The sequence below is a fragment of the Oncorhynchus clarkii genome, chromosome 16, assembly GCF_045791955.1.
Source record: "Oncorhynchus clarkii lewisi isolate Uvic-CL-2024 chromosome 16, UVic_Ocla_1.0, whole genome shotgun sequence".
Classification (NCBI taxonomy): domain Eukaryota; kingdom Metazoa; phylum Chordata; class Actinopteri; order Salmoniformes; family Salmonidae; genus Oncorhynchus; species Oncorhynchus clarkii.
The window spans coordinates 73,183,842-73,328,020 of record NC_092162.1 but is presented as its reverse complement, the minus strand read 5'-3'; the positions used below and the strand labels follow the sequence as shown (position 1 = coordinate 73,328,020).

The 144,179-nt window shown below is 43.6% G+C and overlaps 3 protein-coding genes across 3 annotated transcripts in view; 2 read left to right on the top strand and 1 right to left on the bottom strand.

The window, feature by feature from the left end:
* The window catches only part of LOC139369009 (membrane-associated guanylate kinase, WW and PDZ domain-containing protein 3-like), a 91,823-nt gene extending 41,902 nt beyond the window's left edge, over window positions 1-49,921 (bottom strand). The window contains exons 1-8 of the mRNA XM_071108575.1: window positions 49,795-49,921; window positions 25,579-25,868; window positions 20,850-20,966; window positions 15,756-15,875; window positions 14,368-14,541; window positions 9,682-9,862; window positions 6,676-6,746; window positions 3,951-4,118 (exon numbers count right to left, since the gene is read on the bottom strand). Coding sequence (XP_070964676.1) covers window positions 3,951-4,118; window positions 6,676-6,746; window positions 9,682-9,862; window positions 14,368-14,541; window positions 15,756-15,875; window positions 20,850-20,966; window positions 25,579-25,858 — 1,111 coding nt within the window. The 5' untranslated portion in view covers window positions 25,859-25,868; window positions 49,795-49,921. The remainder of the gene's footprint in view (window positions 1-3,950; window positions 4,119-6,675; window positions 6,747-9,681; window positions 9,863-14,367; window positions 14,542-15,755; window positions 15,876-20,849; window positions 20,967-25,578; window positions 25,869-49,794) is intronic.
* An 18,585-nt stretch (window positions 49,922-68,506) lies between these two features.
* On the top strand, window positions 68,507-114,982 carry LOC139367393 (synaptophysin-like). The gene is made up of 9 exons (XM_071105588.1): window positions 68,507-68,689; window positions 68,845-68,955; window positions 76,643-76,789; window positions 81,743-81,808; window positions 108,303-108,427; window positions 108,637-108,835; window positions 111,105-111,296; window positions 113,301-113,566; window positions 114,237-114,982. Exons 1-9 carry the CDS (start codon window positions 68,507-68,509, stop codon window positions 114,250-114,252), a joined length of 1,305 nt encoding a protein of 434 aa, XP_070961689.1. The 3' UTR covers window positions 114,253-114,982.
* An 8,760-nt stretch (window positions 114,983-123,742) lies between these two features.
* On the top strand, window positions 123,743-142,149 carry LOC139367392 (uncharacterized). The gene is made up of 3 exons (XM_071105587.1): window positions 123,743-123,841; window positions 140,097-140,677; window positions 141,636-142,149. The coding sequence occupies exons 1-3, from the start codon at window positions 123,743-123,745 to the stop codon at window positions 142,090-142,092; spliced, it is 1,137 nt and encodes a 378-aa protein (XP_070961688.1). The 3' UTR covers window positions 142,093-142,149.
* Window positions 142,150-144,179: the final 2,030 nt, after the last annotated feature.

The following is a 144,179-nucleotide window of genomic DNA, read 5'->3' as shown; positions in this document are numbered from 1 at the left end:
TAGATAATGTGTTATATCAAACACTACAATAGATAATGTGTTATATGTTATATCATACACTACAATAGATAATGTGTTATATGTTATATCATACACTACAATAGATAATGTGTTATATGTTATATCATACACTATAATAGATCATGTGTTATATCATACACTACAATAGATAATGTGGTATATCATACACTACAATAGATAATAGATCATGTGTTATATCATCCACTACAATAGATAATAGATAATGTGTTATATGTTATATCATACACTACAATAGATCATGTGTTATATCATCCACTACAATAGATAATAGATAATGTGTTATATCATCCACTACAATAGATAATAGATAATGTGTTATATGTTATATCATACACTACAATAGATAATGTGTTATATCATCCACTACAATAGATAATGTGTTATATCATCCACTACAATAGATAATGTGTTATATCATCCACCACAATAGATAATGTGTTATATCATCCACTACAATAGATAATGTGTTATATCATCCACCACAATAGATAATGTGTTATATCATCAACTACAATAGATAATGTCTTATAGCATCCACTACAATATATAATGTGTTATATCATCCACTACAATAGATAATGTCTTATAGCATCCACTACAATATATAATGTGTTATATCATCCACTACAATAGATAATGTGTTATATCATACACTACAATAGATAATGTGTTATATCATCCACCACAATAGATAATGTCTTATAGCATCCACTACAATATATAATGTGTTATATCATCCACTACAATAGATAATGTGTTATATCATACACTACAATAGATAATGTGTTATATCATCCACCACAATAGATAATGTGTTATATCATCCACTACAATAGATACTGTGTTATATCATCCACTACAATAGATAATGTGTTATATCATCCACTACAATAGATAATGTGTTATATCATCCACCACAATAGATAATGTGTTATATCATCCACCACAATAGATAATGTGTTATATCATCAACTACAATAGATAATGTCTTATAGCATCCACTACAATATATAATTTCAGTGTGTAGTGAACCTTCAGTATCATTGAGTGAATATAGGACGACTGTAGCTGCCAGTAGGGGCTTATTGCACCACATTTGTATGAGAGGTGATAGCGTGTGTGTGTGTGTGTGTGTGTGTGTGTGTGTGTGTGCCAGTGCGATTATATTCTAGGGATTAGGTGTAGATGGGAAGGGTATACCACTACAAAGCAGGATTAGGAAAAAGGAAAAAGAAAAGCTTGAAATTGGCATTGACTCAACAACCAAAAACACATACAGGTATCTAAATGTAGATTTCTTAATGAATCAGAAAAAAATAATTAAACCCAAAAAATATATTAACACATGTAAAGTGATCGTTTCATGAGCTGAAATCCAAACATACAATCTACCCCTGCCCAGTCATGTGAAATTCCAGAGATTAGGGCCCGATGAATTGATTTGAATTGACAGATTTCCTTAAACGAACTGTAACTCAGTGAAATTGTTGAGTTTCTATTTCTCCTCTGTGTATTATACCCATCTGGAGATTATGTTCAAGAGAAAACTTCACAATCACACATCATTTGGGACGCAGAGAGAGAGGCTGAGAGTGGAGAAAGCAATGAAAGGAGAGATAGAGGATATAGCAGAGAGACTAGAAACAGGCTTGTTTTTATATTTTATCCTCCCTTCCATGTTCAGGTCTCTTCAAATCTTCAACCCCCTTCAAATCTTCAACTCTCTACAAATGTTCAACTCCCTTCAAATCTTTTCAACTCTCTTGCTCCGTCTCTCAGTCTCACCAGTACAGGCCTCCAGAAATAACAACAACTCGATAACCACTGTTATGTATGACTAGCTTGAGGTTATGCTACCTGTGGTGAGTGTACCTGTGTTAAACATACCAGTGTTAATCCTACCAGTGTTAATCCTACCTGTGTCTATCCTACCTGTGTTAGTCCTACCTGTGTTAAACCTACCTGTGTTAATCCTACCTGTGTTAATCCTACCTGTGTCTATCCTACCTGTGTTAGTCCTACCTGTGTTAAACCTACCTGTGTTAAATCTACCTGTGTCTATCCTACCTGTGTTAGTCCTACCTGTGTTTGTCCTACCTGTGTTTGTCCTACCTGTGTTTATCCTACCTGTGTCTATCCTTCATGTGTCTATCATACATGTGTCTATCCTACCTGTGTTAATCCTACCTGTGTTAATCATACCTGTGTTAATCCTACATGTGTTAGTCCTACATGTGTTAATCCTACATGTGCCTGTCCTACCTGTGTCTATCCTACCTGTGTTAATCCTACCTGTGTTAATCCTACCTGTGTTAATCCTACCTGTACAAATCCTACCTGTGCAAAACCTACCTGTGCAAATTCTACCTGTGTTAAGCATACCTGTGTTAGTCCTACCTGTGTTAGTCTTACCTGTGTTAAACCTACCTGTGTTAATCCTGCCTGTGTTAAACATACCTGTGTTAGTCCTACCTGTGTAAATCCTACCTGTGTTAATCCTACCTGTGTTAATCCTACCTGTGTTAAAACTACCTGTGTTAATCCTACCTGTGTTAATCCTACCTGTACAAATCCTACCTGTGCAAAACCTACCTGTGCACATCCAACCTGTGTTAAGCATTACTGTGTTAGTCCTACCTGTGTTAAACCTACCTGTGTTAGTCCTACCTGTGTTAATCCTACCTGTGTTAATCCTATCTGTGTTCGTTTTACCTGCGTTAAACCTACCTGTGTTAGTCCTACCTGTGTTAATCCTACCTGTGTTAGTCCTACCTCTATTAAACCTACCTGTGTTAATCCTACCTGTGTTAGTCCTATCTGTGTTAGTCCTACCTGTGTTAATCCTACCTGTGTTAATCCTACCGTTAATCCTACCTGTGTTAGTCCTACCTGTGTTAAACCTACCTGTGTTAGTCCTACCTGTGTTAATCCTACCTGTGTTAGTCCTACCTGTGTTAAACCTACCTGTGTTAGTCCTACCTGTGTTAGCCCTATCTGTGTTAGTTCTACCTGTGTTAGTACTACCTGTATTAGTCCTACCTGTGTTAATCCTACCCGTGTTAGTCCTACCTGTGTTAAACCTACCTGTGTTAATCCTTCCTGTGATGAATGTACCTGTGTTAATCCAGCTGTGTTAAACCTACCTGTGTTAATCCTACCTGTGTTAAACCTACCTGTGTTAAACCTACCTGTGTTAATCCTACCTGTGTTAATCCTACCTCTGTTAATCCAGCTGTGTTAATCCTACCTGTATTAAACCTACCTGTGTTAAACCTACCTGTGTTAAACCTACCTGTGTTAATCCTACCTGTGTTAATGCTACCTGTGTTAAACCTACCTGTGTTAATCCTACCTGTGTTAATCCTACCTCTGTTAATCCAGCTGTGTTAAACCTACCTGTGTTAATCCTACCTGTGTTAATCCTACCTGTGTTAATGCTACCTGTGTTAATCCTACCTGTGTTAATCCTACCTGTGTTAATTCTACCTGTGTTAATTCTACCTGTGTTAATTCTACCTGTGTTAATTCTACCTGTGTTAATGCTACCTGTGTTAATCCTACCTGTGTTAATTCTACCTGTGTTAATTCTACCTGTGTTGAGAGCGGGTGGTCCTCCTGGTGTAACGCTGTAGACCTGGAGAAACTCTCTCTGCCTGCTTCCTCCTACCTGTGTTAATGCTACCTGTGTTAATCCTACCTGTGTTAATGCTACCTGTGTTAATCCTACCTGTGTTAATCCTACCTGTGTTAATGCTACCTGTGTTAATGCTACCTGTATTGAGTGTACCTGTGTTAATGCTACCTGTGTTGAGAGCGGGTGGTCCTCCTGGTGTAACGCTGTAGACCTGGAGAAACTCTCTCTGCCTGCTTCCTCCTACTTGTGTTAATGCTACCTGTGTTAATCCTACCTGTGTTGAGAGCGGGTGGTCCTCCTGGTGTAACGCTGTAGACCTGGAGAAACTCTCTCTGCCTGCTTCCTCCTACTATGTTGAAGCCGAAACCCTGCAGCCCTTTAGACAAACGGGTGTGGATGGAGTAACCCTTCAGCTCTGCTGGCTGGTCCGTGAAAACAGGTACTGGCAGGGGACAGGGACACAGACCATTAGTTTCCTGTTGTAAGGATCCTACCTACGCCTAGTATTTATTTGTCTTTTATTTACCCAGGGCTAGACTCATTAAAGTCAAATCAGTCCTGGTTTCTCCAGACGTCTCTCAGATTGCACAGGCCAGGCGACTTCTCGCTATATCTATGATAGACTGTCCATGTGTATTCACATATATCTATAATAGACTGTCCATGTGTATTCACATATATCTATGATAGACTGTCCATGTGTATTCACATATATCTATGATAGACTGTCCATGTGTATTCACATATATCTATGATAGACTGTCCATGTGTATTCACATATATCTATGATAGACTGTCCATGTGTATTCACATATACAGTGCCTTGCGAAAGTATTCGGCCCCCTTGAACTTTGCGACCTTTTGCCACATTTCAGGCTTCAAACATAAAGATATAAAACTGTATTTTTTTGTGAAGAATCAGCAACAAGTGGGACACAATCATGAAGTGGAACGACATTTATTGGATATTTCAAACTTTTTTAACAAATCAAAAACTGAAAAATTGGGCGTGCAAAATTATTCAGCCCCCTTAAGTTAATACTTTGTAGCGCCACCTTTTGCTGCGATTACAGCTGTAAGTCGCTTGGGGTATGTCTCTATCAGTTTTGCACATCGAGAGACTGAATTTTTTTCCCATTCCTCCTTGCAAAACAGCTCGAGCTCAGTGAGGTTGGATGGAGAGCATTTGTGAACAGCAGTTTTCAGTTCTTTCCACAGATTCTCGATTGGATTCAGGTCTGGACTTTGACTTGGCCATTCTAACACCTGGATATGTTTATTTTTGAACCATTCCATTGTAGATTTTGCTTTATGTTTTGGATCATTGTCTTGTTGGAAGACAAATCTCCGTCCCAGTCTCAGGTCTTTTGCAGACTCCATCAGGTTTTCTTCCAGAATGGTCCTGTATTTGGCTCCATCCATCTTCCCATCAATTTTAACCATCTTCCCTGTCCCTGCTGAAGAAAAGCAGGCCCAAACCATGATGCTGCCACCACCATGTTTGACAGTGGGCATGGTGTGTTCAGGGTGATGAGCTGTGTTGCTTTTACGCCAAACATAACATTTTGCATTGTTGCCAAAAAGTTCAATTTTCGTTTCATCTGACCAGAGCACCTTCTTCCACATGTTTGGTGTGTCTCCCAGGTGGCTTGTGGCAAACTTTAAACAACACTTTTTATGGATATCTTTAAGAAATGGCTTTCTTCTTGCCACTCTTCCATAAAGGCCAGATTTGTGCAATATACGACTGATTGTTGTCCTATGGACAGAGTCTCCCACCTCAGCTGTAGATCTCTGCAGTTCATCCAGAGTGATCATGGGCCTCTTGGCTGCATCTCTGATCAGTCTTCTCCTTGTATGGGCTGAAAGTTTAGAGGGACGGCCAGGTCTTGGTAGATTTGCAGTGGTCTGATACTCCTTCCATTTCAATATTATCGCTTGCACAGTGCTCCTTGGGATGTTTAAAGCTTGGGAAATCTTTTTGTATCCAAATCCGGCTTTAAACTTCTTCACAACAGTATCTCGGACCTGCCTGGTGTGTTCCTTGTTCTTCATGATGCTGACTGCGCTTTTAACGGACCTCTGAGACTATCACAGTGCAGGTGCATTTATACGGAGACTTGATTACACACAGGTGGATTGTATTTATCATCATTAGTCATTTAGGTCAACATTGGATCATTCAGAGATCCTCACTGAACTTCTGGAGAGAGTTTCCTGCACTGAAAGTAAAGGGGCTGAATAATTTTGCACGCCCAATTTTTCAGTTTTTGATTTGTTAAAAAAGTTTGAAATATCCAATAAATGTCGTTCCACTTCATGATTGTGTCCCACTTGTTGTTGATTCTTCACAAAAAAATACAGTTTTATATCTTTATGTTTGAAGCCTGAAATGTGGCAAAAGGTCGCAAAGTTCAAGGGGGCCGAATATTTTCGCAAGGCACTGTATCTATGATAGACTGTCCATGTGTATTCACATATATCTATGATAGACTGTCCATGTGTATTCACATACATCTATGATAGACTGTCCATGTGTATTCACATAACAGACAAGACAGAGCTACCGCACGGCGGCTGTCTCTGAACAGGTTTAACAACTGATTCTCTGGCGCCCTCTGCAGTTCAATGATAAAAATATGTAGTCTCATGACTAACAGACATATTTTTATCACGAGCAGACGACAATATGAAAATATATCTCTAATTCACGACTCCATTTCAGTAGAACTGAATGCTGTCTCAGTGTTAGACAACACACAACAAAATATGAAAGAGACAAAGTGAGATGAGAGACTGGGAGGGGAGTATGGGAGGGGATGAGAAGGAGGGAGATATAGGGGGGGGAAAGAGGGGGTAGGAGGGAGAGGATGGGGAGTATGGGTAGGAGGGAGATATAGGGGGGGGAGAGAGAGAGTAAATTATATTTCTAATAATGTCAAGAGATTAATTTGAGAGCTGACAGGGAAAACAGAGGAGGATAAGGTAGGTAGACTCACTGTCTGTCTCGCTGAGGATCTCCCTGCTCTGATCTCTGGGGTCCAGCCAGCTGGTTGTCTTAGAGATGTGACTGAGGGGAGGAAGAGATCACCCCCTCCACCATCATCATCATTATCACCACCAACCTAATCATCATAAGCTCTACACTCTCCAACCACTCTATGTAGTAAAGTTATATTCTCTCTACACTCTATGTAGTAAAGTTATATTCTCTCTACACTCTATGTAGTAAAACTCTCCTCTCTCTCCTCTCTCTCCTGTCTCTATGTAGTAAAACTCTCCTCTCTCTCCTCTCTCTAAGTAGTAAAACTCCTCTCTCTCCTCTCTCTATATAGTAAAACTCTCCTCTCTCTCCTCTCTCTCCTATCTCTATGTAGTAAAACTATCCTCCCTCTCCTCTCTCCTGTCTCTATGTAGTAAAACTCTCCTCTCTCTATGTAGTAAAACTCTCCTCTCTCTCCTCTCTCCTCTCTCCTGTCTCTATGCAGTAAAACTCTCCTCTCTCTCCTCTCTCTATGTAGTAAAACTCTCCTCTCTCTCCTCTCTCTTCTCTCTCTCCTCTCTCTCCGCTCTCTATATAGTAAAACTCTCCTCTCTCTCCTCTCTCCTCTCTCTATGTAGTAAAACTCTCCTCTCTCTCCTCTCTCTCCTCTCTCCTCTCTCCTGTCTCTATGTAGTAAAACTCTCCTCTCTCTCCTCTCTCTATGTAGTAAAACTCTCCTCTCTCTCCTCTCTCTCCTCTCTCTATATAGTAAAACTCTCCTCTCTCTCCTCTCTCTATGTAGTAAAACTCTCCTCTCTCTCCACTCTCTCCTGTCTCTCCTCTCTCCTCTCTCCTGTCTCTATGTAGTAAAACTCTCCTCTCTCTCCTCTCTCTACTCTCTCTCCTCTCTCCTGTCTCTATGTAGTAAAACTCTCCTCTCTCTCCTCTCTCCTCTCTCCTGTCTCTATGTAGTAAAACTCCTCTCTCTCCTGTCTCTATGTAGTAAAACTCTCCTCTCTCTCCTCTCTCTCCTCTCTCTCCTCTCTCCTGTCTATATGTAGTAACACTCTCCTCTCTCTCCTCTCTCTCCTCTCTCTATGTAGTAAAACTCTCCTCTCTCTCCTCTCTCTCCTCTCTCTATATAGTACAACTCTCCTCTCTCTCCTCTCTCTATGTAGTAAAACTCTCCTCTCTCTCCTCTCTCCTCTCTCCTGTCTCTATGTAGTAAAACTCTCATCTCTCTCCTCTCTCTATGTAGTAAAATTCTCCTCTCTCTCCTCTCTCTCCTCTTTCTCCGCTCTCTATATAGTAAAACTCTCCTCTCTCTCCTCTCTCCTCTCTCTATGTAGTAAAACTCTCCTCTCTCTCCTCTCTCCTCTCTCCTGTCTCTATGTAGTAAAACTCTACTCTCTCTCCTCTCTCTCCTCTCTCCTCTCTCTCCTCTCTCCTGTCTCTATGTAGTAAAACTCTCCTCTCTCTCCTCTCTCCTCTCTCCTGTCTCTATGTAGTAAAACTCTCCTCTCTCCTCTCTCTCCTCTCTCCTCTCTCTCCTCTCTCCTGTCTCTATGTAGTAAAACTCTCCTCTCTCTCCTCTCTCTATGTAGTAAATCTCTCCTCTCTCTCCTCTCTCTCCTGTCTCTATGTAGTAAAACTCTCCTCTCTCTCCTCTCTCTATGTAGTAAAACTCTCCTCTCTCTCCTCTCTCTCCTCTCTTTCCTCTCTCTATATAGTAAAACTCTCCTCTCTCTCCTCTCTCTATGTAGTAAAACTCTCCTCTCTCCACTCTCTCCTGTCTCTCCTCTCTCCTGTCCCTATGTAGTAAAACTCTCCTCTCTCTCCTCTCTCTCCTCTCTCCTGTCTCTATGTAGTAAAACTCTCCTCTCTCTCCTCTCTCTCCTCTCTCTCCTCTCTCCTGTCTCTATGTAGTAAAACTCATTTCTCTCCTCTCTCTCCTGTCTCTATGTAGTAAAACTCTCCTCTCTCTCCTCTCTCTCCTCTCTCCTGTCTCTATGTAGTAACACTCTCCTCTCTCTCCTCTCTCTATGTAGTAAAACTCTCCTCTCCCTCCTCTCTCTATGTAGTAAAACTCTCCTCTCTCTCCTCTCTCCTCTCTCCTGTCTCTATGTAGTAAAACTCTCCTCTCTCTCCTCTCTCTAAGTAGTAAAACTCTCCTCTCTCTCCTCTCTCTATGTAGTAAAATCTCCTCTCTCTACGTAGTGAAAAACTCCTCTCTCTCTCTCTCCTCTCCCTCCTGTCTCTACTCTATGTAGTACGTTTCTCCTCTCTCTCTCATCTCTCTCCCTCCTGTCTCTACTCTATGTAGTAAAACTCTCTCTCTCTCTCCTCTCTCTCTCCTGTCTCTACTCTATGTAGTAAAACTCTCTCTCTCTCCTCTCTCTCTCCTGTCTCTACTATATGTAGTAAAACTCTCTCTCTCTCCTCTCTCTCTCTCTCTCTCTCTCTCTCCTCTCTCTCCTCTCTCTCTCTCTCTCCTCTCTCTCTCCTCTCTCTCTCTCTCTCTATCTCTCCTCTCTCTCTCTCTCTCATCTCTCTCTCTCTCTCTCTCTCTCTCCTCTCTCTCTCCTGTCTCTACTCTATGTAGTAAAACTCTCTCTCTCTCTCCTCTCTCTCGCTCTCCTCTGTCTCCTCTCTCTCTCTCCTGTCTCTACTCACTCTATGTAGTAAAACTCTCTCTCTCCTGTCTCTATGTAGTAAAGCTCTCCTCTCTCTCCTCTCTCTCTCCTCTCTCTCTCCTGTCTCTACTCTATGTAGTAAAACTCTCTCTCTCTCTCTCTCTCCTCTCTCTCCTCTCTCTCTCCTGTCTCTACTCACTCTATGTAGTAAAACTCTCTCTCTCTCTCCTCTCTCTCCTCTCTCCCCTCTCTCTCCTCTCTCTCCCTCCTGTTTCTACTCTATGTAGTAAAACTCTCTCTCTCCTGTCTCTACTCACTCTATGTAGTAAGCCTCTCCTGAGTTACTGAAGGCCAGCTCCCAGTTCTTTCTCTCTCCTGTCTCTACTCACTCTATGTAGTAAGCCTCTCCTGAGTTACTGAAGGCCAGCTCCCAGTTCTCTGGTAGTGTCACTCCGCCTCGTGTGGTGATGCCGCTCCCTCCGTTCTCCTCTCCGACGCCATCCCTGCCTTCCCACGATTGGCTAAGAGATTTGGCTGTGGGCGGGGCACTGCTGGCACCTACTGACCCCGCTGCCAAGACAAAACACACACACACACACACACAGCCTTGAAATAGCCTTTTAACTCTGGCCGCTGTAAGCTCCAATCAAGGGCCCAGATGTAAACAGATGTCTGTCTTTAGTCAATGTTTATCCCAAATTTCAACCTATTCCCAAATTAGGGGAATACTTTTAATCAGAGCGCTATGGGTCCTAAATAGTGCCCTACTTTTAATCAGAGCCCTATGGGTCCTGTATAGTGCACTACATTTAACCAGAGCCCTATGGGTCCTGTATAGTGCACTACATTTAATCAGATCCCTATGGGTCCTGTATAGTGCACTACATTTAATAGAGGATGGAGAGGAGGATCTGATAGAGTCTGAGACACCCAGCCCTGAGAGGGTGGAGAGGAGGATCTGATGGTTCACGGTGTTGAAGGCAGCAGATAGATCTAGGAGGATGAGAACAGAGGAGAGAGAGTCAGATTTGGCAGAGCGGAGATCCTCTGTGACACGGAGAAAAGCAGTCTTGGTTGAGTGACCCGTCTTGAAGACTGACTTGTTAGGGTCAAGAAGATCATTCTGAGACAGATAGACAGATAGTGAGAAAGTTTGTCAGAGAGAGCACGCCGAAGTGTTTTGGAAATCAAAGAAAGGTTGTTTTTGATGTCAGCGGGCTCGAGGAAGGGAGCGACCCTGGCCAACTTGAAGTCAGAGGGGACTCAGCCAGGGGTCAGGGATGAGTTGATGAGGGAAGTGAAGAATGGGAGAGGGTCTACAGAGATGGTCTGGAGAAGGGGATGGGGTCGAGTGGGCAGGTTGTTGGGCGGCCGGACCTCACTATTTGCTGGATGTATTCTGGAGAGAGAGGCGTAGGGTAGTTCTGTGTGAGTGGGACCAGTGGGTTCAGTAGGCTGAGTGAATGAGCGGGACCAGTGGGTTCAGTAGGCTGAGTGAATGAGGAGCGGAGAGAGGAGGGAGTGAGGAGGGAGAGAGGAGGGAGTTAGGAGGGAGAGAGGAGGGAGTGAAGAGGGAGAGAGGAGGGAGTGAGGAGGGAGAGAGGAGGGAGAGAGGAGGGAGTGAGGAGGGAGAGAGGAGGGAGAGAGGAGGGAGAGAGGAGGGAGTGAGGAGGGAGAGAGGAGGGAGAGAGAGAGGGAGTGAGGAGGGAGTGAGGAGGGAGAGAGAGAGAGAGAGAGAGAGAGAGAGAGAGACAGAGAGAGAGAGACAGAGAGAGAGAGACAGAAAGAGAGAGAGACAGAGAGAGAGAGACAGAGAGAGAGAGAGAGAGAGAGACAGAGAGAGAGAGAGAGAGAGACAGACAGAGAGAGACAGAGAGAGAGAGAGACAGAGAGAGAGAGACAGAGAGAGAGAGAGAGAGAGAGACAGAGAGAGAGAGAGACAGAGAGAGAGAGAGAGAGAGAGAGAGAGAGAGAGAGACAGAGAGAGAGGAGACAGAGAGAGAGAGATAGAGAGATAGAGAGAGAGAGAGAGAGAGAGACAGAGAGAGAGAGAGACAGAGAGAGAGAGAGAGAGACAGAGAGAGAGAGAGACAGAGAGACAGAGAGAGAGAGACAAAAGTGGAGACAAATTTGACCCCAATAACTACCGTGGAATATGTGTCAACAGTAACCTTGGGAAAATCCTCTGCATTATTATTAACAGCAGACTCGTACATTTCCTCAATGAAAACAATGTACTGAGCAAATGTCAAATTGGCTTTTTACCAAATTACCGTACAACAGACCATGTATTCACCCTGCACACCCTAATTGACAACCAAACAAACCAAAACAAAGGCAAAGTCTTCTCATGCTTTGTTGATTTCAAAAAAGCCTTCGACTCAATCTGGCATGAGGGTCTGCTATACAAACTGATGGAAAGTGGTGTTGGGGGTAAAACATACGACATTATAAAATCCATGTACACAAACAACAAGTGTGCGGTTAAAATTGGCAAAAAACACACACATTTCTTCACACAGGGTCGTGGGGTTAGACAGGGATGCAGCTTAAGCCCCACCCTCTTCAACATATATATCAACAAATTGGCGCGGGCACTAGAAAAGTCGGCAGCACCCGGCCTCCCCCTGCTAGAATCCGAAGTCAAATGTCTGCTGTTTGCCGATGATCTGGTGCTTCTGTCACCAACCAAGGAGGGCCTACAGCAGCACCTAGATCTTATGCACAGATTCTGTCAGACCTGGGCCCTGACAGTAAATCTCAGTAAGACCAAAATAATGGTGTTCCAAAAAAGGTCCAGTCACCAGGACCACAAATACAAATTCCATCTAGACACTGTTGCCCTAGAGCACACAAAAAACTATACATACCTTGGCCTAAACATCAGCGCCACAGGCAACTTCCACAAAGCTGTGAACGATCTGAGAGACAAGGCAAGAAGGCATTCTATGCCATCAAAAGAAACATAAATTTCAACATACCAATTAGGATTTGGCTAAAAATACTTGAATCAGTCATAGAGCCCATTGCCCTTTATGGTTGTGAGGTCTGGGGTCCGCTCACCAACCAAGACTTCACAAAATGGGACAAACACCAAATTGAGACTCTGCACGCAGAATTCTGCAAAAATATCCTCCGTGTACAACGTAGAACACCAAATAATGCATGCAGAGCAGAATTAGGCCGATACCCACTAATTATCAAAATCCAGAAAAGAGCCGTTAAATTCTACAACCACCTAAAAGGAAGTGATTCACAAACCTTCCATAACAAAGCCATCACCTACAGAGAGATGAACCTGGAGAAGAGTCCCCTAAGCAAGCTGGTCCTGGGGCTCTGTTCACAAACACAAACACACCCTACAGAGCCCCAGGACAACAGCACAATTAGACCCAACCAAATCATGAGAAAACAAAAAGATAATTACTTGACACATTGGAAAGAATTAACAAAAAAACAGAGCAAACTAGAATGCTATTTGGCCCTAAACAGAGAGTACACAGCGGCAGAATACCTGACCACTGTGACTGACCCAAAATTAAGGAAAGCTTTGACTATGTACAGACTCAGTGAGCATAGCCTTGCTATTGAGAAAGGCCGCCGTAGGCAGACATGGCTCTCAAGAGAAGACAGGCTATGTGCTCACTGCCCACAAAATGAGGTGGAAACTGAGCTGCACTTCCTAACCTCCTGCCCAATGTATGACCATATTAGAGATACATATTTCCCTCAGATTACACAGATCCACAAAGAATTCGAAAACAAATCCAAATTTGAAAAACTCCCATATCTACTGGGTGAAATTCCACAGTGTGCCATCACAGCAGCAAGATTTGTGACCTGTTGCCACGAGAAAAGGGCAACCAGTGAAGAACACACACCATTGTAAATACAACCCATATTTATGCGTATTTATTTTATCTTGTGTCCTTTAACCATTTGTACATTGTTAAAACACTGTATATATATATATAATATGACATCTGTAATGTCTTTACTGTTTTGAAACCTCTGTATGTGTAATGTCTACTGTTCATTTTTGTTGTTTTTCACTTTATATATTCACTTTGTATGTTGTCTACCTCACTTGCTTTGGCAATGTTAACACATGTTTCCCATGCCAATAAAGCCCCTTGAATTGAATTGAATTGAATTGAATTGAATTGAATTGATAGAGAGAGAGAGACAGAAAGAGAGAGAGATAGAGAGAGAGAGAGAGAGAGAGAGAGAGAGAGAGAGAGAGAGAGAGACAGAGAGAGAGAGAGACAGAGAGAGAGACAGAAAGAGAGAGAGATAGAGAGATAGAGAGATAGAGAGAGAGAGAGAGACAGAGAGAGAGACAGAGAGAGAGACAGAGAGAGAGAGACAGAGAGAGAGAGACAGAAAGAGAGATAGAGAGAGAGAGAGAGAGAGAGAGAGAGAGACAGAGAGAGAGAGAGAGAGAGAGAGAGAGACAGAGAGACAGAGAGAGAGAGAGAGAGAGAGATATTATCTACCTCACTTGCTTTGGCAATGTTAACACATGTTTCCCATGCCAATAAAGCCCCTTGAATTGAATTGAATTGAGTGAAACCTTCGGCGGTGCATGACCATCTGGGTAGGGGCTGAGTGGCTAGGGTTGGAGGAAAGATGGAGAGGCAAGGAAACAAAGTAGTGATCAGAAATAGAGGGCGGATGTAGTGAGATTAGTAGGAGAACAGCCTCTAGTGAAGATGAAGTCAAGCATATTGCCTGGCAGTGGGAGAGAACTGGGAAAGGGTGAGGTTAAAAGGGGCCAGGGGCCAGGGGCCAGGAGGTTAAAGTCGCCCGGTACGATGAGTGTTCATTGGGAAATGAGCTTATCAAGGTGTCAAGCTCATTGAGGAAAATGGTGGGAAATAGATGACAACAATGTTAAGCTTGGGGAGCAAACTGGGATAGAAAACACACACATACTTGTTACAGCTATAAAAGAGAGAAATGAGATCATCAGAAAAGAACTAAAGTCTGGTGATTGTTCTCAGTGTCTCGTCTGTGATGGATGTCTCGATGTTCAGGCTAACAGACCGTTTATAGACAGCTGTATGTGACGTTACCTGACAGACCAGAGTCTTCCTCACTGTTCTCTCCCTCCTCCACAGCCTTCTCCAGGTTGCTAAGCGACTTGCTGCGCGTCCTGAAGTTCCGGAGCACGTTCCGGTGTTCCTGGTACGTGATTGGTGGGCTGTCTGGGCCAATGTGGACTGGGCGGGGCGTCCCGTAGTAGTTACCTGATTGGAGGAGGAGGTACAGAGGAGGAACAATCTGTTAATCAAATAACACGAGAAATGCTGGGCATCAAGAAACTCCCCCTTCAAGCTAATGAGCAGTCATTCTGACTGAAACATTCTAGCAATTCATACATTTTATATAGGCATCTAATAAAAAAAAATGGTTTTTGTTGATGAAGGTCTTAGGTAACATTAGAATACAAAATAACAGTTTGTTACTGTAGGCTATATGTAAAAACAAAAAAAGCAAGAATTCAAGTTTTCAATTAATTTTATTTGTGGAGAGCCTTTGTTTACAACAACGAAACGGAAAAGAAGTTGGAATGCAGTAACAAATAAAAAATTAAATACCTCAAATTAAATACACACGGTGAAATTAGGAAAATATCAGTAGCCTAAATATCATTATTAGCACCACGTATGCTTGATAGTAAAGTAATGCTCCCTATTTCTCAATGTAGCTAAACACTTGCGCAAAATCAAAAAGTTTGGTAAACGACTTTTACCAGCATTTACCCCCCCACACTCCACCACTGGCCAATAAACACACACACTCCACCACTGACCAATAAACACACACACTCCACCACTGACCAATAAACACACACACTCCACCACTGGCCAATAAACACACACACTCCACCACTGACCAATAAACACACACACTCCACCACTGACCAATAAACACACACACTCCACCACTGACCACTGGCCAATAAACACACACACTCCACCACTGACCAATAAACACACACACTCCACCACTGACCACTGGCCAATAAACACACACACTCCACCACTGACCAATAAACACACACACTCCACCACTGACCAATAAACACACACACTCCACCACTGACCACTGACCAATAAACACACACACTCCACCACTGACCACTGGCCACTAAACACACACACTCCACCACTGGCCACTAAACACACACACTCCACCACTGACCAATAAACACACACACTCCACCACTGACCACTGACCAATAAACACACACACTCCACCACTGGCCAATAAACACACACACTCCACCACTGGCCACTAAACACACACACTCCACCACTGGCCAATAAACACACACACTCCACCACTGGCCAATAAACACACACACTCCACCACTGACCACTGACCAATAAACACACACACTCCACCACTGGCCAATAAACACACACACTCCACCACTGGCCAATAAACACACTCTTACCTTTGAACTTGCCACTCTCCAATAGGGCTCCAGACTCATCCAGGGAAAAGAACTCTTCTATGGAGACAAAATTGTAGTCCACTCCTGATATCTCCTCGTGGCGAGGCGGCCTGGTCGTACCTGGAGATAGGAGGATAAGGGAAGTCTATAGTGGGCCACACACACACACTAGTCAAGCATAGACTTGTTTACAATGGGAATATACTGTGTTAGGGTAAACAAGCCTCCATCTGGTATAAATGTACTAGAACCTTAGAAGACATATCTTTGATTTCTGAGGCACACCTGAAACTATTCTCAACCAGCAGCAGACAGAGGAAAGCATGTGTAAATGGGCAGGAGTGTAACGATGTTCGCTGAGAGTCGTCAGTCTGTAACAATGTTCGCTGAGAGTCGTCAGTCTGTAACGATGTTCGCTGAGAGTCGTCAGTCTGTAACGATGTTCGCTGAGAGTCGTCAGTCTGTAACGATGTTCGCTGAGAGTCGTCAGTCTGTAACGACGTTCGCCGAGAGTCGTCAGTTTGTAACGACGTTCGCCGAGAGTCGTCAGTCTGTAACGACGTTCGCCGAGAGTCGTCAGTCTGTAACGATGTTCGCTGAGAGTCGGGAAGCAAGTTCAGGAATGAATACATTTAATAAATGAACAAAACAAGAAACACAAACAGCGCACCGACATGAAACAGCAACAATGACGACTTAGGAAGAAACCAAAGGGAGGGACACATTAAGGGCAGGTGATCGAGGAGGTGATGGAGTCCAGGTGACAGGTGTGCGCCCTAATGAGCAGTCTGGTGACCTAGAGGCCGGCGAGGGAGCACACGTGACAGAGAGGAGCAAGTCATCCCAGTGGGTTTTTCTGAGTTTTTCTTTCTCTCTAGTTTGGGTTCAAGGCTTCCTGGTTCTGACCTGTTTTTGCCTTCCCTGACCCTGAGCCTGCCCTGACCCGACCCTGCCCTGACCCTGCCCTGCCCCTGAGCCTATCCTGACCCTGCCCTGACCCTGAGCCTGCACTGACATTGAGCATGCCTTGACACTGAGCCTGCCCTGACCCTGAGCCTCCCCTGACCCTGAGCATGCCCTGAACCTGAGCATGCCCTGAACCTGAGCATGCCCTGACCCTGCCCTGACCCTGAGCATGCCCTGAACCTGCGCTGACCCTGCCCTGACCCTGAGCCTGCCCTGACCCTGAGCCTGCCCTGACCCTGAGCCTGCACTGACACTGAGCCTGTCCTGACCCTGACCTGACCCTGAGATCTGCCCTGACCCTGAGCCTGCACTGACCCTGAGCCCGCCCTGACCCTGAGCCTGCCCTGACCCTGAGCCTGCCCTGACCCTGAGCCTGTCCTGACCCTGCCCTGACCCTGACCTGCCCCTGAACCTGTCCTGACCCTGCCCTGACCCTGAGCCTGCCCTGACCCTGAGCCTGCCCTGACCCTGAGCCTGTCCTGACCCTACTCTGACCCTGAGCCTGCCCTGACCCTGAGCCTGCACTGACACTAAGCCTTCCCTGACACTGAGCCTGCCCTGACCCTGATCCTGCCCTGACCCTGCCCTGAGTCTGCCCTGACCCTGAGTCTGCCCTGACCCTGAGTCTGCCCTGACCCTGAGCATGCCCTGACCCTGAGCCTGCCCTGACACTGAGCCTGCCCTGACACTGAGCCTGCCCTGACACTGAGCCTGCCCTGACCCTGCACTGACACTGAGCCTGCCCTGACACTGAGCCTGCCCTGACACTGAGCCTACCCTGACACTGAGCCTGCCCTGACACTGAGCCTACCCTGACACTGAGCCTGCCCTGACACTGAGCCTTTCCTGACCCTGAGCCTGCCCTGACACTGAGCCTGCCCTGACACTGAGCCTGCCCTGACACTGAGCCTGCACTGACACTGAGCCTGCACTGACACTGAGCCTGCACTGACACTGAGCCTGCCCTGACTCTAAATAGGATTACTGATCTCTGCCTGTCCTGGACATGCCATTTGCCTAGCCCTTGTATATATTACATCTCTGAGACTGGAACCATCTGCCTCCTGTGTGGTTATAAGGGATATAAGTGACCCATTGTTTCCTCTTTAGTGCATTTAACTATATGTCACAAGTAAAAGCCTTGGGTCGATACAATTCCAGGTCAAGAAGGTTAAAACCACCCTCAGATTTAGGAAAGTTAAAACCACCCTCAGACTCAGGAAGGTTAAAACCACCCTCAGATTTGGGAAGATGTCAAACCACCATCAGACTCAGGAAGGTTGAAACCACCCTCAGATTTAGGAAGGTTAAAACCACCCTCAGATTTAGGAAGATGTCAAACCACCCTCAGGCTCAGGAAGCTTAAAACCACCCTCAGATATAGGAAGGTAAAAATTAGGAACAGCAAGCCCCATCCCCCTCTCCCTGCCTCCCCCTTGCCTCCAACTAGGCTCCTGTGGTCAGAGAGGTCATAAATTCCTGAGGAAAGGATCTCCTCATGGCCACAGTATAGAGACAGAATGAAGTTTCATAGAGAACAAAGGAATTTCTTCCACCTCACAGAACTTGAGGTCCGAACAACATTTATGTTCTGGAGAAGGTACAAAAGATCTGTGAAGAATCCAGCTACGAGCCAGTCGGTCTGGCGATGAATATGTAGCGAGGGCCAGCCGACTAGAGCATACAGGTCGCAGTGGTGGTGGTATAAGTGGCTTGGTGACAAAACGGATGGCACTGTGATAGACTGCATTCAGTTTGCTGAGTAGAGTGTTGGAGGCTATTTTGTAAATGACATCGCCGAAGTCGAGGATCGGTAGGATCGTCCGTTTTAAGAGGGTATGTTTGGCGGCGTGAGTGAAGGAGGCTTTGTTGCTAAATAGGAAGCTGATTCTAGATTTAATTTTGGATTGGAGATGTTTAATATGAGTCTGGAAGGAGAGTTTACAGTCTAACCAGACACCTAGGTATTTGTAATTGTCCATATATTCTAAGTCAGAACCGTCCAGAGTAGTGATGCTAGTCGGGCGGGCGGGTGCGGGCAGCGAACGCGTTATATACTCTGGTATAAACATCAAACTGCATCCAAACTCTGAAAGTGACAGGTAGAATAGTGGTTGACATGGAGAAATGAGGCTGGAGGAGGTTTTGATAGGGGAACAAATCTGGGTTCCTATTCCCATAAGTCACCTGGGTCCATCGGGGTCTGGTCTAAAGTAGTGCACTATATATAGGGAATAGGGTGCCATAGGGCTCTGGTCTAAAGCAGTGCACTATATAAGGAATAGGGTGCCATAGAGCTCTGGTCTAAAGTAGTGAACTATATAAGGAATAGGGTTCCATAGGGCTCTGGTCTAAAGTAGTGCACTATATAGGGAATAGGGTTCCATAGGGCTCTGGTCTAAAGTAGTGAACTATATAGGGAATAGTGTGCCATTTGGGATGCAGACGAACAACAAGCATCGGTCTGTCAAGATGAATCATCTCACTGGCCTGATGCTTGACGGCAGTTACCGTAGCAACAGTGTAAGTGCTTCTCTCACCCGTTTAGTAACTGAACTTTTCACTTTTGTTTTTGTTTCATCTTGTTTTTGAGCAGCAGTCACCTGGCAGCTCTCTCTCCGTCAACACGACGGCATCGCAGCTTTGCTACAACGTCTGGTTTCCTATGCAATCATCTGTGATTGAGTACATCTGATTATAAGTGCATGAGGATATAAACATGTGTTTTGGTAAGTGTTTGTGTGCGTGACTGCTTGATGTTTGTTGGACTTTGTGTGTGTGTGTGTGTGGGGGGGGGGGGGGGAGAGGGTGAGAGAGAGAGAAACACAGAGAGAGATGAGAGAGACAGGAACACAGAGAGAGAGATGAGAGAGACAGGAACACAGAGAGAAAGATGAGAGAGACAGGAACACAGAGAGAGATGAGTGAGACAGGAACACAGAGAGAGATGAGAGAGACAGGAACACAGAGAGAGATGAGAGCGACAGGAACACAGAGAGAGATGAGTGAGACAGGGACACAGAGAGAGATGAGAGAGACAGGAACACAGAGAGAGATGAGAGAGACAGGAACAGAGAGAGAGAGATGAGAGAGACAGGAAAACAGAGATAAATGAGTGAGACAGGAACACAGAGAGAGATGAGAGAGACAGGAACACAGAGAGAGATGAGTGAGACAGGGACACAGAGAGAGATGAGAGAGACAGGAACACAGAGATAGATGAGAGAGACAGGAACACAGAGAGAGATGAGAGAGACAGGAACACAGAGAGAGATGAGTGAGACAGGAACACAGAGAGAGATGAGAGAGACAGGAACACAGAGAGAGATGAGAGAGACAGGAACACAGAACGAGATGAGTGAGACAGAAACACAGAGAGAGATGAGAGAGACAGGAACACATAGAGAGATGAGAGAGACAGGAACACAGAGAGAGATGAGAGAGACAGGAACACAGAGAGAGATGAGAGAGACAGGAACACAGAGAGAGATGAGAGAGACAGGAACACATAGAGAGATGAGAGAGACAGGAACACAGAGAGAGATGAGTGAGACAGGAACACAGAGAGAGATGAGTGAGACAGGGACACAGAGAGAGATGAGAGAGACAGGAACACAGAGAGAGATGAGTGAGACAGGAACACAGAGGGAGATGAGAGAGACAGGAACACAGAGAGAGATGAGTGAGACAGGAACACAGAGAGAGATGAGAGAGACAGGAACACAGAGAGAGATGAGTGAGACAGGAACACAGAGAGAGATGAGAGAGACAGGAACACATAGAGAGATGAGAGAGACAGGAACACATAGAGAGATGAGAGAGACAGGAACACAGAGAGAGATGAGAGAGACAGGAACACAGAGAGAGAGATGAGAGAGACAGGAACAAAGAGATGAGAGATGAGAGAGACAGGAACACAGAGAGAGAGATGAGAGAGACAGGAACACAGAGTTGAGATGTGAGAGAGAGAGAGATGTGAGAGAGAGATGTGTGCGAGAGATGTGTGCCTGTGTGTGTGTGTGTGCCTGCGTGCGTGCCTGCATGTGTGTGCGTGCGTGCGTGTGTGTGTGTGTGTCTGCGTATGTGTGTGTGTGTAGTTATAGTTATAGTTATCACATTGCTACTCACAGGGGACGGCTCTGAGGTACAGATTCTCCCTGATCACCTGCTGTAGTTGGCTGTCCATGGATCCTGGAGTGAAACACTTGCTCAGGTACAGCCTCAGGTCCTTACACAGAGTAGAGCCTGTACGATAGAGACATGTTATCAGACGTTAGCAACAAAACATGAGTTAACTGTGTCCGTCACCTCTAACAGATCTCCACCCAGTGACGAGCTGTAGTTAAGGACACACCCAAAGACGTTGTGAAGGAGCCATTTAAGGCATTACGGGCACAGTGGTGCCGCCTGCGGTGACCTCTTTATGCCACCCACACCGATGCGGTGACCTCTTTATGCTGCCTACACCGCTGCGGTAACTGGTGACCTCTTTATGCTGCCTACACCATTGCGGTGACTGGTGACCTCCTTATGCCACCTACACCGCTGCGGTGACCTCTTTATGCTGCCTACACCGCTGCGGTGACCGGTGACCTCTTTATACTGCCTACACCACTGCGGTGACCTCTTTATACTGCCTACACCGCTGCGGTGACCTCTTTATGCCACCCACACCACTGCGGTGACCTCTTTATGCCCCCTACACCACTGCGGTGACCTCTTTATGCTGCCTACACCGCTGTGGTGACCTCTTTATGCTGCCTACACCATTGCGGTGACTGGTGACCTCCTTATGCCACCTACACCGCTGCGGTGACCTCTTTATGCTGCCTACACCGCTGCGGTGACCGGTGACCTCTTTATACTGCCTACACCGCTGCGGTGACCTCTTTATGCCACCCACACCACTGCGGTGACCTCTTTATGCCCCCTACACCACTGCGGTGACCTCTTTATGCTGCCTACACCGCTGTGGTGACCTCTTTATACTGCCTACACCGCTGTGGTGACCTCTTTATGCCGCCCACACCGCTGCGGTGACTGGTGACCTCTTTATGCTGCCTACACCGCTGCGGTGACTGGTGACCTCTTTATGCTGCCTACACCGCTGCGGCGGTGACCGGTGACCTCTTTATGCTGACTACACCGCTGCGGTGACCTCTTTATGCCACCCACACCACTGCGGTGACCTCTTTATAATGCCTACACCGCTGCGGTGACCGGTGACCGGTGACCTCTTTATGCCCCCTACACCACTGCGGTGACCTCTTTATACTGTATACACTGCTGCGGTGACCTCTTTATACTGCCTACACCGCTGTGGTGACCTCTTTATGCTGCCTACACCGCTGCAGTGACCTCTTTATGCCCCCTACACCGCTGTGGTGACCTCTTTATGCCCCCTACACCGCTGTGGTGACCTCTTTATGCCCCCTACACCACTGCGGTGACCTCTTTATGCCCCCTACACCGCTGCGGTGACCTCTTTATGCCACCCACACCGCTGCGGGCTGAATTAGTGTGCTGTTCCCTCCATGTACCATGTCATCACACAGAGACATAACATGAAGAAACAAGAGGCAGAGAAACACGGGAACATCTTCCTACAAAATAAAAACATAACAAAATCTCTCTCAATTCAACTTGCTTTATTGGCATGACGCAACAATGTACATTTTGCCAAAGATTATTTTGGATATTTACAATATGAAAATAATAAGAATCAACATTGTCACCGGGACACCAGCAACAACAATAACCAGGGGTAAAAAATAACCAAACGTTGGACAATAACAATAAGCATACAGTAGAGGACATGTGTACAGGACAGTAGTACAGGACAGTAGTACAGGACAGTAGTACAGGACAGTAGTACAGGACAGTAGTACAGTAGTACAGGACAGTAGTACAGGACAGTAGTACAGGACAGTAGTACAGGACAGTAGTACAGTAGTACAGTAGTTCAGGACAGTAGAACAGTAGTACAGGACAGTAGTACAGGACAGTAGTACAGGACAGTAGTACAGGACAGTAGTACAGTAGTACAGGACAGTAGTACAGGACAGTAGTACAGTAGTACAGGACAGTAGTACAGGACAGTAGTACAGGACAGTAGTACAGGACAGTAGAACAGTAGTACAGGACAGTAGTACAGGACAGTAGAACAGTAGTACAGGACAGTAGTACAGGACAGTAGTACAGGACAGTAGTACAGGACAGTAGTACAGTAGTACAGGACAGTAGTACAGGACAGTAGTACAGTAGTACAGGACAGTAGTACAGGACAGTAGTACAGGACAGTAGTACAGGACAGTAGAACAGTAGTACAGGACAGTAGTACAGGACAGTAGAACAGTAGTACAGGACAGTAGTACAGGACAGTAGTACAGGACAGTAGTACAGTAGTACAGGACAGTAGTACAGGACAGTAGTACAGGACAGTAGTACAGGACAGTAGTACAAGACAGCAGTACAGGACAGTAGAACAGTAGTACAGGACAGTAGTACAGGACAGTAGTACAGTATTACAGGACAGCAGTACAGGACAGTAGTACAGGACAGTAGTACAGTAGTACAGGACAGTAGTACAGTAGTACAGGACAGTAGTACAGGACAGCAGTACAGGACAGTAGAACAGTAGTACAGGACAGTAGTACAGGACAGTAGTACAGGACAGTAGTACAGGACAGTAGAACAGTAGTACAGGACAGTAGTACAGGACAGTAGTACGGGACAGTAGTACAGGACAGTAGAACAGTAGTACAGGACAGTAGTACAGGACAGCAGTACAGGACAGCAGTGCAGTACAGCAGTACAGGACAGTAGTACAGGACAGCAGTACAGGACAGTAGAACAGTAGTACAGGACAGTAGAACAGTAGTACAGGACAGTAGTACAGGACAGTAGTACAGTAGTACAGGACAGCAGTACAGGACAGTAGTACAGGACAGTAGTACAGGACAGTAGTACAGGACAGCAGTACAGGACAGCAGTACAGGACAGTAGTACAGGACAGTAGTACAGGACAGTAGTACAGGGCAGCAGTACAGGACAGCAGTACAGGACAGTAGTACAGGACAGTAGTACAGGACAGTAGTACAGGATAGTAGTACAGGACAGTAGTACAGGACAGCAGTACAGGACAGTAGTACAGGACAGTAGTACAGGACAGTAGTACAGGACAGCAGTACAGGACAGCAGTACAGGACAGTAGAACAGGACAGTAGTACAGTACAGTAGTACAGTAGTACAGGACAGTAGTACAGTAGTACAGGACAGTAGTACAGTAGTACAGGACAGTAGTACAGGACAGTAGTACAGGACAGCAGTACAGGACAGCAGTACAGGACAGTAGTACAGGACAGTAGTACAGGACAGTAGAACAGTAGTACAGGACAGTAGTACAGGATAGTAGTACAGGACAGTAGTACAGTAGTACAGGACAGCAGTACAGGACAGTAGTACAGGATAGTAGTACAGGACAGTAGTACAGGACAGTAGTACAGGACAGTAGTACAGTAGTACAGTAGTACAGGACAGTAGTACAGGACAGTAGTACAGGACAGTAGAACAGGACAGTTGTCACACACATTTCATTAAATGGTCAATCTGTGATTAAGACATCAATTTTAGGACTTTCATATTTATGATATATACCCACTAAAACTAGATGATTATAATTTTTTTTAAATCTCCCATGATCTTATTTTCATAACTTTATCAAAACCCAAAATACAAGCTTGTTTACCCCCTTTGTTTGTAAAGAAATATATATGAATTTGTAAACAAACGCGGATATTTACCAAATGAGTGATGGGGTGCTTCTTTGTTATTGTCTGAACTGCAGTGTCCTCTTTAATGGAATGTAGAGGCCAGCTAGGAAGAAATGGCTGTCAGCCAACTAATAAACACATCCCATCAGAGGAGTCTGCTCGGAGAATCCTGTTGTTAATGAAGTGTGTAGTTTACTGCTGGGTCAGCTTTACCACCCATACAGCTACATCACTACACATGTAGGATCTTAAATTGAGCCAGTTTGCTACAGCAGGAAGAAAATAATCCCGGAGCAACAGGACATTAGAATTAAAATGTGAATTATAAAAAACGGACAGTTGTGTATGGATGACACATTTTCATAAGGGAACATCTAGTCTGGAAAGTGGAAATTACAAACTTGAGAAGCCTTTTAAAACCTCAAATAAACTACAAGAAAAAAATTGCAAGAATTGCAAGAAAGTTCTCCTGCAACAGGGTGATCAAATTAAGATCCTGCATCTGTATGTTGTTGGTGATTCAGAAGGGAAAAGATAGTCTGTAATTGAATTGCTAGAGAACTAGGTCTGTATTCATAACGCGTCTCAGAGTAGGTCTAGAAGTGCTGATCTAGGATCAGGCCCACCCCCCCTCTCTCCATGTAATCTGATTCATTATGATCTAGGATCAGGTCCCCCCTCTCCATGTAATCTGATTCATTATGATCTAGGATAAGGTTCTCCCTCTCCATGTAATCTGATTCATTATGATCTAGGATCAGGTCCCCCCCCTCTCCATGTAATCTGATTCATTATGATATATTATCAGGTCCCTCCTCTCCATGTAATCTGATTCATTATGATCTAGGATCAGGTCTCCTCTCCATGTAATCTGATTCATTATGATCTAGGATCAGGCCCCCCCCCCTCTCCATGTAATCTGATTCATTATGATATATTATCAGGTCCCCCCTCTCCATGTAATCTGATCCATTATGATCTAAAAGACAAAACTGACCATAGATCAACAATCCTACCTAAAGACACTTTATGAAGACGGGCTCTGGAGAGCTATAAAGTGATGTTTTGTAAATTAATTCCAGTACCTGGAGAGACAGTTTTAATCCGTATGGGATGGGGGCATGAGTTGAGGACCCCTCTCACGTCTCCTAGCGTCATGCCCAGGACGGGCGTACCCCCGATCTCCAGTATGACATCACCCACCGTGGTCCCGCCTCCCGGTGCTGCGGTGACGAAAGGGAACTCTCCGTAGTCAGCCCCGCCCCCGATGGCTACACCCAGCTCTCCAGACCCATCTCCCAGGGGAACAAAACTCTCCTGCACCTTGGAACGCCAGTGCAGCTTGTTCGCTGTGGCCTTAGACATGGTGGCAAACCTAGAAGAGACACGAGACAGCACATAGATGGTCAATACATCATACAAAGGATAGCACAGAGCACAGAGATGGTCAATACATCATACAAAGGACAGCACAGAGATGCTCAATACATCATACAGAGGACAGCACAGAGATGCTCAATACATCATACAAAGGACAGCACAGAGATGGTCAATACATCATACAGAGGACAGTACAGAGCACAGAGATGGTCAATACATCATACAGAGGACAGCACAGAGCACAGAGATGGTCAATACATCATACAGAGGACATCACAGAGCACAGAGATGGTCAATACATCATACAGAGGACAGCACAGAGCACAGAGATGGTCAATACATCATACAAAGGACAGCACAGAGATGCTCAATACATCATACAAAGGACAGCACAGAGATGCTCAATACATCATACAGAGGACAGCACAGAGATGGTCTATACATCATACAAAGGACAGCACAGAGATGGTCTATACATCATACAAAGGACAGCACAGAGATGCTCAATACATCATACAAAGGACAGCACAGGGAGCTGTGTCCTTAGACATGGTAGTAGAGCTGGAACAAGATAGCACAGGTTTCCGGAGACTGTTATATCACAGAACAATTACTATGTTACAATTACTATGTTACAATTACTATGTTACAATTACTATGTTACAATTACTATGTTACAATTACTATGATACAATTACTATGTTACAATTACTATGTTACAATTACTATGTTACAATTACTATGTTACAATTACTATGTTACAATTACTATGTTACAATTACTATGTTACAATTACTATGTTACAATTACTATGTTACAATTACTATGTTACAATTACTATGTTACAATTATTATGTTAAATTACTATTGTCATGACGTTGGCCTGGGGGTAGGTTTATGAATACCTCTTCCCCCCTTTTTTTCTCTCTACCCTACTGATGTTATATTTGCAAAACCCTTGGTTAACATAGAGATTCTGGGAACATCAGAAGGTGAGGAGAAATTAACTATATTCTGGTAATCCGACCAATTGAACATATGCGGTGGTACTTAATGAATATGACGTCAGTTCGGTTGTCATCTGAGACATTCTCATCAATGATAAGATGACATAAACTCTACAGTGGAAAGTCTACACATTGTAGTTATCGAAGTCACATGGAATTGTTGTTCAATTTAAATGTTTGAATATAAAATTATTTGTGATGGGATGAAATGTGATTTTAGCTTCTAAAATGTGAGAATTGGGGTTTCATAAGATAGTGCTCTGCTCAATCAGTGGCCCTCCCCTGTGAAGGGACAAGGGCTATAAAACTTTTCAAACACGCCCCCCCCCCCCCCTTCCTATATAAGCCCTTGATGACAATGAACCTCCAGTTCCGAGGATGTGAGGACGACGGTCCTATGTCAGAATGGTTCAGATAATAACTAATATCACTTAATCCGGCATAGCCAAAGACACGACACTATGTTACATTTACTATGTTACAATTACAATGTTACAATTACTATGATACAATTACTATGTTACAATTACTATGTTACAATTACTATGTTACAATTACTATGTTACAATTACTATGTTACAATTACTATGTTACAATTACTATGTTACAATTACAATGTTACAATTACTATGTTACAATTACTATGTTACAATTACTATGTTACAATGTAGATTTTTTGGGGCCGTTCAGACTGCAGGAAAAAATGAACAGATTCGAATCGGATATGGAAAAAACTAAATCAGATTTTTGATTCACATCAAACTGGCAATGTGAACAAGGCTTTAATAGATGTCAAATAGCAGATGGGCGCAGCACAGCAGGACCTCAACTGGTAGACAAACAGGGATATTCAAACTGAATTAAATATGAATGAACGTATGCTAGCTATTGAATAAGTGGAATGAAGTATTTACATAGGAGAACTAAACCCCTATATAGTGAACATTACACACTAAACCAATAGGAACAGAACTAAACTACTATATAGTGAACATTACCCACTAAACCAATAGGAACAGAACTAAACCCCTATATAGTGAACATTACACACTAAACCAATAGGAACAGAACTAAACCCCTATATAGTGAACATTACACACTAAACCAATAGGAACAGAACTAAACCCCTATATAGTGAACATTACCCACTAAACCAATAGGAACATAACTAAACCCCTATATAGTGAACATTACCCACTAAACCAATAGGAACAGAACTAAACCCCTATATAGTGAACATTACACACTAAACCAATAGGAACAGAACTAAACCCCTATTTAGTGAACATTACCCACTAAACCAATAGGAACAGAACTAAACCCCTATATAGGGAACATTACACACTAAACCAATAGGAACAGAACTAAACCCCTATATAGTGAACATTACCCACTAAACCAATAGGAACAGAACTAAACCCCTATATAGTGAACATTACCCACTAAACCAATAGGAACAGAACTAAACCCCTATATAGTGAACATTACACACTAAACCAATAGGAACAGAACTAAACCCCTATATAGTGAACATTACACACTAAACCAATAGGAACAGAACTAGTCCCCTATATAGTGAACATTACACACGAATCCAATAGGAACAGAACTAAACCCCTATATAGTGAACATTACACACTAAACCAATAGGAACAGAACTAAACCCCTATATAGTGAACATTACCCACTAAACCAATAGGAACAGAACTAAACCCCTATATAGTGAACATTACACACTAAACCAATAGGAACAGAACTAAACCCCTATATAGTGAACATTACACACTAAACCAATAAACCAATATATAGTGAACATTACACACTAAACCAATAGGAACAGAACTAAACCCCTATATAGTGAACATTACACACTAAACCAATAGGAACAGAACTAAACCCCTATATAGTGAACATTACACACTAAACCAATAGGAACAGAACTAAACCCCTATATAGTGAACATTACACACTAAACCAATAGGAACAGAACTAAACCCCTATATAGTGAACATTACACACTAAACCAATAGGAACAGAACTAAACCCCTATATAGTGAACATTACCCACTAAACCAATAGGAACAGAACTAAACCCCTATATAGTGAACATTACACACTAAACCAATAGGAACAGAACTAAACCCCTATATAGTGAACATTACCCACTAAACCAATAGGAACAGAACTAAACCCCTATATAGTGAACATTACACACTAAACCAATAGGAACAGAACTAAACCCCTATATAGTGAACATTACCCACTAAACCAATAGGAACAGAACTAAACCCCTATATAGTGAACATTACCCACTAAACCAATAGGAACAGAACTAAACCCCTATATAGTGAACATTACCCACTAAACCAATAGGAACAGAACTAAACCCCTATATAGTGAACATTACACACTAAACCAATAGGAACAGAACTAACCCCCTATATAGTGAACATTACCCACTAAACCAATAGGAACAGAACTAAACCCCTATATAGTGAACATTACCCACTAAACCAATAGGAACAGAACTAAACCCCTATATAGTGAACATTACCCACTAAACCAATAGGAACAGAACTAAACCCCTATATAGTGAACATTACACACTAAACCAATAGGAACAGAACTAAACCCCTATATAGTGAACATTACCCACTAAACCAATAGGAACAGAACTAAACCCCTATATAGTGAACATTACACACTAAACCAATAGGAACAGAACTAAACCCCTATATAGTGAACATTACCCATTAAACCAATAGGAACAGAACTAAACCCCTATATAGTGAACATTACCCACTAAACCAATAGGAACAGAACTAAACCCCTATATAGTGAACATTACCCACTAAACCAATAGGAACAGAACTAAACCCCTATATAGTGAACATTACACACTAAACCAATTGGAACAGAACTAACCCCCTAAATAGTGAACATTACCCACTAAACCAATAGGAACAGAACTAAACCCCTATATAGTGAACATTACCCACTAAACCAATAGGAACAGAACTAAACCCCTATATAGTGAACATTACACACTAAACCAATAGGAACAGAACTAAACCCCTATATAGTGAACATTACCCACTAAACCAATAGGAACAGAACTAAACCCCTATATAGTGAACATTACACACTAAACCAATAGGAACAGAACTAAACCCCTATATAGTGAACATTACACACTAAACCAATAGGAACAGAACTAAACCCCTATATAGTGAACATTACCCACTAAACCAATAGGAACAGAACTAAACCCCTATATAGTGAACATTACACACTAAACCAATAGGAACAGAACTAAACCCCTATATAGTGAACATTACCCACTAAACCAATAGGAACAGAACTAAACCCCTATATAGTGAACATTACACACTAAACCAATAGGAACAGAACTAAACCCCTATATAGTGAACATTACCCACTAAACCAATAGGAACAGAACTAAACCCCTATATAGTGAACATTACACACTAAACCAATAGGAACAGAACTAAACCCCTATATAGTGAACATTACCCATTAAACCAATAGGAACAGAACTAAACCCCTATATAGTGAACATTACCCACTAAACCAATAGGAACAGAACTAAACCCCTATATAGTGAACATTACCCACTAAACCAATAGGAACAGAACTAAACCCCTATATAGTGAACATTACACACTAAACCAATAGGAACAGAACTAACCCCCTAAATAGTGAACATTACCCACTAAACCAATAGGAACAGAACTAAACCCCTATATAGTGAACATTACCCACTAAACCAATAGGAACAGAACTAAACCCCTATATAGTGAACATTACCCACTAAACCAATAGGAACAGAACTAAACCCCTATATAGTGAACATTACACACTAAACCAATAGGAACAGAACTAAACCCCTATATAGTGAACATTACCCACTAAACCAATAGGAACAGAACTAAACCCCTATATAGTGAACATTACACACTAAACCAATAGGAACAGAACTAAACCCCTATATAGTGAACATTACCCATTAAACCAATAGGAACAGAACTAAACCCCTATATAGTGAACATTACCCACTAAACCAATAGGAAAAGAACTAAACCCCTATATAGTGAACATTACCCACTAAACCAATAGGAACAGAACTAAACCCCTATATAGTGAACATTACACACTAAACCAATAGGAACAGAACTAACCCCCTAAATAGTGAACATTACCCACTAAACCAATAGGAACAGAACAAAACCCCTATATAGTGAACATTACCCACTAAACCAATAGGAACAGAACTAAACCCCTATATAGTGAACATTACACACTAAACCAATAGGAACAGAACTAAACCCCTATATAGTGAACATTACCCACTAAACCAATAGGAACAGAACTAAACCCCTATATAGTGAACATTACACACTAAACCAATAGGAACAGAACTAAACCCCTATATAGTGAACATTACACACTAAACCAATAGGAACAGAACTAAACCCCTATATAGTGAACATTACCCACTAAACCAATAGGAACAGAACTAAACCCCTATATAGTGAACATTACCCACTAAACCAATAGGAACAGAACTAAACCCCTATATAGTGAACATTACACACTAAACCAATAGGAACAGAACTAAACCCCTATATAGTGAACATTACCCACTAAACCAATAGGAACAGAACTAAACCCCTATATAGTGAACATTACCCACTAAACCAATAGGAACAGAACTAAACCCCTATATAGTGAACATTACCCACTAAACCAATAGGAACAGAACTAAACCCCTATATAGTGAACATTACACACTAAACCAATAGGAACAGAACTAAACCCCTATATAGTGAACATTACCCACTAAACCAATAGGAACAGAACTAAACCCCTATATAGTGAACATTACCCACTAAACCAATAGGAACAGAACTAAACCCCTATATTGTGAACATTACCCACTAAACCAATAGGAACAGAACTAAACCCCTATATAGTGAACATTACACACTAAACCAATAGGAACAGAACTAAACCCCTATATAGTGAACATTACCCACTAAACCAATAGGAACAGAACTAAACCCCTATATAGTGAACATTACACACTAAACCAATAGGAACAGAACTAAACCCCTATATAGTGAACATTACCCACTAAACCAATAGGAACAGAACTAAACCCCTATATAGTGAACATTACACACTAAACCAATAGGAACAGAACTAAACCCCTATATAGTGAACATTACCCACTAAACCAATAGGAACAGAACTAAACCCCTATATAGTGAACATTACCCACTAAACCAATAGGAACAGAACTAAACCCCTATACAGTGAACATTACCCACTAAACCAATAGGAACAGAACTAAACCCCTATATAGTGAACATTACACACTAAACCAATAGGAACAGAACTAAACCCCTATATAGTGAACATTACCCACTAAACCAATAGGAACAGAACTAAACCCCTATATAGTGAACATTACACACTAAACCAATAGGAACAGAACTAAACCCCTATATAGTGAACATTACACACTAAACCAATAGGAACAGAACTAAACCCCTATATAGTGAACATTACACACTAAATATATTATTTTTGATTGTCACTTCAGGACTAGGCTTATGCTGCGTCAAGGACTCCTACCCTGAATGGTTAGTCTTTCTGAGGTAAAATCTCCCTATTCTTCCTGACCAGCTATTTGGACTCATCTAGCAACAGGAATCTCTCTCTCTCTCTGATTGGAGAGGAGGGCAACGAACAGTGTTGTGTGGTGTCAGAGACCAGTCATCCTAAGGAGAACAGTGGTGTCAGATACCAGTCATCCTAAGGAGAACAGCGGTGTCAGATACCAGTCACCCTAAGGAGAACAGTGGTGTCAGATACCAGTCATCCTAAGGAGAACAGTGGTGTCAGATACCAGTCATCCTAAGGAGAACAGTGGTGTCAGATACCAGTCATCCTAAGGAGAACAGTGGTGTCAGATACCAGTCACCCTAAGGAGAACAGTGGTGTCAGATACCAGTCATCCTAAGGAGAACAGTGGTGTCAGAGACCAGTCATCCTAAGGAGAACAGTGGTGTCAGAGACCAGTCATCCTAAGGAGAACAGTGGTGTCAGAGACCAGTCATCCTAAGGAGAACAGTGGTGTCAGATACCAGTCATCCTAAGGAGACCAGTGGTGTCAGAGACCAGTCATCCTAAGGAGAACAGTGGTGTCAGAGACCAGTCATCCTAAGGAGAACAGTGGTGTCAGATACCAGTCGTCCTAAGGAGAACAGTGGTGTCAGAGACCAGTCATCCTAAGGAGAACAGTGGTGTCAGAGACCAGTCATCCTAAGGAGACCAGTGGTGTCAGAGTCCAGTCATCCTAAGGAGAACAGTGGTGTCAGACACCAGTCATCCTAAGGAGACCAGTGGTGTCAGAGTCCAGTCATCCTAAGGAGTGGCCTTACATGTGAACAAACAAACTGCTGAAAAGAAAACAGGGGGAGGTGTGCATATCTCAAAAGTGCAAAGTTCACAAACTGCCACTGACCAATCAGGGCCCTGAACAGGCCTATTCCTGATAGTCTGGGAGAGAGGGGGTGGATGTTTCTATCAGTTTAGGAGAGAGGGGTGGATGTTTCTAACAGTTTAGGAGAGAGGGGGTGGATGTTTCTATCAGTTTAGGAGAGAGGGGTGGATGTTTCTAACAGTTTAGGAGAGAGGGGTGGATGTTTCTATCAGTTTAGGAGAGAGGGGTGGATGTTTATATCAGTTTAGGAGAGAGGGGTGAATGTTTCTAAAAGTTTAGGAGAGAGGGGTGGATGTTTCTATCAGTTTAGGAGAGAGGGGTGGATGTTTCTAACAGTTTATGAGATGTTTCTATCAGTTTAGGAGAGAGGGGGTGGATGTTTCTATCAGTTTAGGAGAGAGGGGTGGATGTTTCTATCAGTTTAGGAGAGAGGGGGTGGATGTTTCTATCAGTTTAGGAGAGAGGGGTGGATGTTTCTAACAGTTTAGGAGAGAGGGGTGGATGTTTCTAACAGTTTAGGAGAGAGGGGTGGATGTTTCTAACAGTTTAGGAGAGAGGGGTGGATGTTTCTAACAGTTTAGGAGAGAGGGGGTGGATGTTTCTATCAGTTTAGGAGATGTTTCTATCAGTTTAGGAGAGAGGGGTGGATGTTTCTATTAGTTTAGGAGAGAGGGGTGGATGTTTCTATCAGTTTAGGAGAGAGGGGTGGATGTTTCTAACAGTTTAGGAGAGAGGGGTGGATGTTTCTATCAGTTTAGGAGAGAGGGGTGGATGTTTCTATCAGTTTAGGAGAGAGGGGTGGATGTTTCTATCAGTTTAGGAGAGAGGGGGTGGATGTTTCTATCAGTTTAGGAGAGAGGGGTGGATGTTTCTATCAGTTTAGGAGAGAGGGGGTGGATGTTTCTATCAGTTTAGGAGAGAGGGGTGGATGTTTCTAACAGTTTAGGAGAGAGGGGTGGATGTTTCTAACAGTTTAGGAGAGAGGGGTGGATGTTTCTAACAGTTTAGGAGAGAGGGGTGGATGTTTCTAACAGTTTAGGAGAGAGGGGGTGGATGTTTCTATCAGTTTAGGAGATGTTTCTATCAGTTTAGGAGAGAGGGGTGGATGTTTCTATTAGTTTAGGAGAGAGGGGTGGATGTTTCTATCAGTTTAGGAGAGGGGGTGGATGTTTCTAACAGTTTAGGAGAGAGGGGTGGATGTTTCTATCAGTTTAGGAGAGAGGGGTGGATGTTTCTATCAGTTTAGGAGAGAGGGGTGGATGTTTCTATCAGTTTAGGAGAGAGGGGGTGGATGTTTCTATCAGTTTAGGAGAGAGGGGTGGATGTTTATATCAGTTTAGGAGATGTTTCTATCAGTTTAGGAGAGAGGGGTGGATGTTTCTAACAGTTTAGGAGAGAGGGGTGGATCTTTATCAGTTTATGAGAGAGGGGGTGGATGTTTCTATCAGTTTAGGAGAGAGCGGTGGATGTTTCTAACAGTTTAGGAGAGAGGGGTGGATGTTTCTATCAGTTTAGGAGAGAGGGGTGGATGTTTCTATCAGTTTAGGAGAGAGGGGGTGGATGTTTCTAACAGTTTAGGCCTAGGTGTTTTGAGAACAATATCCTTAAAACAAAAAATAACAATTCAAATTCTACTTTAAATAGCTTTTCAAAATGAAAACGGTCCTTAACCTGGCTTGCAGTAATAAAAGTATAGAAACCACCAACAGAGTCTATGTATTCTACACCTTCATCAGGTATGTAACACGGTCTACACCTTCATCAGGTATGTAACACGGTCTACACCTTCATCAGGTATGTAACACGGTCTACACCTTCATCAGGTATGTAACACGGTCTACACCTTCATCAGGTATGTAACACGGTCTACACCTTCATCAGGTATGTAACACGGTCTACACCTTCATCAGGTATGTAACACGGTCTACACCTTCATCAGGTATGTAACACGGTCTACACCTTCATCAGGTATGTAACACGGTCTACACCTTCATCAGGTATGTAACACGGTCTACACCTTCATCAGGTATGTAACACGGTCTACACCTTCATCAGGTATGTAACACGGTCTACACCTTCATCAGGTATGTAACACGGTCTCCACCTTCATCAGGTATGTAACACGGTCTACACCTTCATCAGGTATGTAACAGAGTCTACACCTTCATCAGATATGTAACACGGTCTACACCTTCATCAGGTATGTAACACGGTCTACACCTTCATCAGGTATGTAACACAGTCTACACCTTCATCAGGTATGTAACACCGTCTACACCTTCATCAGGTATGTAACACGGTCTACACCTTCATCAGGTATGTAACACGGTCTACACCTTCATCAGGTATGTAACAGAGTCTACACCTTCATCAGGTATGTAACACGGTCTACACCTTCATCAGGTATGTAACACGGTCTACACCTTCATCAGGTATGTAACAGAGTCTACACCTTCATCAGGTATGTAACACGGTCTACACCTTCATCAGGTATGTAACAGAGTCTATCTATTCTACACCTTCATCAGGTATGTAACAGAGTCTATCTATTCTACACCTTCATCAGGTATGTAACACGGTCTACACCTTCATCAGGTATGTAACACGGTCTACACCTTCATCAGGTATGTAACAGAGTCTATCTATTCTACACCTTCATCAGGTATGTAACAGAGTCTATCTATTCTACACCTTCATCAGGTATGTAACAGAGTCTATCTATTCTACACCTTCATCAGGTATGTAACAGAGTCTATCTATTCTACACCTTCATCAGGTATGTAACAGAGTCTACACCTTCATCAGGTATGTAACAGAGTCTACACCTTCATCAGGTATGTAACAGAGTCTACACCTTCATCAGGTATATAACACGGTCTACACCTTCATCAGGTATGTAACAGAGTCTATCTATTCTACACCTTCATCAGGTATGTAACAGAGTCTATCTATTCTACACCTTCATCAGGTATGTAACAGAGTCTATCTATTCTACACCTTCATCAGGTATGTAACAGAGTCTATGTATTCTACACCTTCATCAGGTATGTAACACGGTCTACACCTTCATCAGATATGTAACAGAGTCTATCTATTCTACACCTTCATCAGGTATGTAACAGAGTCTATCTATTCTACACCTTCATCAGGTATGTAACAGAGTCTATCTATTCTACACCTTCATCAGGTATGTAACAGAGTCTATCTATTCTACACCTTCATCAGGTATGTAACAGAGTCTATCTATTCTACACCTTCATCGGGTATGTAACAGAGTCTATCTATTCTACACCTTCATCAGGTATGTAACAGAGTCTATCTATTATACACCTTCATCAGGTATGTAACAGAGTCTATGTATTCTACACATTCATCAGGTATGTAACACGGTCTACACCTTCATCAGGTATGTAACAGAGTCTATCTATTCTACACCTTCATCAGGTATGTAACAGAGTCTATCTATTCTACACCTTCATCAGGGATGTAACAGAGTCTATATATTCTACACCTTCATCAGGTATGTAACAGAGTCTATCTATTCTACACCTTCCTCAGGTATGTAACAGAGTCTATCTATTCTACACCTTCATCAGGTATGTAACAGAGTCTATGTATTCTACACCTTCATCAGGTATGTAACACGGTCTACACCTTCATCAGGTATGTAACAGAGTCTATCTATTCTACACCTTCATCAGGTATGTAACAGAGTCTATCTATTCTACACCTTCATCAGGTGTGTAACAGAGTCTATCTATTCTACACCTTCATCAGGTATGTAACAGAGTCTATCTATTATACACCTTCATCAGGTATGTAACAGAGTCTATCTATTCTACACCTTCATCAGGTATGTAACAGAGTCTATCTATTATACACCTTCATCAGGTATGTAAAAGAGTCTATCTATTCTACACCTTCATCAGGTATGTAACAGTCTATCTATTATACACCTTCATCAGGTATGTAACAGAGTCTACACCTTCATCAGGTATGTAACAGAGTCTATCTATTCTACACCTTCATCAGGTATGTAACAGAGTCTATGTATTCTACACCTTCATCAGGTATGTAACAGAGTCTACACCTTCATCAGGTATGTAACAGAGTCTATGTATTCTACACCTTCATCAGGTATGTAACAGAGTCTATCTATTCTACACCTTCATCAGGTATGTAACAGAGTCTATCTATTCTACACCTTCATCAGGTATGTAACACGGTCTACACCTTCATCAGGTATGTAACAGAGTCTATGTATTCTACACCTTGATCAGGTATGTAACAGAGTCTATCTATTCTACACCTTCATCAGGTATGTAACACGGTCTACACCTTCATCAGGTATGTAACAGAGTCTATGTATTCTACACCTTGATCAGGTATGTAACAGAGTCTATCTAATAAAGTAGTCTGTCAAATAAAAGCTAAGAGTCTATATTTTTTGGGAAATTCAGGCATTCAGTAGACATGTTTTCCATCCTAAAAATTATAAATAATTTGATTTCTGGTCACGCAGATGGATAAGGGGTCTTAAAAATAACCATCAACTAGAAAAAGTCTTGAAATTTATTATAAATACATAAAAACATAATAATGTTGAAGCAACGACCCCTGACAACATTAATGTTCAGTTTTGGAGAAATAATTTGCTTTCTGTAAGTTTAAGAAACATTGCCTAGTAACTTGTCATTCTGTTACCAAAACCCCCATATCTTCAAGATATTTGTTAGGGATTTCTTTCTCCAATTCCTCTGAAGAGGAGGTGTAGCAGGGATCGGACCAAAATGCAGCGTGGTAATTTTTATACATCTTTCATAAAGATGAAAAACGAACAATACAAAAACAAGAAACGTAACACGAAAACCTAACAGCCTATACTGGTGAAAAACAAACACAGAGACAGGAACAATCACCCACCAAACACTCAAAGAATATGGCTGCCTAAATATGGTTCCTAATCAGAGACAACGATAAACACCTGCCTCTGATTGAGAACCACTTCAGGCAACCATAGACTTTCCTAGAAAACACCACTATACCACAATCCCAATACCTACAAAAAAAACATGACAAAACACACCAGATAATAAACCCATGTCACACCCTGGCCTGACTAAAATAATAAAGAAAACACAAAATACTAAGACCAGGGCATGACAGAACCCCCCCCACCCCAAGGTGCGGACTCCCGGCCGCACACCTAAACCCATTGGGGAGGGTCCGGGTGGGCGTCTGTCCACGGTGGCGGCTCCGGCGCGGGACGTGGACCCCACTCCAACAAAGTCTTAGTCCATTTGCATCGCGTCCCTAGATAGGCGACCCTCACCGCCGACCTTGGCCTAGTAACCCTCACCAAGGACCCCACTGGACTGAGGGGCAGCTCTGGACTGAGGGGCAGCTCTGGACTGAGGGGTAGCTCGGGACTGAGGGGCAGCTCGGGACTGAGGAGAAGCACAGTACTGAGAGGAAGCTCAGGCAGGTTAATGGAACTGGAAGATCCAGGCTGACTGGTGGTTCTGGCAGATCCAGGCTGACTGGCGGCTCTGGCAGATCCTGGCTGACTGGCAGTTCTGGCAGATCCTGGCTGACTGGCGTATCCTGGCTGAATGGCGGACCCTGGCTGAATAGTGGATCCTGGCTGACTGGCGGATCTGGAAGATCCTGGCTGACTGGCAGTTCTGGCAGATCCTGGCTGACTGGCGTATCCTGGCTGAATGGCGGACCCTGGCTGAATAGCGGATCCTGGCTGACTGGCGGATCTGGAAGATCCTGGCTGACTGGCGGATCCTGGAAGACTGGCGGCACTGGCTGCTCCATGCTGACTGGCAGCTCTGGCTGCTTCATGCTGACTGGCGGCTCTGGCTGCTCCATGCTGACTGACGGCTCTGGCTGCTCCATGCTGGCTGACGGCTCTGGCTGCTCCATGCTGACTGACGGCTCTGGCTGCTCCATGCTGACTGACGGCTCTGGCTGATCCATGCTGACTGACGGCTCTGGCTGCTCCATGCTGACTGGCGGCTCTGGCTAATCCATGCTGACTGGCGGCTCTGGCTAATCCATGCTGACTGGCGGCAATGGCTGCTCCATGCTGACTGGCGGCTCTGGCTGCTCCATGCTGACTGGTGGCTCTGGCTGCTCCATGCAGACTGGCGGCTCTGGCGGCTCCTCGCAGACTGGCAGCTCTGGCGGCTCCTCGCAGACTGGCAGCTCTGGCGGCTCCTCGCAGACTGGCAGCTCTGGCGGCTCCTTGCAGACTGGCAGCTCTGGCGGCTCCTTGCAGACTGGCAGCTCTGGCTGCATCCTGCAGACTGGCAGCTCTGGCAGCTCCTTGCAGACTGGCAGCTCTGGCAGCTCCTTGCAGACTGGCAGCTCTGGCAGCTCCTTGCAGACTGCCAGCTCTGGCAGCTCCTTGCAGACTGGCAGCTCTGGCAGCTCCTTGCAGACTGGCAGCTCTGGCAGCTCCTTGCAGACTGGCAGCTCCTTGCAGACTGGCAGCTCCTTGCAGACTGGCAGCTCCTTGCAGACTGGCAGCTCCTTGCAGACTGGCAGCTCTGGCTGCTCCTTGCAGACTGGCAGCGCTGAACAGGCGGGAGACTGCCCAAACTTACCTGGTTGAATACTCCCGGTCGCCCTGCCAGTGCGGCGAGGTGGAATAGCCCGCACTGGGCTATGTAGGCGAACCGGGGACACAGTGCGCAAGGCTGGTGCCATGTAAGCCGGCCCAAGGAGACGCACTGGAGACCAGATGCGTAGAGCCGGCTTCATGACACTTGGCTCGATGCTTACTCTAGCCCGGCCGATACGCGGAGCTGGAATGTACCGCACCGGGCTATGCACCCGCACTGGAGACACCGTGCGCACCACAGCATAACACGGTGCCTGCCCGGTCTCTCTAGCCCCCCGGTAAGCACAGGAAGTTTGCGCAGGTCTCCTACCTGGTGTAGCAATACTCCCTGTGAGCCCCCCCCCCCCCCCCCCCCCAAGACATTTTTGGGGCTGACTCTCGGGCTTCCATCCGCGTCGCAGTGCTACTTCCTCATACCAGCGCCTCTCCGCTTTCACCGCCTCCAGTTCTTCTTTGGGGCGGCAATATTCTCCAGGCTGTGCCCAGAGTCCCTTTCCATCCAATATCTCCTCCCAAGTCCAGAAGTCCTGTGATCGCTGCTCCTCCTGCCGCTGCCTGTCACCACGCCGCTTGGTCGTGTTGTGGTGGGTGATTCTGTTAGGGATTTCTTTCTCCAATTCCTCTGAAGAGGAGGTGTAGCAGGGATCGGACCAAAATGCAGCGTGGTAATTTTTATACATCTTTCATAAAGATGAAAAACGAACAATACAAAAACAAGAAACGTAACACGAAAACCTAACAGCCTATACTGGTGCAAAACAAACACAGAGACAGGAACAATCACCCACGAAACACTCAAAGAATATGGCTGCCTAAATTTGGTTCCCAATCAGAGACAACGATAAACACCTGCCTCTGATTGAGAACCACTTCAGGCAACCATAGACTTTCCTAGAAAACCCCACTATACCACAATCCCAATAACCCCACTATACCACAATCCCAATACCTACAAAAAAACACGACAAAACACACCACATAATAAACCCATGTCACACCCTGGCCTGACCAAAATAATAAAGAAAACACAAAATACTAAGACCAGGGCGTGACAATATTGTCTAATTTCTCTCCTTCATGAGGAGGGGGCTAATGAAAGTTCACTAGCACAGTAGAGCACAGTAGAGCACAGTAGAGCACAGTAGAGCACAGTAGAACACAGCACAGTAGAACACAGTAGAACACAATAGAACACAGTAGAGCACAGTAGAACACAGTAGAACACAGTAGAACACAATAGAACACAGTATAGTAGAACACAGTAGAACACCGTAGAGCACAGTAGAACACAGCACAGTAGAGCACAGTACAGTAGAGCACAGTAGAACACAGCACAGTAGAGCACAGTAGAGCACAGTACAGTAGAGCACAGTATAACACAGTAGAACACAGCACAGTAGAGCACAGTACAGTAGAGCACAGTAGAACACAGTAGAACACAGCACAGTAGAGCACAGTAGAACACAGTAAAGTAGAGCACAGTAGAACACAGTAGAGCACAGTAGAGCACCGTAGAACACAGCACAGTAGAGTACAGTAGAAAACAGTAGAACACAGCACAGTAGAGCACAGTAGAACACAGTACAGTATAGCACAGTAGAACACAGAACAGTAGAGCACAGTAGAGCACAGTACAGTAGAGCACAGTAGAGTAGAGCACAGTAGAACATAGTACAGTAGAACACAGTACAGCACAGTACAGTAGAACACAGTAGAACACAGTACAGTAGAACACAGTAGAACACAGTACAGTAGAGCACAGTAGAGCACAGTACAGTAAAGTAGAGCGCAGGACAGTAAAGTAGAGCACAGTACAGTAAAGTAGAGCGCAGTACAGTAAAGCAGAGCGCAGTACAGTAGGGTAGAGCGCAGTTCAGTAAAGTAGAGCGCAGTATAGTAAAGTAGAGCGCAGTACAGTAGAGTAGAGCGCAGTACTACAGAGTCGTAGTACTGTAAAGTACTGTAAAGTATCAAAGTATCAGAGTCGTAGAACTGTAAAGTATCAGAGTCCTAGTACGGTAAAGTATCAGAGTCTAAATACTTTAAAGTATCAGAGTCCTAGTACTGTAAAGTATCAGAGTCGTAGTACTGTAAAGTATCAGAGTCGTAGTACCGTAAAGTATCAGAGTCGTAGTACTGTAAAGTATCAGAGTCGTAATACTGTAACTAAAACTTTCCCCCAATAAAGCAGCACATATCCATATAGATTCATGGAAACAAACATTTTGTTACGGTTTGAGGGTTGCATAATCATAAGCCAATCTAAGTCAGCTGTTCACATGGAGAACTGAACCAGACTATGTTGCCTTCCATGTGGCAACACCCTTCTAGGAACACTCATAAAGCAGACGTTGGGACAATAACTAGGTCACCGGTCCGGACTTATCAAAGACAAATAAAACAATCAGATAGTAGGGAAACTTAGAAGAGAGCTGCTTGTGTGATCGAGAGGTAAGGTCATGTAGAGCCATTTAGTATGGGCTTGGTGCTGTAGAAAACAAAAGAACACAACAGAATGGAGGGGAAAGATTATTGGTTGTTAGTCAGGAAAAGCAGAGTTGGTATGGTATTGAAAGAGAGGAGAAGAGGACAGTACAGAATAGACTAGGAGAGGAGAGGAGAGGAGAGGAGAGGAGAGGAGAGGAGAGGAGGGGAGGGGAGAGGAGAGGAGAGGAGAGGAGAGGAGAGGAGAGGAGAGGAGAGGAGAGGAGAGGAGAGGAGAGGAGAGGAGAGGAGAGGAGAGGAGAGGAGAGGAGAGGAGAGGAGAGGAGAGGAGAGGAGAGGAGAGGAGAGGAGAGGAGAGGAGAGGAGAGGAGGCGTGAATGGAGGAGTATAGGTCAGGTAAATGCTGACAGTGTAAGCAGGGATAATAAAGGACGACCCTCTACTGTCCTCGCATCTGATTGGACATCACATCGTTAGATAACCCAGAAACATAGACCTGTCTTTCAGACACATACACTACATGACCAAAAGTACGTGGACAGCTGCTCATCCAACATCTCATTGCAAAATCATGGGCATTAATATGGAGTTGGTCCCCCCCCCCTTTGCTGCTATAACAGCCTCCACTCTTCTGGGAAGGATTCCACTCTTCTGGGAAGGATTTCCACTAGATGTTGGAACATTGCTGCGGGGACTTGTTTCCATTCATCCACAAGTGATTAGGCCTGACTCGCAGTCGGCGTTACAATTCATCCCAAAAGGTGTTCGATGGAGCTGAAGTCAGGGCTCTGTGCAGCTCAGTCAAGTTCTTTGTGAGCTTGTATGGCCTACCACTTCGCGGCTGAGCCGTTGTTGCTCCTAGACGTTTCCACTTCACAATAACAGCACCCACAGTTGACCAGGGAAGCTTTAGCAGAGCAGAGATTTGATGAACTGACTTGTTGGAAAGGTGGCATCTTATGATGGTGCCACGTTAAAAGTCACTGAGCTCTTCATTCTACTGCCGATATTTGTCTATGGAGATTGCATGGCTGTGTGCTCGAAATTATACACCTGTCAGTAACAGGTGTGGATAAAATAGCCGAATTCACTAATTTGAAGAGGTGTCCACATACTTGAGTGTATATATATATATAATGTACAGAGCATTCGGAATGTATTCAGACCCCTTGACTTTTTCACATTTTGTTACATTACAGCTTTATTCTAAAATGGATTAAAATCTACACACAATACCCCATAATGACATCACAATACCCCATAATGACATCACAATACCCCATAATGACATTACAATACCCCATAATGACATCACAATACCCCGAAAGGACATCACAATACCCCATAATGACATCACAATACCCCATAATGACATTGCAATACCCCATAATGACATCACAATACCCCGAAAGGACATCACAATACCCCATAATGACATCACAATACCCCATAATGACATCACAATACCCCATAATGACATCACAATACCCCGTAAGGACATCACAATACCCCATAATGACATGACAATACCCCATAATGACATGACAATACCCCATAATGACATCACAATACCCCATAATGACATCACAATACCCCATAATGACATCACAATACCCCATAATGACATCACAATACCCCATAATGACAAAGCAAAAATAGGTTTTAGATTTATTTTCAAATGTATATAAAAATAATAATTGAAATATCACATTTACATTAGTATTCTGACCCTTTACTCAGTACTTTGTTTAAGTACCTTTGGCAGTTTACAGCCTCGAGTCTTCTTGGGTATGATGCTATAAACTTGGCACACCTGTATTTGGGGAGTTTCTCCCATTCTTCTCTGCAGATCCTCTCAAGCTCTGCCAGGTTGGATGGGGAGCGTCACTTCATAGCTATTTTCAGGTCTCCAGAGATATTCGATCGGGTTCAAGTCCGGCCTCTGGCTGGGCCACTCAAGGACATTCAGAGACTTGTCCCAAAGCCACTCTTGCATTGTCTTGGCTGTGTGCTTAGGGTCGTTGTCCTATTGGAAGGTGAACCTTCGCCCCAGTCAGAGGTCCTGAGCGCTCTTGAGAAGGTTTTCATCAAGGAACTCAGAGAAGACTGATCAGAGATGCAGCCAAGAGGCCCATGATCACTCTGGATGAACTGCAGAGATCTACAGCTGTGGTGGGAGACTCTGTCCATAGGACAACAATCAGTCGTATATTGCACAAATCTGTCCTTTATGGAAGAGTGGCAAGAAAGACATTTCTTAAAGATATCCATAAAAAGTGTCGTTTAAAGTTTGCCACAAGCCACCTGGGAGACACACCAAACATGTGGAAGAAGGTGCTCTGGTCAGATGAAACCAAAATTGAACTTTTTGGCTACAATGCAAAATGTTATGTTTGGCGTAAAAGCAACACAGCTCATCACCCTGAACACACCATCCCCACTGTCAAACATGGTGGTGGCAGCATCATGGTTTGGGCCTGCTTTTCTTCAGCAGGGACAGGGAAGATGGTTAAAATTGATGGGAAGATGGATGGAGCCAAATACAGGACCATTCTGGAAGAAAACCTGATGGAGTCTGCAAAAGACCTGAGACTGGGACGGAGATTTGTCTTCCAACAAGACAATGATCCAAAACATAAAGCAAAATCTACAATGGAATGGTTCAAAAATAAACATATCCAGGTGTTAGAATGGCCAAGTCAAAGTCCAGACCTGAATCCAATTGAGAATCTGTGGAAAGAACGGAAAACTGCTGTTCACAAATGCTCTCCATCCAACCTCACTGAGCTCAAGCTGTTTTGCAAGGAGGAATGGGGAAAAAATGTCAGTCTCTCGATGTGCAAAACTGATAGAGACATACCCCAAGCGATTTACAGCTGTAATCGCAGCAAAAGGTGGCGCTACAAAGTATTAACTTAAGGGGGCTGAATAATTTTGCACGCCCAATTTTTCAGTTTTTGGTTTGTTAAAAAAGTTTGAAATATCCAATAAATGTCGTTCCACTTCATGATTGTGTCCCACTTGTTGTTGATTCTTCACAAAAAAATACAGTTTTATATCTTTATGTTTGAAGTCTGAAATATGGCAAAAGGTCGCAAAGTTCAAGGGGGCCGAATACTTTCGCAAGGCACTGTAGTTCACCATCTTAGTCATTGAATCCCATGTTCATTGAATGAGGGATTTTTTTTTTTAAACATAAAAAGTATTTGGTTGTAGTTGTAATGTTGCAGGGTGGGCCAACCATCCTCCAGGAGAGACACTGAGGGTGCAGGTTATTGCTCCAACCCTGCTCGAACACAACACATTGTACAAAATCAGCTGCTCAACAGGACCTTAATAAACTGACTCCGGTGTGTTTGAGCAGGGTTGATGGGAGGGTTGACCGACCACCCAGTAGCTCTCCAGATGGGAGGGTTGACCGACCACCCAGTAGCTCTCCAGATGGGAGGGTTGACCGACCACCCAGTAGCTCTCCAGATGGGAGGGTTGACCGACCACCCTGTAGCTCTCCAGATGGGAGGGTTGACCGACCACCCAGTAGCTCTCCAGATGGGAGGATTGACCGACCACCCAGTAGCTTTCCAGATGGGAGGGTTGACCGACCACCCAGTAGCTCTCCAGATGGGAGGGTTGACTGACCACCCAGTTGCTCTCCAGATGGGAGGGTTGACTGACCACCCAGTAGCTCTCCAGATGGGAGGGTTGACTGACCACCCAGTTGCTCTCCAGATGGGAGGGTTGACTGACCACCCATTAGCGTGTGGGGGGGGGGGGGGGGGGGGGGGTGCCTTGCTCAAGGACACAACGGCAGGAGATATTATACAGTGATCAGAGACCAGCAGCCTTCCACTCTCAATACCAGAGATAATATCGTAATAATGCTGTTTATTTTGTGAAGTGTTCCTTGCTCTATAAAACGAACGCCTTTTTGCTCGTGGTGTTAGACAAGTGATTTGTTAATTAAAACAAATCGGTCCTACTAGTGTGAAGGAGACGTGGCTAAAACAAAGTTTCTATCAAGCCCTGACGTACATTTTGCAAATTGGTAAGGTATAATACGAATTGTAATTAGTAACAAACAGTATCATACGAAATGGGTGATGGAAAATCCACAAATGAATACATTCCATAAGGAACGTAACATACTGTATCATACTAAATGGAGCATTCGGATTTACGTACGGAATCATACAAAATGCTCTGAGACCAGGTTGCTCACACACAAAACACAAGCTTTCAGCCCACATACACTCTCCCTTTCGCAGACACACACACAGAGCACGCCTAGAGCACATTCACAGATATTTGTAAGAAACACTCTTCTGTGATGGCTGAGCCTTTTCCAGCCTATAATCCACTGCTCATACACAGACTATCCACTATCACAGGGCAGACTATCCACTATCACAGGGCAGACTATCCACTATCACAGGGCAGACTATCCACTATCACAGGGCAGACTATCCACTATCACAGGGCAGACTATCCACTATCACAGGGCAGACTATCCACTATCACAGGGCAGACTATCCACTATCACAGGGCAGACTATCCACTATCACAGGGCAGGCAGACTATCCACTATCACAGGGCAGACTATCCACTATCACAGGGCAGACTATCCACTATCACAGGGCAGGCAGACTATCCACTATCACAGGACAGACTATCCACTATCACAGGGCAGACTATCCACTATCACAGGGCAGACTATCCACTATCACAGGGCAGGCAGACTAGTTACTATCACACAGGGCAGACTATCCACTATAACAGGGCAGGCAGACTAGTTACTATCACACAGGGCAGACTATCCACTATCACAAGGCAGGCAGACTGTACTATCACAGGGCAGGCAGACTGTACTATCACAGGGCAGGCAGACTATGTACTATCACAGGGCAGGCAGACTGTACTATCACAGGGCAGGCAGACTAGTGACTATCACACGGCAGGCAGACTAGTGACTATCACACGGCAGGCAGACTATGTACTAGCACAGGGCAGACTAGTTACTATCACAGGGCAGGCAGACTAGTGACTATCACACGGCAGGCAGACTGTACTATCACAGGGCAGACTAGTTACTATCACAGGGCAGGCAGACTAGTTACTATCACACGGCAGGCAGACTGTACTATCACACGGCAGGCAGACTAGTGACTATCACATGGCAGGCAGACTAGTGACTATCACACGGCAGGCAGACTGTACTATCACACGGCAGGCAGACTGTACTATCACAGGGCAGACTAGTTACTATCACAGGGCAGGCAGACTAGTTACTATCACACGGCAGTCAGACTATGTACTATCACAGGGCAGGCAGACTGTACTATCACACGGCAGGCAGACTAGTGACTATCACAGGGCAGGCAGACTGTACTATCACAGGGCAGGCAGACTGTACTGTCACAGGGCAGGCAGACTAGTGACTATCACAGGGCAGGCAGACTGTACTATCACAGGGCAGGCAGACTGTACTATCACAGGGCAGGCAGACTAGTGACTATCACACGGCAGGCAGACTAGTGACTATCACACGGCAGGCAGACTATGTACTATCACAGGGCAGGCAGACTGTACTATCACAGGGCAGGCAGACTGTACTATTACACGGCAGGCAGACTGTACTATCACAGGGCAGGCAGACTGTACTATCACAGGGCAGGCAGACTAGTTACTATCACACGGCAGGCAGACTATGTACTATCACAGAGCAGGCAGACTGTACTATCACAGGGCAGGCAGACTAGTGACTATCACAGGGCAGGCAGACTGTACTATCACAGGGCAGGCAGACTGTACTATCACAGGGCAGGCAGACTAGTGACTATCACACGGCAGGCAGACTAGTGACTATCACACGGCAGGCAGACTAGTTACTATTACAGGGCAGGAAGACTAGTGACTATCACACGGCAGGCAGACTAGTGACTATCACACGGCAGGCAGACTAGTTACTATTACATGGCAGGCAGACTAGTGACTATCACACGGCAGGCAGACTAGTGACTATCACACGGCAGGCAGACTATGTACTATCACAGGGCAGGCAGACTGTACTATCACAGGGCAGGCAGACTGTACTATCACACGGCAGGCAGACTGTACTATCACAGGGCAGGCAGACTAGTTACTATCACACGGCAGGCAGACTATGTACTATCACAGGGCAGGCAGACTGTACTATCACAGGGCAGGCAGACTAGTTACTATCACACAGCAGGCAGACTGTACTATCACACGGCAGGCAGACTAGTGACTATCACATGGCAGGCAGACTGTACTATCACACGGCAGGCAGACTGTACTATCACAGGGCAGACTAGTTACTATCACAGGGCAGGCAGACTAGTTACTATCACACGGCAGGCAGACTAGTTACTATCACAGGGCAGGCAGACTAGTTACTATCACACGGCAGGCAGACTGTACTATCACACGGCAGGCAGACTAGTGACTATCACACGGCAGGCAGACTGTACTATCACACGGCAGGCAGACTGTACTATCACAGGGCAGACTAGTTACTATCACAGGGCAGGCAGACTAGTTACTATCACACGGCAGGCAGACTGTACTATCACAGGGCAGGCAGACTATGTACTATCACAGGGCAGGCAGACTGTACTATCACAGGGCAGGCAGACTAGTGACTATCACAGGGCAGGCAGACTGTACTATCACAGGGCAGGCAGACTGTACTATCACAGGGCAGACTAGTTACTATCACAGGGCCGTCAGACTATGTACTATCACAGGGCAGGCAGACTGTACTATCACAGGGCCTCTGGGCCAAACAGATTAGCAATAATACTATGCCCACATACGCTGCTGCGGGCTAATCCAACACGGAGTTATGTTGGCTGTGGTGTAAATCAGTAGTGTAAATAAATGCTTGGTAATCCTTGGCCAGATGTGTTGAAGACACCAGCTGGTTAATTTGGATAGCCTTCTGAGGACCTAGTGACACAGGGGAGCGTTTTAGCAGCAGAGAGCGTAGGGACTCTACATCTATATGGTTAAATAGCTAGTAAACGGCGAGATTGATCGGACCTGGGCAAATGCAGCGTTGTGGAGCACAATAGCCTCTGACATAAATGGATCACATAATAGTCTAACCTTGCTTTCTTTATTATGGCAGTAGAGCAATAACAGAGTAAGTAACATAGTAGGCATGTTCTGAATAGAGCAGAACGCGTCTTGTTGAATACATGGTGAAATGGTAACTACGGCAAATAGATTACAAAATAGCCTCAAACTAAAAAACGTCGCAAAAAAATGCACATTTGTTTCAACGGCATACCTTCATAATTCCAGCCTCCTTCTCCGCGACGTTTTTCCTCGTAGCAGCTATAGGCAGCTATATATATATCCTTTCTCTGAAGTCTCCAGTCGTATTGATTGGTACCTTGGTGTACCGCTGCCTGACCGGTCACTGCAGGCTCTGCTGCTCTATGATATTAGATAGGTAGAAACCCCGGTTAAAAATCCATTGCACTGCGCAGGCAAATAGATAATGAATGTTGCTGGTAAGATTTGAAAAGAGAGTGTATCTGCGGCGCGACAGTGGTGAAGCGGCTCTACGGCTGCGGGCTGTAATAGACTAGTGGAACTAATAGTGGAACACGGGTCATGTATTCACTACGGTGTTACTTCCCCTGCTCTCTCTTTCCTCATAGGCGAAGGCAATAAGGAAACGGTGATAAGAGGAACGAACGGGGGAATGGAGGGAGGGGAGCATGTAAGGGAAGGAACATGGATTAAAAAGTCAAAGAAAGAGAAGAGACCGCATTCTGACGATTGGCTAATGATAGTGTAGCACGGTGTATTATGGGCTAATGATAGTGTAGCACGGTGTATTATGGGCTAGTGATAGTGTAGCACGGTGTATAATGGGCTAATGATAGTGTAGCACGGTGTATTATGGGCTAGTGATAGTGTAGCACGGTGTATTATGGGCTAATGATAGTGTAGCACGGTGTATTATGGGCTAGTGATAGTGTAGCACGGTGTATAATGGGCTAATGATAGTGTAGCACGGTGTATAATGGGCTAATGATAGTGTAGCACGGTGTATTATGGGCTAATGATAGTGTAGCACGGTGTATTATTGACTAGTGATAGTGTAGCACCGTGTATTATTGACTAGTAATAGTATAGCACTGTGTATTATTGACTAGTGATAGTATAACACCGTGTATTATTGACTAGTGATAGTATAACACCGTGTATTATTGACTAGTGATAGTATAACACCGTGTATTATTGACTAGTGATAGTATAACACCGTGTATTATTGACTAGTGATAGTGTAGCACTGTGTATTATTGACTAGTGATAGTATAACACTGTGTATTATTGACTAGTGATAGTGTAGCACCGTGTATTATTGACTAGTGATAGTATAGCACTGTGTATTATTGACTAGTGATAGTGTAGCACTGTGTATTATTGGCACTGTGTATTATTGACTAGTGATAGGGTAGCACCGTGTATTATTGACTAGTGATAGTATAACACCGTGTATTATTGACTAGTGATAGTATAACACCGTGTATTATTGACTAGTGATAGTATAACACTGTGTATTATTGACTAGTGATAGTGTAGCACCGTGTATTATTGACTAGTGATAGTATAACACCGTGTATTATTGACTAGTGATAGTATAACACCGTGTATTATTGACTAGTGATAGTATAGCACCGTGTATTATTGACTAGTGATAGTATAACACCGTGTATTATTGACTAGTGATAGTATAACACCGTGTATTATTGACTAGTGATAGTATAACACCGTGTATTATTGACTAGTGATAGTATAACACCGTGTATTATTGACTAGTGATAGTATAGCACCGTGTATTATTGACTAGTGATAGTATAACACCGTGTATTATTGACTAGTGATAGTATAGCACTGTGTATTATTGACTAGTGATAGTATAACACCGTGTATTATTGACTAGTGATAGTATAGCACCGTGTATTATTGACTAGTGATAGTATAACACCGTGTATTATTGACTAGTGATAGGGTAGCACCGTGTATTATTGACTAGTGATAGTATAACACCGTGTATTATTGACTAGTGATAGTATAGCACCGTGTATTATTGACTAGTGATAGTATAACACCGTGTATTATTGACTAGTGATAGTATAACACCGTGTATTATTGACTAGTGATAGTATAGCACCGTGTATTATTGACTAGTGATAGTATAACACCGTGTATTATTGACTAGTGATAGTATAACACCGTGTATTATTGACTAGTGATAGTATAACACCGTGTATTATTGACTAGTGATAGTGTAGCACTGTGTATTATTGACTAGTGATAGTGTAGCACCGTGTATTATTGACTAGTGATAGTGTAGCACTGTGTATTATTGACTAGTGATAGTATAGCACCGTGTATTATTGACTAGTGATAGTATAACACCGTGTATTATTGACTAGTGATAGTATAACACCGTGTATTATTGACTAGTGATAGGGTAGCACCGTGTATTATTGACTAGTGATAGTATAACACCGTGTATTATTGACTAGTGATAGGGTAGCACCGTGTATTATGGTTAAAAACACATTTTCTGAAAATTGTATTTATCTTATTATGATTAAGAGGAGTATTGTTCTGAATGGCATTGAAGACAAGTTTCCTTCTGAATCGGACAGGTAAAAGCCACAGCTCTCTGGTCTGATAAGGTCATGCAGGCTGACTGATGACTCTGGGCTGTCATGTGGTTGTATGTGTATTAGTCAATACACCTGTAGTAGTCAATACACCTGTAGTAGTCAATACACCTGTATTAGTCAATACACCTGTTGTAGTCTATACTCCTGTATTAGAAAATACACCTGTTTTAGTCTATACACCTGTATTAGTCAATACACCTGTTGTAGTCTATACTCCTGTATTAGAAAATACACCTGTAGTAGTCAATACACCTGTATTAGTCAATACACCTGTAGTAGTCTATACTCCTGTATTAGAAAATACACCTGTTTTAGTATATACACCTGTATTAGTCAATACACCTGTTGTAGTCTATACTCCTGTATTAGAAAATACACCTGTTTTAGTCTATACACCTGTATTAGTCAATACACCTGTAATAGTCTATAAACCTGTATTAGTATATACACCTGTAGTAGTCAATACACCTGTATTAGTATATACACCTGTAGTAGTCAATACACCTGTATTAGTATATACACCTGTAGTAGTCAATACACCTGTATTAGTATATACACCTGTATTAGTATATACACCTGTAGTAGTCAATACACCTGTATTAGTATATACACCTGTAGTAGTCAATACACCTGTATTAGTATATACACCTGTAGTAGTCAATACACCTGTATTAGTCAATACACCTGTAGTAGTCTATACTCCTGTATTAGAAAATACACCTGTTTTAGTATATACACCTGTATTAGTCAATTCACCTGTAGTAGTCTATACACCTGTATTAGTATATACACCTGTATTAGTATATACACCTGTATTAGTATATACACCTGTAGTAGTCAATACACCTGTATTAGTATATACACCTGTATTAGTATATACACCTGTAGTAGTCAATACACCTGTATTAGTATATACACCTGTATTAGTATATAGACCTGTATTAGTATATACACCTGTAGTAGTCTATACACCTGTAGTAGTCTGTACACCTGTAGTAGTCTATACACCTGTAGTAGTCTATACACCTGTAGTAGTCTATACACCTGTAGTAGTCTATACACCTGTAGTAGTATATACACCTGTAGTAGTCTATACACCTGTTGTAGTCTATACACCTGTAGTAGTCTATACACCTGTAGTAGTCTATACACCTGTAGTAGTCTATACACCTGTAGTAGTCTATACACCTGTAGTAGTATATACACCTGTATTAGTCAATACACCTGTATTAGTATATAGACCTGTAGTAGTCTATACACCTGTAGTAGTCTATACACCTGTAGTAGTATATAGACCTGTATTAGTATATACACCTGTAGTAGTCTATACACCTGTAGTAGTATATACACCTGTAGTAGTATATACACCTGTATTAGTCTATACACCTGTATTAGTATATACACCTGTAGTAGTATATACACCTGTATTAGTATATACACCTGTAGTAGTCAATACACCTGTATTAGTATATACACCTGTATTAGTATATACACCTGTAGTAGTATATAGACCTGTATTAGTCTATACACCTGTAGTAGTATATACACCTGTAGTAGTATATACACCTGTAGTAGTCTATACACCTGTAGTAGTCAATACACCTGTATTAGTCTATACACCTGTAGTAGTATATACACCTGTATTAGTATATAGACCTGTAGTAGTATATACACCTGTATTAGTCAATACACCTGTATTAGTATATAGACCTGTAGTAGTCTATACACCTGTAGTAGTCTATACACCTGTAGTAGTATATAGACCTGTAGTAGTCTATACACCTGTAGTAGTCTGTACACCTGTAGTAGTCTATACACCTGTAGTAGTCTATACACCTGTAGTAGTCTATACACCTGTAGTAGTCTATACACCTGTAGTAGTATATACACCTGTAGTAGTCTATACACCTGTTGTAGTCTATACACCTGTAGTAGTCTATACACCTGTAGTAGTCTATACACCTGTAGTAGTCTATACACCTGCAGTAGTCTATACACCTGTAGTAGTATATACACCTGTATTAGTCAATACACCTGTATTAGTATATAGACCTGTAGTAGTCTATACACCTGTAGTAGTCTATACACCTGTAGTAGTATAAAGACCTGTATTAGTATATACACCTGTAGTAGTCTATACACCTGTAGTAGTATATACACCTGTAGTAGTATATACACCTGTATTAGTCTATACACCTGTATTAGTATATACACCTGTAGTAGTATATACACCTGTATTAGTATATACACCTGTAGTAGTCAATACACCTGTATTAGTATATACACCTGTAGTAGTATTTAGACCTGTATTAGTCTATACACCTGTAGTAGTATATACACCTGTAGTAGTATATACACCTGTAGTAGTCTATACACCTGTAGTAGTCAATACACCTGTATTAGTCTATACACCTGTAGTAGTATATACACCTGTATTAGTATATAGACCTGTAGTAGTATATAGACCTGTATTAGTATATACACCTGTAGTAGTCTATACACCTGTAGTAGTATATACACCTGTATTAGTCAATACACCTGTATTAGTATATAGACCTGTATTAGTCTATACACCTGTAGTAGTCAATACACCTGTATTAGTATATACACCTGTATTAGTATATAGACCTGTAGTAGTATATACACCTGTATTAGTCAATACACCTGTATTAGTATATAGACCTGTAGTAGTCTATACACCTGTAGTAGTCTATACACCTGTAGTAGTATATAGACCTGTATTAGTATATACACCTGTAGTAGTCTATACACCTGTAGTAGTATATACACCTGTAGTAGTATATACACCTGTATTAGTCTATACACCTGTAGTAGTCAATACACCTGTATTAGTATATACACCTGTATTAGTATATACACCTGTAGTAGTATATAGACCTGTATTAGTCTATACACCTGTAGTAGTATATACACCTGTAGTAGTATATACACCTGTATTAGTATATACACCTGTAGTAGTCAATACACCTGTATTAGTATATACACCTGTAGTAGTATATACACCTGTAGTAGTATATACACCTGTAGTAGTCAATACACCTGTATTAGTCTATACACCTGTAGTAGTATATACACCTGTATTAGTATATAGACCTGTAGTAGTATATAGACCTGTATTAGTATATACACCTGTAGTAGTCTATACACCTGTAGTAGTATATACACCTGTATTAGTCAATACACCTGTATTAGTATATAGACCTGTATTAGTCTATACACCTGTAGTAGTCAATACACCTGTATTAGTATATACACCTGTATTAGTATATAGACCTGTAGTAGTATATACACCTGTATTAGTCAATACACCTGTATTAGTATATAGACCTGTAGTAGTCTATACACCTGTAGTAGTCTATACACCTGTAGTAGTATATAGACCTGTATTAGTATATACACCTGTAGTAGTCTATACACCTGTAGTAGTATATACACCTGTAGTAGTATATACACCTGTATTAGTCTATACACCTGTAGTAGTCAATACACCTGTATTAGTATATACACCTGTATTAGTATATACACCTGTAGTAGTATATAGACCTGTATTAGTCTATACACCTGTAGTAGTATATACACCTGTAGTAGTATATACACCTGTATTAGTATATACACCTGTAGTAGTCAATACACCTGTATTAGTATATACACCTGTAGTAGTATATACACCTGTAGTAGTATATACACCTGTAGTAGTATATACACCTGTATTAGTCTATACACCTGTAGTAGTCAATACACCTGTAGTAGTCTATACACCTGTAGTAGTATATACACCTGTAGTAGTCTATACACCTGTAGTAGTATATACACCTGTAGTAGTATATAGACCTGTAGTAGTATATAGACCTGTAGTAGTATATAGACCTGTAGTAGTCTATACACCTGTAGTAGTATGTAGACCTGTAGTAGTATATACACCTGTATTAGTATATACACCTGTAGTAGTCTATACACCTGTAGTAGTATATAGACCTGTAGTAGTATATAGACCTGTATTAGTCTATACACCTGTAGTAGTATATACACCTGTAGTAGTATATACACCTGTATTAGTATATAGACCTGTATTAGTATATAGACCTGTATTAGTATATACACCTGTAGTAGTCTATACACCTGTAGTAGTATATACACCTGTAGTAGTCTATACACCTGTAGTAGTCTATACACCTGTAGTAGTCTATACACCTGTAGTAGTATATACACCTGTAGTAGTCAATACACCTGTATTAGTATATAGCCCTGTATTAGTATATACACCTGTAGTAGTCTATACACCTGTAGTAGTATATACACCTGTAGTAGTATATACACCTGTATTAGTATATACACCTGTATTAGTATATAGACCTGTATTCGTATATAGACCTGTATTAGTATATACACCTGTATTAGTATATACACCTGTATTAGTATATAGACCTGTATTAGTATATACACCTGTATTAGTATATACACCTGTATTAGTATATAGACCTGTATTAGTATATACACCTGTATTAGTATATACACCTGTATTAGTATATACACCTGTATTAGTATATACACCTGTAGTAGTCTATACACCTGTAGTAGTATATACACCTGTAGTAGTCTATACACCTGTATTAGTATATAGACCTGTAGTAGTCTATACACCTGTATTAGTATATACACCTGTAGTAGTCTATACACCTGTAGTAGTATATACACCTGTATTAGTATATACACCTGTAGTAGTATATACACCTGTAGTAGTATATACACCTGTATTAGTATATACACCTGTAGTAGTCTATACACCTGTAGTAGTATATACACCTGTAGTAGTCTATACACCTGTAGTAGTCTATACACCTGTAGTAGTCTATACACCTGTATTAGTCTATACACCTGTAGTAGTATATACACCTGTAGTAGTATATAGACCTGTATTAGTATATAGACCTGTATTAGTATATACACCTGTATTAGTCAATACACCTGTAGTAGTCTATACACCTGTAGTAGTATATACACCTGTAGTAGTTTATACACCTGTAGTAGTATATAGACCTGTATTAGTATGTACACCTGTAGTAGTCTATACACCTGTAGTAGTCAATACACCTGTAGTAGTCTATACACCTGTAGTAGTCTATACACCTGTAGTAGTATATACACCTGTATTAGTCTATACACCTGTAGTAGTCAATACACCTGTATTAGTCTATACACCTGTAGTAGTATATACACCTGTATTAGTATATAGACCTGTAGTAGTATATACACCTGTATTAGTCAATACACCTGTATTAGTATATAGACCTGTAGTAGTCTATACACCTGTAGTAGTCTATACACCTGTAGTAGTATATAGACCTGTAGTAGTCTATACACCTGTAGTAGTCTGTACACCTGTAGTAGTCTATACACCTGTAGTAGTCTATACACCTGTAGTAGTCTATACACCTGTAGTAGTCTATACACCTGTAGTAGTATATACACCTGTAGTAGTCTATACACCTGTAGTAGTCTATACACCTGTAGTAGTCTATACACCTGTAGTAGTCTATACACCTGTAGTAGTCTATACACCTGTAGTAGTATATACACCTGTATTAGTCAATACACCTGTATTAGTATATAGACCTGTAGTAGTCTATACACCTGTAGTAGTCTATACACCTGTAGTAGTATAAAGACCTGTATTAGTATATACACCTGTAGTAGTCTATACACCTGTAGTAGTATATACACCTGTAGTAGTATATACACCTGTATTAGTCTATACACCTGTATTAGTATATACACCTGTAGTAGTATATACACCTGTATTAGTATATACACCTGTAGTAGTCAATACACCTGTATTAGTATATACACCTGTAGTAGTATTTAGACCTGTATTAGTCTATACACCTGTAGTAGTATATACACCTGTAGTAGTATATACACCTGTAGTAGTCTATACACCTGTAGTAGTCAATACACCTGTATTAGTCTATACACCTGTAGTAGTATATACACCTGTATTAGTATATAGACCTGTAGTAGTATATAGACCTGTATTAGTATATACACCTGTAGTAGTCTATACACCTGTAGTAGTATATACACCTGTATTAGTCAATACACCTGTATTAGTATATAGACCTGTATTAGTCTATACACCTGTAGTAGTCAATACACCTGTATTAGTATATACACCTGTATTAGTATATAGACCTGTAGTAGTATATACACCTGTATTAGTCAATACACCTGTATTAGTATATAGACCTGTAGTAGTCTATACACCTGTAGTAGTCTATACACCTGTAGTAGTATATAGACCTGTATTAGTATATACACCTGTAGTAGTCTATACACCTGTAGTAGTATATACACCTGTAGTAGTATATACACCTGTATTAGTCTATACACCTGTAGTAGTCAATACACCTGTATTAGTATATACACCTGTATTAGTATATACACCTGTAGTAGTATATAGACCTGTATTAGTCTATACACCTGTAGTAGTATATACACCTGTAGTAGTATATACACCTGTATTAGTATATACACCTGTAGTAGTCAATACACCTGTATTAGTATATACACCTGTAGTAGTATATACACCTGTAGTAGTATATACACCTGTAGTAGTATATACACCTGTATTAGTCTATACACCTGTAGTAGTCAATACACCTGTAGTAGTCTATACACCTGTAGTAGTATATACACCTGTAGTAGTCTATACACCTGTAGTAGTATATACACCTGTAGTAGTATATAGACCTGTAGTAGTATATAGACCTGTAGTAGTATATAGACCTGTAGTAGTCTATACACCTGTAGTAGTATGTAGACCTGTAGTAGTATATACACCTGTATTAGTATATACACCTGTAGTAGTCTATACACCTGTAGTAGTATATAGACCTGTAGTAGTATATAGACCTGTATTAGTCTATACACCTGTAGTAGTATATACACCTGTAGTAGTATATACACCTGTATTAGTATATAGACCTGTATTAGTATATAGACCTGTATTAGTATATACACCTGTAGTAGTCTATACACCTGTAGTAGTATATACACCTGTAGTAGTCTATACACCTGTATTCGTATATAGACCTGTATTCGTATATAGACCTGTATTAGTATATACACCTGTATTAGTATATACACCTGTATTAGTATATAGACCTGTATTAGTATATACACCTGTATTAGTATATACACCTGTATTAGTATATAGACCTGTATTAGTATATACACCTGTATTAGTATATACACCTGTATTAGTATATACACCTGTATTAGTATATACACCTGTAGTAGTCTATACACCTGTAGTAGTATATACACCTGTAGTAGTCTATACACCTGTATTAGTATATAGACCTGTAGTAGTCTATACACCTGTATTAGTATATACACCTGTAGTAGTCTATACACCTGTAGTAGTATATACACCTGTATTAGTATATACACCTGTAGTAGTATATACACCTGTAGTAGTATATACACCTGTATTAGTATATACACCTGTAGTAGTCTATACACCTGTAGTAGTATATACACCTGTAGTAGTCTATACACCTGTAGTAGTCTATACACCTGTAGTAGTCTATACACCTGTAGTAGTCTATACACCTGTAGTAGTCTGTACACCTGTAGTAGTCTGTACACCTGTAGTAGTCTATACACCTGTATTAGTATATACACCTGTAGTAGTCTATACACCTGTATTAGTCAATACACCTGTAGTAGTCTATACACCTGTATTAGTCTATACACCTGTAGTAGTATATACACCTGTAGTAGTATATAGACCTGTATTAGTATGTACACCTGTAGTAGTCTATACACCTGTAGTAGTCAATACACCTGTAGTAGTCTATACACCTGTAGTAGTCTATACACCTGTAGTAGTATATACACCTGTATTAGTATATACACCTGTAGTAGTCAATACACCTGTAGTAGTCTATACACCTGTATTAGTCTATACACCTGTAGTAGTATATACACCTGTAGTAGTATATAGACCTGTATTAGTATATAGACCTGTATTAGTATATACACCTGTATTAGTCAATACACCTGTAGTAGTCTATACACCTGTAGTAGTATATACACCTGTAGTAGTTTATACACCTGTAGTAGTATATAGACCTGTATTAGTATGTACACCTGTAGTAGTCTATACACCTGTAGTAGTCAATACACCTGTAGTAGTCTATACACCTGTAGTAGTCTATACACCTGTAGTAGTATATACACCTGTATTAGTCTATACACCTGTAGTAGTCTATACACCTGTAGTAGTCTATACACCTGTAGTATTCAATACACCTGTAGTAGTCTATACACCTGTAGTAGTCTATACACCTGTAGTAGTATATACACCTGTATTAGTCTATACACCTGTAGTAGTCTATACACCTGTAGTAGTCTATACACCTGTAGTAGTCTATACACCTGTAGTAGTCTATACACCTGTATTAGTATATACACCTGTAGTAGTCAATACACCTGTAGTAGTATATAGACCTGTATTAGTATGTACACCTGTAGTAGTCTATACACCTGTAGTAGTATATAGACCTGTATTAGTATGTACACCTGTAGTAGTCTATACACCTGTAGTAGTATATACACCTGTAGTAGTCTATACACCTGTAGTAGTCTATACACCTGTAGTAGTCTATACACCTGTAGTAGTCTATACACCTGTAGTAGTATATACACCTGTAGTAGTCTATACACCTGTAGTAGTCTATACACCTGTAGTAGTCTATACACCTGTATTAGTATATACACCTGTATTAGTCAATACACCTGTAGTAGTATATAGACCTGTATTAGTATGTACACCTGTAGTAGTCTATACACCTGTAGTAGTATATAGACCTGTATTAGTATGTACACCTGTAGTAGTATATACACCTGTAGTAGTATATACACCTGTATTAGTATGTACACCTGTAGTAGTCTATACACCTGTAGTAGTCTATACACCTGTAGTAGTCTATACACCTGTAGTAGTCTATACACCTGTAGTAGTCTATACACCTGTAGTAGTATATACACCTGTAGTAGTCTATACACCTGTAGTAGTCTATACACCTGTAGTAGTCTATACACCTGTATTAGTATATACACCTGTAGTAGTCTATACACCTGTAGTAGTATATAGACCTGTATTAGTATGTACACCTGTAGTAGTCTATACACCTGTAGTAGTCTATACACCTGTAGTAGTCTATACACCTGTAGTAGTCTATACACCTGTAGTACTCTGTACACCTGTAGTAGTCCTGTACACCTGTAGTACTCTGTACACCTGTAGTAGTCCTGTACACCTGTAGTACTCTGTACACCTGTAGTAGTCTATACACCTGTAGTAGTCTATACACCTGTAGTAGTCTATACACCTGTAGTAGTCTATACACCTGTAGTACTCTGTACACCTGTAGTAGTCCTGTACACCTGTAGTACTCTGTACACCTGTAGTAGTCCTGTACACCTGTAGTACTCTGTACACCTGTAGTAGTCCTGTACAGTATATCACAGTTTCACACTGTTGAGTTTGTTAAATCATATGTAATAATAACATCTCTCATCTCCTTCTCTTCTTCTAAGGATCTTTCAGTAGGCTATTGGGTGTCCCATTCCCAATCACTAAAGACCAATGACAATCCCTCTAACTACCACACATACTCTCTCTGCAGTAACATCCTTTTGCTGCACTAATGGTTGTGTTTCTGCTGACTTCAGCACACTGAGACACCCACTGTTTACGGTTCCATGTGAAGTCACAGCAAAGATCCTCAAGTGGAAGGGGATAGTCAACTCTCACCATGGAGCCGTCTGCTGCTGCCTGACCTGGGGAGAGGGCCTGAGGGACTGAGTAGTGTTTTCAGTTAACCTCCTCCCCAAGCTATTGCGCACAGCGCATATATGCCTGTCTGGAATATCAACCATTCAAACTTGGCCTTAGTTGAAGTGACCATAGCATTATGTGGGAGTGACCTACTTAGTAAAGTATTTATCATAATTTAATTTCAGCGAGTCAAAAAACTGCAAGTCTTGGGTTAGAGGGAAGGTGTTGTGGGGATTGGTTAGTTTCTCCAGTTTCTCCCAGTCTTTCCTTATTGGCTAATGAAGGCCACGTTTGAAACATTGGTTCACCAGACTCTTCGCGCATTTGAGAGGAATGACATTATGAGAATTCAGGACACCCCAGGGCCATGAGAGTGACCCTGTAACTGATAATAAAGGGAGATTCAGGACACCCCAGGGCCATGAGAGTGACCCTGTAACTGATAATAAAGGGAGATTCAGGACACCCCAGGGCCATGAGAGTGACCCTGTAACTGATAATAAAGGGAGATTCAGGACACCCCAGGACCATGAGAGTGACCCTATGACTCTGATAATAAAGGGATATTCAGGACATCCCTGGGCCATGAGAGTGACCCTATGACTCTGATAATAAAGGGAGATTCTGGAAACCCCAGGGCCATGAGAGTGAAACTCTGATAATAAAGGGAGATTCCAGGGCCATGAGAGTGACCCTATGACTCCCCAGGGCCATGATAATGAATAATAAAGGGCGATTCAGGACACCCCAGGGCCATGAAAGTGACCCTATAACTCTGATAATAAAGGGAGATTCAGGACACCCCAGGGCCATGAAAGTGACCCTATGACTCTGATAATAAAGGGAGATTCAGGACACCCCAGGGCCATGAGAGTGACCCTATAACTCTGATAATAAAGGGAGATTCAGGACACCCCAGGGCCATGAAAGTGACCCTATAACTCTGATAATAAAGGGAGATTCAGGACACCCCAGGACCATGAGAGTGACCCTATGACTCTGATAATAAAGGGAGATAAAGGACATCATAACCACTACACACACAAAGGTGTGTGAGACCCTGGTCTAAAGTAGTGCCCTATGTCCCCTAGTGAGAGAGAGAGAGAGAGAGAGAGAGAGAGAGAGAGAGAGAATATAGAAGCATGATATATAGAACATAGAAGCATGATATATAGAATGTAGTAGCATGACCACAGAATCAATACACATATGGATCTGCATTAGCATAAACATCAAAATTCCCAATGTAAAGTTACACCTCCCATTTCTATTTTTGAGTTATTACATAAAACTGATTAGAATTCCGAAGAATGCCAAAGTTATGTCGGGGAAAAATCCAGGGGGTGATGTAATATGTAGGACCTGGCAAGCCAGTCTATTCCCTGATAATGTAAGGGAATACCCCCCTGAATTGTACAAAAATGAATGGCAAGATATTGGCATTGGACAAACCATATACAGGTATGTAAGCACCAACACTAATAACTTTAAATGTGTAACTTCAAAGTCAACCAAATTGTTTGCACTCATCACAACTGGTTTCATCAATCAACTTGCAAGGTTGTTAGCCCTACCATCCTGCTAATGTTAGCTCTACCATCCTGCCAACGTTAGCCCTACCATCCTGCTAATGTTAGCCCTACCATCCTGCTAACGTTAGCCCTACCATCCTGCTAACGTTAGCCCTACCATCCTGCTAATGTTAGCCCTACCATCCTGCTAACGTTCCATCCTGCTAATGTTACCCCTACCATCCTGCTAACGTTAGCCTTGCCATCCTGCTAACGTTAGCCCTACCATCCTGCTAACGTTAGCTCTACCATCCTGCTAACGTTAGCTCTACCATCCTACTAATGTTAGCCCTACCATCCTGCTAACGTTAGCTCTACCATCCTGCTAACGTTAGCTCTACCATCCTGCTGACGTTAGCCCTACCATCCTGCTAATGTTATCCCTACCATTCTGCTAACGTTATCCCTACCATCCTGCTTATGTTAGCTCTACCATCCTGCTAACGTTCCATCCTGCTAATGTTATCCCTACCATTCTGCTAACGTTATCCCTACCATCCTGCTAATGTTAGCCCTACCATCCTGCTAATGTTAGCTCTACCATCCTGCTAACGTTAGCCCTACCATCCTGCTAACGTTCCATCCTGCTAATGTTAGCCCTACCATCCTGCTAACGTTAGCCCTGCCATCCTGCTAACGTTAGCCCTACCATCCTGCTAACGTTAGCCCTACCATCCTGCTAACATTAGCTCTACCATCCTGCTAACGTTAGCTCTACCATCCTGCTAACGTTAGCTCTACCATCCTGCTAACGTTCGCCCTACTACCCTGCTAATGTTAGCTCTACCATCCTGCTAATGTCATCCCTACCATTCTGCTAACGTTATCCCTACTACCCTGCTAATGGCAGGGCTAACGTTAGCAGGATGGTAGGGCTAACATTAGCAGGAACTTCCGGCGCCGACAGAGATGGCCGCCTCGCTTCGCGTTCCTAGGAAACTATGCAGTTTTTTTACGTGTTATTTCTTACATTAGTACCCCAGGTCATCTTAGGTTTCATTACATACAGTCGAGAAGAACTACTGAATATAAGATCAGCGTCAACTCACCATCAGTACGACCAAGAATATGTTTTTCGCGACGCGGACCCTGTGTTCTGCCTTACAAACAGGACAACGGAGTGGATCCTATGCAGCGACCCAAAAAAACGACTCCGAAAGCGAGGGAAACGAGGCGGTCTTCTGGTCAGACTCCGGAGACGGGCACACCGTTCACCACTCCCTAGCATTCTTCTTGCCAATGTCCAGTCTCTTGACAACAAGGTTGATGAAATCCGAGCAAGGGTAGCATTCCAGAGGGACATCAGAGACTGTAACGTCCTTTGCTTCACTGAAACATGGCTCACTGGAGAGACTCTATCCGAAGCGGTGCAGCCAACGGGTTTCTCCACGCATCGCGCTGACAGAAACAAACATCTTTCTGGTAAGAAGAGGGGCGGGGGCGTATGCCTCATGGCCAACGTGACATGGTGTGATGAAAGAAACATGCAGGAACTCAAATCCTTCTGTTCACCTGATTTAGAATTCCTCACAATCAAATGTAGACCGCATTATCTACCAAGAGAATTCTCTTCGATTATAATCACAGCCGTATATATCCCCCCCCAAGCAGACACATCGATGGCTCTGAACAAACTTTATTTAACTCTCTGCAAACTGGAAACGATTTATCCGGAGGCTGCATTCATTGTAGCTGGGGATTTTAACAAGGCTAATCTGAAAACAAGACTCCCTAAATTTTATCAGCATATCGATTGCGCAACCAGGGGTGGAAAGACCTTGGATCATTGTTACTCTAACTTCCGCGACGCATATAAGGCCCTGCCCCGCCCCCCTTTCGGAAAAGCTGACCACGACTCCATTTTGTTGATCCCTGCCTACAGACAGAAACTAAAACAAGAGGCTCCCACGCTGAGGTCTGTCCAACGCTGGTCCGACCAAGCTGACTCCACACTCCAAGACTGCTTCCATCACGTGGACTGGGAGATGTTTCGTATTGCGTCAGATAACAACATTGACGAATACGCTGATTCGGTGTGCGAGTTCATTAGAACGTGCGTTGAAGATGTCGTTCCCATAGCAACGATTAAAACATTCCCTAACCAGAAACCGTGGATTGATGGCAGCATTCGTGTGAAACTGAAAGCGCGAACCACTGCTTTTAATCAGGGCAAGGTGTCTGGTAACATGACCGAATACAAACAGTGCAGCTATTCCCTCCGCAAGGCTATCAAACAAGCTAAGCGTCAGTATAGAGACAAAGTAGAATCTCAATTCAACGGCTCAGACACAAGAGGCATGTGGCAGGGTCTACAGTCAATCACGGACTACAGGAAGAAATCCAGCCCAGTCACGGACCAGGATGTCTTGCTCCCAGGCAGACTAAATAACTTTTTTGCCCGCTTTGAGGACAATACAGTGCCACTGACACGGCCTGCAACGAAAACATGCGGTCTCTCCTTCACTGCAGCCGAGGTGAGTAAGACATTTAAACGTGTTAACCCTCGCAAGGCTGCAGGCCCAGACGGCATCCCCAGCCGCGCCCTCAGAGCATGCGCAGACCAGCTGGCCGGTGTGTTTACGGACATATTCAATCAATCCCTATACCAGTCTGCTGTTCCCACATGCTTCAAGAGGGCCACCATTGTTCCTGTTCCCAAGAAAGCTAAGGTAACTGAGCTAAACAACTACCGCCCCGTAGCACTCACATCCGTCATCATGAAGTGCTTTGAGAGACTAGTCAAGGACCATATCACCTCCACCCTACCTGACACCCTAGACCCACTCCAATTTGCTTACCGCCCAAATAGGTCCACAGACGATGCAATCTCAACCACACTGCACACTGCCCTAACCCATCTGGACAAGAGGAATACCTATGTGAGAATGCTGTTCATCGACTACAGCTCGGCATTCAACACCATAGTACCCTCCAAGCTCGTCATCAAGCTCGAGACCCTGGGTCTCGACCCCGCCCTGTGCAACTGGGTACTGGACTTCCTGACGGGCCGCCCCCAGGTGGTGAGGGTAGGCAACAACATCTCCTCCCCGCTGATCCTCAACACTGGGGCCCCACAAGGGTGCGTTCTGAGCCCTCTCCTGTACTCCCTGTTCACCCACGACTGCGTGGCCACGCACGCCTCCAACTCAATCATCAAGTTTGCGGACGACACAACAGTGGTAGGCTTGATTACCAACAACGACGAGACGGCCTACAGGGAGGAGGTGAGGGCCCTCGGAGTGTGGTGTCAGGAAAATAACCTCACACTCAACGTCAACAAAACTAAGGAGATGATTGTGGACTTCAGGAAACAGCAGAGGGAACACCCCCCTATCCACATCGATGGAACAGTAGTGGAGAGGGTAGCAAGTTTTAAGTTCCTCGGCATACACATCACAGACAAACTGAATTGGTCCACTCACACAGACAGCATCGTGAAGAAGGCGCAGCAGCGCCTCTTCAACCTCAGGAGGCTGAAGAAATTCGGCTTGTCACCAAAAGCACTCACAAACTTCTACAGATGCACAATCGAGAGCATCCTGGCGGGCTGTATCACCGCCTGGTATGGCAACTGCACCGCCCTCAACCGTAAGGCTTTCCAGAGGGTAGTGAGGTCTGCACAACGCATCACCGGGGGCAAACTACCTGCCCTCCAGGACACCTACACCACCCGATGTCACAGGAAGGCCATAAAGATCATCAAGGACATCAACCACCCGAGCCACTGCCTGTTCACCCCGCTATCATCCAGAAGGCGAGGTCAGTACAGGTGCATCAAAGCTGGGACCGAGAGACTGAAAAACAGCTTCTATCTCAAGGCCATCAGACTGTTAAACAGCCACCACTAACACTGAGTGGCTGCTGCCAACACACTGACACTGACTCAACTCCAGCCACTTTAATAATGGGAATTGATGGGAAATGATGTAAATATATCACTAGCCACTTTAAACAATGCTACCTTATATAATGTTACTTACCCTACATTATTCATCTCATATGCATACGTATATACTGTACTCTATATCATCGACTGTATCCTTATGTAATACATGTATCACTAGCCACTTTAAACTATGCCTCTTTGTTTACATACTCATCTCATTTGTACATATTGTACTCGATACCATCTACTGTATCTTGCCTATGCTGCTCTGTACCATCACTCATTCATATATCCTTATGTACATATTCTTTATCCCCTTACACTGTGTACAAGACAGTAGTTTTGGAATTGTTAGTTAGATTACTTGTTATTACTGCATTGTCGGAACTAGAAGCACAAGCATTTCGCTACACTTGCATTAACATCTGCTAACCATGTGTATGTGACAAATAAAATTTGATTTGATTTGATTTGATTTGATTTGATGTTAGCCCTACCATCCTGCTAATGTTATCCCTGCCATCCTGCTAACGTTAGCATTACCATCCTGCTAACGTTAGCTCTACCATCCTGCTAACGTTAGCTCTACCATCCTGCTAACGTTCGCCCTACTACCCTGCTAATGTTAGCCCTACCATCCTGCTAATGTCATCCCTACCATCCTGCTAACGTTACCCCTACCATCCTGCTAACTTTAGTCCTACTACCCTGCTAATTTTAGCCCTACCATCCTGCTAACGTTATCCCTGCCATCCTGCTAACGTTCCTGGCTACTCTTAGCAAGCAAGTAGCAAACCTACACAAGCTACCGGGGAATCCACACCTGCTTACTTTTTATTTTTCTTTCACCTCAGTAGCCAGATTCCGCTCTGGTCTGATGGAAGTGTTGCTGCCGCGTCGGCTCTCCACAACAGCAGAGTTTCATCCCTGAAGGGGTCTCCCCATTCCCTGGAGGATGGAGCTGTTCTCGACCCAACCAACCAGCCATGGAGATACGTCACTCGCCATGGAAGTCGAAGAAAGCATCCTCTGGCAACGGGAGTCTCCTTGGAGATGTTGAGCCCGGACCTGACACAGACCAGAAACAGCTTTTCCACTCTGGAACCAGAGGTTCCGGCGCCTTCTTCCTCGGGGGCTTCCCATTCATCCTCTGTCCTGACTCCCTCTCCGTTGGCTTCTACCTCGGGTTCAGATCATCAGAGCTCCCACCCTCATCAAACCCACATCATTGCATAGTGCTGAAAATACACGAGAGTTCCGGTTGCCTTGTTTTAAATTAACAAAGTTAACCATTTTCACTCTAGTGTCCAAAACGTCTTTCCAGCTGTCAGACATTCCCAGCAAGAGCCTCTCGTACCCAAGAACCTCTAGGTGGATGCTGCAGTGTACCCAAGAGCCTCTGGGTGGATGCTGCAGTGTACCCAAGAGCCTCTCGGTGGAGGCTGCAGTGTACCCAAGAGCCTCTCTGTGGATGCTGCAGTGTACCCAAGAGCCTCTCTGTGGATGCTGCAGTGTACCCAAGAGCCTCTTGGTGGATGCTGCAATGTACCCAAGAGCCTCTCTGTGGATGCTGCAGTGTACCCAAGTGGTGTCGGAGCAACTGCTTGCACGTGCGTTACCACTCCACTATGTCTCCCTGTCATGGCTTTTCCGGCATCAGTACAGATACCAACATGAGCAGCAGCTACGTTTGGCTACATACAGACCATTAGTGGAAGTCCCGTGAGAGAGTAACAGGTTAATGTGATTGGATGTTAATTATTTGACTAGGCTACCTGTATTTGACATTGTGTTGTTATTCCGCTGAACACTAGATGGTTTTATTTTAGGCAGTGAAACGAGGCTACTCAGGCGAGAAGAGAAAAAAAAATCCCAAATGTATAGCCCCGTTGGAAAATATAATTGGACTGTTTGAAAATGTGAATCACATTTTTTGGTTTGGCGTACCCTCGACGGCATTGTGCATACCCCAGTTTGGGAATACCTTCTCTACAGGAATGACGGAGTCCATCCAAATCAGCTTGGCTCCTGGACTCCTGTCCACACATTTCAAGACTTCATTAAAACAATGACCAAAGACCAGCTCCGCTAATCCCTACCATTGTGACAATGAGGCTTCATGATCCTAGGAGCGTTGGCAAACACAATGTAAGTAACTTAATTTATGTACCCCTAATTGCACCGAAAACATCTGTTTATCCTACAGCTATTGTAAGCAGTAATCATGCGCCTATAAACCAGAGTTACACTGTTAGTTACACTGTTCGCACTGAGGCGGTGTGCAATAGTAGGAAGACCACTTTATGCAGCTCACCCTGCACTATCAGTTCCAATGTAAATAACATGACTAAGTCTACCTCTGATAAGCTTCCCAGTAAAGCATTAAAAACAATCAAGCAACCCAGAAAAGTGCTAAAAAGAAATAGCCCATGTGAACATACGCAGCCTGAGAAACAAGGTCAACATTTAAATTGGAACGGATAGCAACAGCGTCAGCGCCGGGTAACATAAGGACATAACGACAATCAATACAGCAGCGGGAACAGAGACTGGGGAACTGACAATATAGGAGAGGTAATGAAACAGGTGATTGAGTCCAGGTGAGGCCAATAATTTGCTGATGCACGTGACGAGGGAAGCAGGTGTGCATAATGATGATGATGGCAGGAGTGCGCAGTGCTGGGCAGAGAGAGGAATCAGGCATGATACAAGAGTAGCTAAAATGGGGAGAAGTCTGTCCATAATAAAGCGCTGCTCTGCCTTCTTAACAGCACTATCAACAAGACAGGTCCTACAGGCCCTAGTCTCTACCTTCTTAACAGCACTATCAACAAGGCAGGTCCTACAGGCCCTAGTTTCTACCCTCTTAACAACACTATCAACAAGGCAGGTCCTACAGGCCCTAGTTTCTACCTTCTTAACAACACTATCAACAAGGCAGGTCCTACAGGCCCTAGTTTCTACCCTCTTAACAACACTATCAACAAGGCAGGTCCTACAGGCCCTAGTTTCTACCTTCTTAACAACACTAGCAACAAGGCAGGTCCTACAGGCCCTAGTTTCTACCCTCTTAACAACACTATCAACAAGGCAGGTCCTACAGGCCCTAGTTTCTACCTTCTTAACAACACTATCAACAAGGCAGGTCCTACAGGCCCTAGTTTCTACCTTCTTAACAACACTAGCAACAAGGCAGGTCCTACAGGCCCTAGTTTCTACCTTCTTAACAGCACTGTCCATAAGGCAGGTCCTACAGGCCCTAGTTTCTACCTTCTTAACAACACTATCAACAAGGCAGGTCCTACAGGCCCTAGTTTCTACCTTCTTAACAACACTAGCAACAAGGCAGGTCCTACAGGCCCTAGTTTCTACCTTCTTAACAACACTATCAACAAGGCAGGTCCTACAGGCCCTAGTTTCTACCTTCTTAACAACACTATCAACAAGGCAGGTCCTACAGGCCCTAGTTTCTACCTTCATACCAACACTATCAACAAGGCAGGTCCTACAGGCCCTAGTTTCTACCTTCTTAACAACACTATCAACAAGGCAGGTCCCACAGGCCCTAGTTTCTACCTTCTTAACAACACTAGCAACAAGGCAGGTCCTACAGGCCCTAGTTTCTACCTTCTTAACAGCACTGTCCATAAGGCAGGTCCTACAGGCCCTAGTTTCTACCTTCTTAACAACACTATCAACAAGGCAGGTCCTACAGGCCCTAGTTTCTACCATCTTAACAACACTATCAACAAGGCAGATCCTACAGGCCCTAGTCTCTACCTTCTTAACAACACTATCAACAAGGCAGGTCCTACGGGCCCTAGTTTCTACCTTCTTAACAGCACTATCAACAAGGCAGGTCCTACAGGCCCTAGTTTCTACCATCTTAACAACACTAGCAACAAGGCAGGTCCTACAGGCCCTAGTTCCTACCTTCTTAACAACACTAGCAACAAGGCAAGTCCTTACAGGCCCTAGTTTCTACCTTCTTAACAACACTATCAACAAGGCAGGACCTTACAGGCCTTGTCGCACCTGGACTGTTTGCAGTTATAGGTAACCAGATCGTGACTTACAACTAAGTTACTAAGTCTTTGACAACACTGTGTTGTTGTTATGTTGGTAATGTTAAAACTCATGCTTCCTACCCTTTAAAAATATGACTTCCCACTATTGGCTCACACATAAACAGTTCAGAACCATGGACAGCAGCACCCTGGTCAGGCAGTGGGGAAATTCATTATTAAACGAAAACAAATATCAGAAAGATACCAGCTTAGTAAAGGCAGAAAATAGTTTCCAAAAACAAATGTGTATCATCTGGTTCTCCTCCACGTCTAAGAACCATAAACAAAGACATTTATTTGATTATTAGTATTTATCTACAAGTCTATGTATGTGTATGATCCAGTCTGATGGTCGTGGCAACTCGTGTTGTGTGTCTTTTGCTTATCACATGCCATCTTGAGCAGTTCCCGTATCCTTCTCCTCCCTCCACCGAGGACGGTCGGTCCCCCCCCCCTCCCGTTCCGCAATTCCTCATACCAACGAGCAAGGCAGACAAGATGGACATTGTGAATCAGGTAGGGGCTCTGAACATCTAGAAAAATAACTGACATCTACTCTGTTTAAATTCCAACTGTTACACGTATGATGAATAGGCGGTGAGGGGCGTTCCTAGATCCTTATCTGGGATATTAGATTTGTCTGGTAAAACCGAGGAAAGCCCCGTTATGCTGCGTCGCGATATGTTGAATGATATACCTGACATCCATGATTACTGAGAGGATGGATGGTTATGCATGTCTGTGTTAAATCAGGGGGGAAATGTATCTTGTGATTATACCGGTTAAATTATTAGAAGACAACATATTTCCCCCTCAACAAAATATATTATGACAAATACACCCATTCGTGGTCTATGAAAGACGATGATATGAGCTGTTTGCCCATAATATAAATGTACGCACAAATGTGGACCATATAAATTATGGAACGAAATATGTTTGTTTATCCATGGTCCAAATATGTATTGGCTCATACGGGTGAAAAAAACAACACATTTTTCCTGCAATCCTGGAATTACACGATCTTCTAATAAAGCGGCTCTGTGCAGTTGTCATTTCTGAGATTGCGTTGTAAAATGTCAGCTCAATTTCATTCCCTATATTAATAGTGTTCCATGGATAGCATCACCGGGGAAGACAAGACAGAAAATAAAAGCCCATTTTACAACCTATGTGTTGTGATAATTGCGTTGTTTGCTCTATAACCTGTTAGTTCATATGCCTTGATGTAACAGTACTCTTCTTGCGTTGTGTACAATCAGTCATCGACACGGAACTCCAACATGTAGCACCAGTCATGTAGATTTATTCTGTTAGGAACGGCACAAAATTGCACGTCATGCAATGCACGTCTCACCATCCAACTCTGCACTCACGCACGCTGCTTGTTCACTGGTAAAACTCACCCTACTTATATCAGATATACATTAGAATTGCAATTAAACAGGTAACACAAAAGTAATCGTTTATCTGTGAAGAGCCTCAGCCAGAGAAATCATACATTTCGATAATAAAACGTTCTAGTGGCGCCCTCTTGTGGCGAAATGCGATATCGCCATAAACTGCACCAGCAACGTCTTATCTGATTATTCAACAGCAACCACGGCGAAGTTCTGAAATGGAAATCCAGCGAAGGATGATCCGATCCAGAAGAACGGTCACGGCACCACTGTAACAGTATAACCGTCCCCTCGCCCATACCCGGGCGCGAACCAGGGACCCTCTGCACACATCAACAACAGTCACCCACGAAGCATCGTTACCCATCGCTCCACAAAAGCCGCGGCCCTTGCAGAGCAAAAGGGAACCACTACTTCAAGGTCTCAGAGCAAGTGACATCACCGATTGAAATGCTATTTAGCGCGCACCGCTAACTAAGCTAGCCGTTTCACATCCGTTACACTGACACCCTGATATATACTGTAGTCCTAAAGGCAGAGACAATAAGAAGACACAGTGGCAGGATAAATTCAACCACATCTTTGTTTCATCACAAAACCCCAAAGTCCTCAAAGCATATTGTATGTAACAAACAGTTACATGACCTACAGCATGGCCAAGCAACTGAATGTTTATAACATGTTCGGACTACTAAAATTCGATTAGAACGACAGAGAGTTACCACAACTCAGAAACAGGAGCTGCCTCCACTAGTTCATCACTATTTCAACTTTTAACATGTCAACATCATCAAATTACTTATGCTTATTCTAACGCAGGGACAACTAAAAGATATCAAAAACTATTTAGCCCAATCAAGGTAAGCTAAATAGGACGTGACTGTCCATGGTTCTGATTTCTGTGTGCGTGCGTGCGTTTGTGCAAGTAGAAAAACATGTTGACCCACCCTACTTGTAGAGAAACACCAATGACATCCTCCTCTCTTTCATGTTGACGAAACAGTCTGTGACTCTGTCATACAGTACATGCTTTTATCTTTTGTTGTCCTAGGCTACCGGGCTAAAATGCTGGCTCGCTAGTTTTACTTCCTTTCAAGGGCAACGTTATCTAGATAACATTATCCTTCTACATCTAGCTACATGTTGAACTTCCCACCTCTCAGGCCAGGGGCACAACAATGTATGAATGAATGTTTAGATCAGAATCACAGTTAAAAGCATTGGGCAGTACTGAGAATTAAAGGGAAACTCCACCCAAAAAGTATATTTTGGTTATTAGTCCATTGTTGTCATAGTCCCACATTTTTTTTTCCTTGTCTGCAGTCAAGATTGCAAGATGTGTAACTTTAAGAATACAGAAATGATCCTGCTTGGTGCATTTTAATCATATGAAGTGGTGTTTCCATCACATGATGCAACATGCTGGATGATTTCTGTATTTTGTAAGTTACATGTCTTGAAAGTTTCGGGGAGTGGAATTTTCTTTTAAGTAAAACCACAAGTCCAAATTCCTATCTCCATCCATGACTAATTTAGGGAAGGGACAATTTTAGCTAGCTAGCTAGCCACAGGCCGACAACAGCACAATGAGATGCAACAATTCAAGTTGTTTCTGTCAATGACATATTGCTCTCAATGCGATGTGAGCGGAGTGAAGCCAAATCCAAGCTGGCTTCCCTTGATACGTTTCTTTGGTGCGCCAGAACCATTCACAGTTGAGCTTACTCAGTTTAGCTCAATGCTGATTGGCTATTATTTAAAAAATATATATATTAATCAAGGGAGGCCAAAATGCTCTCTGGCTTCCCTTGCACTCAATGCTACGGGCAGCAACAATGTCATACTCTTTTTGACCAGACGGCATCAGATAGATGGCCTTCACATACAGAGACAGAGGGGCGCTGTTTCGCTCACACAGATGCTTTCTCCGGGGAGATGCTGTACATTCTGCTTCTTGCGAATTGAAGGATAATGATTAAACACAGAGAGACGAAAGATACAATCATTCATTATTTGTGTGTGTGGGAGGGGGGGGGGACAACAATGAATACACGGCACTGCCCTATGCATGGCTCCTATACATGGCTCCCATACATGGCTCCTATACATGGCTCCTATACATGGCTCCTATACATGGCTCCTATACATGGCCAATAGGGAAATATAATCACACCCCAAGCCGACCCCACAGACACTAAATTAAACAGTACATGGCAGACCATCCAGAACTGACTCTGCCAGATGCAGCAGTCTTGTAATTGCGAACACGGGGCACTACCTAGTGACTCTCCCCTGTCTCATCACCCTGTGTGATATACGAGCAGCAGTGCCTAGTGACCCTCCCCTGTCTCATCACCCTGTGTGATATACTAGCAGCAGTGCCTAGTGACCCTCCCCTGTCTCATCACCCTGTGTGTTATACTACCCCTGTCTCATCACCCTGTGTGTTAAACTACCCCTGTCTCATCACCCTGTGTGTTATACTACCCCTGTCTCATCACCCTGTGTGTTATACTAGCAGCAGTACCTAGTGACCCTCCCCTGTCTCATCACCCTGTGTGTTATACTAGCAGCAGTACCTAGTGACCCTCGCCTGTCTCATCACCCTGTGTGTTATACTAGCAGCAGTGCCTAGTGACCCTCCCCTGTCTCATCACCCTGTGTGTTATACTAGCAGCAGTACCTAGTGACCCTCCCCTGTCTCATCACCCTGTGTGTTATACTAGCAGCAGTACCTAGTGACCCTCCCCTGTCTCATCACCCTGTGTGTTATACTAGCAGCAGTGCCTAGTGACCCTCCCCTGTCTCATCACCCTGTGTGTTATACTAGCAGCAGTGCCTAGTGACCCTCCCCTGTCCCATCACCCTGTGTGTTATACTAGCAGCAGTGTCTAGGGACCCTCCCCTGTCTCATCACCCTGTGTGTTATACTAGCAGCAGTGCCTAGTGACCCTCCCCTGTCTCATCACCCTGTGTGTTTTACTACCCCTGTCTCATCACCCTGTGTGTTATACTAGCAGCAGTACCTAGTGACCCTCCCCTGTCTCATCACCCTGTGCATTATACTAGCAGCAGTACCTAGTGACCCTCCCCTGTCTCATCACCCTGTGTGTTATACTAGCAGCAGTGCCTAGTGACCCTCCCCTGTCTCATCACCCTGTGTGTTATACTAGCAGCAGTGCCTAGTGACCCTCCCCTGTCTCATCACCCTGTGTGTTATACTAGCAGCAGTACCTAGTGACTCTCCCCTGTCCCATCACCCTGTGTGTTATACTAGCAGCAGTGCCTTGTGACTCTCCCCTGTCCCATCACCCTGTGCATTATACTAGCAGCAGTACCTAGTGACCCTCCCCTGTCTCATCACCCTGTGTGTTATACTAGCAGCAGTGCCTAGTGACCCTCCCCTGTCTCATCACCCTGTGTGTTATACTAGCAGCAGTGCCTAGTGACCCTCCCCTGTCTCATCACCCTGTGTGTTATACTAGCAGCAGTGCCTAGTGACCCTCCCCTGTCTCATCACCCTGTGTGTTATACTAGCAGCAGTGCCTAGTGACCCTCCCCTGTCTCATCACCCTGTGTGTTATACTAGCAGCAGTACCTAGTGACCCTCCCCTGTCTCATAAAGCACTGAACACAGGCCTCTGTTGCTCTTCAGAAGCAGAAGGAGGTAGTGGAAACAACTCAGAGGAGACGGACCCGTAGGACTTTCGGGGCGAGGGACACATTTGGACGCAAGCTCACCTTCGAGTCCCGGTCTGAGACGACATATACCTTTCTAGAAACAGCACAACCGGGGTCCCCGGTGAGGCTCCCTACAATTCCCAAATGACACGCAGGGAGGGACACCTTCCAGGGATAGTTTAACATGAGGAATGTCCTCCCCTGCTTCACAAGCTCCTGTAAGGATGTCCCTCGCAGAGAACTGAAAAGGAACGAGTCCTTTATCTTGCCACTTATCCTCAAACAGCCCAGTCATGGAGGGAGAACTTGCAGGCCGAATTCTAGCAAAAACATTCAGAGGTAAATCTCTAGCTATCTGATTGGCCCTCCCAGGGGCCAGGCCCATAGGAAACAAATCTCCGTCATCGCTTGCAAAAACCTGCCTGTGGGGACCTGGGACAACAGGGCCCTTCTAGCCACTAACCTGGACACATCTCGCAGCCTAAGCTGGTAGCTTCAGGTGTCCCTGTCAAGGCTACTGGCCATGGTCCAGTGGAGGGACCCGCTGCTATTGTCAGGGGGCTGCCATGGGCTTAGTTGTATTAGAAATTATTTCTTTTCGGGGGGTATGGACACTGGTGCAGAGCGCACTGCATTTCAATTACACAAAGCTCCTAACGGTATATCTGGCGCTCAGGAGTTTCCCCCTGCTTTTCTCGAGCCAGCTTGTGCTGGTCAAAACCGGCGTTATGGCTCTTGCGTGGCGGTAGGTGGATATCTTCTTGCCGTCATCAAGGCCAGAATAACCTTTTGAAGAAAACAAGTGTTTCCATTAGTATTGAACAGGAACATGAAGGCTATCAAATCTGTCAAATACTGTAACAACTGTGTAGTTTATGCTTTGGATGTAGGACCCCATTATTTTGTTGGGATCCTGGATCAATAGGACCCCATTATTTTGTTGGGATCCCAGATCAATAGGACCCCATTATTTCGTTGGGATCCCAGATCAATAGGACCCCATTATTTTGTTGGGATCCCAGATCAATAGGCCCCCGTTATTTTGTTGGGATCCCAGATCAATAGGACCCCATTATTTTGTTGGGATCCCAGATCAATAGGACCCCATTATTTCGTTAGGATCCCAGATCAATAGGCCCCCGTTATTTTGTTGGGATCCCAGATCAATAGGCCCCCGTTATTTTGTTGGGATCCCAGATCAATTTTAAGTGAGGCATACCATTACAACGTCTATATTGGTATCATTTTCACATCATATGGATATAAAAAGATGTGTCGTAAAGCATATAACACCAGACTGGCCTGACACGTAGCTAGCATTTGTAAACAGGCATATAACACCAGACTAGCCTGACATGTAGCTAGCATTTGTAACCAGGCATATAACACCAGACTAGCCTGACACGTAGCTAGCATTTGTAAACAGGCATATAACACCAGACTAGCCTGACATGTAGCTAGCATTTGTAACCAGGCATATAACACCAGACTAGCCTGACACGTAGCTAGCATTTGTCAACAGGCATATAACACCAGACTAGCCTGACACGTAGCTAGCATTTGTCAACAGGCATATAACACCAGACTAGCCTGACACGTAGCTAGCATTTGTAAACAGGCATATAACAGCATTTGTCAACAGGCATATAACACCAGACTAGCCTGACATGTAGCTAGCATTTGTAAACAGGCATATAACACCAGACTAGCCTGACACGTAGCTAGCATTTGTCAACAGGCATATAACACCAGACTAGCCTGACATGTAGCTAGCATTTGTCAACAGGCATATAACACCAGATCCGGAAGTTCAAACGTCATCGCTAGCTAGTCAAAAAGAGTGCCTCGGCCCCTCTTGCTTGGTAAGCTACTCTGGCTCCCCCTAGTGGATATACACTACACAAGGCCCCTCTTGATTGGCGAGCTACTCTGGCTCCCCCTAGTGGATATTCACTACACAAGACGCCTCTTGTTTGGTAAGCTACTCTGGCTCCCCCTAGTGGATATACACTACACAAGACTCCTCTTGTTTGGTAAGCTACTCTGGCTCCCCCTAGTGGATATACACTACACAAGACTCCTCTTGTTTGGTAAGCTACTCTGGCTCCCCCTAGTGGATATACACTACACAAGGCCACTCTTGTTTGGTAAGCTACTCTGGCTCCCCTTAGTGGATATACACTAAACAAGGCCCCTCTTGTTTGGTAAGATACTCTGGCTCCCCCTAGTGGATATACACTACACAAAGCTCATCTTGTTTGGTAAGCTACTCTGGCTCCCCCTAGTGGATATACACTACACAATGCTCCTCTTGTTTGGTAAGCTACTCTGGCTCCCCCTAGTGGATATACACTACACAAGACTCCTCTTGTTTGGTAAGCTACTCTGGCTCCCCCTAGTGGATATACACTACACAAGGCTCCTCTTGCTTGGTAAGCTACTCTCCCCCTAGTGGAAAATGTATGCATTAGAACGCAATATGGCCTCCATCTTCACTCTGACCCTCTGACACTCTGACACTCTGACCGGTTGCCTAGAAAGGCTAGAAAGATATATTGTATATACACATACAGAGCGTTCGGAAAGTATTCAGGCCCCTTGACTTTTTCCACATCTTGTTACATTACAGCCTTATTCTAAACTGGATTAAATAAAACATGTTCCTCATCAATCTACATACAATACCCCATAATGACATCACAATACCCCATAATGACATCACAATACCCCATAATGACATCACAATACCCCTTAATGGCATCACAATACCCCATAATGACATCACAATACCCCATAATGACATCACAATACCCCATAATGACATCACAATACCCCACAATGACATCACAATACCCCATAATGACATCACAATACCCCATAATGACATCACAATACCCCATAATGACATCACAATACCCCATAATGACATCACAATACCCCATAATGACAAAGAAAAAACTTTAGAACAAAAAAATCGTATTTAATAATGTATTCAGACCCTTTGATAGGATGATGGGTCTGTTGATATGAGGATGATGGGTCTGTTGATATGATGATGGGTCTGTTGATAGGATGATGGGTCTGTTGATAGGATGATGGGTCTGTTGATGTGATGATGGGTCTGTTGATAGGATGATGGGTCTGTTGATGTGATGATGGGTCTGTTGATATGATGATGGGTCTGTTGATAGGATGATGGGTCTGTTGATAGGATGATGGGTCTGTTGATAGGATGATGGGTCTGTTGATAGGATGATGGGTCTGTTGATAGGATGATGGGTCTGTTGATGTGATGATAGTCTGTTGATAGGATGATGGGTCTGTTGATGTGATGATGGGTCTGTTGATAGGATGATGGGTCTGTTGATGTGATGATGGGTCTGTTGATATGATGATGGGTCTGTTGATAGGATGATGGGTCTGTTGATAGGATGATGGGTCTGTTGATAGGATGATGGGTCTGTTGATAGGATGATGGGTCTGTTGATAGGATGATGGGTCTGTTGATAGGATGATGGGTCTGTTGATGGGATGATGGGTCTGTTGATATGAGGATGATGGGTCTGTTGATGTGAGGATGATGGGTCTGTTGATAGGATGATGGGTCTGTTGATATGAGGATGATGGGTCTGTTGATATGAGGATGATGGGTCTGTTGATATGAGGATGATGGCTCTGTTGATATGAGGATGATGGGTCTGTTGATATGAGGATGGGTCTGTTGATATGATGATGGGTCTGTTGATATGAGGATGATGGGTCTGTTGATGTGAGGATGATGGGTCTGTTGATAGGATGATGGGTCTGTTGATAGGATGATGGGTCTGTTGATATGAGGATGATGGGTCTGTTGATATGAGGATGATGGGTCTGTTGATATGAGGATGGGTCTGTTGATATGATGATGGGTCTGTTGATATGAGGATGATGGGTCTGTTGATGTGAGGATGATGGGTCTGTTGATAGGATGATGGGTCTGTTGATAGGATGATGGGTCTGTTGATAGGATGATGGGTGTGTTGATAATAGGATGATGGGTCTGTTGATATGATGATGGTTCTGTTGATAGGATGATGGGTCTGTTGATATGAGGATGATGGGTCTGTTGATAGGATGATGGGTCTGTTGATATGAGGACGATGGGTCTGTTGATATGAGGATGATGGGTCTGTTGATAGGATGATGGGTCTGTTGATATGAGGATGATGGGTCTGTTGATATGATGATGGGTCTGTTGATATGAGGATGATGGGTCTGTTGATATGAGAATGATGGGTCTGTTGATATGAGGATGATGGGTCTGTTGATAGGATGATGGGTCTGTTGATATGAGGATGATGGGTCTGTTGATATGATGATGGGTCTTTTGATATGAGGATGATGGGTCTGTTGATATGATGATGGGTCTGTTGATATGAGGATGATGGGTCTGTTGATATGAGGATGATGGGTCTCTTGATATGATGATGGGTCTGTTGATATGAGGATGATGGGTCTGTTGATATGAGGATGATGGGTCTGTTGATATGAGGATGATGGGTCTGTTGATAGGATGATGGGTCTGTTGATATGAGGATGATGGGTCTGTTGATATGATGATGGGTCTGTTGATATGATGATGGGTCTGTTGATATGATGATGGGTCTCTTTATATGATGATGGGTCTGTTGATATGAGGATGATGGGTCTGTTGATAGGTTGATGGGTCTGTTGATATGAGGATGATGGGTCTGTTGATATGAGGATGATGAGTCTGTTGATATGATGATGGGTCTGTTGATATGAGGATGATGGGTCTGTTGATATGAGGATGATGGGTCTGTTGATATGAGGATGATGGGTCTGTTGATATGAGGATGATGGGTCTGTTGATAGGATGATGGGTCTGTTGATAGGATGATGGGTCTGTTGATAGGATGATGGGTCTGTTGATAGGATGATGGGTCTGTTGATAGGATGATGGGTCTGTTGATATGATGATGGGTCTGTTGATAGGATGATGGGTCTGTTGATATGATGATGGGTCTGTTGATATGATGATGGGTCTGTTGATATGATTTATTTTATTTTCCAGTTGGTTGCGGGGGGACAGTTCAGAGTCCTCAAAGTTCCCCTGGGCTTCATCAAAGCTCTAGAATGGGTAAGTCATCTCTCTCTCTCTCTCTCCCCCCCTCTCTCCCTCACTCCTCTCTCTCTCTCTCTCTCTCCCTCTCCCCCCCCCCCCTCTCTCTCTCTCTCCCGCCACCTCCTACCCCCTTTCCCTCTCTCTCTCTGGGACCAGGAACAACACTAGGTCCAGAGTTAGTTTCTGACCAGGAACAACACTAGGTCCAGAGTTAATCTCTGACCAGGAACAACACTAGATCCAGAGTTCGTCTCTGACCAGGAACAACACTAGGTCCAGAGTTAATCTCTGACCAGGAACAACACTAGGTCCAGAGTTAATCTCTGACCAGGAACAACACTAGGTTCAGAGTTAGTCTCTAACTCGGAACAACACTAGGTCCAGAGTTAATCTCTGACCAGGAACAACACTAGGTCCAGAGTTAATCTCTGACCAGGAACAACACTAGGTCCAGAGTTAATCTCTGACCAGGAACAACACTAGGTCCAGAGTTAATCTCTGACCAGGAACAACACTAGGTTCAGAGTTAGTCTCTAACTCGGAACAACACTAGGTCCAGAGTTAATCTCTGACCAGGAACAACACTAGGTCCAGAGTTAATCTCTGACCAGGAACAACACTAGGTTCAGAGTTAGTCTCTAACTCGGAACAACACTAGGTCCAGAGTTAATCTCTGACCAGGAACAACACTAGGTTCAGAGTTAGTCTCTAACTCGGAACAACACTAGGTCCAGAGTTAGTCTCTGACCAGGAACAACACTAGGCCCAGAGTTAGTCTCTGACCAGGAACAGCACTAGGTCCAGAGTCAATCTCTTACCAGGAACAACACTAGGTTCAGAGTTAGTCTCTAACTCGGAACAACACTAGGTCCAGAGTTAGTCTCTGACCAGGAACCACACTAGGTTCAGAGTTGCTCTCTGACCAGGAACAACACTAGCCCCAGAGTTAGTCTCTGACCAGGAACAACAATAGGTCCAGAGTTAATCTCTGACCAGGAACAACACTAGATCCAGAGTTCGTCTCTGACCAGGAACAACACTAGGTCCAGAGTTAATCTCTGACCAGGAACAACACTAGGTCCAGAGTTAATCTCTGACCAGGAACAACACTAGGTTCAGAGTTAGTCTCTAACTCGGAACAACACTAGGTCCAGAGTTAATCTCTGACCAGGAACAACACTAGGTCCAGAGTTAATCTCTGACCAGGAACAACACTAGGTCCAGAGTTAATCTCTGACCAGGAACAACACTAGGTCCAGAGTTAATCTCTGACCAGGAACAACACTAGGTTCAGAGTTAGTCTCTAACTCGGAACAGCACTAGGTCCAGAGTTAATCTCTGACCAGGAACAACACTAGGTCCAGAGTTAATCTCTGACCAGGAACAACACTAGGTTCAGAGTTAGTCTCTAACTCGGAACAACACATTGGTTCCAGAGTTAATCTCTGACCAGGAACCACACTAGGTTCAGAGTTGCTCTCTGACCAGGAACAACACTAGCCCCAGAGTTAGTCTCTGACCAGGAACAACAATAGGCCCAGAGTTGGTCTCTGACCAGGAACAACACTAGGCCCAGAGTTGGTCTCTGACAAGGAACAACAACAGGCCCAGAGTTGGTCTCTGACCAGGAACAACACTAGGCCCAGAGTTGGTCTCTGACCAGGAACAACACTAGGCCCAGAGTTGGTCTCTGACCAGGAACAACACTAGGCCCAGAGTTAGTCAGTTAGTTTCATATTTAAACATTTAAAATGCACAACAATTCCATGTGAATCTGATAACTAGAATGTGTAGACTTTCCAAGATACAGTTTATGTCATCCTATCATCAGTAACCATGTCTCAGACGCCAACTGATCTGACATCATATTCATTAAGTACCAATGCATATTTTCAACTGGTTGGATTAATGAAATATGGTTCCGTTTCCCATCTTTTGATGTCACCAGAATCGCTATGTTAACAAAGGGCTTTTCAAAAGTCAACTCTAGAGTAGAGAGAGAGAGAAACGGGGGGGAAAGGTATTTATGGGGGTCATAAACATCCCCAACAGGCCAACGTCATGACACTATCCAGGAGGTGTACAGAAACAGGAGACAGGCTCCTGCTAGTATGTGCTGTTGCAGTTTGCACAAGCCAAGACTACTTAGTTATATCAAATGTCATGTGTCTATCTCTAGAGTGGCAAACAGAACTATTTCAGTGGTATTCTAGAGTAGCAAACATAACTATTTCAGTGGTATTCTAGAGTAGCAAACAGAACTATTTCAGTGGTATTCTAGAGTAGCAAACAGAACAATTTCAGTGGTATTCTAGAGTGGCAAACAGAACTATTTCAGTGGTATTCTAGAGTAGCAAACATAACTATTTCAGTGGTATTCTAGAGTAGCAGACAGCACTATTTCAGTGGTATTCTAGAGTAGCAGACAGCACTATTTCAGTGGTATTCTAGAGTAGCAGACAGCACTATTTCAGTGGTATTCTAGAGTAGCAGACAGCACTATTTCAGTGGTATTCTAGAGGAGCAAACAGCACTATTTCAGTGGTATTCTAGAGTAGCAAACAGCACTATTTCAGTGGTATTCTAGAGTAGCAGACAGCACTATTTCAGTGGTATTCTAGAGTAGCAATCAGCACTATTTCAGTGGTATTCTAGAGTAGCAAACAGCACTATTTCAGTGGTATTATAGAGTGGCAAACATAACTATTTCAGTGGTATTCTAGAGTGGCAAACAGCACTATTTCAGTGGTATTCTAAAGTAGCAAACAGCACTATTTCAGTGGTATTCTAGAGTAGCAGACAGCACTATTTCAGGGGTATTCTAGAGTAGCAAACAGCACTATTTCAGTGGTATTCTAGAGTAGCAAACAGCACTATTTCAGTGGTATTCTAGAGTAGCAAACAGCACTATTTCAGTGGTATTCTAGAGTAGCAAACAGCACTATTTCAGTGGTATTCTAGAGTAGCAAACAGCACTATTTCAGTGGTATTCTAGAGTAGCAAACAGCACTATTTCAGTGGTATTCTAGAGTAGCAAACAGCACCATTTCAGTAGTATTCTAGAGTAGCAGACAGCACTATTTCAGTGGTATTCTAGAGTAGCAAACAGCACTATTTCAGTGGTATTCTAGAGTAGCAGACAGCACTATTTCAGTTGTATTCTAGAGTAGCAATCAGCACTACTTCAGTGGTATTCTAGAGTAGCAAACAGCACTATTTCAGTGGTATTATAGAGTGGCAAACATAACTATTTCAGTGGTATTCTAGAGTGGCAAACAGCACTATTTCAGTGGTATTCTAAAGTAGCAAACAGCACTATTTCAGTGGTATTCTAGAGTAGCAGACAGCACTATTTCAGTTGTATTCTAGAGTAGCAATCAGCACTATTTCAGTGGTATTCTAGAGTAGCAGACAGCACTATTTCAGTTGTATTCTAGAGTAGCAATCAGCACTATTTCAGTGGTATTCTAGAGTAGCAAACAGCACTATTTCAGTGGTATTATAGAGTGGCAAACATAACTATTTCAGTGGTATTCTAGAGTGGCAAACAGCACTATTTCAGTGGTATTCTAAAGTAGCAAACAGCACTATTTCAGTGGTATTCTAGGGTAGCAGACAGCACTATTTCAGGGGTATTCTAGAGTAGCAAACAGCACTATTTCAGTGGTATTCTAGAGTAGCAAACAGCACTATTTCAGTGGTATTCTAGAGTAGCAAACAGCACTATTTCAGTGGTATTCTAGAGTAGCAAACAGCACTATTTCAGTGGTATTCTAGAGTAGCAAACAGCACTATTTCAGTGGTATTCTAGAGTAGCAAACAGCACTATTTCAGTGGTATTCTAGAGTAGCAAACAGCACCATTTCAGTGGTATTCTAGAGTAGCAGACAGCACTATTTCAGTGGTATTCTAGAGTAGCAAACAGCACTATTTCAGTGGTATTCTAGAGTAGCAAACAGCACTATTTCAGTGGTATTCTAGAGTGGCAAACATAACTATTTCAGTGGTATTCTAGAGTGGCAAACAGCACTGTTTCAGTGGTATTCTAAAGTAGCAAACAGCACTATTTCAGTGGTATTCTAGAGTAGCAGACAGCACTATTTCAGTGGTATTCTAGAGTAGCAGACAGCACTATTTCAGTGGTATTCTAGAGTAGCAGACAGCACTATTTCAGTGGTATTCTAGAGTAGCAAACAGCACTATTTCAGTGGTATTCTAGAGTAGCAGACAGCACTATTTCAGTGGTATTCTAGAGTAGCAGACAGCACTATTTCAGTGGTATTCTAGAGTAGCAAACAGCACTATTTCAGTGGTATTCTAGAGTAGAAAACAGCACTATTTCAGTGGTATTCTAGAGTAGCAAACAGCACTATTTCAGTGGTATTCTAGAGTAGCAGACAGCACTATTTCAGGGGTATTCTAGAGTAGCAGACAGCACTATTTCAGTGGTATTCTAGAGTAGCAGACAACACTATTTCAGTGGTATTCTAGAGTAGCAGACAACACTATTTCAGTGGTATTCTAGAGTAGCAGACAGCACTATTTCAGTGGTATTCTAGAGTAGCAAACAGCACTATTTCAGTGGTATTCTAGAGTAGAAAACAGCACTATTTCAGTGGTATTCTAGAGTAGCAAACAGCACTATTTCAGTGGTATTCTAGAGTAGCAGACAGCACTATTTCAGTGGTATTCTAGAGTAGCAATCAGCACTATTTCAGTGGTATTCTAGAGTAGCAAACAGCACTATTTCAGTGGTATTATAGAGTAGCAAACATAACTATTTCAGTGGTATTCTAGAGTGGCAAACAGCACTATTTCAGTGGTATTCTAAAGTAGCAAACAGCACTATTTCAGTGGTATTCTAGAGTAGCAGACAGCACTATTTCAGGGGTATTCTAGAGTAGCAAACAGCACTATTTCAGTGGTATTCTAGAGTAGCAAACAGCACTATTTCAGTGGTATTCTAGAGTAGCAAACAGCACTATTTCAGTGGTATTCTAGAGTAGCAAAAAGCACTATTTCAGTGGTATTCTAGAGTAGCAAACAGCACTATTTCAGTGGTATTCTAGAGTAGCAAACAGCACTATTTCAGTGGTATTCTAGAGTAGCAAACAGCACTATTTCAGTGGTATTCTAGAGTAGCAGACAGCACTATTTCAGTGGTATTCTAGAGTAGCAATCAGCACTATTTCAGTGGTATTCTAGAGTAACAAACATAACTATTTCAGTGGTATTCTAGAGTAGCAAACAGCACTATTTCAGTGGTATTCTAAAGTAGCAAACAACACTATTTCAGTGGTATTCTAGAGTAGCAGACAGCACTATTTCAGTGGTATTCTAGAGTAGCAAACAGCACTATTTCAGTGGTATTCTAGAGTAGAAAACAGCACTATTTCAGTGGTATTCTAGAGTAGCAAACAGCACTATTTCAGTGGTATTCTAGAGTAGCAAACAGCACTATTTCAGTGGTATTCTAGAGTAGCAAACAGCACTATTTCAGTGGTATTCTAGAGTAGCAAACAGCACTATTTCAGTGGTATTCTAGAGTAGCAGACAGCACTATTTCAGTGGTATTCTAGAGTAGCAATCAGCACTATTTCAGTGGTATTCTAGAGTAGCAAACAGCACTATTTCAGTGGTATTCTAGAGTAGCAGACAGCACTATTTCAGTGGTATTCTAGAGTAGCAAACAGCACTATTTCAGTGGTATTCTAGAGTAGCAGACAGCACTATTTCAGTGGTATTCTAGAGTAGCAATCAGCACTATTTCAGTGGTATTCTAGAGTAGCAAACAGCACTATTTCAGTGGTATTCTAGAGTCGCAAACATAACTATTTCAGTGGTATTCTAGAGTGGCAAACAGCACTGTTTCAGTGGTATTCTAAAGTAGCAAACAGCACTATTTCAGTGGTATTCTAGAGTAGCAGACAGCACTATTTCAGGGGTATTCTAGAGTAGCAGACAGCACTATTTCAGTGGTATTCTAGAGTAGCAAACAGCACTATTTCAGTGGTATTCTAGAGTAGCAAACAGCACTATTTCAGTGGTATTCTAGAGTAGCAAACAGAACTATTTCAATGGTATTCTAGAGTAGCAAACAGCACTATTTCAGTGGTATTCTAGAGTAGCAAACAGCACTATTTCAGTGGTATTCTAGAGTAGCAAACAGCACCATTTCAGTAGTATTCTAGAGTAGCAGACAGCACTATTTCAGTGGTATTCTAGAGTAGCAAACAGCACTATTTCAGTGGTATTCTAGAGTAGCAGACAGCACTATTTCAGTTGTATTCTAGAGTAGCAATCAGCACTACTTCAGTGGTATTCTAGAGTAGCAAACAACACTATTTCAGTGGTATTATAGAGTGGCAAACATAACTATTTCAGTGGTATTCTAGAGTGGCAAACAGCACTATTTCAGTGGTATTCTAAAGTAGCAAACAGCACTATTTCAGTGGTATTCTAGAGTAGCAGACAGCACTATTTCAGTTGTATTCTAGAGTAGCAATCAGCACTATTTCAGTAGTATTCTAGAGTAGCAGACAGCACTATTTCAGTTGTATTCTAGAGTAGCAATCAGCACTATTTCAGTGGTATTCTAGAGTAGCAAACAGCACTATTTCAGTGGTATTATAGAGTGGCAAACATAACTATTTCAGTGGTATTCTAGAGTGGCAAACAGCACTATTTCAGTGGTATTCTAAAGTAGCAAACAGCACTATTTCAGTGGTATTCTAGGGTAGCAGACAGCACTATTTCAGGGGTATTCTAGAGTAGCAAACAGCACTATTTCAGTGGTATTCTAGAGTAGCAAACAGCACTATTTCAGTGGTATTCTAGAGTAGCAAACAGCACTATTTCAGTGGTATTCTAGAGTAGCAAACAGCACTATTTCAGTGGTATTCTAGAGTAGCAAACAGCACTATTTCAGTGGTATTCTAGAGTAGCAAACAGCACCATTTCAGTGGTATTCTAGAGTAGCAAACAGCACCATTTCAGTGGTATTCTAGAGTAGCAGACAGCACTATTTCAGTGGTATTCTAGAGTAGCAATCAGCACTATTTCAGTGGTATTCTAGAGTAGCAAACAGCACTATTTCAGTGGTATTCTAGAGTGGCAAACATAACTATTTCAGTGGTATTCTAGAGTGGCAAACAGCACTGTTTCAGTGGTATTCTAAAGTAGCAAACAGCACTATTTCAGTGGTATTCTAGAGTAGCAGACAGCACTATTTCAGTGGTATTCTAGAGTAGCAGACAGCACTATTTCAGTGGTATTCTAGAGTAGCAGACAGCACTATTTCAGTGGTATTCTAGAGTAGCAAACAGCACTATTTCAGTGGTATTCTAGAGTAGCAGACAGCACTATTTCAGTGGTATTCTAGAGTAGCAGACAGCACTATTTCAGTGGTATTCTAGAGTAGCAAACAGCACTATTTCAGTGGTATTCTAGAGTAGAAAACAGCACTATTTCAGTGGTATTCTAGAGTAGCAAACAGCACTATTTCAGTGGTATTCTAGAGTAGCAGACAGCACTATTTCAGGGGTATTCTAGAGTAGCAGACAGCACTATTTCAGTGGTATTCTAGAGTAGCAGACAACACTATTTCAGTGGTATTCTAGAGTAGCAGACAACACTATTTCAGTGGTATTCTAGAGTAGCAGACAGCACTATTTCAGTGGTATTCTAGAGTAGCAAACAGCACTATTTCAGTGGTATTCTAGAGTAGAAAACAGCACTATTTCAGTGGTATTCTAGAGTAGCAAACAGCACTATTTCAGTGGTATTCTAGAGTAGCAGACAGCACTATTTCAGTGGTATTCTAGAGTAGCAATCAGCACTATTTCAGTGGTATTCTAGAGTAGCAAACAGCACTATTTCAGTGGTATTATAGAGTAGCAAACATAACTATTTCAGTGGTATTCTAGAGTGGCAAACAGCACTATTTCAGTGGTATTCTAAAGTAGCAAACAGCACTATTTCAGTGGTATTCTAGAGTAGCAGACAGCACTATTTCAGGGGTATTCTAGAGTAGCAAACAGCACTATTTCAGTGGTATTCTAGAGTAGCAAACAGCACTATTTCAGTGGTATTCTAGAGTAGCAAACAGCACTATTTCAGTGGTATTCTAGAGTAGCAAAAAGCACTATTTCAGTGGTATTCTAGAGTAGCAAACAGCACTATTTCAGTGGTATTCTAGAGTAGCAAACAGCACTATTTCAGTGGTATTCTAGAGTAGCAAACAGCACTATTTCAGTGGTATTCTAGAGTAGCAGACAGCACTATTTCAGTGGTATTCTAGAGTAGCAATCAGCACTATTTCAGTGGTATTCTAGAGTAACAAACATAACTATTTCAGTGGTATTCTAGAGTAGCAAACAGCACTATTTCAGTGGTATTCTAAAGTAGCAAACAGCACTATTTCAGTGGTATTCTAGAGTAGCAGACAGCACTATTTCAGTGGTATTCTAGAGTAGCAAACAGCACTATTTCAGTGGTATTCTAGAGTAGAAAACAGCACTATTTCAGTGGTATTCTAGAGTAGCAAACAGCACTATTTCAGTGGTATTCTAGAGTAGCAAACAGCACTATTTCAGTGGTATTCTAGAGTAGCAAACAGCACTATTTCAGTGGTATTCTAGAGTAGCAAACAGCACTATTTCAGTGGTATTCTAGAGTAGCAGACAGCACTATTTCAGTGGTATTCTAGAGTAGCAATCAGCACTATTTCAGTGGTATTCTAGAGTAGCAAACAGCACTATTTCAGTGGTATTCTAGAGTAGCAGACAGCACTATTTCAGTGGTATTCTAGAGTAGCAAACAGCACTATTTCAGTGGTATTCTAGAGTAGCAGACAGCACTATTTCAGTGGTATTCTAGAGTAGCAATCAGCACTATTTCAGTGGTATTCTAGAGTAGCAAACAGCACTATTTCAGTGGTATTCTAGAGTGGCAAACATAACTATTTCAGTGGTATTCTAGAGTGGCAAACAGCACTGTTTCAGTGGTATTCTAAAGTAGCAAACAGCACTATTTCAGTGGTATTCTAGAGTAGCAGACAGCACTATTTCAGGGGTATTCTAGAGTAGCAGACAGCACTATTTCAGTGGTATTCTAGAGTAGCAAACAGCACTATTTCAGTGGTATTCTAGAGTAGCAAACAGCACTATTTCAGTGGTATTCTAGAGTAGCAAACAGAACTATTTCAATGGTATTCTAGAGTAGCAAACAGCACTATTTCAGTGGTATTCTAGAGTAGCAAACAGCACTATTTCAGTGGTATTCTAGAGTAGCAAACAGCACCATTTCAGTAGTATTCTAGAGTAGCAGACAGCACTATTTCAGTGGTATTCTAGAGTAGCAAACAGCACTATTTCAGTGGTATTCTAGAGTAGCAGACAGCACTATTTCAGTTGTATTCTAGAGTAGCAATCAGCACTATTTCAGTAGTATTCTAGAGTAGCAGACAGCACTATTTCAGTTGTATTCTAGAGTAGCAATCAGCACTATTTCAGTGGTATTCTAGAGTAGCAAACAGCACTATTTCAGTGGTATTATAGAGTGGCAAACATAACTATTTCAGTGGTATTCTAGAGTGGCAAACAGCACTATTTCAGTGGTATTCTAAAGTAGCAAACAGCACTATTTCAGTGGTATTCTAGAGTAGCAGACAGCACTATTTCAGTTGTATTCTAGAGTAGCAATCAGCACTATTTCAGTAGTATTCTAGAGTAGCAGACAGCACTATTTCAGTTGTATTCTAGAGTAGCAATCAGCACTATTTCAGTAGTATTCTAGAGTAGCAGACAGCACTATTTCAGTTGTATTCTAGAGTAGCAATCAGCACTATTTCAGTGGTATTCTAGAGTAGCAAACAGCACTATTTCAGTGGTATTATAGAGTGGCAAACATAACTATTTCAGTGGTATTCTAGAGTGGCAAACAGCACTATTTCAGTGGTATTCTAAAGTAGCAAACAGCACTATTTCAGTGGTATTCTAGGGTAGCAGACAGCACTATTTCAGGGGTATTCTAGAGTAGCAAACAGCACTATTTCAGTGGTATTCTAGAGTAGCAAACAGCACTATTTCAGTGGTATTCTAGAGTAGCAAACAGCACTATTTCAGTGGTATTCTAGAGTAGCAAACAGCACTATTTCAGTGGTATTCTAGAGTAGCAAACAGCACTATTTCAGTGGTATTCTAGAGTAGCAAACAGCACCATTTCAGTGGTATTCTAGAGTAGCAAACAGCACCATTTCAGTGGTATTCTAGAGTAGCAGACAGCACTATTTCAGTGGTATTCTAGAGTAGCAATCAGCACTATTTCAGTGGTATTCTAGAGTAGCAAACAGCACTATTTCAGTGGTATTCTAGAGTGGCAAACATAACTATTTCAGTGGTATTCTAGAGTGGCAAACAGCACTGTTTCAGTGGTATTCTAAAGTAGCAAACAGCACTATTTCAGTGGTATTCTAGAGTAGCAGACAGCACTATTTCAGTGGTATTCTAGAGTAGCAGACAGCACTATTTCAGTGGTATTCTAGAGTAGCAGACAGCACTATTTCAGTGGTATTCTAGAGTAGCAAACAGCACTATTTCAGTGGTATTCTAGAGTAGCAGACAGCACTATTTCAGTGGTATTCTAGAGTAGCAGACAGCACTATTTCAGTGGTATTCTAGAGTAGCAAACAGCACTATTTCAGTGGTATTCTAGAGTAGAAAACAGCACTATTTCAGTGGTATTCTAGAGTAGCAAACAGCACTATTTCAGTGGTATTCTAGAGTAGCAGACAGCACTATTTCAGGGGTATTCTAGAGTAGCAGACAGCACTATTTCAGTGGTATTCTAGAGTAGCAGACAACACTATTTCAGTGGTATTCTAGAGTAGCAGACAACACTATTTCAGTGGTATTCTAGAGTAGCAGACAGCACTATTTCAGTGGTATTCTAGAGTAGCAAACAGCACTATTTCAGTGGTATTCTAGAGTAGAAAACAGCACTATTTCAGTGGTATTCTAGAGTAGCAAACAGCACTATTTCAGTGGTATTCTAGAGTAGCAGACAGCACTATTTCAGTGGTATTCTAGAGTAGCAATCAGCACTATTTCAGTGGTATTCTAGAGTAGCAAACAGCACTATTTCAGTGGTATTATAGAGTAGCAAACATAACTATTTCAGTGGTATTCTAGAGTGGCAAACAGCACTATTTCAGTGGTATTCTAAAGTAGCAAACAGCACTATTTCAGTGGTATTCTAGAGTAGCAGACAGCACTATTTCAGGGGTATTCTAGAGTAGCAAACAGCACTATTTCAGTGGTATTCTAGAGTAGCAAACAGCACTATTTCAGTGGTATTCTAGAGTAGCAAACAGCACTATTTCAGTGGTATTCTAGAGTAGCAAAAAGCACTATTTCAGTGGTATTCTAGAGTAGCAAACAGCACTATTTCAGTGGTATTCTAGAGTAGCAAACAGCACTATTTCAGTGGTATTCTAGAGTAGCAAACAGCACTATTTCAGTGGTATTCTAGAGTAGCAGACAGCACTATTTCAGTGGTATTCTAGAGTAGCAATCAGCACTATTTCAGTGGTATTCTAGAGTAACAAACATAACTATTTCAGTGGTATTCTAGAGTAGCAAACAGCACTATTTCAGTGGTATTCTAAAGTAGCAAACAGCACTATTTCAGTGGTATTCTAGAGTAGCAGACAGCACTATTTCAGTGGTATTCTAGAGTAGCAAACAGCACTATTTCAGTGGTATTCTAGAGTAGAAAACAGCACTATTTCAGTGGTATTCTAGAGTAGCAAACAGCACTATTTCAGTGGTATTCTAGAGTAGCAAACAGCACTATTTCAGTGGTATTCTAGAGTAGCAAACAGCACTATTTCAGTGGTATTCTAGAGTAGCAAACAGCACTATTTCAGTGGTATTCTAGAGTAGCAGACAGCACTATTTCAGTGGTATTCTAGAGTAGCAATCAGCACTATTTCAGTGGTATTCTAGAGTAGCAAACAGCACTATTTCAGTGGTATTCTAGAGTAGCAGACAGCACTATTTCAGTGGTATTCTAGAGTAGCAAACAGCACTATTTCAGTGGTATTCTAGAGTAGCAGACAGCACTATTTCAGTGGTATTCTAGAGTAGCAATCAGCACTATTTCAGTGGTATTCTAGAGTAGCAAACAGCACTATTTCAGTGGTATTCTAGAGTGGCAAACATAACTATTTCAGTGGTATTCTAGAGTGGCAAACAGCACTGTTTCAGTGGTATTCTAAAGTAGCAAACAGCACTATTTCAGTGGTATTCTAGAGTAGCAGACAGCACTATTTCAGTGGTATTCTAGAGTAGCAGACAGCACTATTTCAGTGGTATTCTAGAGTAGCAGACAGCACTATTTCAGTGGTATTCTAGAGTAGCAAACAGCACTATTTCAGTGGTATTCTAGAGTAGCAGACAGCACTATTTCAGTGGTATTCTAGAGTAGCAGACAGCACTATTTCAGTGGTATTCTAGAGTAGCAAACAGCACTATTTCAGTGGTATTCTAGAGTAGAAAACAGCACTATTTCAGTGGTATTCTAGAGTAGCAAACAGCACTATTTCAGTGGTATTCTAGAGTAGAAAACAGCACTATTTCAGTGGTATTCTAGAGTAGCAAACAGCACTATTTCAGTGGTATTCTAGAGTAGCAGACAGCACTATTTCAGTGGTATTCTAGAGTAGCAATCAGCACTATTTCAGTGGTATTCTAGAGTAGCAAACAGCACTATTTCAGTGGTATTATAGAGTAGCAAACATAACTATTTCAGTGGTATTCTAGAGTGGCAAACAGCACTATTTCAGTGGTATTCTAAAGTAGCAAACAGCACTATTTCAGTGGTATTCTAGAGTAGCAGACAGCACTATTTCAGGGGTATTCTAGAGTAGCAAACAGCACTATTTCAGTGGTATTCTAGAGTAGCAAACAGCACTATTTCAGTGGTATTCTAGAGTAGCAAACAGCACTATTTCAGTGGTATTCTAGAGTAGCAAAAAGCACTATTTCAGTGGTATTCTAGAGTAGCAAACAGCACTATTTCAGTGGTATTCTAGAGTAGCAAACAGCACTATTTCAGTGGTATTCTAGAGTAGCAAACAGCACTATTTCAGTGGTATTCTAGAGTAGCAGACAGCACTATTTCAGTGGTATTCTAGAGTAGCAATCAGCACTATTTCAGTGGTATTCTAGAGTAACAAACATAACTATTTCAGTGGTATTCTAGAGTAGCAAACAGCACTATTTCAGTGGTATTCTAAAGTAGCAAACAGCACTATTTCAGTGGTATTCTAGAGTAGCAGACAGCACTATTTCAGTGGTATTCTAGAGTAGCAAACAGCACTATTTCAGTGGTATTCTAGAGTAGAAAACAGCACTATTTCAGTGGTATTCTAGAGTAGCAAACAGCACTATTTCAGTGGTATTCTAGAGTAGCAAACAGCACTATTTCAGTGGTATTCTAGAGTAGCAAACAGCACTATTTCAGTGGTATTCTAGAGTAGCAAACAGCACTATTTCAGTGGTATTCTAGAGTAGCAGACAGCACTATTTCAGTGGTATTCTAGAGTAGCAATCAGCACTATTTCAGTGGTATTCTAGAGTAGCAAACAGCACTATTTCAGTGGTATTCTAGAGTAGCAGACAGCACTATTTCAGTGGTATTCTAGAGTAGCAAACAGCACTATTTCAGTGGTATTCTAGAGTAGCAAACAGCACTATTTCAGTGGTATTCTAGAGTGGTAAACATAACTATTTCAGTGGTATTCTAGAGTGGCAAACAGCACTGTTTCAGTGGTATTCTAAAGTAGCAAACAGCACTATTTCAGTGGTATTCTAGAGTAGCAGACAGCACTATTTCAGTGGTATTCTAGAGTAGCAATCAGCACTATTTCAGTGGTATTCTAGAGTAGCAAACAGCACTATTTCAGTGGTATTCTAGAGTGGCAAACATAACTATTTCAGTGGTATTCTAGAGTGGCAAACAGCACTGTTTCAGTGGTATTCTAAAGTAGCAAACAACACTATTTCAGTGGTATTCTAGAGTAGCAGACAGCACTATTTCAGTGGTATTCTAGAGTAGCAGACAGCACTATTTCAGTGGTATTCTAGAGTAGCAGACAGCACTATTTCAGTGGTATTCTAGAGTAGCAAACAGCACTATTTCAGTGGTATTCTAGAGTAGCAGACAGCACTATTTCAGTGGTATTCTAGAGTAGCAGACAGCACTATTTCAGTGGTATTCTAGAGTAGCAAACAGCACTATTTCAGTGGTATTCTAGAGTAGAAAACAGCACTATTTCAGTGGTATTCTAGAGTAGCAAACAGCACTATTTCAGTGGTATTCTAGAGTAGCAGACAGCACTATTTCAGGGGTATTCTAGAGTAGCAGACAGCACTATTTCAGTGGTATTCTAGAGTAGCAGACAACACTATTTCAGTGGTATTCTAGAGTAGCAGACAACACTATTTCAGTGGTATTCTAGAGTAGCAGACAGCACTATTTCAGTGGTATTCTAGAGTAGCAAACAGCACTATTTCAGTGGTATTCTAGAGTAGAAAACAGCACTATTTCAGTGGTATTCTAGAGTAGCAAACAGCACTATTTCAGTGGTATTCTAGAGTAGCAGACAGCACTATTTCAGTGGTATTCTAGAGTAGCAATCAGCACTATTTCAGTGGTATTCTAGAGTAGCAAACAGCACTATTTCAGTGGTATTATAGAGTAGCAAACATAACTATTTCAGTGGTATTCTAGAGTGGCAAACAGCACTATTTCAGTGGTATTCTAAAGTAGCAAACAGCACTATTTCAGTGGTATTCTAGAGTAGCAGACAGCACTATTTCAGGGGTATTCTAGAGTAGCAGACAGCACTATTTCAGTGGTATTCTAGAGTAGCAAACAGCACTATTTCAGTGGTATTCTAGAGTGGCAAACATAACTATTTCAGTGGTATTCTAGAGTGGCAAACAGCACTGTTTCAGTGGTATTCTAAAGTAGCAAACAGCACTATTTCAGTGGTATTCTAGAGTAGCAGACAGCACTATTTCAGTGGTATTCTAGAGTAGCAGACAGCACTATTTCAGTGGTATTCTAGAGTAGCAGACAGCACTATTTCAGTGGTATTCTAGAGTAGCAAACAGCACTATTTCAGTGGTATTCTAGAGTAGCAGACAGCACTATTTCAGTGGTATTCTAGAGTAGCAGACAGCACTATTTCAGTGGTATTCTAGAGTAGCAAACAGCACTATTTCAGTGGTATTCTAGAGTAGAAAACAGCACTATTTCAGTGGTATTCTAGAGTAGCAAACAGCACTATTTCAGTGGTATTCTAGAGTAGCAGACAGCACTATTTCAGGGGTATTCTAGAGTAGCAGACAGCACTATTTCAGTGGTATTCTAGAGTAGCAGACAACACTATTTCAGTGGTATTCTAGAGTAGCAGACAACACTATTTCAGTGGTATTCTAGAGTAGCAGACAGCACTATTTCAGTGGTATTCTAGAGTTGCAAACAGCACTATTTCAGTGGTATTCTAGAGTAGAAAACAGCACTATTTCAGTGGTATTCTAGAGTAGCAAACAGCACTATTTCAGTGGTATTCTAGAGTAGCAGACAGCACTATTTCAGTGGTATTCTAGAGTAGCAATCAGCACTATTTCAGTGGTATTCTAGAGTAGCAAACAGCACTATTTCAGTGGTATTATAGAGTAGCAAACATAACTATTTCAGTGGTATTCTAGAGTGGCAAACAGCACTATTTCAGTGGTATTCTAAAGTAGCAAACAGCACTATTTCAGTGGTATTCTAGAGTAGCAGACAGCACTATTTCAGGGGTATTCTAGAGTAGCAGACAGCACTATTTCAGTGGTATTCTAGAGTAGCAAACAGCACTATTTCAGTGGTATTCTAGAGTAGCAAACAGCACTATTTCAGTGGTATTCTAGAGTAGCAAACAGCACTATTTCAGTGGTATTCTAGAGTAGCAAACAGCACTATTTCAGTGGTATTCTAGAGTAGCAGACAGCACTATTTCAGTGGTATTCTAGAGTAGCAATCAGCACTATTTCAGTGGTATTCTAGAGTAGCAAACAGCACTATTTCAGTGGTATTCTAGAGTAGCAGACAGCACTATTTCAGTGGTATTCTAGAGTAGCAAACAGCACTATTTCAGTGGTATTCTAGAGTAGCAAACAGCACTATTTCAGTGGTATTCTAGAGTGGTAAACATAACTATTTCAGTGGTATTCTAGAGTGGCAAACAGCACTGTTTCAGTGGTATTCTAGAGTAGCAGACAGCACTATTTCAGTGGTATTCTAGAGTAGCAATCAGCACTATTTCAGTGGTATTCTAGAGTAGCAAACAGCACTATTTCAGTGGTATTCTAGAGTGGCAAACATAACTATTTCAGTGGTATTCTAGAGTGGCAAACAGCACTGTTTCAGTGGTATTCTAAAGTAGCAAACAGCACTATTTCAGTGGTATTCTAGAGTAGCAGACAGCACTATTTCAGTGGTATTCTAGAGTAGCAGACAGCACTATTTCAGTGGTATTCTAGAGTAGCAGACAGCACTATTTCAGTGGTATTCTAGAGTAGCAAACAGCACTATTTCAGTGGTATTCTAGAGTAGCAGACAGCACTATTTCAGTGGTATTCTAGAGTTGCAGACAGCACTATTTCAGTGGTATTCTAGAGTAGCAAACAGCACTATTTCAGTGGTATTCTAGAGTAGAAAACAGCACTATTTCAGTGGTATTCTAGAGTAGCAAACAGCACTATTTCAGTGGTATTCTAGAGTAGCAGACAGCACTATTTCAGGGGTATTCTAGAGTAGCAGACAGCACTATTTCAGTGGTATTCTAGAGTAGCAGACAACACTATTTCAGTGGTATTCTAGAGTAGCAGACAACACTATTTCAGTGGTATTCTAGAGTAGCAGACAGCACTATTTCAGTGGTATTCTAGAGTAGCAAACAGCACTATTTCAGTGGTATTCTAGAGTAGAAAACAGCACTATTTCAGTGGTATTCTAGAGTAGCAAACAGCACTATTTCAGTGGTATTCTAGAGTAGCAGACAGCACTATTTCAGTGGTATTCTAGAGTAGCAATCAGCACTATTTCAGTGGTATTCTAGAGTAGCAAACAGCACTATTTCAGTGGTATTATAGAGTAGCAAACATAACTATTTCAGTGGTATTCTAGAGTGGCAAACAGCACTATTTCAGTGGTATTCTAAAGTAGCAAACAGCACTATTTCAGTGGTATTCTAGAGTAGCAGACAGCACTATTTCAGGGGTATTCTAGAGTAGCAGACAGCACTATTTCAGTGGTATTCTAGAGTAGCACACAGCACTATTTCAGTGGTATTCTAGAGTAGCAAACAGCACTATTTCAGTGGTATTCTAGAGTAGCAAACAGCACTATTTCAGTGGTATTCTAGAGTAGCAGACAGCACTATTTCAGTGGTATTCTAGAGTAGCAATCAGCACTATTTCAGTGGTATTCTAGAGTAGCAAACAGCACTATTTCAGTGGTATTCTAGAGTAGCAGACAGCACTATTTCAGTGGTATTCTAGAGTAGCAAACAGCACTATTTCAGTGGTATTCTAAAGTAGCAAACAGCACTATTTCAGTGGTATTCTAGAGTAGCAAACAGCACTATTTCAGTGGTATTCTAAAGTAGCAAACAGCACTATTTCAGTGGTATTCTAGAGTAGCAGACAGCACTATTTCAGTGGTATTCTAGAGTAGCAGACAGCACTATTTCAGTGGTATTCGCCTACTGCAGTGATTCGCCAACCAGGGCTGCTAGAACCCTGTACGCTGTACTATGGCCCTCACACAAAACAGGAGACAAACTATCCTCATGAGAGATTGACTTCTACGTGAGTCACAACTGACAAACTGAAAGTTTAATGCAAAAAAACAAACAATTGAAAGGCAGCCACCGCCGTACCGGTGGGACCTCTCGTCCTACAACACTTCAGATTCACTTCCGTCTTATCTGTTGATGTGCTTTTTGAATATGTAATTAACCGTAACAACAACAACATAACCTGAGAGAGTCATGACGACATGTGGTGGCCGCGGTGAGTCATGACACCCTGCCCAGGTCATCACAGTCTGTCCAGGGAATATTACAACAGTACCAGCTAGATAACTCTGGTGACACACATCAACACCAAGATAATGAATAACTACAGTTTGGTATCCAAACTGACCATGCGTTTCACCGTTTTGTGTGTATTCTATGTAACATAGATTCTGAAAGCAGAAAACAGTGGGATTAGACCTAGACGGGTAGCAGCAGTGCTTCCTAATCTGGAAGGCTACTTCAATAGGATGGCCGGTGAGATTATTGTGTTTGTTGTCGCTTGGGGTCGTGAGTGGCCCCCAGGCTGTTGCCCCTCCCACACAAGCATATACACACAGACACACACACACACACGCACGCACGCACGCACACACACACACACACACACACACACACACACACACACACACACACACACACACACACACACACACACACACCAGTAGACAGACAGATGGCATTGAAATGAGGTGGAAACATAATTGATTCAACCATTGTGTGCCCAGTGGGTTTGAGGTGCCCAGTGGGTTTGTTTTCATGAATGCATTTCTTCCTCCTATTACAGTACAAGGTTGATTACTTTACTACAGGGTTGATTACTTTACTACAAGGTTGATTACTTTACTACCAGGTTGATTACTTTACTACAGGGTTGATTACTTTACTACAGGGTTGATTACTTTACTACAGGGTTGATTACTTTACTACATGGTTGATTACTTTACTACACAGTTGATTACTTTACTACAGGGTTGATTACTTTACTACAGGGTTGATTACTTTACTACCAGGTTGATTACTTTACTACAGGGTTGATTACTTTACTACCAGGTTGATTACTTTACTACAAGGTTGATTACTTTACTACCAGGTTGATTACTTTACTACAAGGTTGATTACTTTACTACAGGGTTGATTACTTTACTACAGGGTTGATTACTTTACTACAAGGTTGATTACTTTACTACAAGGTTGATTACTTTACTACAGGGTTGATTACTTTACTACAGGGTTGATTACTTTACTACACGGTTGATTACTGCAGATGTAGCCAGGGCAATACATTTCAATGACCGTACTGTGAGACGCCTAAGACAGCGCTACAGGGAGACAGGACGGACAGCTGATCGTCCTCGCAGTGGCAGACCACGTGTAACAACACCTGCACAGGATCGGTACATCCAAACATCACACCTGCGGGACAGGTACAGTATGGCAACAACAACTGCCCGAGTTACACCAGGAACGCACAATCCCTCCATCAGTGCTCAGACTGTCCGCAATATGCTGAGAGAGACTGGACTGAGGGCTTGTAGGCCTGTTGTAAGGCAGGTCCTCACCAGAAATCACCAGCAACAACTTCGCCTATGGGCACAAACCCACCGTCGCTGGACCAGACAGGACTGGCAAAAAATGCTCTTCACTGATCAGTCACGGTTTTGTCTCAACAGGGGTGATAGTTAGATTCGCGTTTATCGTCAAAGGATTAAAAAACAACAACATTTATTTCACCTTTATTTAACCAGGTAGGCCAGTTGAGAACAAGTTCTCATTTACAACTGCGACCTGGCCAAGATAAAGCAAAGCAGTGCGACAAAAAACAACAACACAGAGTTACACGTGGGATAAAGTACAGTCAATAACACAATAGAAAAATCTATATACAGTGTGTGCAAATGGAGTAAGGAGGTAAGGCAATAAATAGGCCATGGGAGCGAAGTAATTACAATTTAGCAAATTAACACTGGAGTGATAGATGAGCAGATGATGATGTGCAAGTAGAAATACTGGTGTGCAAAAGAGCAGAAAAGTTAATAAAAACAATATGAGGTAGGTAGATTGGGTGGGCTATTTACAGATGGGCTATGTACAGGTACAGCGATCGGTAAGCTGCTCAGACAGCTGATGCTTAAAGTTAGTGAGGGAGATATGTCTCCAACTTCAGCGTTTTTTGCAATTCGTTCCAGCCATTGGCCGCAGAGAACTGGAAGTAAAGGCAGCCAAAGTAGGTGTTGGCTTTGGGGATGACCAGTGAGATATACCTGCTGGAGCGCGTGCTACGGGAGGGTGTTGTTATGGTGAACAGTGAGCTGAGATAAGGCGGAGCTTTACCTAGCATAGACTTATAGATGACCTGGAGCCAGTGGGTCTGGCGACGAATATGTAGTGAGGGCCAGCCGATGAGAGCATACAGGTCACAGTGGTGGGTGGTATATGGGGCTTTGGTGACAAAATGGATGGCACTGTGATAGACTACATCCAGTTTGCTGAGTAGAGTGTTGGAGGCTATTTTGTAAATGACATCGCCGAAGTCGAGGATTGGTCAGTTTTACGAGGGTATGTTTGGCAGCGTGAAGGATGCTTTGTTGCGAAATAGGAAGCCGATTCTAGATTTAATTTTGGATTGGAGATGCCTAATATGAGTCTGGAAGGAGAGTTTACAGTCTAACCAGACACCTAGGTATTTGTAGTTGTCCACATATTCTAAGTCAGAACCTTCCAGAGTAGTGATGCTAGTCGGGCGGGTGGATGCGGGCACCGATCGGTTGAAGAGCATTCATTTAGTTTTACTCATATTTAAGAGCAGTTGGAGGCCACGGAAGGAGTGTTGTATGGCATTGAAGCTCGTTTGGAGGTTAGTTAACACAGTGTCCAAAGAACGGCCAGATGTGTACAGAATGGTGTCGTCTGCGTAGAGGTGGATCAAGGAATCACCCGCAGGAAGAGCGACATCATTGATGTATACAGAGAAGAGAGTCGGCCCAATAATTGTTGGTCCGGACAACAGGCCCTCCGATTTGACACACTGAACTCTATCTGAGAAGTAGTTGGGGATCCAGGCGAGGCAGTCATTTGAGAAACCAAGGCTGTTGAGTCTGCCGATAAGAATAAGGTGATTGACAGAGTCAAAAGCCTTGACCAGGTCGATGAAGACGGCTGCACAGTATTGTCTTTTATCGATGGTGGTTATGATACCGTTTAGGACCTTGAGCGTGGCTGAGGTGCACCCGTGACCAGCTCGGAAACCAGATTGCACAGCGGAGAAGGTACGGTGGGATTCGAAATGGTCAGTGATCTGTTTTTTAACTTGGCTTTTGAAGACTTTAGAAAGACGAGCTAGGATAGATATAGGTCGGTAACAATTTGGGTCTAAAGTGTCCCCCCTTTGAAGAGGGGGACGACCGCGGCAGCTTTCCCATCTTTATGAATATCGGACAATACGAAAGAGAGGTTGAACAGACTAATAATAGGGGTGCAAAATTGGCAGCGGATAATTTTAGAAAGAGAGGGTCCAGATTGTCTAGCCCAGCTGATTTGTACGGGTCCAGGTTTTGCAGCTCTTTCAGAACATCTGCTATCTGGATTTGGGTGAAGGAGAAGCTGGGGAGGCTTGGGCAAGTAGCTGCAGGGGGTGCGGAGCTGTTGGCCGGGTTTGGGGTAGCCAGGAGGAAAGCATGGCCAGCCGTAGAGAAATGCTTCTTGAAACTTTCGATTATCGTGGATTTATCAGTGGTGACATTGTTTCCTAGCCTCAGAGCAGTGGGCAGCTGGGAGGAGGTGCTCTTATTTTCCATGGACTTTACAGTGTCCCAGAAGGAGGTGCTCTTATTCTCCATGGACTTTACAGTGTCCCAGAAGGAGGTGCCCTTATTTTCCATGGACTTTACAGTGTCCCAGAAGGAACATATCAAAATACTTAAACTTACATGCAAAATACCTGCTGTTAACTTTTAAATGATTGGAATGAATTATCCAAAGAGAGTATAAAGATTTTCATGCTCTTATTCTCCATGGACTTTACAGTGTCACAGAAGGAGGTGCTCTTATTCTCCATGGACTTTACAGTGTCCCAGAAGGAGTTTACAGTGTCACAGAAGGAGGTGCTCTTATTCTCCATGGACTTTACAGTGTCCCAGAAGGAGGTGTTCTTATTCTCCATGGACTTTACAGTGTCCCAGAAGGAGGTGCTCTTATTCTCCATGGACTTTACAGTGTCCCAGAAGGAGGTGCTCTTATTCTCCATGGACTTTACAGTGTCCCAGAAGGAGGTGCTCTTATTCTCCATGGACTTTACAGTGTCCCAGAAGGAGGTGCTCTTATTCTCCATGGACTTTACAGTGTCCCAGAAGGAGGTGCTCTTATTCTCCATGGACTTTAGTGTCCCAGAAGGAGGTGCTCTTATTCTCCATGGACTTTACAGTGTCCCAGAAGGAGGTGCTCTTATTCTCCATGGACTTTACAGTGTCCCAGAAGGAGGTGCTCTTATTCTCCATGGACTTTACAGTGTCCCAGAAGGAGGTGCTCTTATTCTCCATGGACTTTACAGTGTCCCAGAAGGAGGTGCTCTTATTCTCCATGGACTTTACAGTGTCCCAGAAGGAGGTGCTCTTATTCTCCATGGACTTTACAGTGTCCCAGAAGGAGGTGCTCTTATTCTCCATGGACTTTACAGTGTCCCAGAAGGAGGTGCTCTTATTCTCCATGGACTTTACAGTGTCCCAGAACTTTATGGAATTAGTGCTGCAGGATGCAAATTTATGTTTGAAAAAGCTAGCCTTAGGTTTTCTGACTGTGTATATTGGTTCCTGACTTCCCTAAAAAGTTGCATATCGCGGGGACTATTTGATGCTATTGCAGTCTGCCACAGGATGTTTTTGTGCTGGTCGAGGGCAGTCACATCTGGAGTGAACCACGGGCTATATCTGTTCTTAGTTCAAAATTGTTTTTTATGGGGCATGCTTATTTAAGATGGTGAGGAAATCGCTTTTAAAGAACAACCAGGCATCCTCTACTGACGGGATGAGGTCAATATCCTTCCAGGATACCCGGGCCGGGTTGATTAGAAAGGCCCTCTCACAGAAGTGTTTTAGGGAGTGTTTGACAGTGATGAGGGCTGGTCATTTGACCGCGGACCCATAATGGATGCAGGCAATGAGTCAGTGATTGCTGAATTCCTGGTTGAAGACAGCAGAGGTGTATTTAGAGGGCAAGTCGGTCAGGATAATATCTATGAGGGTGCCCATGTTTACGGATTTAGGGTTTTACCCGGTAGGTTCCTTGTTTACGGACTTAGGGTTGTACCTGGTGGGTTTGTGTGAGATTGAGGGCATCTAGCTTAGATTGTAGGATGGCCGGTTATCCCAGTTTAGGTCACCTAACAGAACGAACTCTGAAGATAGATGGGGGGGGCAATCAATTATCACATGGTGTCCAGGGCACAGCTGGGAACTGAGGGGGGCCTATAACAGGCGGCAACAGTGAGAGACTTATTTCTGGAGATATTCATTTTTTTAAATAGAAGCTCAAACTGTTTGGGCATAGACCTGGAAAGTATGACAGAACTTTGCAGGCCATCTCTGCAGTAGATTGCAACTCCTCCCCCTTTAGCAGTTATATCTTGACCGAAAATGTTGTAGTTGGGGATGGAAATCTCAGAATATTTGGTGGCCTTCCTAAGCCAGGATTCAGACACGGCAAGGACATCAGGGTTGGCAGAGTGTGCTAAAGCAGTGAGTAAAACAAACTTAGGGAGGAGGCTTCTGATGTTAACATGCATGAACCCAAGGCTTTTACGGTTACAGAAGTCAACAAATGAGAGCGCCTGGGGACACACAGGGCCTGGGTTAACCTCTACATCACCCGAGGAACAGAGGAGGAGTAGGATGAGGGTACAGCTAAAGGCTATCGAAACTGGTCGTCTAGTGCGTTGGGGCAGAGAATAAAAGGAGCAGATTTCTGGACATGATAGAATCGATTCAGAGCATAATGTACAGACAGGGGTATGGTGGGGTGCAGGTACAGTGGAGGTAAACCTAGGCATTGAGTGGCGATAAGAGAGGTTGCATCTCTGGAGGCAGTAGTTATGCTGGGTGAGGTCACCGCATGTGTGGGAGGTGGGACAAAAGAGCTCTCTGAGCCATGTTGAGTGGGACTAGGGGCTCCGCAGTAAAATAAAACAATGATACCTACCCTAAACAACAGTATTCAAGGCATATTGACATTAGAGAGAGACATAAAGCGAGGCATAAAGCAATCACAGGTGTTGATTGGGAGAGCTAGCTAAGACAACAACGGGAAAGACAACAATAGCTAATCAGCTAAGACAACACACAGGTACAATGGGGATGAATGGGCAGAGAGGTTCGGCTAACTACACACAGGGCCTGAGTTCGAGGCTGCGGCCGACAGATAAACAAAATAAACAAAAATGGAGTACTGTGATTAATGAACAGTCCAGCAGGCATCAGCTATGTAGCCAAGTGATCATAGGGTCCAGTGAACAGCAATAGATGAAACAGGGAAGCCGCTGGGTAGTCGTTACTACGCTAGGCAAGTGGGAGACACAGTGTTCATAAAGTTAGCAGGCCGGGGCTAGCAGAAGCTACTTCACCGACGTCCGACAAAGGCCGGTTGAGGACACATCAGACGGAGTTACGTTGTCAGACTAGTCGTGACGGATCGACAGGGCTCCGTGTCGACAAAGGGTCCAGGCCAATTGGCAAAAGAGGTATTGTAGCTGGAGTCATTTTGTTTGCTAGCCGGGAGATGCGCCTGGCTCGAGGCTAACTGGTGCTAGCTTCGGAAAAGGGTGTTAGCCACTATAGCCAATCGGTAGCAGCTAGCTAGCTGCGATGATCCGATGCAAAGGCCCAGAGCTTACGGCAGGAATCCGGTGATGTAGTGGCTTCTAGTCGTGTTAGTGAAGAGTCTGGGAGGCATCAGCTGTGTAGCCGAGTGATCATAGTGTCCACTGAGCAGGCTGGGAGAATGGGCCTGGCTGAAGGCTAGCTTCGGGGAAGCTAGCTAGCTGCGATGATCTGGAGTAATGGTCCAGCGCTTACGGCAGGAATCTGGTGATGTTGTGGAGAAAAGCAGTCCCGTTGATATCGCTCTGTGCAGACTGGCGGGTATTATCCAGGCTAAAAGCGGCTGGCGTCTGAGCTAAAGGTAAAGGCCGCTAACAGTGGCTAACAATGACTAAATAGCTAGTAGCTAATTAGTTGGTTAGCATCTGGTGGCTAGCTTCTGATGGAGGTTCTAGCTATAAGGTCTAAAAATAGCACATCCGTATCACATTGGGTGAGGCGGGTTGCCGGAAGATTGAATTTAAAAATGGAAAAGATATTGAAAAATATTGAAATATATACAAAAACAAAAAAACAATATTTACACAGAACAACGACAAAATACGTCTGCACTGCTACGCCATCTTGGATTGCACGTTACACCGAGGCCTATACTCTGGAGCGGGATCGATTTGGAGGTGGAGGGTCCGTCATGGTCTGGGGCGGTGTGTCACAGCACCATCGGACTGAGCTTGTTGTCATTGCAGGCAATCTCAATGCTGTGCGTTACAGGGAAGACATCCTTCTCCCTCATGTGGTATCCTGCAGGCTCATCCTGACATGACCCTCCAGCATGACAATGCCACCAGCCATACTGCTTGTTCTTTGCGCGATTTCCTGCAAGACAGGAATGTCAGTGTTCTGCCATGGACAGAGAAGAGCCCGGATCTCAATCCCATTGAGCACGTCTGGGACCTGTTGAATCGGAGGGTGAGGGCTAGGGCCATTCCCCACAGAAATGTCCGGGAACTTGCAGGTGCCTTGGTGGAAGAGTGGGGTAACATCTCACAGCAAGAACTGGCAAATCTGGTGCAGTCCATGATGAGATGCACTGCAGTACTTAATGCAGCTGGTGGCCACACCAGATACTGACTGTTACTTTGGATTTTGACCCCCCTTTTGTTCAGGGACACATTATTACATTTCTGTTAGTCACATGTCTGTAGAACTTGTTCAGTTTATGTCCCAGTTGTTGAATCTTGTTATGTTCATACAAACATGTACAGATGTTAATTAAAGTTTGCTGAAAATAAACGCAGTTGACGTTTCTTTTTTTGCTGAGTTTATGTTAGAGTCAAAAGTGAAAGAGACAGTTGTACTTGTGAAGGTATGTTTTTTTGTGTTGTGTGGTGTTGTTGATCCCTTGTTTGTGAGTTTTATTGTCAATTAGTCAACCATAACTTTCAAATGAATTGAAGAGTGTTGAACTTGGAGAGTGTTAACTTGGCTTTCACACTGCACATATCAGTCCCTCAGTGTCTGTGAGTGTTGAAATCACACTGTTATTCTTTATTCTCCTGGCCCTGTGTTTTTCTTCTCTTCCCCTCTCCTCATCTTCTTCTCTCTTTCCTTCTCTCCTCTCCTCTCCTCTCCTCTCCTCTATTCTCTCCTCTCCTCTCCTCTCCTCTCCTCTCCTCTCCTCTCCTCTCCTCTCCTCGCCTCGCCTCGCCTCGCCTCTCCTCTCCTTCTCTATTTTCTTCACTCCTCCTCTCCTATCCTCTTATCTCTTCTATTCTCTCCTTTCCTGCAGATCTTTGCCATCTTTGCATTCTCAACATGTGGGAGTTACTCCGGGATGTTCAAGATGAGTGTGGAGTGTAAAAACAGGACCGAGAGCGACCTGAGTATATGGGTGGAATTTGAGTATCCTTTCAGGTTAGTCAAGGTTTCTCTGTTCTCTCTGTTGATCAGGAACAGGACTGTTATGGCCTGCTGACTTATAGACTCAAGGAGCTAACATAAGTCTTTAGCTCCAAGGCAAAGGTTGTTCATCATGCGAGTATGGTTAAGGATGGAACTTCCTCCAAAACACTATTCCATATCACAAGGTACGTGACTATCCTCCTGCTCCTCTCTTTCTTCAGGCTTCACCAAGTATACTTTGACGCCCCGACCTGTAAAGGGGGTCCACCCGAGCGTCTCTTCCTGGTTGGTGACTACTCTTCCTCGGCAGAGTTCTTCGTCACCATCGGTGTGTTTGCCTTCCTCTACTCCATGGCTGCGCTCAGCGTCTACGTCTTCGCCCTGGAGAAGTACCGGGAGAACAACAAGGGACCACTCATCGTGAGTGGGGGAGGGTCCCAAGGGAATAGTGTGTACAGGCATGATAAGACAAGACAGATAAGAGCTGCTGCCCCTTGCACTCCCATTCACCAGGTGCCCTTTGGGTGGTGGTATGAATTTGTTTTTAAATATATATACTGAAAAAATATATAAACGCAACAGTGTTGGTCCCATGTTTGAAATAAGCACCAAAAAAAGCTTATTTGGCCTCCCGGGTGGCGCAGTGGTCTAAGGCACTGCACTGCAGCGCTCGCCCAGGCTCTGTCACAGCCGGCCACGACCGGGAGGACAATTGGCCTAGCATCGTCCGGGTTAGGGAGGGTTATCCTTGTCTCATCGCGCACTAGCGACTCCTGTGGCGTGCCGGGCGCAGTGCACGCTAACCAAGGTTAACCAGACCTTCGTCTCTCCTGATCCCCTATTGGAGTTGTAGCGATGAGACAAGATAGTAACTACTAACAATTGGATACCTTGAAGTTTGGAAGAAAAAGTTTTTAAAAAACCTTATTTCTCTAAAATGTTGTGCAAAAATGTGTTTACATCCCTGTTAGTGAGTATTTCTCCTTTGCCAAGATAATCCAACCACCTGACAGGTGTGGCATATCAGGAAGCTGATTAAACAGCGTGATCATTACACAAGTAAACCTTGTGCTGGGCCACTCTAAAATGTGCAGTTTTGTCACACAACACAATGCCACAGATGTCTCAAGTTGAGGGAGATTGCAATTGGCATGTTCACTGCAGGAATGTCCACCAGAGCTGTTGCCAGAGAACTTAATGTTAATTTCTCTACCATAAGCCGCCTCCAATGTCAGTTTAGAGAATTTGGCCCAGGACCTTCACATCCGGCTTCTTCACCTGCGGATCATCTGAAACCAGCTTCCCGGACAGCTGATGAAACTGTGGGTTTTCACAACCAAAGAATTTCTGCAGAAACTTCCAGAAACAGTCACTGGGACGCTCATCTGTGTGCTCGTCGTCCTCACCAGGGTCGTGACCTGACCGCAGCTCGGTGTTGTAACCAAATTCAGTGGGCAAATGCTCACCTTCGATGGCCACTGGCACGCTGGAGAAGTGTACTCTTCACGGATGAATCCCTGTTTCAACTGTGCTGGGCAGATGGCAGACAGCGTGTATGGCGTTGTGTGGGCGAGCGGTTTGCTGATGTCAGTGTTGTGAACAGAGAGCCCCATGGTGGGGTTATGGTATGGGCCACAGGAGGTTGGTGGCATCTTAATTGGGGAGAGCGGGCTCGTGGTAATGCCTGGAGCGGAATAGGTGGAATGGTATCAAATACATCAAACACATGGTTTCCATGGTTTCCAGGTGTTTGCTACCATTCCATTTGCTCCGTTCCGGATATTATTATGAGCCTTTCTCAGCCTCCTGTGCTATGGACTGGCATAAGCTACGGAAAATTCACACAATTGCATTTTATCGATGGCAATTTTTAATGCACAGAGAAATCATGACGAGATATTGAGGCCCATTGTCGAGCCATTCATCCGCCGCCATCACCTCATGTTTCAGCATGATAATGCACGGCCCCATGTCGCAAGGATCTGTACACAATTCCTGTATGCTGAAAATGTCTCCGTTCTTCCATGGCCTGTATACCCATAAGATATGTCACCCATTGAGCATGTTTGGGATGCTCTGGATCAACGTGTAACACAGGGTGTTCCAGTTCCCAGCAACTTCACACAACCATTGAAGAGGAGTGGGACAACATTCCACAAGTTTCCACAGGCCACAATCAACAGCCTGATGCGAAGGAGATGTGTCACGCTGCATGAGGCAAACGGTGGTCACACCAGATACTGACTGGTTTTGTGATCCACGCCCCTACCTTTTTATAAAGGTATCAGCGACTAACAGATGTATATCTGTATTCTCAGTCATGTGAAATCCATGGATTAGTGCCTAATGAATTTATTTCAATAGATTTCCTCATATGAACTGTAATTGTTGCACATGTTTGTGTTCAGTGTATATACCGTCTTTGTTGTTATTGTTCTGCTCGCAAGTCGTCGTAACATCGTCAAGTTCGCCACCCCCTACCCCACCCCACCCCGTCCCCTACCCCACCCCCTACCCCACCCCCTACCCCACCCCACCCCGTCCCCTACCCCACCCCCTACCCTACCCCCTACCCCACCCCCTACCCCCATAGAACTGCATAGCTCTAAAAGGATAACGGTGGCCATCTTGGTCAGGTGTTCAATATGTCATTCTATGAGTTTGATCTCTCATTCCCCGTTTACCGCAGGATTTTGGCGTGACGTGTGTGTTCACCTTCATGTGGTTGGTCAGCTCCGCTGCGTGGGCTAAGGGCCTGTCGGATGTCAAGGCATCCACGGACCCTGAGAAGGTGGTGGATCTGATCTCAGCCTGCGATGAGGAGGGGAACCTCTGTCGTGAAGTTCACGACCCCGTCATGTCTGGACTCAACACCTCCGTCGTGAGTGTCTGCTTTGGCTCACTATAACAGTTTATTGTAGCAGGGATTTTACAATGTGAGTGTCTGCTTTGGCTCACTATAACAGTTTATTGTAGCAGGGATTTTACAATGTGAGTGTCTGCTTTGGCTCACTATAACAGTTTATTGTAGCAGGGATTTTACAATGTGAGTGTCTGCTTTGGCTCACTATAACAGTTTATTGTAGCAGGGATTTTACAATGTGAGTGTCTGCTTTGGCTCACTATAACAGTTTATTGTAGCAGGGATTTTACAATGTGAGTGTCTCTGCTGTGTTCGGTGGCATTACAATAATATTGTCTACTTATTAATAGTTCCGGTGGGCCATCACTCTGTCAAAGCAATACCTTTCCATTGTAACAGAGATCTTACATTACATTAATTGAAATGAGATATAAGTGATTGATCTGCAATATACATGTTTTTAATAATAACCCTCTCATGTGAGACTGTTGACTTCTCCCACGTCTTTTTGATCTCCCTGGAGCCTTGTTAATGTCCTGAGAGATCTGCCTGGATCCCTGTTAATGTCATAAGAGATCTCCCTGGATCCTTGTTAATGTCATGAGAGGTCTCCCTGGATCCTTGTTATTGTCATGAGAGATCTCCCTGGATCCTTGTTAATGTCATGAGAGGTCTCCCTGGATCCTTGTTAACGTCCTGAGAGATCTCCCTGGGTCCTTGTTAATGGAATGAGAGATCTCCCTGGATCCTGGAACCTTGTTAATGTCATGAGAGATCTCCCTGGATCCTGGAACCTTGTTAATGTCATGAGAGATCTCCCTGGATCCTCGATCCTTGTTAATGTCATGAGAGATCTCCCTGGATCCTTGTTAATGTCATGAGAGGTCTCCCTGGATCCTTGTTAATGTCATGAGAGATCTCCCTGGATCCTGGATCCTTGTTAATGTCCTGAGAGATCTCCCTGGATCCTTGTTAATGTCATGAGAGATCTCCATGGATCCCTGTTACTGTCATGAGAGATCTCCCCTTGCCCTTGCCTCTCCTCCCCTCCCTTCCTCTCCTCCCTTCCTATGTATCTTCCTCTCCTCCCTTCCTCTCCTCCCTACGTTTCCTCGCTTCCTCTCCTCCCTTCCTCTCTCTCTCCCTTCCTCTCTCTCCCTTCCTCTCTCTCTTCCTCTCCTCCCTTCCTCTCCTCCCGTCCTCTCCTCCCTTCCTCTCCTCCCTTCCTCTCTCTCTTCCTCTCCTCCCTTCCTCTCCTCCCTTCCTCTCCTCGCTTCCTCTCCTCCCTTCCTCTCTCTCTCCCTTCCTCTCTCTCCCTTCCTCTCTCTCCCTTCCTCTCTCTCTTCCTCTCCTCCCTTCCTCTCCTCCCTTCCTCTCCTCCCTTCCTCTCTCTCTTCCTCTCTCTCTTCCTCTCCTCCCTTCCTCTCCTCCCTTCCTCTCCTTCCCATCCAGTATCTAGACCCAGGGTCGCAACATTGGTTTTAGAATTGGGGGGGACGTAACTTATTTGTATTATTATTTTTATCCAGTCGGATAAACACTCCAAACAGCTTCCCGACTGCTTGGAGGCGTCTGCATGGTCCTAAAGCACACCGTTGCCTCGTTGTGTATCGCATTCCAATGATAAAACTGGGGGGCACAAAAATGCAATTTCAGAATGTCCCCATCCCCCATCCCCAGTGAAAGTTGTGCACATATCTAGTCTTATATATCTAATAGTAATATAACTGACCCCCGCTCTCACTCTTTCTCTCTCTCTCTCTCTCTCTCTCTCTCTGCCTCCCTTTATTTCTGTCTCTCTCTACCTCTTTCTGTCTTTGCCTCTCTCTCTCTCTGCCTCTCTCTCTTTACCTCTCTCTCTCTCTCTCTCTCTCTCTCTGCCTATCGCTCTCTGCCTCTCTCTCTCTCTGCCTCTCTCTCTCTCTGCCTCTCTCTCTCTCTGCCTCTCTCTCTCTCTCTCTGCCTCTCTCTCTCTCTCTGCCTCTCTCTCTCTCTCTGGCTGCCTTCTCTCTCTCCCACAAGTGTTTTGGCTTCATGAACCTGGTCTTGTGGGGAGGAAACCTGTGGTTCGTCTTTAAGGAGACCGGCATCATCGCCCCCTTCATGCGCGCCCCTCCTCCCCAGGAGAAGCAGCCCGCCCCAGACTCGTACGGCCAGCAGGCGGGGTACGAGCAGGACCCTTACGCCAGCGCCCAGGGGGACTACAAGCCAGAATACAACCAGCAGCAGGGCTACAACCAGGAGGGCGGAGAGTATGGACACACACCCACCTCCTTCGCCAATCAGATGTGAGGGGGAGGAGGAAATAGGAAGTGTGGAGGCGGCTGACGGCTGGCGAGTCACATTATATTGTTTTCACATGGTTATTTTATTATAATTATTTTACTTTAATATATTTTATTAGACTTACTGATATTATGAGGAATTATTATGAGATGTTATGAAGAATATTTTATATGTATTTTATATATTATATTATTATATATTCATATATATATATATATATATATATATTGATTTATTTTTTACTTTAAACTCAGTTTATTTGGTTTTCATTTAAAACTTTAGCAATTAAACTCACACAGAATGAGTTTATTATCGCATAATAAATATATACTGTATGTGAACCCAAATAGGATTCTCCATTATTTTGTTTTGTTCACTACCTCCACGTGTTTAGTTCCACTCAGTCAGGAGCAACAGGAGGTTAGAATGGAGTGTTGGTGGCGTTGCAGCTCATCTCCTTTAACTCTCAAATTCACAATCTGGACCTCTAAGCCAGTGCCACTGCTTTTTTCTCTCTCTCCCATTGTTCCCCTGTAATCAGACACTGATTTAGACCTGGGACACCGGTGGATGAAATTAGTTATCAGGTAGAACAGTACAGCGGACCTCGTAGGGTCAGATTTAAAACACCCCTCTCTCTTAATGTTTCCTGTCTTCTTTTCCTCTCCACAGAGAGTCAGCAGAGTGACGGGGGGAGGAGTGTGGTGCCTGGAAACTACAGTACCCACAATGCCGCACTCCTTCCCGTGTGTCTGTTTGCGCATCTATCTGTGTGCTGAGTAAATGGAGGACGGGGGGGGGAGAGTTACCTAAACATAAAGAAGTGAGGGAACAGAGAGGGGGAGAGATTAGATGTTAGTTATTGTGGTGAAAAAAAGAGAGTACATATGAATATAAACTTGAACATAGTACCACATGGAAAATGTTATTATAAAAAACACATCTATTTAAAAATAGATTATAATGTTGACAATAGTAATATTAGATTGTTGAGAGAATGTATTCGTATGTGCTGTATAGATATCACTATGAACAACTATATAGACAAACATTTTGTAATGTTATGTATGGAACTATTCTAATGTTCAGAATCTGAGTTCAGTAAATAAATCATTTGTAAACAATAATTCTGACAAACTCCAATTCCTCCTCCGTGCAACAATATGTACTTAAAAATATATGTTTCGATACAATTGTATTTTAGTCATCTGCTTGTTCTGTTGTGTTCTCGCTTGGTTTTGTACATCGGTTGGATTTACAGAACATCAAGGCAGTTTCATTATATAGGCTATCTCTCACTCTATCTCTCACTCTATCTCTCACAGTGAAATAAATCAAACAGTAGACCAATAGGTTTCTTTCCTCAGTCTAAAGCTATAAGAACTGTGTTGAACATGTAAAGTCCATACATCCCAGTGGGAATACAGTAAAATCCATGCATCCCACTAGGAATACAGTAAATTCCATGCATCCCACTAGGAATACAGTCAAATCCATGCATCCCAGTAGGAATACAGTAAATTCCATGCATCCCAGTAGGAATACAGTAAATTCCATGCATCCCAGTAGGAATACAGTAAATTCCATGCATCCCAGTAGGAATACAGTAAATTCCATGCATCCCAGTAGGAATACAGTAAATTCCATGCATCCCACTAGGAATACAGTAAATTCCATGCATCCCACTAGGAATACAGTCAAATCCATGCATCCCAGTAGGAATACAGTAAATTCCATGCATCCCAGTAGGAATACAGTAAATTCCATGCATCCCACTAGGAATACAGTAAATTCCATGCATCCCACTAGGAATACAGTCAAATCCATGCATCCCAGTAGGAATACAGTAAATTCCATGCATCCCAGTAGGAATACAGTAAATTCCATGCATCCCAGTAGGAATACAGTAAATTCCATGCATCCCAGTAGGAATACAGTAAATTCCATGCATCCCACTAGGAATACAGTAAATTCCATGCATCCCAGTAGGAATACAGTAAATTCCATGCATCCCACTAGGAATACAGTCAAATCCATGCATCCCAGTAGGAATACAGTAAATTCCATGCATCCCAGTAGGAATACAGTAAATTCCATGCATCCCACTAGGAATACAGTAAATTCCATGCATCCCACTAGGAATACAGTCAAATCCATGCATCCCAGTAGGAATACAGTAAATTCCATGCATCCCAGTAGGAATACAGTAAATTCCATGCATCCCAGTAGGAATACAGTAAATTCCATGCATCCCAGTAGGAATACAGTATGAGCTACTAGAGAAGCATGGTTGAATGTTACGTCTAGTACTATGCCCCTCCTGTTCATGTTAAATTGGTATTTTATGCAAGTTGGTTGGTTATGAGTGTGACCCAGACTGAGATAATCAGCTGTGCGTTGAGATGATGTTTGGGCAGATGGTTATGTTAATTTCTATCCCATAGCAATACAGTACACCTCTCTCTCTATCTCTCTCTCTCTCTCTTCCTCTCTCTTTATCTTTCTCTCTCTCTCTCTCTCTCTCTCTCTCTCTCTCTCTCTCTCTCTCTCTCTCTCTCTCTCACAATGCTCTGCCCCACGTAAGTGTCTCTTTTCTTAAATATGCTATTCTGACACTCTGTTGTTGGTGTTTGATGTGTCCTGTGTTACTCTCAATGCCTTTTGGGTTGTGCTGTATTTCTTGTATATGATATATATTTAGCATCGGTGATGATGAAGAAGACTATGGAGAAAACAACAGGTTGACCAAAAATAATCATTCAAATGTTGTTGTTTTCTTCTATGGAATCAAACTTTCAATAAAGAGGATGTTGTCATGGGAACGGTTGTCATTCTTCTTTCCCCTTCCTCTTCTCAGTCTCCTGAGTCCTCCAGACTATGGGGGCGTTATTCAATCCCGTCGCGCGTTGTAGCCGCCGTTGTCATTTTACAGGTCATTTCTAATTGAGCGGATTTATGCAGCGTTTACCGTAAATGTGATCTCGGCGAACGCAGGAACCTTTAAAAGACATTGTCAACAACACGTGATCGGATTGATCCCTGTCATGAGTTTTTTTTGTTTTGAGCCTTAAAACAACAATCCAGTGACATCTTATTAACCTGGTCCTAAATCTGTTGTTCTCTTGGTCCTGGTCCTAAATCTGTTGTTCTCTTATTAACCTGGACCTAAATCTGTTGTTCTCTTATTAACCTGGTCCTAAATCTGTTGTTCTCTTATCAACCTGGTCCTAAATCTGTTGTTCTCTTGGTCCTGGACCTAAATCTGTTGTTCTCTTGGTCCTGGACCTAAATCTGTTGTTCTCTTATTAACCTGGACCTAATTCTGTTGTTCTCTTGGTCCTGGACCTAAATCTGTTGTTCTCTTATTAACCTGGACCTAAATCTGTTGTTCTCTTATCAACCTGGTCCTAAATCTGTTGTTCTCTTGGTCCTGGACCTAAATCTGTTGTTCTCTTATTAACCTGGTCCTAAATCTGTTGTTCTCTTATTAACCTGGTCCTAAATCTGTTGTTCTCTTATTAACCTGGTCCTAAATCTGTTGTTCTCTTATCAACCTGGTCCTAAATCTGTTGTTCTCTTGGTCCTGGTCCTAAATCTGTTGTTCTCTTATTAACCTGGTCCTAAATCTGTTGTTCTCTTATTAACCTGGTCCTAAATCTGTTGTTCTCTTATTAACCTGGTCCTAAATCTGTTGTTCTCTTATCAACCTGGACCTAAATCTGTTGTTCTCTTATTAACCTGGTCCTAAATCTGTTGTTCTCTTATTAACCTGGTCCTAAATCTGTTGTTCTCTTATCAACCTGGTCCTAAATCTGTTGTTCTCTTATTAACCTGGACCTAAATCTGTTGTTCTCTTATTAACCTGGACCTAAATATGTTGTTCTCTTATCAACCTGGTCCTAAATTTGTTGTTCTCTTGGTCCTGGACCTAAATCTGTTGTTCTCTTATCAACCTGGTCCTAAATCTGTTGTTCTCTTGGTCCTGGACCTAAATCTGTTGTTCTCTTATTAACCTGGACCTAAATCTGTTGTTCTCTTGGTCCTGGTCCTAAATCTGTTGTTCTCTTATTAACCTGGACCTAAATATGTTGTTCTCTTATCAACCTGGACCTAAATCTGTTGTTCTCTTATTAACCTGGACCTAAATCTGTTGTTCTCTTATCAACCTGGTCCTAAATCTGTTGTTCTCTTATTAACCTGGTCCTAAATCTGTTGTTCTCTTATTAACCTGGTCCTAAATATGTTGTTCTCTTATTAACCTGGTCCTAAATCTGTTGTTCTCTTATTAACCTGGTCCTAAATCTGTTGTTCTCTTGGTCCTGGTCCTAAATCTGTTGTTCTCTTATCAACCTGGTCCCTAAATCTGTTGTTCTCTTATTAACCTGGTCCTAAATCTGTTGTTCTCTTATCAACCTGGACCTAAATCTGTTGTTCTCTTATTAACCTGGTCCTAAATCTGTTGTTCTCTTATTAACCTGGTCCTAAATCTGTTGTTCTCTTATTAACCTGGACCTAAATCTGTTGTTCTCTTATTAACCTGGTCCTAAATCTGTTGTTCTCTTATTAACCTGGTCCTAAATCTGTTGTTCTCTTATTAACCTGGACCTAAATCTGTTGTTCTCTTATTAACCTGGTCCTAAATCTGTTGTTCTCTTATTAACCTGGTCGTAAATCTGTTGTTCTCTTGGTCCTGGACCTAAATCTGTTGTTCTCTTGGTCCTGGACCTAAATCTGTTGTTCTCTTATTAACCTGGTCCTAAATCTGTTGTTCTCTTGGTCCTGGACCTAAATCTGTTGTTCTCTTATTAACCTGGTCCTAAATCTGTTGTTCTCTTATTAACCTGGACCTAAATCTGTTGTTCTCTTATCAACCTGGACCTAAATCTGTTGTTCTCTTATTAACCTGGTCCTAAATCTGTTGTTCTCTTATTAACCTGGACCTAAATCTGTTGTTCTCTTGGTCCTGGACCTAAATCTGTTGTTCTCTTATTAACCTGGTCCTAAATCTGTTGTTCTCTTATTAACCTGGACCTAAATCTGTTGTTCTCTTATTAACCTGGACCTAAATCTGTTGTTCTCTTGGTCCTGGACCTAAATCTGTTGTTCTCTTATTAACCTGGACCTAAATCTGTTGTTCTCTTGGTCCTGGTCCTAAATCTGTTGTTCTCTTATTAACCTGGTCCTAAATCTGTTGTTCCCTTGACAACTCCATTTCTTGCTGTCATTGTCAATGTTAAGCTAACCAGTTTGCCATGACAATGAGTGACTGCATGATAGCACAAACATACAGACACTCAGGCCAACATCTCATCAACTTTGATCATTGGTTAGTGTAATGTACTTTATGGTTGGTTTATTTCAAGTTGAAGGTATGTTGGGTTTACAACTAAAATCTAGTACTAACCAGAAATGGATGTGGATTTGATGTTTCCGCCAGGGATGTGTTGCCATGACACCAAGGGAGGCCGACCTTGCTCTTTGATAACCGTTTCCATAGAAACAGTCATAACAGTTGCAGTATCCATGTCAACAGTAGCCATTTCCTAAAAATGTCCTAAAAGACCAATACTGATCCAGATATGGCATTAACACGTGTCACATAACCGTTTGCATACAATGTTGTTGTTTTTTAATCATTGAGTTAATAAAGCAGCATAAAAACATGGTCTCTTGTTTTGTTTTCTTGAGTAAAGCAGCTCCAAAATGCAGGTGTTTCAGCTCAGTGCTTTCTGTGGTGGAGGGGCAGCCATCGGGAAATACAGAGCGAAGGGGTTGGTAATGTTCTCTAGTCGCTCCGTGATTGGCTCAGTGTTCTGTCACTCATGGGGACACTGCGTCACTGCAAAATCTACGGGGAGAGCTTTAAAATTCAAGCTCTGTGGGTTAGAGTTACATTAGAAGTGCCCATCCAAGAAGGCTCAAGGTCATTGGCCACAGATAGAATTACGTCAAATCACGTTATATCTGCCGTAGCATTGATTGGACTGATCATGTCAACATCAGACTTTCAAAATCTTAGCTAGCAGTCATCATCATCATCTCTCTCCAGTCCTCTCCCGTCCTCTCCTCTCTCCTCATTTCTCTCCAGTCCTCTCCGTCCTCTCTCCCGTCTTCTCCTTTCCCCTCCTCACTCCAGTCCTCTCCTCTCCCCTCCTCTCTCCAGTCCCCTCCTTTATCCAGTTCTCTCCCCTCCTCTCCCCAGTCCCCTCCTATCCATTCCTCTCTCCAGTCCTCTCGTCTCCAGTCCTCTTGTCTCCCCTCCTCGCTCTCCAGTCCTCTCCCCTCCTCTCTCCAGTCCCATCCCCTCCTCTCTCCAGTCCCCTCCTTTATCCAGTTCTCTCCCCTCCTCTCCCCAGTCCCCTCCTATCCATTCCTCTCTCCAGTCCTCTCGTCTCCAGTCCTCTCCTCTCTCCTCCTCTCTCCGTCCTGTCCTCTTACCTTCACACTGCAGTCCTCTCTATCAACAGAAACCTTGGAACAATTAGGGTTAAGTCCCTTGCTCAGGGGCACATCGACAGATTTCTTTTCACCTTGTCGGCTCAGTGATTTGAACTAGCGACCTCTAACCGCGAGGCTACCTGCCGCTCTATATGTCCCTGAGAAACCTGTCCTTGAATGAGTAGATGTGTCCAAACTTTTGACTGGTACTGTTATGTTTTTTAAAAAAACATATTGAGAACTTATTTTGCGTGTTTTTTTTTTGTGTTAAGAGTTAGGAAAACATTCCCTAAATGTCGAACACGGTTACAATGTTCTCAGAATACCCAATATTTCTAGTTCTAGACTCGTTTCCTATTTCCTGACACAAACCGGTACATCTGGAAACTACTACCTTACAGTGATAATAACAGTGAATCCGGAAAGTATTCAAAGCCTTTGACCTTTTGACCTTTTGTTACGTCACAACCTTATTCTAAAAGTGATCAAATTAAGAAATTTCTTCATCAATCTACACACAAGCGAAAACAGGTTTCTACAAATGTTCATATTTGTATTCAGACCCTTTGCTATGAGACTCAAAATTGATCTCAGGTGCATCCTGTTTCCATTGATCATCCTTGAGATGTTTCTACAACTTGATTGGAGTCCACCTGTGGTAAATTCAATTGATTGGACATGATTTGGAAAGGTCAAATATATATAAGGTCCCACAGTTGACAGTGCATGTCAGAGCAAAAACCAAGTCATGAGGTTGAAGGAATAGAGCTCAGAGACAGGATTGTGTCAAGGCACATTTCTGCTACATTGAAGGTCCCCAAGAACACAGTGGCCTCCATCATTCTTAAATTGAAGAAGTTTGAAACAACCAAGACGCTTCCTCGAGCTGGCAGCCCGGCCAAGCGTTCAGAGTTTCTCTGTGGAGATGGGAGAATCTTCCAGAAGGACAATCTTCAAAAAAACATATATATATTTAACAACAAATTCTAATTTTCAATGATGGCTTAGGAATGTGGGTTAACTGCCTTGTTCAGGAGCAGAATGACAGATTGGTACCTTGTCAGCTCGGGGATTTGAACTTGCAACCTTTCGGCTGCTAGTCCAATGCTCTAACCACTAGGCTACCCTGCCAGCCCAAATCTCTCTGCAGCACTCCACCAATCAGGCCTTTATGCTAGAGTGACCAGACAGAAGCCACTCCTCAGTAAAAGGCACATGACAGCCAGCTTGGAGTTTGCCAAAAGGCACCTAAAGGACTCAGACTATGAGAAACAAGATTATCTTGTCTGATGAATGCCAAGCGTAATATCTGAAGGAAACCTGGCGCTGGTGGCAGCATCATGCTGTGGTGGTGGCAGCATCATGCTGTGGTGGTGGCAGCATCATGGTGGTGCTGCAGCATCATGCTGTGGGGATGTTTTTCAGCGGCAGGGACTGGGAGACTAGTCAGGATCGAGGGAAAGATGAACAGAGCAAAGTACAGAGAGATCCTTGATGAAAAACGCTCAGGACCTCAGACTGGGGAGAAGGTTCACCTTCCAACAGGACAACAACCCTAAGCACACAGCCAAGACAACACAGGAATGGCTTCAGGACAAGTCTCTGAATGTCCTTGAGTGGCCCAGTCAGAGCACGGACTTGAACCCGATCGAAAATCTCTGGAGACCTGAAAATAGCTATGAAGTGACGCTCCCCATCCAACCTGACAGAGCTTGAGATACAGGTGTGCCAAACTTTATTAATTTACTAATGTAAATGTAATATTTCTTTTTTTTTTATACATTTGCAAACATTTCTAAAATCTAACTAAACTGTTTCATTATGGAGTATTGTGATGTCATTATGGTGTATTGTGATGTCATTATGGCGTATTGTGATGTCATTATGGTGTATTGTGATGTCATTATGGCATATTGTGATGTCATTATGTGGTATTGTGTGAAGATTGATGAGGGGAAAAAACTAGTAGTGGAGTTTGGAGTGTGACTGTTTGAGGTTGTGGACAGGTGTCTTTTATACTGATAACAAGTTCAAACAGGTGCAATTAATACAGGTAACAAGTGGAGGACAGAGGAGCCTCTTAAAGAAGAAGTTACAGGTCTGTGAGAGCCAGAAATCTTGCTTGTTTGTAGGTGACCAAATACTTGTTTTCCACCATAATTTGCAAATAAATTCATTAAAAATCCTACAATGTGATTTTCTGGATTTCTTTTCTCATTTTGTCTGTCATAGTTGAAGTGTACCTATGATGAAAATTACAGGCCTCTCTCATCTTTTTAAGTGGGAGAACTTGCACAATTGGTGGCTGACTAAATACTGTTTTGCCCCACTGTATATATATATATATATATATATATATATATATATATATATATATATATATATATATGACTGTCTCTTTTTCTCTCCATCTCTTTCTCTAATTTTAACTATAGCATATTTGGTGTAATGTATGTAATTGGCCCTTAATTATAAAATATTAATAATCACGTTGTGGTTATTTGCTGTTTGTATGCAGTATGCAGTATGCAGTATGCAGTATGCAGTTGGATATTATAGTGACACATGGTGGCATTAGTGGCTCAGTTGAGTTTTATCATCATCTTCACAGAATCATCAACCATCACAGAACCTTTACAGAACCATCACAGAACCTTTACAGAACATCACATAACCTTTACAGAACCTTTACAGAACATCACAGAACCTTTACAGAACATCACAGAACCTTTACAGAACCATAACAGAACCTTTACAGAACCATCATAGAACCTTTACAGAACCATTATATAACCTTTACAGAACCATAACATAACCTTTACAGAACATCACAGAACCTTTACAGAACCATAACAGAACCTTTACAGAACATCACATAACCTTTTACAGAACATCACAGAACCTTTACAGAACATCACAGAACCTTTACAGAACATCACAGAACCTTTACAGAACCATAACAGAACCTTTACAGAACCATCATAGAACCTTTACAGAACCATTATATAACCTTTACAGAACCATAACATAACCTTTACAGAACATCACAGAACCTTTACAGAACCATAACAGAACCTTTACAGAACATCACATAACCTTTTACAGAACATCACAGAACCTTTACAGAACATCACAGAACCTTTACAGAACATCACAGAACCTTTACAGAACCATTATAGAACCTTTACAGAACCATGAGAGAAGTGCCTGTCTCGTTTGTGGTTTAACATGTGGTTGTTAGTTTCACAAAGGCCTGGCGTCAAAACCGTAATATAGCTTTCACGCACGCCGAAACCATACATTTCCTCATCGTTTATACGATGTCATGCACTCCGCTATCTGCTGTATGTCTCCTTGTACACATATTAGATTGACTCGTGGTTGTCTAGATGATGATTCTACGTAATGGATTTCACTGCCTGCTGTGGAACAGCATTGTCATGGTGTTTCCATCCTACACAAATAGGGCATCCAGCATCTGTGTTTCTTCAGACACTCATTTATTATATTCCTCACGTATTCTTCACCATCTCTGTGCTCTCATTATCCCTCTCTCCTTTTCTCTCCTCCCGCCGCCCTCTCTTTCTCATGTCCCTCCCCTTCTCTCTGGATGCTAAGCTCCTCCCCCCGCCCTCTCTTTCTCGTGTCCTCCCTCCCTCCTGTGTTCATCTCTCCAGCTCACAGGGTGACAGTCAGTGTTGGTTTTCTCCTCATTGGGGCAGCCTCATCTCTCCTGAAGGATGTCGGGCCCTCTGACTAACAGCTGCAGCTTTAGCTCTGCGCTCTTCCTGCTGTCTCTCTCCGTGGTCCTCCTCCCACCGCTGCGGCTGGACGCTAAGGTAAGAAAAGAGAGATGGACTCACAAAGACAGTCCGAGACACGCTAGCATCACCTCAGCTCATAATCACATCACATAATTCTATTAGATTCTGTTGTAATCAGCGTTACCACCCTTGACACATATATTTATGTATTGTTGGGTTCACAGGAGGCTGGTGGCACCTGAATTGAGGAGGACGGGCTCGTGGTAATGGCTGGAGCGAAATTAGTGGAATGGTATCAAATACATCAAAAAAACATGGTTTTCATGTGTTTGATACCATTCCATTCGCTCCGTTCCGGACGTTATGATGAGCAGTCCTCCCTTCACCAGCCTCCTGTGGCTGGGTTATGTTGTTTGAATGCGCTGTTGATCCTTGGAGGCATGTTTTTCTCCGTTTTTTTGTGTGTCAGGGATGATGAGTCATCAATAAGCTAACTGATTATTCTGTAGTTGCCATGGTGCCGTGAGGAATCCTTGACACAGAGCTCTGTAAATATTGCAGACATTGCTACATGTTTTTAACTTTTAAGTGTTTTGTTGTTGCATTTTTTTAGTATTTTTTTTTGCTAACCTACTTTATTTTTTTTGCTAATTAGCCCCTTAGGGGTGATGGTGAAGAAGAAAAAACAGTCAGGCTTATCCGTTCCCCCAGTGTGTTTATCCGTTCCCCCAGTTTGTTTATCCGTTCCCCCAGTTTGTTTATCCGTTCCCTCAGTTTGTTTCTCCGTTCCCCCAGTTTGTTTATCCGTTCCCTCAGATTTTTGATTGGTTCTCTCTTCTCCTTATCTAGGCTACCATTACAGACCCACTTGACCAATAACATTGCAGCCTAAATGTAATTATATTTAGTTAATGAAATGCTTAAAATTGTGATTATTACTGGCAATTCTATCATTTCTAGGTGAACGTATTGTCAACGCAAAATGTTATTTCTTTGTTATGAAAATAGAGCCAGAACCACTTTAAACCATCTATCTGTGCCTGGTTGACTACGTCACGCAAGATGTTCATCACACAAGATGTTCATCACACAAGATGTTCATCACACAAGATGTCACACAAGATGTTCATCACACAAGATGTTCATCACGCAAGATGTTCATCACACAAGATGTTCATCACACAAGATGTTCATCACGCAAGATGTTCATCACACAAGATGTTCATCACGCAAGATGTTCATCACACAAGATGTTCATCACGCAAGATGTTCATCACACAAGATGTTCATCACACAAGATGTCCACCTGCCTAACGCAGGGATGAGAGTGCGTCATTGCTCCTGTTGACACCGAAGCCTCTTGAAAATGATGCACAGGAAATGCAGATGCCTTTTAGTTTCTGCCTCCAGTGAGGGACGTGCACCATTCTCAATGAGAAAAACACGTCCAGGTTTTACTGGACATGGCCCTGTCTTTATGGGGGTAAAACACTGGTGGTGGGGGATGAGAGGCGCACAAACCAGACAACTATTCATGTTTTCCAAGTGGCATGAATCCGAGTTGGCACAAAATGTGACCTATTTGGCTTGCATCGCATAAACATGCATCATTCAGTTACGACTGCTAGTTAGGATCCTGGCTTTTCAGGTTATTGACATTACATTGCCTTATTTAGGGTCTTGCACACTTGTTAAATACATCATCGTGTAGATTCTAGAACACCATCTCCCACCAACTACATCATCGTGTAGATTCTAGAACACCATCTCCCACCAACTACATCATCGTGTAGATTCTAGAACACCATCTCCCACCAACTACATCATCGTGTAGATTCTAGAACACCATCTCCCACCAACTACATCATCGTGTAGATTCTAGAACACCATCTCCCACCAACTACATCATCGTGTAGATTCTAGAACACCATCTCCCACCAACTACATCATCGTGTAGATTCTAGAAGACCATCTCCCACCAACTACATCATCATGTAGATTCTAGAAGACCATCTCCCATCAACTACATCATCATGCGGCAGGTAGCCTAGCGGTTAAGAGCGTTGAGCCAGTAGCCGAAAGGTCACCAGTTTGAATCCCTGAGCCCGCAAGGTGGAAAAATCTGCTGTTCTTCTCTTCAGCAATGCAGTTAAACCCCAAACAACTGCTCCCCGGATGCTGATGATTAAGGCAGCGTATTATGAAAGATGCTTGGTGTAGTTCTCTAGCTAGATAGTTAGCTAGGTAGCGTTAGCTACGCTACCTCAGCTTGGTAATACGTGGTTCAATAGAATCAATAGATGGTGCAGAACACAATCTAATTAGCAGAACCTACTGCTGCTGGGAAGAGGAGCTAGCTGCTATGGCAACAGGCTTCTGAGGGCGCAGGCTTTGTCCATCACTGTAAAATACAACACACACTCACACATTATCTCTGGCTCTCTGTCTCTCTCTCTCTGGCTCTGTCGCTCTCTCTCTGGCGCTCTCTCTCTCTCTCTGTCGCGCTCTCTCTCTCTCTCTCTCTCTTTCTGTCTCTCCATCCCTCTCTCTCTCTCTGGCTCTCTGTCTCTCCCTTTCTCTCTCTGGCTCTCCATCCCTCTCTCTCTCTTTGGCCCTCCATCCCTCTCTCTCTCTCTCTGGCTCTCTGTCTCTCCCTTTCTCTCTCTGGCTCTCTCTCCATCTCTCTCTCTGGCTCTCTGTCTCTCTCTCTCCCTCTCTCTGGCTCTCTCTCTGGCTTTCTGTTCCTCTCTCTCATAATTCAATTCCATTTATTGGCATGGGAAACATATGTTAACATTGCCAAAGCAAGTGAAGTAGATAATATACAAAGTGAAATAAACAATAAAAATTAACAATGGTGTTTGTTCTTCACTGGTTGCCCTTGTCTTGTGGCAACAGGTCCCAAATCTTGCTGCTGTGATGGCACACTGTGGAATTTCACCCAGTAGATATGGGAGTTTATCAAAATGGGGTTTCTTTTGGAATTCTTTGTGGATCTGTGTAATCTGAGGGAAATATGTTTCTCTAATATGGTAATACGTTGGACAGGAGGTTAGGAAGTGCAGCTCAGTTTCCACCTCATTTTGTGGGCAGTGTGCACATAGCCTGTCTTCTCTTGAGAGCCAGGTCTGCCTACGATGGCCTTTCTCAATAGCAAGGCTATGCTCACTGTGTCAAAGCTTTCCTTAAGTTTGGGTCAGTCACAGTGGTCAGGTATTCTGGCACTGTGTACTCCCTGTTTAGGGCCAAATAGCATTCTAGTTTGCTCTGTTTTTTTGTTAATTCTTTCCAATGTGTTAAGTAATTATCTTTTTGTTTTCTCATGATTTGGTTGGGACTAATTGTGCTGCTGTCCTGGGGCTCTGTAGGGTGTGTTTGTGTTTGTGAACAGAGCCCCAGGACCAGCTTGCTTAGGGGACTCTTCTCCAGGTTCATCTCTCTGTAGGTGATGGCTTTGTTATGGAAGGTTTGGGAATCGCTTCCTTTTAGGTGGTTGTTGAAGTTAACGGCTCTTTTGTGGATTTTGATAATTAGTGGGTATCGGCATAATTCTGCTCTGCATGCATTATTTGATGTTTTAAATTGTACATGGAGGATATTTTAGCAGAATTGTATATGCATATGTTTTTGCTGTTTGTTCTTTGTTATAGAGCCACAAAGATTGGAGAAGTGATTTACCCATTCATCTCTATTTTGGATAGATAATTCTTTGTGTTGTTGTTTTAGTGTTTTCCAATTTTCCCAGAAGTGGTTAGAGTCTATGGATTCTTCAATTACATTCAGCTGATTTCTGACATGCTGTTCCTTCTTTTCCCATAGTGTATTTCTGTATTGTTTTAGTGATTCATCATAGTGAAGGCGTAGACTCTGGGTCTCTATGTTTTTGGTTGGACAGGTTTCTCAACTTCTTTCTTAGGTTTTTGCATTCTTCGTTAAACCATTTGTGATGGTTGTTCATTTTCTTCGATTTTCTGTTTGACATTTTTAGATTTGATAGGGAAGCTGAGAGGTCAAATATACTGTTTAGGTTTTCTACTACCAAGTTTACACCTTCACTATGACAGTGGAACGTTTTGTACAGGAAGTTGTCTAGAAGGGATTGAATTTGTTGCTGCCTAATAGTTTTTTGGTAGGTTTCCAAACTGCATTCCTTCCATCTATAGCATTTCTTAATATTACTCAGTTCCTTTGGCTTTGATGCCTCATGATTGAGTATTGCTCTGTTCAAGTAGACTGTGATTTTGCTGTGGTCTGATAGGGGTGTCAGTGGGCTGACTGTGACCGCTCTGAGAGACTCTGGGTTGAGGTCAGTGATAAAGTAGTCTACAGTACTACTGCCAAGAGATGAGCTATAGGTGTACCTACCATAGGAGTCCCCTCAAAGCCTCTCACTACCTAGGCATATGTGTGACTTCCATGTTGGGGCCCTCTTTGCGGGGGTGGGATGCATGGGGTGGGCAGGAGGGGCATAGGAGTGGTGGAGTGGTGGGCCAGGGTGGAGTGGTGGACCAGGGTGGAGTGGTGGGCCAGGGTGGAGTGGTGGGCCAGGGTGGAGTGGTGGGCCAGGGTGGAGTGGTGGGCCAGGGTGGAGTGGTGAGCCAGGGTGGAGTGGTGGGCCAGGGTGGAGTGGTGGGCCAGGGTGGAGTGGTGGGCCAGGGTGGAGTGGTGGGCCAGGGTGGAGTGGTGGGCCAGGGTGGAGTGGTGGGCCAGGGTGGAGTGGTGGGCCAGGGTGGAGTGGTGAGCCAGGGTGGAGTGGTGGGCCAGGGTGGAGTGGTGGGCCAGGGTGGAGTGGTGGGCCAGGGTGGAGTGGTGAGCCAGGGTGGAGTGGCTAGGTAAACATTAGGTTCTGAGGCACAGTCATGGGAAATACTTGCGTTTACCCACAGTATGGTAAGTAGCAGGGTGGAAGTCTTTTGTGGTAGCAGGGTGGAGATAACCACATGTGCGTTGGGTTGCTTTTGTGGTAGCAGGGTGGAGATAACCACTTGTTGGGGAAAGTAGAAGAAGCTTTTTCAATCACTCCCTTCAGTGCTGTGGCCACCCTTTCCTGCTGTGTTTTCAGGTTGTTCGTGTCTGTGTGTATTATTATGTGACTGGGTGACCCTAGTTGGTCCTCAGACAGAAGGTCTAGGGCGCTATGGGTGTATGGACACCAGAGTTTAGACACACTGTGTTTGGGGAAAAGGGTCTTTCTTGTGTATATTTCCCATTTGAGTCCATAAGGAGTGTCTGTGTCTTGTGTATGTCCTCAGTGGGTGTGGGGGGGGGGGTGTTCTTGTCTATCAGGGTGGCTGACAGGGGGGGTGCTCAGAGGGGGTGAGTTCCCCTGGGCTTGGGGTTCTTAATATGTCTGTCCCGCTGTGATATCGATGTGTTCAGGGTCTGGGGTGGGCTGTTCTGCGGGCTTCTCTGCGGGGGGTGGCCACCTCTCTAATGGATTGTTCTCTGTCACACGCCATCCCCATCACCCTCTCCTCCAGCAGTCTGATCCTCTCCTCTAGTGCTCGGTTCTTCTCCTGATCCAGCTCTTTCTCTTGTAGATGTTGTCTCACCACAGTCCAGAGTGCAGATATGTCTCTCTCCACCTCCAGCTCTCCGGGTCTGGTTAAGGGGGTGTTGTTGTGCTGGACTGTTGTCTAGGTCTGTGCTGACTGGAGTGTAATCACCTGCTGTTCCAGCTCCACCTGCCTTACCTCCAGCTGGGTGAATGTATCCCTCATTTCAATGAGGGAGTAGTAATCTGTGCTGGGAGGTTGACTTTCCGCTTGGGTTGCTTGTTTGTGGGGTTATATAATTAAGAGGTTTGGTCTGACCCGCTCGGGGTGGGGGTATCTTTCTCAAGGGAGAGCTTCTCCTGCTGGGCTAATTCTTTGATAAGGTGAAAGTCCATCTGAAACTGTTTGGGGGTTGCCCTGTACCAATACTGTTTGACTTATAGAGGTTTATATTAGCTGACTCAGAGTCCTCGTTGTCTAGTATCCTGAGTTGCCACCCCTTGTTTACCCCCCATCTCTTAACAAAGGGCTAGTGTGCTAATATAGCACTGTGCCATGCCAGGGGATGGTTTGTGTGGAAGATAAGGTTGCTGATGTTCCCATTTTTATAATAGTCAGCAAAAAGTGTCTCTTGATTTCGCATAATGAGCTTTATTTTGTGATCATTTCGTGTGTTATCATTCATTACATACACAAGGTACTGTATTTTAATTACCTCTGAACAGCAGGAGGCAGCTTCTAAGGCCTCTCCATTTGGTTGGAGTAGACTGTGCGACTCTCCTGCCATTGTTGGGCTAAAGGGCTTTGACATTCTTACCTGACACGTCAGTGCTAATTGAAGTTGTATCAAGCTTTAGCAGCCTTCATTTAGCATTCAGTCATAATGTAATGTATTTTTCTTCTTGGCTGTTGGAAATAAAATATAGCTTCAGACTGAACATTACTCACTCAGTTCCAGGTTGGACAGTGTTTTCAGGTTTCTGTTGTTTTCCAGAGCCTTTGCTGTACAGCGTTTCTCTGGCTCTCTGTCCCTCTCTCTTTCTCTGGCTCTCTGTCCCTCTCTCTCTCTAGTCTGCCTTTATTAATGACAGTTTCTACACATTTGGCAGTGAAACTGTTCATCTTAGACTAACGTGTTCCGTTCAAAGATGTGTAGATGTCTTTAAAGATGTGTAGATGTCTTTAAAGATGTGTAGATGTCTTTAAAGATGTGTACATGTGTAGATGTCTTTAAAGATGTGTAGATGTCTTTAAAGATGTGTAGATGTCTTTAAAGATGTGTAGATGTGTAGATGTCTTTAAAGATGTGTAGATGCATTTAAAGATGTGTAGATGCCTTTAAAGATGTGTAGATGTCTTTAAAGATGTGTAGATGCCTTTAAAGATGTGTAGATGTCTTTAAAGATGTGTAGATGTATTTAAAGATGTGTAGATGCCTTTAAAGATGTGTAGATGTCTTTAAAGATGTGTAGATGCCTTTAAAGATGTGTAGATGTCTTTAAAGATGTGTAGATGTGTAGATGTATTTAAAGATGTGTAGATGTGTAGATGTCTTTAAAGTTGTGTAGATGTATTTAAAGATGTGTAGATGTGTAGATGTCTTTAAAGATGTGTAGATGTCTTTAAAGATGTGTAGATGTGTAGATGTATTTAAAGATGTGTAGATGTGTAGATGTCTTTAAAATAATATATTATGTGGCGAAAAGACAAGTGGGGGACATTTTTCATGAATTTGAGTCACCCAAGAGATTGATTGGCTAGTAGCTGGGGACATTTTGAAGGAGGGTGTAATATGAAGGAGATGCTATTGGAAGGGAAGTATTGCTGTATAAGATGTAACCAGAACAGCCCGTAGTGCAGAATGTTTTTGTAGCGTGAGTCAGCATGATGTAGAAGTCATAATAATAATCATAACAATAATAATAATAATAATAATAATAATAATCATAATCATAATAATCATAATAATAATAATAATAATAATAATAATAATCATAATAATAATCATAATAATAATCATAATCATAATAATAATAATAATAATAATAATAATAATAATCATAATCATAATAATAATAATAATAATAATAATAATAATAATAATCATAATAATAATCACAATAATAATAATCATAATAATCATAATCATAATAATAATAATAATAATAATAATAATCATAATAATCATAATCATAATAATAATAATAATAATAATCATAATAATAATCATAATAATAATAATAATAATCATAATAATCATAATCATAATAATAATAATAATAATAATAATAATAATCATAATAATAATAATAATCATAATCATAATAATAATAATAATACGTTTTATTTGTAATGTGTAGTTGTTTTTAAGTGCCACAAGAATAAAACATCAAATCACTAAAAAACACATAGTACAGTAAAGATACGACTAGAGACAAATCAGATGAGACATATATACAGTGTTAGGATTATAATGGTTTTAGAGAGAAGTCACTACAGTGTTAGGATTATAATGGATAGAGAGAAGTCACTAGAGTGTTGGTCTGCAGCGTATCATGAGGTATGGTCTGCAGTATGGTCTGCAGCGTATCATGAGGTATGGTCTGCAGTGTATCATGAGGTATGGTCTGCAGTATGGTCTGCAGCGTATCATGAGGTATGGTCTGCAGTGTATCATGAGGTATGGTCTGCAGTATGGTCTGCAGCGTATCATGAGGTATGGTCTGCAGCGTATCATGAGGTATGGTCTGCAGCGTATCATGAGGTATGGTCTGCAGTGTATCATGAGGTATGATCTGCAGCGTATCATGAGGTATGATCTGCAGCGTATCATGAGGTATGGTCTGCAGCGTATCATGAGGTATGATCTGCAGCGTATCATGAGGTGTGGTCTGCAGCATATCATGAGGTATGGTCTGCAGTAAGGTCTGCAGCTTATCATGAGGTATGGTCTGCAGCTTATCATGAGGTATGATCTGCAGCGTATCATGAGGTATGGTCTGCAGCATATCATGAGGTATGGTCTGCAGCTTATCATGAGGTATGGTCTGCAGCGTATCATGAGGTATGGTCTGCAGAGTATCATGAGGTATGGTCTGCAGCATATCATGAGGTATGGTCTGCAGTATGGTCTGCAGCTTATCATGAGGTATGGTCTGCAGCTTATCATGAGGTATGATCTGCAGCGTATCATGAGGTATGGTCTGCAGCATATCATGAGGTATGGTCTGCAGCTTATCATGAGGTATGGTCTGCAGCGTATCATGAGGTATGGTCTGCAGAGTATCATGAGGTATGGTCTGCAGCGTATCGTGAGGTATGGTCTGCAGCGTATCATGAGGTATGGTCTGCAGCGTATCATGAGGTGTGGTCTGCAGCATATCATGAGGTATGGTCTGCAGCGTATCATGAGGTATGGTCTGCAGAGTATCATGAGGTATGGTCTGCAGCGTATCATGAGGTGTGGTCTGCAGTTTATCATGAGGTATGATCTGCAGCGTATCATGAGGTATGGTCTGCAGCATATCATGAGGTATGGTCTGCAGCGAATCATGAGGTATGGTCTGCAGCGTATCATGAGGTATGGTCTGCAGCGTATCATGAGGTATGGTCTGCAGTGTATCATGAGGTATGGTCTGCAGCGTATCATGAGGTATGGTCTGCAGCTTATCATGAGGTATGGTTTGCAGTGTATCATGAGGTATGGTCTGCAGCGTATCATGAGGTATGGTCTGCAGCATATCATGAGGTGTGGTCTGCAGCTTGTCATGAGGTATGGTCTGCAGCGTATCATGAGGTATGGTCTGCAGCGTATCATGAGGTATGGTCTGCAGCGTATTATGAGGTATGGTCTGCAGCGTATCATGAGGTGTGGTCTGCAGCGTATCATGAGGTGTGGTCTGCAGCTTATCATGAGGTATGGTCTGCAGTATGGTCTGCAGTGTATCATGAGGTATGGTCTGCAGCGTATCATGAGGTATGGTCTGCAGTGTATCATGAGGTATGGTCTGCAGTATGGTCTGCAGCGTATCATGAGGTATGGTCTGCAGCGTATCATGAGGTGTGGTCTGCAGCTTATCATGAGGTATGGTCTGCAGCGTATCATGAGGTATGGGCTGCAGCGTATCATGAGGTATGGTCTGCAGCGTATCATGAGGTGTGGTCTGCAGCGTATCATTAGGTATGGTCTGCAGCGTATCGTGAGGTATGGTCTGCAGCGTATCATGAGGTATGGTCTGCAGCGTATCATGAGGTGTGGTCTGCAGCTTATCATGAGGTATGGTCTGCAGCGTATCATGAGGTGTGGTCTGCAGCGTATCATGAGGTATGGTCTGCAGCGTATCATGAGGTGTGGTCTGCAGCGTATCATTAGGTATGGTCTGCAGCGTATCATTAGGTATGGTCTGCAGCGTATCATTAGGTATGGTCTGCAGCGTATCGTGAGGTATGGTCTGCAGCGTATCATGAGGTATGGTCTGCAGTGTATCATGAGGTATGGTCTGCTGTATGGTCTGCAGCGTATCATGAGGTATGGTCTGCAGCGTATCATGAGGTGTGGTCTGCAGCTTATCATGAGGTATGGTCTGCAGTATGGTCTGCAGCGTATCATGAGGTATGGTTTGCAGTGTATCATGAGGTATGGTCTGCAGCGTATCATGAGGTATGGTCTGCAGCGTATCATGAGGTATGGTCTGCAGTGTATCATGAGGTATGGTCTGCTGTATGGTCTGCAGCGTATCATGAGGTATGGTCTGCAGCGTATCATGAGGTGTGGTCTGCAGCTTATCATGAGGTATGGTCTGCAGTATGGTCTGCAGCGTATCATGAGGTATGGTCTGCAGTGTATCATGAGGTATGGTCTGCAGCTTATCATGAGCTATGGTCTGCAGTATGGTTTGCAGCGTATCATGAGGTATGGTCTGCAGTGTATCATTAGGTATGGTCTGCAGCTTATCATGAGGTATGGTCTGCAGCGTATCATGAGGTATGGTCTGCAGCTTGTCATGAGGTATGGTCTGCAGCGTATCATGAGCTATGGTCTGCAGTATGGTCTGCAGTGTATCATGAGGTATGGTCTGCAGCGTATCATGAGCTATGGTCTGCAGTATGGTCTGCAGCGTATCATGAGGTATGGTCTGCAGTATGGTCTGCAGCGTATCATGAGGTATGGTCTGCAGCGTATCATGAGGTATGGTTTGCAGCGTATCATGAGGTATGGTCTGCAGTATGGTCTGCAGCGTATCATGAGGTATGGTCTGCAGTATGGTCTGCAGCGTATCATGAGGTATGGTTTGCAGCGTATCGTGAGGTATGGTCTGCAGCGTATCGTGAGGTATGGTTTGCAGCGTATCATGAGGTATGGTCTGCAGCGTATCATGAGGTATGGTTTGCAGCGTATCGTGAGGTATGGTCTGCAGCGTATCGTGAGGTATGGTTTGCAGCGTATCATGAGGTATGGTCTGCAGTATGGTCTGCAGCGTATCATGAGGTATGGTCTGCAGTATGGTCTGCAGCGTATCATGAGGTATGGTCTGCAGTATGGTCTGCAGCGTATCATGAGGTATGGTCTGCAGCGTATCATGAGGTGTGGTCTGCAGCGTATCATGAGGTATGGTCTGCAGCGTATCGTGAGGTATGGTCTGCAGTGTATCATGAGGTATGGTCTGCAGCGTATCATGAGGTATGGTCTGCAGCATATCGTGAGGTATGGTCTGCAGCGTATCATGAGGTGTGGTCTGCAGCTTATCATGAGGTATGGTCTGCAGTATGGTCTGCAGCGTATCATGAGGTATGGTTTGCAGTGTATCATGAGGTGTGGTCTGCAGCGTATCATGAGGTATGGTTTGCAGCGTATCATGAGGTATGGTCTGCAGCTTATCATGAGGTATGGTTTGCAGCGTATCATGAGGTATGGTCTGTAGTATGGTCTGCAGCGTATCGTGAGGTATGGTCTGCAGCGTATCATGAGGTATGGTCTGCAGTGTATCATGAGGTATGGTCTGCAGTATGGTCTGCAGCGTATCATAAGGTATCCTAACTCAGTGTGACACTTCCTTAACATTAGAGATCGTGCACCAGCTTCTGTTAAAAAAACTAAAACACCTCCTCCCTTAAAACACCTCCTCCCTTAAAACACCTCCTCCCTTAAAACATCTCCTCCCTTAAAACACCTCCTCCCTTAAAACACCTCCTCCCTTAAAACACCTCCTCCCTTAAACCATCTGGTCTCGACGATGCATGGAGAAGCCCACCAGATTATGCAGCACCAGTCAACAGTTTGGACACACCTACTCATTCAAGGGTTTTTCTTTATTTTTACTATTTTCTACATTGTAGAATAATACTGAAGACATCAACACTATGAAATGACACATATGGAATCATGTAGTAACCAAAAAAAAGTGTTAAACAAATCAAAATATATTTTATATTTGAGCTTCTTAAAAGTAGCCACCCTTTGCCTTGATGATGGCTTTGCACCCTCTTGGAATTATCTCAACCAGATTCATCCCTTCGCCTTAAAAAACACACAAAAAACTTCAGCACCATCAACACTCACAGACTCAGACCTCACAATGCAGCAGCAGCACTGTGAGTCATAACACTAACTTTGTGAGTCATAACACAAACTCTGTGAGTCATAACACTAACTCTGTGAGTCATAACACTAACTCTGTGAGTCATAACACAAACTCTGTGAGTCATAACACTAACTCTGTGAGTCATAACACTAACTCTGTGAGTCATAACACTAACTCTGTGAGTCATAACACTAACTCTGTGAGTCATAACACTAACTCTGTGTCATAACACTAACTCTGTGAGTCATAACACAAACTCTGTGAGTCATAACACTAACTCTGTGAGTCATAACACAAACTCTGTGAGTCATAACACTAACTCTGTGAGTCATAACACTAACTCTGTGAGTCACAACACTAATGCCATCACAGTTGTATATATGGCAACACTATCTGACTCATTCAGTACATACAGACCCCAGGGCCCTGGCTGGATGAAACACACCGAACCAATCTGGTCAGACCTTTAACCACCTAGCTGGCCAATCAAACTACGCCTTCTCCCAGCCAACCAATCAAACTACGTCTTCTCCCAGCCAACCAATCAAACTACGTCTTCTCCCAGCCAACCAATCAAACCACGTCAAACCTTTATTCATTATTAACCACCTAGCTAGCCAATCAAACTACGTCTTCTCCCAGCCAACCAATCAAACCACGTCAAACCTTTATTCATTATTAACCACCTAGCTAGCCAATCAAATCTCCTCGGAGTCATAGGTAACCATAGGTTGAATCCATAATCACTGGGCAACGTAATGGATGTTATTAACACATACAGCACTTTCCATCAGGTCTCAGAAGTCCGCTTTACATTTTATAGGGGTGACTCACCTCAATCCTAACAAATCTGTACTCATAAATAATTCAATGAAAATCTATACTAGTGTAGCCACCGACATCCCTAACATAGATCATACCACCTGCTTTACAACCAACCACTTTTAAGAAGAAATAGTGTGATTATTTGTCTACAGAAGAACATTCTGTGCGAGATCAAGGATGATAGGTAAGGTTTTATAAATCACAGGAGAACGTTCTGGCTGGAGCCCTAGTGCTGTAGTCAGCAGATCCTGAGTTATGAAAACAGTCCTGGCTGGCAGTTTCCCCTAAGGAAGAGAGGAGAGGATGATAGATAGAGGTTGGGGAGGTGGGAACTTCTGAGACCCCGATCCAGCCTCACCCGTGTGTGTGTGTGTGTATGTGAATAAGGGCACACTGTTTGTTGAGCAGCACTGACCCCACACTCCTCTGACTCACTCTACAAATGAAAGGATGTGTGTGGGAGAAGTGAGGATTGTACAGGAGGAGAGGAGGAGGGGACAGGACAGGCAATAAGAGGAGAGAAGGAGGGGTGGAGGAGAGGAGGGGAGGACAGGCAATAAGAGGAGAGAAGGAGGGGTGGAGGAGAGGAGGAGGAGGGGACAGGACAGGCAATAAGAGGAGAGAAGGAGGGGTGGAGGAGAGGAGGAGGGGAGGACAGGACAGGCAATAAGAGGAGAGAAGGAGGGGTGGAGAGGAGGAGGGGAGGACAGGACAGGACAGGCAATAAGAGGAGAGAAGGAGGGGTGGAGGAGAGGAGGAGGACAGGACAGGACAGGACAGGACAGGCAATAAGAGGAGGGGTGGAGGTGAGGAGGAGGGGAGGACAGGACAGGCAATAAGAGGAGAGAAGGAGGGGTGGAGGAGAGGAGGAGGGGACAGGACAGGCAATAAGAGGAGAGAAGGGGGGGTGGAGGAGAGGAGGAGGGGAGGACAGGACAGGCAATAAGAGGAGAGAAGGAGGGGTGAAGGAGAGGAGGAGAGGAGGAGGGGACAGGCAATAAGAGGAGGGGTGGAGGAGAGGAGGAGAGGAGGAGGGGAGGAGGGGACAGGACAGGCAATAAGAGGAGAGAAGGAGGGGTGGAGGAGAGGAGGAGAGGAGGAGGGGACAGGACAGGCAATAAGAGGAGGGGTGGAGGAGAGGAGGAGGGGAGGACAGGACAGGCAATAAGAGGAGAGAAGGAGGGGTGGAGAGGAGGAGGGGAGGACAGGACAGGACAGGCAATAAGAGGAGAGAAGGAGGGGTGGAGGAGAGGAGGAGGACAGGACAGGACAGGACAGGACAGGCAATAAGAGGAGGGGTGGAGGTGAGGAGGAGGGGAGGACAGGACAGGCAATAAGAGGAGAGAAGGAGGGGTGGAGGAGAGGAGGAGGGGACAGGACAGGCAATAAGAGGAGAGAAGGGGGGGTGGAGGAGAGGAGGAGGGGAGGACAGGACAGGCAATAAGAGGAGAGAAGGAGGGGTGAAGGAGAGGAGGAGAGGAGGAGGGGACAGGCAATAAGAGGAGGGGTGGAGGAGAGGAGGAGAGGAGGAGGGGAGGAGGGGACAGGACAGGCAATAAGAGGAGAGAAGGAGGGGTGGAGGAGAGGAGGAGGACAGGACAGGCAATAAGAGGAGAGAAGGAGGAGTGGAGGAGAGGAGGAGAGGAGGAGGGGACAGGACAGGCAATAAGAGGAGGGGTGGAGGAGAGGAGGAGGGGAGGACAGGACAGGCAATAAGAGAAGAAAAGGAGGGGTGGAGGAGAGGAGGAGGGGACAGGACAGGCAATAAGATGAGAGAAGGAGGAGAGGAGAGGAGGAGGGGACAGGACAGGCAATAAGAGGAGAGAAGGAGGGGTGGAGGAGAGGAGGAGGGGACAGGACAAGCAATAAGAGGAGAGAAGGAGGGGACAGGAGGGTAAAGAAGAAGGAGGGGTGGAAGAGAGATGAGGATGGGAGGAGATGAGCAGATGATGAGGAGGGTAAAGGAGTGGGGGAGGAGGGGAGGAGAGTAGAGGAGTGGAAGATGGGGGGAAGGGAGGAAGAGAGAAGAGGAGGAGAGGAAAGGAGGGTAAAGAAGGAGGAGGGGAGGAAGAGAGGAGATGAGGAGGAGGAGAGGAGGTGAGGGTAAAGGAGGAAGAGGGATGGAAAAGAGGAGTGGAGAAGAGTATAGGAGGGGAAGACAGGAGGAGGCGAGGAAGAGAGGAGAGGAGGAGAGGAAAGGAGGAGGAGGGGAGGAAGAGAGGAGATGAGGGTAAAGGAGGAGGAGGGGAGGAAGAGAGGAGGTGGGATGGGGGGTGGAGAGTTCGATGGGAAAAGAGGAGAGGAAGGGAGGAGCGATGGGAAAAACTAGTTTAAAGCCTGTCATTAAAGTGAGAGCTCTTCTTCCACACGTAGGTTGAACTCTCAAAAGGTTTCTAACCTCAAGGGTTGTTCCTGGTTAAAAAAAAGGTTAAATAAAGGTTAAATAAAAAAGCTACTGAGCAATGCTATATGTCACTGTCTTATTGTCAACATATATGATTACGTTTAACGACAAAAGCATATATATTAGCGTTAGCATTAGCCACCTAGCTAACGTTAGCCAGAACAAATTGGAATTGCAAATTCGTTAGTTTATCAAAATTGTTTTGGAATTCTTTGTGGATCTGTGTAATCTGAGGGAAATATGTGTCTCTAATATGGTCATACGTTGGACAGGAGGTTAGGAAGTGCAGCTCAGTTTCCACCTCATTTTGTGGGCAGTGAGCACATAGCCTGTCTTCTCTTGAGAGCCAGGTCTGCCTACGGAGGCCTTTCTCAATAGCAAGGCTATGCTCACTGAGTCTGTACATAGTCAAAGCTTTCCTTAATTTTGGGTCAGTCACAGTGGTCAGGTATTCTGCCGCTGTGTACTCTCTGTGTAGGGCCAAATAGCATTCTAGTTTGCTCTGTTTTTTTGTTAATTCTTTCCAATGTGTTAAGTAATTATCTTTTTGTTTTCTCATGATTTGGTTGGGTCTAATTGTGCTGTTGTCCTGGGGCTCTGTAGGGTGTGTTTGTGAACAGAGCCCCAGGACCAGCTTGCTTAGGGGACTCTTCTCCAGGTTCATCTCTCTGTAGGTGATGGCTTTTTTATGGAAGGTTTGTGAATCGCTTCCTTTTAGGTAGTTGTAGAATTAAATTTTGATAATTAGTGGGTATCGGCCTAATTCTGCTCTGCATGCATTATTTGGTGTTCTACGTTGTACACGGAGGATATTTTTGCAGAATTCTGCGTGCAGAGTTTCAATTTGGTGTTTGTCCCATTTTGTGAAGTCTTGGTTGGTGAGCGGACCCCAGACCTCACAACCATAAAGGGCAATGGGCTCTATGACTGATTCAAGTATTTTTAGCCAAATCCTAATCTCTCTCTCTCTCTCTCTCACTCTCTCTCTCTCTCTCTCTCACTCTCACTCTCTCTTACTCTCTCAGTCATTGTCTGCTGCCCGTGGCGTGGAGGGACAAGGTCTGGACGCCACAGGAGGCGGGGTCAGGCGTCTCCGCAGAGACCTCCGTGATTCGCTGCCGTACGAGGCCGGGATGATGTCCTATCCTGGGGAGTCGGCTGACGTCCTGACCCGGCGGGGGGGTAACGAGCTGCTCTACCAACCAGAGGAGTGGAGGGGGCAGGGCTTAGGACAGGCTCTGCAGCAATTGGTGGAGAACGACCAGAGGCGGGAGCAAGAAACAGCATACTTGGCCGGGTTGCTCCGCCTCCTCAGTGAAGTCGATGTCCAGGGGCCCGGAGAGGAGGGCGGTGAGGAGATCCAGGGGCCAGGGGACTTCCAGGTGCCCTATCCCCCAGACTACGATGAGACAGAGCAGGGGATGAGAATGGGAAAGCCCCAGGCTGCAGCTCCATGGCAGGGCCTACTGGACCCCCAGCTCACCCAGGCTCTGCTCAACAGATACAGGCAGGAGAGGCTGCAGCAGCAGGCCGGGTTACCAGGACTACCAACCGCCATCAACAGGCTTGAAACAGGCAGCCAGGACCGAGACGAGGAGGCTCTGAGGTAAGGAGAGAGAGAACGGAGAGTGAATGGAGAGAGAGATGGGGGCAGAGAGTGAGAGGAGGGAGATGGGGGCAGAGAGTGAGGAGCGAGGGGTGGGGGGCAGAGAGAGAGAGGAGGGAGATGGGGGCAGAGAGGGAGGAGAGAGGGGTGAGGGGTCAGAGAGAGAGAGAGAGAGAGGAAGAGGACAGAGAGAGGGGGGCAGAGAGAGAGAGAGAGAGGGGAGAGAGATGGGGCAGAGAGTGAGGAGAGAGGGGAGGGGGGCAGAGAGAGAGGAGAGAGATGGGGCAGAGAGTGAGGAGAGAGGGGAGGGGGGGCAGAGAGAGAGGGGAGGGGGGGCAGAGAGAGAGATGAAGAGGAGAGGGGGGGCAGAGAGAGAGAGGAAGAGGACAGAGAGAGGGGGCAGAGAGAGAGAGAGGAGAGAGATGGGGCAGAGAGTGAGGAGAGAGGGGAGGGGGCAGAGAGAGAGAGGAGAGAGTTGGGGCAGAGAGTGAGGAGAGAGGGGAGGGGGGGCAGAGAGAGAGGAGAGAGATGGGGCAGAGAGTGAGGAGAGAGGGGGGGGCAGAGAGAGAGGGGAGGAGGGGCAGAGAGAGAGGGGAGGGGGGGCAGAGAGAGAAAGAGGAGAGAGATGGGGCAGAGAGTGAGGACAGAGGGGAGGGGGGGGGCAGAGAGAGAGAGGAGAGAGATGGGGCAGAGAGTGAGGAGAGAGGGGAGGGGGGGCAGAGAGAGAGAGGAGAGAGATGGGGCAGAGAGTGAGGACAGAGGGGAGGGGGGCAGAGAGAGAGAGGAGAGAGATGGGGCAGAGAGTGAGGAGAGAGGGGAGGGGGGGCAGAGAGAGAGGAGAGCGTAAAGAAAGAAAACGACATATGTAGTTAGTGAATATAGAGTAGCTAGCAGGGTATAATGTTTGCGTTGTAAATGTAAAACGTTGTTCATGTGTTCTTCATGCTCCCTGCTCTAGATACCTGGTATCTAAGGTCCTTTCCAACATCAGTCCCACCAAGCCCCAGGGTTCATCAGGCCGCAGGGCAAGGAGAGACCTGGTGTCTGTGTCTGGAGGTGGTGGAAGGGTCCGAGCTTCCTCCAGCCCAGTCCTCCACAGGTCCCGTCGCTCCCTCGACTCCCCTCCTTCCCCTTCCTTAAACCGGGAGCACTCTGTGGGGCTGCTGAGGGTCAAGAGGCTGGGGGACATGGAAGGGGTGGTGGTAGAGGGGCCTGGTGGGCCGGGGGGAGAGAGGGAGGGCCACAGGACCCCCGACCACATGGTGGAGCTTCAGAGAATGAAGAGGATCGACAACGAACTGCAGCCCCAGCCTGGTGGGAGACCCAGCCGCAGGAGACGAGCCCTGAACTACGACCCCATAACCTATGACCCCGAGCTGCTAATCCAACACATTCTACACTACCTGCCACAGTAGAGAGGGAGAGTTGGAGAGGGAGACAGATGGAGAGACAGAGATGGAGAGAGACAGAGACACAGAGACAGAGAGAGACAGAGAGAGACAGAGAGAGACAGAGACAGACAGAGAGAGAGAGAGAGAGAGAGAGAGAGAGAGAGAGAGAGAGAGAGAGAGAGAGAGAGAGATGAATAACCTAATGCTCATAAACAGTGTATAAAAAAATGTAGCTTCAATCAAAGTGTTCTGATATCATTATTTGACTTGAGTTGTTTGGAAAGTGAATAATAGAACAGACCAAATAAGAAGTGTCACAACACAAAGTAATCTTTCCCTGTTGTATTCGTGGAATACCACGACACCAGGCGTCAGACATGGCTACGTTTCTACGGTGACAAGAATTGGTTATAGTGATGCGTAAATGTGTGAAATATAAAGGTTTATAGCAGGCCCTCTAATAAGAAATAATGCAGCTCAGTAGTGCTAATATCATTTATTTATATAATTTATATAATATAATATAATTTATTTTTCTAATATAATTTGCAGTGAAAATATCTGGTGTTAAATGTTCTGTCGCACAGGTCGTAAATCACTGTTCGCACACCGTAAATCCCCGCGGTTTAAATCACCTCATAGTCCAGCAGTACTCAGCTAACAGCTTCGTTATTGGTCTCCTTCCAGACCCAGAGTCCAGCAGTACTCAGCTAACAGCTTCGTTATTGGTCTCCTTCCAGACCCAGAGTCCAGCAGTACTCAGCTAACAGCTTCGTTATTGGTCTCCTTCCAGACCCAGAGTCCAGCAGTACTCAACTAACAGCTTCGTTATTGGTCTCCTTCCAGACCCAGAGTCCAGCAGTACTCAGCTAACAGCTTCGTTATTGGTCTCCTTCCAGACCCAGAGTCCAGCAGTACTCAGCTAACAGCTTCGTTATTGGTCTCCTTCCAGACCCAGAGTCCAGCAGTACTCAGCTAACAGCTTCGTTATTGGTCTCCTTCCAGACCCAGAGTCCACACGACCGGCACAGTAGAGATAGGCTCCTTTCCCGATTTATCCTCTCTGTTTGGCACAGTAGAGATAGGCTCCTTTCCCGATTTATCCTCTCTGTTTGGCACAGTAGAGATAGGCTCCTCTGATTTATCCTCTCTGTTTGGCACAGTAGAGATAGGCTCCTCTGATTTATCCTCTCTGTTTTGTACAGCAGAGACAGGAAGAGGTATGCACAAGGGTCACGCCTGACCCAACACGTTGAATAGCTGTATCGCGTCATTGCCTGTCAATCGTCAAGACAACGGTACACTCACCATGGCACTTGTTGTTTGAGGTATGGTTGCTAATGAGATGACTCTCTCTCTCTCTCTCTCTGTGAATTTCTCTGTGATCGATAGGAAAGGTTCAGTCTTAAGTCTGCAGAACTGATGGTAATGGATATATGTTATCGCTAACTCATCCTGATTGTGTTGCTTTGGCAACTCTTCTTGGCTCGCTACCATGGCTACAGCATCTCTAATAACATATCCTAGCTTTGCTACTGTGTCTTGTTTCGGATAGTCGTTCTTCATATATACTTCTCTCCCACTTCTGCTTTGCCAGTGGGTTAAGGTACAGTACTGCCCATGAAAAAGACACTGTATACTGGATGTGAAACTGACAACTCCACACCCCGCTTCCCCCCAACCTTCCCTCCCTCTGAAACCCCTCCTCCCCAAGCCTTCCTTCCCTCCACACCCCGCCTCCCCCAACCTTCCCCCCTCTGAAACCCCGCCTCCCCCCAACCTTCCCTCCCTCTGAAACCCCTCCTCCCCAAGCCTTCCTTCCCTCCACACCCCGCCTCCCCCAACCTTCCCTCCCTCTGAAACCCCGCCTCCCCCCAACCTTCCCTCCCTCTGAAACCCCACCTCCCCCCAGCCTTCCCTCCCTCCACACCCCACCTCCCCCCAGCCTTCCTTTCTTCCCTCCAAACCCCACCTCCCCCAGCCTTCCCTCCCTCCACACCCCTCCTCCCCCCAGCCTTCCCTCCCTCCATACCCCACCTCCCCCTAGCCTTCCTTCCCTCCACACCCCTCCTCCCCCCAGCCTTCCTTCCCTACACACCCCACCTCCCCCC

Excerpts from the sequence above, each read along its gene's own strand:
- LOC139367393 (XM_071105588.1), top strand. The coding sequence starts at position 68,507 with ATGGAGATACGTCACTCGCCATGGAAGTCGAAGAAAGCATCCTCTGGC. Across the intron at positions 81,809-108,302 it reads TCATCAAAGCTCTAGAATGG|ATCTTTGCCATCTTTGCATT; the intron begins GTAAGTCATCTC and ends CCTTTCCTGCAG. Across the intron at positions 108,428-108,636 it reads GAATTTGAGTATCCTTTCAG|GCTTCACCAAGTATACTTTG; the intron begins GTTAGTCAAGGT and ends CTCTTTCTTCAG.
- LOC139367392 (XM_071105587.1), top strand. The coding sequence starts at position 123,743 with ATGTCGGGCCCTCTGACTAACAGCTGCAGCTTTAGCTCTGCGCTCTTC. Across the intron at positions 123,842-140,096 it reads CGCTGCGGCTGGACGCTAAG|TCATTGTCTGCTGCCCGTGG; the intron begins GTAAGAAAAGAG and ends TTACTCTCTCAG. Across the intron at positions 140,678-141,635 it reads CGAGACGAGGAGGCTCTGAG|ATACCTGGTATCTAAGGTCC; the intron begins GTAAGGAGAGAG and ends TCCCTGCTCTAG.